Source organism: Malania oleifera, chromosome 8 (genome assembly GCF_029873635.1).
Source record: "Malania oleifera isolate guangnan ecotype guangnan chromosome 8, ASM2987363v1, whole genome shotgun sequence".
Classification (NCBI taxonomy): Eukaryota; Viridiplantae; Streptophyta; class Magnoliopsida; order Santalales; family Ximeniaceae; genus Malania; species Malania oleifera.
Window position 1 is genome coordinate 48,791,796 of NC_080424.1, and position 144,179 is coordinate 48,935,974.

The following is a 144,179-nucleotide window of genomic DNA, read 5'->3' on the forward strand; positions in this document are numbered from 1 at the left end:
AAAGCAGTAACTATATATATAAAAACCATTTTAACATTCCATTTGGTTAGAACTTATAGACATAATATATTCCCTTACTTGTTTTCCTAAAAACGCCCCAAAAGGCTGAAACCCTAGCTTTTGGGAGTAGGGCTCGAAATGCCCGAATCAATAATCCACTCTACTAGATATGTAGAGAACTGCTCCTAGACCTTAGAGGTAACTTCTGATTGTTGTGTTTGGCAATGATCGGCGAGAAAATCGAGAAGAGAGAGTCTGGTTCGTGGTTCTAGAGAAAGAGAGAGAGAGAGAGAGAGAGAGAGAGAGAGAGAGATAAATATAATCATTTTTTTTTTAAATATCAAATCTTGTTTCACCTTTAATTATTTGACCCGGTCATATTCCTCAACGAAATGGAGTCTTGGTCGACGAACCGCAGAAGGACGTTCGTCGACAACCACGTGGCTTCATTGATGAACCTGAAGCTTGAATTTATTCCAAACTCTCGAGATCTCTTTGTCGGCGAGGACTTGAAATTCGTCGCCGATCCCTAGAATAGCACTCGTCAATGAAAACTGGGATTTGTCGATGAGGCCATGCTGCCCCTTTTTCCTAAATTTTCCATCCCTCTCTTTTATTAATTTATTTCTTTATCTCTTGATTCGAGATACTACAATCTCCCCTCCTTATAAAAATTTCATCTTCAAAATTTGCTAACTATTTTCTATCACATCATCTGAACTATCACTGCTCTAACTCTAGAAAGAGCCGACGGCCACCCACATAGCAGTCTCGTCCAAAATTTATTACCTGCACTCACTTATGGTGGAGGAATACCGTGGTTACACATAATGTCTTAGGAGATTACAATATCCAAAAAAAACCTCTCCCGAAGACCAAACATACGTTAAATCATAACCAAACCTACTCTAACTACTATACATACATAAAAACCCACTTACCTGATGATCTACTTACCTGACTAGCTCAGAGCATCTCTGAAAAGATGAGGATACTTCTAGCGTATCTCTGTCTTTAACTCCTATGAATCCTCCTCCACCTTATGATTATGCCACAACACCTTTACGCCACATGTGAAGGATCTGGAACATATCACCTAAGTATGGACACGTGGAACATATTGTGAATCCTAGACAATGTGAGAGGTAATGCTATCCTTTACGCCACCGAATCAACTCTTTTGATAATTTCGAATGGTCCGACATACCTAGGGTTTAGCTTGAACTTCCTACCAAACCTCATCACTCCTTTCATCAAAGCAATCCTAAAAAAATTGGCATCACCTACCTCGAACTCTAGCTCCCGTCAACGTGTATATGTGTAACTTTTCTATTGACTCTGAGCTGCTTTAATCCCTTCCCTAATGAACTTGACCTTCTCTGAGGTCTATTGGACTAGCTTTGGACCCAAAATCTATCGCTATCCAAACTCATCCCAATACAACAAAGATTGAAACCTCCGAACATACAATGCCTCATACCATGCTATCCCGATACTGGCCTGGTAACTATTATTGTAGGTGAACTCAACCAACGACAAATATCTGATCCAACTGCCTCTAAAATCCAGCACATACGTCTGTAGCATATCCTCTAGAATTTGGATGGTCCTCTCTGACTGACCATTGGTCTGTGGGTGAAATGAAGTACTAAATGTAAGTTGAGATCCCAACGCTTCTTGAAGACTCTTCTAGAACCGGGAAGTAAACCGTGGATCTTTATCTAAGAGAAACGACATCAGCACCCCATGCAATTTGACTATATCTTGAACATAAAGATCTGTCAGCTTATCCATGGAATAAAAAACTTTAGCCAGGATGAAATGGGCAGTCTTCATTAATCTGTTAGCTACTACCCAAATCGCATTCTATCCATGAAGTGTTGATGGCAACCCCATGACAAAATCCATGGAAATGTGCTCCCACTTCCATTTAGAAATAAGAAGTGGTTGCAATGGTCCCATTGGCCTCTGGTCCTTAGCCTTCACCTGCTGGCATGTTAGGCACTGCTCTACGAAATGGGAGATCTCTCTTTTCATGTTAGACCACCAGAAAGATTCCAGCAGATCCTTGTATGTTAGTCCTAGTGGCTAAGGGCTTTCATTCTAGCTTGTTTTGAAGAAAACAACCCATTAGTAGTTCTTTAAGTTTACTAACATTTTTCCTCAAGCTTGGTTCAGATATACAGGAAAATTCCAAGACAAGCATAAGGATCAAACATGAATCGAATAGGAAAATGACCATCAGCAGAGTCTAATATATGGCATATCCAGAACTCAACTATTCAAGCAAAGCATTTATAATTTCTACATATATGTGTTGGGTTGTGCGTATGAGATTAATATTGTAACTCTTGTGCATATGGTATGTTTCAAGAGTATTTTGCAAGAGACATGCAAATCATACATGCATATAGTTCATAGTAGGTTAGAACATGACTTCAAGTTCACACATGCATGTTGAGTTACTTAAACTGCATAAAATGACAAAATGGCTTTCAAACATGTTTTGCCAAACCAAGACATCTTAAAATTGGTAAAACTTAATTCTGGACAAGATGGAACCTTTACTTGAACGAAAACCAACTTCTGAATGTATTCAAATCAATACAAGTAAAGGATTCATCGATGAATATAGGGGATTCATCAACGAATGCAAGAAGGGATTTCGTCGATGAATACAAATGCAAGAAGGGATTTCATTGACGTACACAAGGGACTTATCAATGAAAAAATATTGAGACCACGTAAAATTTCATAGCAGGTTCATCGACGAATACAGGGGATTCGGTGATGAGGATATAGAGGTGGTTAGTCGACGTATACAGGGCACTCATCAAAGAAAAGAAACCAAAACCTACCTAAATTCAGAACAGAGGGTTCATCGATGAACATAGGGTCTCGTCAATGAAGGCATGCATAAGACTTGTTGATGAGGGTCGATGAATATTGGGGTGCAAATAGTATTAAATCCATATTAATGGCTAGTTTTCAAATTGTCTTATGTCCATTAATGCCCAACGACTCTCCAGTGCATTGCTCATCTCTTTGGCATTTAAAATGAGTTTTGTGCATATATTTCAAACTAGTTAAGCACTTTGGTCGTTGAGAACATTCATTGAGCATTCATTATAGGGTTTCATTTGTGCTCTCAAGCTCTCTTAATTCTTACTCTTGTTTACAAATCATTTGCAAAGAAAGAGTAGTGTGAGGTGTTGGTTTGTGCTATCTACTCAAGAAGGGGCATTTTGTGATTGTATCTCATTGTTTTAAACTCATTGTGTTGAAGGGTTCTTTGTGAGCCTTTGTAAGGTGACTATTGGTAAGCACCTTGTTGTAGCTCTTGGTGAGCAGCTGGATTGTAAAGGCATCTCTGCAAGTGAAGGAGGGTTGCTTAGTGGATTTGGGGAATCCTTGAGTTGGTCTCAAGGCGTGGAGGTAGGCTTGGTGCCGAACCACGTTCCTCTTTCATATTGCTTACTTGTTATTATTTTCCTTGAATATAAACTGTGATATAATACTTTTGCATCTTGCTAAGACAATTTTGTGATTATAGAAAATTTTCATATCCGTCAAAAGTGCAAAGAACATCTATTCACCCCCCCTCTAGACGCGCACCTAAGCCTACACCTTTACATCTTTGTACTCCCTGGATATACTATGTAGAATGAATGAGGTGCCTCCTTTAGAATGATCTACTTAATATCGACGTCATTCAGTATGTAGATCCTGGTATGGAATCTCAACACTCCATCATCTAAGATGTTGAAATCCAATTTCAACCCATTCAGCACTCCCTCTACAACCTCTACCAGCTCTGTATCTTTCGTCTGAGCTGTCCTAATCCTTTCTTGTAAGGTCAGTTGCATAACCAAGCTAGCAATGAAGTCTTGGTGATTTCCTTCCACTAACTCCATGCCCAACCTTCCAGGTCCATACTAATCTGATGTTGAACTTTCACTGCTGAAACTGACACATCTACCAACTTTTGACTCAGACCATCAGCTACCACATTAACTTTTCTTGGGTGGTAACTAATAATACAGTCGTAGTCCTTTATCAACTCCAACCATCTCATCTTCCTTATGTTCAACACCTACTGGGTGAAAAAGTACTTAAGAATTTTATGATCGGTAAAAATCTCGCACCTTTCACCGTACAGGTAGTGCCTCCAAATCTTCAATGCATACACTACCACTAATAATTCCATATCGTGTGTCATATAGTTCTTCTCGTACTCCTTGAAATTACGAGAAGCATAGGAAATTACCTTTCCTTGTTGCATTAGAACACACCCGAGACCCTTCTTAGAGGCGTAACTATAGATAACAAATCCACCATCCCCTGACATAATTATTAGAACTGGGGCAATAACCAGTTGCTGCTTCAGTTCCTGAAAACTCTGCTATGAACCATCTGTAGTATCCTGCACGACCTAGAAAACTCTTGACCTCCTGAACATTCTTCGGTCTCGTCCAGTCCTGTAAGAACCCGACCTAAGAAGTTTAGATTAAATAAATAAGTATAGGGTAAAAAGGTAAAATTAGCAAGCTTCGTCGATGAAGCCATTGTTCTTGTCGATGAAGGCCTTCATTCTATTTGTCACCAAAATTTAGAGCCTTGTTGTGAAGAGATACCAAGCAAGTTGTAAAATATCATAATAGGGTTCATCGCCGAAGGTAACGATTCATTGGCGAAATGCTTAGATGATTCGTTGATGAAGGATCTATCTCATTGACGAATTGGACTAGGTCAAGGGTCTATAAATAGGATATTTTGGTTGCTTTATTGCTAAGAAACTCAAATTATCTCCCTTTCTCTCTAGAACTTGAAGGAGACTCTCTCTCTCTCTAAGATCTCAGATCGTTTGTTACTTAAATCAATGATTTGACGTTGCTACGTGGATCAGGAGGAGAATCTCTACGTTTATAGCGGATCAGATCTTTGTTTCAAGAATTTTTTGGGTTTAATCCCAAAATCAAGGTAAGGGTCTAAATCTGTTTTCGGTTCGGTAGATTTGTAGTTGGTAGGATTGTATTGAAGTATTGTTCTTCGATTTTTAGGTTTTTGGAACTTGGTTTGCTGTTTTGGGGCCGTATAGTTTGTGTTTCAGTTTTTAGGGAAAGTTAAGGGGATTTTATTTATATCAGTTATTTGTGAAATCTGAATTGGTAAAACTGTGGTTTACGATGATATGGATGTTTTGGTTACTTATTTGGGAAAATCTATCGGGTGAAATTATTAGATTTTTGGGTTTACGATTTTTGGGAAAATTAGGGTTTCGGGTATCATCTCAATTTCTGTTGCAAAATCATATTTTGAATAAACTATATTATAGGGATGACCGTACCTTTATTTATGTTAAATTGTATTCTCAAAGTAATTATGATGTAATTGTTTATTTACCCAAATAAGTGTGGCATGAGCTTGTGTATTTAAATGATTTGAGTTGTGAATCATTGAAATGAGATCTAGGAACATAAGTTCCAAATTGTTTTAGGTTTTGTGAAAATGCCGAGTCAAAATAATACCGTAAGGGATATATCAAAGCGGGCCGAATTATAATGCTGCCAGCTAAGATATTGAACCAAGTCGAAATAATACCATAGGCATCCGAGTCAGTTAACTATCATAGGCTCAAATATCTAGCTTGAGGACGAGGGTGTGAAATACCACCTATGATTCCGATTTATCACTAAAGTGTGTGAAACACCAAATTTGCGCCGGTTAAACGTTGTGGAGGCTTATGTTGTGCCAGGTTACTGGGGGTGCCGTGTAATGCTACCAGCTTAGGCCGAAAAGTGTGACGACACTGATAGATTGATGTGATTTGTGAACTATACTGGAACTGTATTGTGAAAATACTGGAATTGTGGAATGTTATGTTTTACTATTGAAATAACACTCATGTGCCCACATATTGATATAAGCTTATTCTCCCTTATTGAGAAGTGTCTCACCCCAATCATACAAATGTGTTTCAGGTCCTTCGAGTAGTCGACACTAGTGCTCTAAAATTTTAGGAGTGTGGTTGTTGGTTAGAGCTGTATTAGCACTTGTGTAAGTACTAAACTATGGTCGGGTTGTATTTTTGGATTATGTAGACACTCGGGGGTACGTTTTGTATTATGGGACTTAGATTTTGGTTTTTTATAGATTCTGATATGGTGTTGTGAATGTATTAGGTTGAATATTTCCGCTGCATATATTGTGTATGTGATGGTGTATAGGGTATACGTGAACCCTATAGGGTCGGACCCTTATATTGTGTAGTAACATGGATGGTTGTATGATACAATGATAGGTTAGGTTACTAAATCACACCCCGAGGGCCCATTTCCGGGTTTGGGGCATGACAACTTGGTATCAGAGCTAACCAGGTTGTTAGGTCTTGTAGACTTATTTAGGTGTAATTATGTGAACATACCAAAGTATAGGATATAGGAAATGGGTAGAACAGGTCGAGGGTTGTCTTGTAGCTAGACAAGAATTTATTGATGGTATTATGTGTTTTTCCTGGAATAACCATTTCAGTAAAATCATGGCAAACCATTGATGGTTTTGTGTTGGTGCAGTGAGGCAGACTGGGACCTGAGAGTCTAGAGGTTAACATGATTATTCTATAATAATTGTGTTAACTGTGCTATGATATAGGAATACTAACCTATTCCTATCCTATTTTTAGAATGAAGCTCAAGGATAGCAATTGGGATAGTAGCTCAGAGGGGATTGTGAGTGAAGGGTCTCCTTCCTTGCCTCGGGGTTTGACTAGGTAGATTATGCAAGAGATTGGGTGAAGTATTAGGGCACGTGAGCGTTCGTCTACTGTTTTGGGTTGCACTATTAAGAATGTAATGACTCGAAGAATAATGGTATTTAAATAATAAAGAGGGAAGGAAATGGAAATAGAAACAGAAGGAGGCAATAGGCTTCGTCAAAAAATGCTTCGCTTTCGTCAACGACATTGTACTTTGGAAGTAATAACCCAGAAGATTTACACAGGGCCTCGACGATGAACACGGGGAGTTCGTTGATGAGCGCATAAGGAAACCTCGCCGACGAAACCATGTCTCATGGACGAGAGGATACTGAGAGGGGTTTTGGGCAATCCGAACCATTCGAGGTACTTAAGCGAGTGGGTCCGGTAGCTTACAAGATTGCACTACCTCCAGCACTCTCTGGGATCCATGAAATGTTCCATGTATCTATGTTGAGGAGGTACGTGATGGATCCATCACATGTGATTAGTTATGAATCTTTAGAGATTGTGGGTCCTTTGGCATGTGAGGAGATACCAGTTCAGATTCCGGACCAGAAAGTTCAGAAGTTGCGTACCAAGGAGTTACCGTTAATGAAAGTGCTGTGGTGGAATGACGCGGTTTAGGAAGCTTCTTGGGAATTAGAGATGAAAATACGTTGGATATATCCATAACTATTCTGAGGGGTGATGTTTATAGGAATGATTTGTGTAGATATGTGATGGATCTATTTTTTAGAGTAATGTTTTGTGGTTAGTCTCTAGAGGGTTTTGTATCATTATGAGCTCCCGAGACAGTGTATATGTAACCACGATATTCCTCTGCCATAAGTGAAGGGTATGTTATATATTTGGGACAGGGCTGCTATGTGGGTGCTCGCCGACTCTTTCTAGAGTCGGGTATGTGTTTGAGTTTATGATGAGTTATCTAGTGAGAGATTTCAAATTTCGAGGATGAAATTTTTTGTAAGGAGGGGAGGTTGTAAGAACTTGATCCAAGAAGTCCAGATTAAATAAAATAAGTAAAGGGTAAAAAGGTAAAATTATCAAGCTTCATCGATGAAGCCATTGTTATCGTCGATGAAGGCCCTCATACTATTCATCACAAAAAATTCAAAGCCTTGTTGACGAAAAGATACTGAGCGAGTTGTAAAATATCAGAATAGGGATTATCACCAAAGGTAATGGTTTGTTGATGAAATGCTTAGATGATTCGTCGACAAAGAAGCCATCTCGTCGACGAATTGGACCGGGTCAAGGTTTTATAAATAGGATATTTTGGTTGCTTCATTGCTAAGAAACTCAAATTCTCTCTCTTTCTCTCTCTCTCTCTCTCTAGAACTCTAAGGAGTCTCTTTCTCTCTAAGATCTCGGGCTGTCTGTTACCCGAATCAACGATCAAACATTGCAACGTGGATTAGGAGGAGAATCTCTATATTTATAGCGGATCAGATCTTCGTATCGAGAATTTTTGGGTTTTATCCCAAAATCAAGGTAAGGGCCTAAATCTATTTTTGGTTCTGTAGATCTATAGTAGGTAGGAGTGTATTGAAGTATTGTTCTTTGATTTTTAGGTTTTGGGAACTCGGTTCGCTGCTTTGGAGCTGTATAGTTTGTATTTCAATTTTCGAGGAAAGGTAAGGAGATTTTTTTCATATAAGTTATTTGTGAAATATGAATTGGTAAAACTGTGGTTTACGATGATACAGATGTTTTGATTACTTATTTGGGAAAATTTATCAAGTGAAATTACAAGATTTTCGGGTTTACGATTTTTGGAAAAATTGTGGTTTTGGGTATCATCTCAGTTTCTGTTGGAAAATAATATTTTGAATAAATTGTATTATAGGGATTACCATACCTCTATTTATGTTAAACTATATTCTCAAAGTAATTATGATGTAAATTTTTATTTACCTAAATAAGTGTTGCATGAGCTTGTGTATATAAATGATTTGAGTTGTGAATTGTTGAACTGAGATATGGGAACATGAATTCCAAATTGTTCCAAGTTTTCTAAAAATGTTGAGTCGGAATAATACCGTAGAGGATATATCAAAGGGGGCTGGATTAAAATGCCGTAGGTTGATATATTGAACCAAGTCGGAATAATACCGTAGGCGGTCGAGTCAGTTAACTACCATAGGCTCAGATATCCGGGTTGAGCTTGAGGGTGTGAAATACCACCTATGATTCTAGTTTATCACCGAAGGGTGTAAGACACCAGATTTCTGCCGGTTAAACGTTGTAAAGGCTTATGCTATGCCAGGTTACTAGGGGCACAATGTAATGCGGCTGACTTAGGCCAAAGAGTGTGATGACACTAATAGATCAATGTGATTTGTGAACTATATTGGAACTGTATTGTGAAAATACTAGAATTGTGAAATGTTATGTTTTACTGTTGAAATAACACTCATGTCCCACACACTAATATAACTTGATTATCCCTTATTGAGAAGTGTCTCACCCTAATCATACAAATGTGTTTCAGGTCCTTTGAGTAGACGACGCTAGCCTTCTAGCATTTTGGGAGCATGGTTGTTGGTTAGAGCTGTATTAGCACTTGTGTAAGTACTAAACTATGGTTGGGTTGTATTTTTTTGTTATGTAGACACCTGGGGGTATGTTTTGTATTATGGGACTTAGATTCTAGTTTTGTATAGATTCTGGTATGGTGTTATGAATGTAATAGGTTGAATATTTTTCACTGTGTATATTGTACATGTGATGGTGTATAGGGTATACGTGAACCCTACGGGGTCAGACCCTTATATTGTGTAGTATCATGGATGGTTGTATGATATAGGGGCATGTTAGGTTACTAAATCACACCCCGAGAGCCCATTTCTAGGTTCGGGGTGTAACAAGTCCACTACTGGTTCTATCTTACTTGGGTCCACTAATACCCCTTCCCTGGTCACTACATGCCTCAAGAATGCTATTTGCTCTAACCAGAACTCGTATTTCTTAAATTTTTCAAACAACTTCTTCTCCCTATGCACTTGAAGTACCAACCTCAAATGAACTACATGCTCCTCAAGACTTCTCGAATAAACCAAGATGTCGTCATTGAAAACGACTGCGAATTGATCTAGATACTCATGGAACACCCTGTTCATCAAGTCCATAAATGCTGTAGGAGCATTGGTTGATCCAAAAGGCATAACTAGAAATTCATAGTAGCCATACCTAGTCCAAAATGTAGTCTTCAGTACGTCCTCCGATTTCACCTTTAGATGATGATACCCGGATTGCAGATCTATCTTAAACAAGACTTGTGTGCCCAGTAGCTGGTCAAATAGATCATCAATTCTGGGTAACGAATATTTATTATTTACTATCGCCTTGTTAATCTCTCCGTTGTCGATACACATCCTCATCGAACCATCCTTCTTCTTCACAAACAACACCAGTGCTCCCTAGGGTGAAGTACTTGGTTGAATGTAAACCTTATCTAGTAGCTCTTGTAGCTGCATTTTCAATTCCATTAGTTCTGCTGGAGCCATATGATATAAAGCTTTCAAAATCGGTGCCATCTCTGAAGTCAACTCTATAGCGAACTCCACCTCATGATTAGGAAGCAATCCCAACAAGTCCTCTAGAAACACATTTGGGAACTCACTTACTATGGAAATATCCTCCAGCTTAAGTTCTTCTTTTGGTGTTTCTTTTACAAACACCAGGTACCCTTAGCATCCCTCCAGAAGTAACCTCCTAACCTGAATAGCTGAAAGGATACGTGGTACAGAATGCACACACAACCCTACAAACTTGAATTCCTGCTCCTCGGGAGGGCAGAATACTACCTCTCTCTTGCGGCAATCGATGTTGACATAACTGGCTGCTAGCCAGTCCATCCCCAAAATGATATCGAAGCCATGCATATCAAACACAATCAAACTAACTCGTAATACTCTCCCCTGAATTTGTACTAGGAAATCCCGAATCACCCTACTACATGTGACTACTGACCCTAATTGTGTAGCCACTTCTAATTCATCATCTAATAGTTGTGCCTCTAACCCACATAATTTAATAAATCCCTAGGAAATAAAGGAATGTGCTACTCCTAAATCAAATAGTACCATAACTTTATTTGAAAGCATATACATATTACCTGTCACCCCATCTCCTGCGTTCTCTGCGTCACCAGGAGTTAGGGAATACACCCTCGCCTAGGTCGTACCCCTATATTATTCACCACATGGTGCCTGAGAACCTCCCCGATATAGCTATTGTGGGGGTGCATTGCTCCTCGGCATGCCACACTCACACGCCACATGGCCTTGTTTGCCACACCGGTAGTAAACGCTTGATCCCCACATACACTTCCTTGAATGCCGCTTGCCACAAGCAGGACAAGTTGAGGAAGATGAGGTTCCCTCAGATGTACCACCACCAGTATTTTGCCACTGGCTTTTGCCACCACCATATTTATTCCAAGTGCCCTGCCTCACACCTAAATAAGAACTGGAAGGTACTGGCCTCTTCTTCAGAATCTGAACCTCTAAATCCCCCTGCAGGCTCTCCTTTGCTACGGTGGCCTTATCCACCAGCGTAGCAAAATCTTGAATCTGTAGTATTGCCACTTGCTTCAAGATATCCTTCTTCAGACCCTTATTAAACTTCCAGGCCTTCCTTGCCTCGTCCAATACCATAAAAGAAGCAAAACACGACAACTCCATGAATCTGGAGGCCTTTTACTGAACCGTCAGCTGACCTTGAGTCAAGTTTATGAATTCCTCCATCTTCGTGTTCTTAACAGAGGCTGGAAAGTACCACTCAAAGAACACCTCTTTGAAATAGCCCATTGGCCTAACTAAGCTTTTCAATCTTGTTTTGATGATAACAAATGAAGATGGTTTAACATGTATTGTTGAGTGATTTTATTTCAGGTATACATAACTCAACTCTTACATTTGTCATGGAAGCAAGTCGGAAATTAAAGACAAAATCAAGTGAAAGCTTCAACAAGTATTCGAGTATTAAAGTCAAATGAAAAAGCTTAAAGATCAAAAAGGGACTTGAAGTCAAGAGGATCATCAAAAGACTTGAAGCTTCAACACTTAAATAACATATTTAGAAAAGCTGTTTGTAAGTACTTTGTATCAAATATAATTTAGAAAATATGAAGCTCTTTAGGGGATATTTATGGACTTAGAGACCTATTTTAAAACCTCAGAAATTTTTTTATCAAAGATCAAAACATGTGAACAAAAGTAAATTTGAAAAATCAAAAAGGAAAAATTAGTAAGAGGTCTACTCAGTCGACTGACCAGAAATACTCTGGTTCAGTCAGCCAATTGACAGAGAAACACCAGCTGAAATAACTGTCTAGCCGACTGGCTCAATAAATGTAAATCACTCAGTCGACTAACCCAAATTGAACTGTGTCTCGCTAGCCGACTGACTATTTCCTAAATTAATTTCTGGGAGACAGAAGGGTGTCAGTCGCCTATCCATCTGACTGACCTTGTGAATTTACACTACCCAGTTGCTTGTCAAGCCGACTGACTCCACAGGTTTTGACTTTTTAAATTCCAATGGAAAAATTTCAAAAATTGGTTTTTTAAATATGAACGTTGTAAAAACTTGGAGGAAACTCCAAGTCACTTTGGGAACAAGGCAACTAATTCTAAAATGCCTATAAATACTCTTTTAATCCCAAGAATTCAAGTACCTAAGCAATTACTCAACATTGTTGCAATCAAAGTCTACAATCTCTCAAAGCCCTCTATTGCTCACACTCCATCTAGGAGAAAAGTTTTGAAATCGTTGCTGAATCATCAAACCACGGTTCATACTCTAAGTTTTCTCAATCAATGAACCTTTGGTGATCTCTAATACTTGAGCTTCATAATTTCTTTATTATTATTTGATTGAAGTATAGTTTGCATTTTAACTTGTACAACTCTACTCTGTTTTGAGAGTTTCTTTGTACCCAGATTATTGTAGCATTCTCATTGTATCATTGACGATTCAAAGCTTGTTTGGATCGTTGTACCAAGCGAGGGTTGATCGCTTGGAGAGGTTTCTCTTCCTAAAAAGGAGGGAATTTCGTAAAAGGCTTGCTCTGCTAAAAAAGGAGCATACATAGTTGAATCCTTTGGGGGGATTGACCAAAGGCGAGGACGTAGGCTGGAGATAAGCCAAACCTCATAAATCTCGGTGTTCTTCTCATACTTACTCTCTTTACTTTTTGCATTGTATATTCTTGTGTATGCTAAGTGCAGGTTACAGGGCTTAAAATTCATATTCAAAGAAGACTCTTGATTTTAGAAAGTACGTTTTAATTAACCGTGTTGACTCTATGAGCTCAATCCGGTTTTGATAATGACAAATCACTTGGTATTTGATTTGTGCATTGAGATTGTGAACAAGAAATATATAGCATGCATGGAATGGTAACAAGTCATGGAAGTGATGAAGAGTAAAGCTTACACAACTTGGCAAGATCCATGGGACTCAAAGAGTACAAGAATGAAGATGCAAGCACCAAGTTCAAGAGTGTCATGGGAATGGGTACTTAGATCTCATGTTACTTACATTTTCATATGATTTAATTTGAGGCTCAAATCATAAACTAGAATGACCTTAGGACTCATGCATTCCATGAACATCATTAGAGGACGTTCATGGATTTAGAAATATTTTCAAAACCCTGAAGAATACTTTTATAAAAGAGCCAAGAAGGAGAGCAAAGCAGAATTTTAAACTAGAAAGAAAAAATTCAAGAAATGACCACTTCGGTAGCCTAAACTCAACCTCAATCGCCTAAAGAATTTCTTTAGAAGCCTGAAGATTAAGTTCAGCCGCCTGAAGAATTAATGGTAAATCACAGAACCTGGCTAAGGTACTTCGGTCACCTGAACTTGTCACCTCAGGCGCCTAAACTCGTTACTTTAGGATCCTGAACCTCACTTCAGTCACTTGACCCTGTATCCAAGTTGATTTTTAGAAGCATTAAGGAACTTTAGTCGCTTGGGTCTTCGACCTCAGTCGCCTGAACTTGTGGGAAAACTTGAAAATTTAATTTTTATTAAGAGAACTTGCGAGATATTGTTTAATCCAACGATCAAGATTGATTCTAAGGGTAAGAAACCTATTTATATATCATCTAAACCCTAGTTCTAAAGTTAATATCAACAAGAACAAGAACAACGAAAAAAAGTCAACCACAAGAAGAAGAAAATCAAAGCTTGGCTATACGATTGAGCATACTAGCACAACTTGGGAGATCACACTACTGAGGTTGTGATTGGGATATTAAATCTTACGCTGAGCTAAATCTACTTTGAGTTTCAAAAGGTTTTCTTATAATTGTTCTACAAGCTTATTTGATATTGAGATTTGGTAAATCATACTTCATGTTACGAGTTAGTTGCATAGAGTTCTTCATATATAAACTGATCTACATGTTGATATTTATTTTTTAAAGAGCTTGTCATTGCAAAATCTATTTTTGAATATTTGATAAGAGGTTGATCTTGTGTGTGCATATAGTAAATCATTTTTGAGAAGATTACCACTTGAGAAGAGCTTTAGTTATTGATTAAATACTTTAGGTTCAAGTGAGTTTTTCATTCAAAGGCTTGATATTTTTAATATAACAAAGGTACTTATTTAAATATCCTTAGTGTTCATAGTGATATATTATTGAGGGATATTTTCTGAAATATATTACATTAGGATTTTGATCTTTGGTATACATACCGTATTTATACTAAGTTGCATATTACAAAGATCATATAGTGGTTGGAAACTTGAGAGAAATATTGTTGTGATAAAGTGTGTTTGAAATCTTTGCAATCTTCAAAGTTGTTTTTGTATTCAAAGATTTAACCTAAGTTCTTCAAAGCATTGATTCATATAAATATTTTTGCAAAATTTGATAAAAATGGATTTGTGTGTGGAAGCATATTCATTCATAAACGATTGTATCATTTCATACATTATGAGCTTCAAGTTTCATCATATGATTATGTATTAGGAATTTGAATTGTACTCATTAGCTTTTGTTGGAAGCAAATTTGAGTGTTTTACAGATTTCATTGTATTCACGGTTTGGGTTGTGAACCGGGTTTGAGGAGAGAGCTGTATCTCTTGTAAGTAGCTGATTAGGAGAAAGCTGTACCTCTTGTAAGTTGCAAATTGTAAGGGATGTTCCGTTCCAATTTAAGGAGTAGGGATTATAGTGGAATCCTTGAGTGGGTTGCTCAAGGCGAGGACATAGGCTGGATTTGCAGAACATCGTAAAAATTGCGTTTGCATTCTTTCTTCCCTTATCTCTTTATTTTCTGCATAGCATTTCAATATCTAACTTGCTTGTGTATATTGAATAACTTCACACACTTAATTGGGTAAAAAGGAAGTCATTGATATAGTAATTTAAATTAGCTTCAAATCCTTGCCATTAATTAATTAAATATAGAAATAAGGATTAATTAGAAAATAGTTTCAAAGAATTTTAAAATACCCAATTCACCTCCCTTCTTGGGATTACACCTAAATCAACATTTGGTATCAGAGTCAAGTTTACATAGACTTAATAGTTTATTTGTAAAAAGATCATGTGCATATATCGGTGTAACTCCATTCGGTGATGGACACTCATCCACTAGATCACCAATTTTCTGTGGTGTAAATTATGCCTATTGGAAATGTAGGATGAGCATATACTTGTTAAATGTTGATTGGAAGGTATGGAAAATAGTTACTAAGGGAAACCATGTTCCCATGAAAGTAATTGATAAGGTTAATGTAGCTAAAACTGAAGATGAATATACGGAGGAAGATTGGAAATTAGTGCAAATAAATGCTACTGCAATGAACTTGCTTTTGTGTGCATTAGATGTAAATGAATTTAATAAGATAATGACATGTAACTCGGCTAAAGAAATTTGGAAAAAAATTAGAAATTACATATAAAGGCACTAAGGAAGTAAAAGATAGTAGGATAGACATGCTCACCAGTGAATATGAAGCATTTAAGATGACAACTGATGAATCTATTCAATCCATGTACACTAGATTCACACACATCACAAATTCTTTAAATGCACTTGGAAAAACTTACCTTACTTATGAGTTGATTAGGAAAATACTCAAGGGACTACCTCCCGTGTGGAAAGTAAAAGCTACGACAATAGTAGAAGGGAAAAATATCAACGAGATGTTAGTGGATGAACTCATTGGATCACTCATCACCTATGAGCTGACAATAAATGAGAGAAAGAATGAGCAAAGCAAAGCAAGGAAAGTCACAACACTTAAGGCATCGTCAACTAACTCCATTGAGGAAAGTGATTCAGAATCAGATGATGACATAGCCTTGCTAACAAAAAATTTTGGGAAGTTCTTGAAAAAGAATAAGAAGTTCAACAAAAAATTCCAAAACTAAAAATCAGAAAGAGGAGAGTTAAGCATGAAGAAAAAGAAGGAAGATCCTCCAACGTGTTACAACTGCTGAGAGGTTGGACACATCAAGCCTAAGTGTCCCAAACTAGTGAAAGCCTCAAAGAAAAAAGAAGAAGGCGGTGAAAGTTAATTGGGATACACACAACACTAACTATTCAGAATCTGAATCCAGCGACAACGAGATTGCCAATCTGTGTCTAATGGAACATGATAGCCTTGAGGTACAATCATCATTTTCATCATCTTCTTATTATTCTAGTGACTCTAAAAATGAAAATGACATGATTTCATATGATGAAATGAAACAAGAATATTTGTACACTATTAAAATGCTTGAGAAGAAAACAAAGAAAATTTCTGATTTCTCAAAAAAAAGTCAAAGAACTTTCAAGCTTAGTTAAAAGCCAAAATGAATCTCATGCATCTTTTATGAAAAACAAAGAATTGAAAATTGAGGAGTTAGAAAAGGACTTGAAAGATAAATTTGAAATCATTTGTAAATTTACTTGTCGCGACGTCCCGGGAGCGCGTGTGCCCTGGGCGGCGAAATTAAAATCATTTTAATATTTTCAGGAAAAATCATGGAATATCGGAGTCGCCACTAACCTTTAGTGCGGTTAGAACACATGATTACTATCCCGTCAGGGGTAGAATCGGTCTACATTACCAGAGTTAGGCTCGGGAGTTCGGTTACGCGAGGGGAAGGTATTAGCACCCCCCACGCGCCCGTTCTTACGAACGGTACCTAATTAATTGGAAATTATCCCTAAATTAATCTAATAAGTCTTTAAATTACTCCTTTTAATGAATTTATAAATACCTATGAAAAATAAATAAATAAATAAATAAATAAATATATACATATATTCCCTCAGAGCTTAAGGCTACGTGAAGCCCAAAGGCTAATACCCCCCGCAATAAAATCATAGGGAACATAATTAAGAAAATACACTCCCAAAATTTTGAAATTATATATAAAATTTTTATAGGAAACTACTAAGATGGGAGGTTTTTAATATATGGTAATAGAATAATAAGCCTCACATACCTATTAACATATTATGAATGTCAAAATAAGTAACTAAATACTATATATATTAATATATTAAGGATACTTAATACTAAATATAGTCAGATTCTAATAATGATTAATACTAAACATATTTATATACTAAAAATAGCTGTTACTAAAAATACTAGGATACTAATAATTAATACTAACTATATTAATATACTAAAAAAAAAATAATTGATGCTAAACATGCGATTAAAATGCTAATTTACTAAACATATAATATCCATTAAACCCTGAATCACTAAATATATAATAATAAAAAAAATACAAAAATGCTAAATATGTAATATTTACCAATGTGCTAATATGTGCTATACATATAACTAAAATTATTAATTCACATATAATATCAATAAAACACCAAGCTTAAGATCCTAATTTACTAAATATGTAATATTACCTTACTACTAAACATGTAAAAATCCCACCTTGATAATATACTATTTAATATTTACAATGGATACAACAAAAGTTTAAAATTAAATATTAAGACATATTTTAACCATAAAAATTTTGCAATGACAATAATTATTATTAAATAATACACATAGCCAAAATACAAACGTGGATGTCAACTTAACAAATATTAAAAATCCTATAACAGTAAAAGTTTAACAAGAAAATTCTAGAAATATAATCATAAATACTACAAAAGATACAAACATGAATATCAATTATTAAATATCGATGTTAAATAAATAAGTACAACAACAAGTATGGACATGTAATAGGGTATATAAAAAAAAATAATAATAATCCAACAATAATAATATTATTTAATATGCACAATAAATTTAGACATAAATAAGAACCCCTAAATATACTGCATGCAAAAGCACATAGACAATAAATACACGATAAACCTACAAAAATTAATACCATAAGACAATAACACACATATATCGAATGATAAAATATATACCTAATAAATAAAGAAAACACATAGGCTATTACATATCAGTATAAAATAATGAAAATATTAAATCAAGCCACTGCATATATATAAAATAACAACCCAAAACCATGGAACAATAGAATAATGATAAATCATATAAACCTAAATATATATATATATATATATATATAATAACAATTAACATATCTCCTAATAATCACATAAAAAAAAACTAACTTTATGTACTGAAATCCACATGATACCAGTATACTTATGCATATATATTTATATATTCGTGTGTGTGTATGTATATAGACAGTGTGCAGCAAAAACAGAGAGAGGCAGGGGACTCACAGAGGGGGGGGGGGGTACATCCGGGACTGAGAGGATGATGGCAGGAAATCTGGAGGTGCCAGGCGGTGACGGCGACGGCGACGAGGAGGACTGGCCGGTGGCCGGAGTGTTGCAGCGGTCTGGGCTGGAGGGGCTGTTCGTGGTCGCCGGAGTTGCAGCAGTGGCTCGCGGCCGGAGCTGCTGCGAGTGCTCTGTGTGATTGGTGCGGGAGAATGGTAGGGAAGGTTGCCGTAGGGGGGGAGGATCTCGGCAGTGCTGGCCGCTGCTGCTGGTGTGGCGCGTCTCGGGTTCATGTGGCTGTGCAGAGAAGCACAGGAGGGGCTGGAGAAGTTGGTTGGAAGGCTGGCTCGTCTGGGATGCTGGCAGTGTTGCAGAGGGTCTCCGATGGTTGCAGAATGGTGCTCGCCGGGGTTGGTTCTGAGGTGGTCGGTGATCCTGTATGGCCGGAATAGTGGCGAGATGGAGTTGCAGAGGTCGCCGGCTTGCAGCAACCGGAGTTTGCTGTGTTGTAGGAAGGCGATCGGATGATGAAGCTGTTGCTCGGAACGGAGAGGCGTGGCGGCTGTGCGTGAGAGAGTTGCTGGGCCTGTGCGCTGCCTTGCTGTGCAGAGGAGAAAGGCTAGGGTTTTTTTTTTTTTTTGGTTTCTTTGGCCATCTGTGCGCTGCCTCCTCTTGGCTGTGTTCCTCCTTGCCCTCATATATAAAAAAATTGGCAACCCTAAAACAAACCTTCCCTTTTGATTTTATTTTATTTTATTTTTTTATGCTTTTGGTAATAATGAAGAGGGAAACAATATTAATAATAATAATCATAATAATACAAATATCAATAAGGTAATAATAATACTACTAAATAGTAAATAGTAATAAATAATTATAGTAAAAATAAAAATAATAAAGATAAAATAATAATAATAATATTAATATTAATAAAAATAAAATAATAATACTATTATTAAAAGTAATAAATAATAATAATAATAATGATAACATAATAATAATAATAATAATAAATAATAAATAATACAATAAAATAAATGAAAAATACAAGTAATTATAGTAAAGTAAAAATAAAATAAACGTACTAGTAATAATAAATAAAAATGAAAAATAATAATAATGATAATAGATATGCTAGTAATATAGGAAAATAATAAAATATAATAATAATAATAAAGTATTAATTTTGAAGAAAATAATAATAATAATAATAATAATAAGGTAATAGTAAAAATAATAGTGGCAATAGTAATAATCCAAAATAATTATAGTAAATTAATAACAATAATAAATAATAAAAATAATTATAAGAAAGTAATAATAATAATAATAATAAAATAATAACAAAAAGGGAACCCCTTGTTCTATTTGGCTAGGGCAAAAATAGGGTGTCTACATTACTGAAGGAAAAAAGAATTTTGAAAAACTCCTAGGAGCTAAAAGAAATTCTCTAGAAAAGGAAGGTCTTGGTTTTAATGGGAAAGAAAATCTAAAACAAAGACATCTTCATATAGGGTATTTTGTAAGAGAGTCAAAATCATATGTTCCAACTAAGGATTATCATAGAAACATTACATGTTTTAAATGTAAAAGCTTGGGTCACATAAAATTTGACCGCCCTTTCAAAAATAAGGATGTTAAAATTAAGAAAGTATGAAAGGTAAAAGGAGAATCTAGCACTAACCCCCTTGGACCCAAGAAAATTTGGGTTCCAAAGCTAGTTGCCTGATTGAGTCTTGCAGATATGCTTAAGATCATCATCCTCAAAATACAGATGGTATATGGATAGTGGATGTTCATGTCACATGACCGGTGATAAAGCGAAGTTCACATCCATCACACCCAAAGATGAAGGATTTGTCATTTTTGGAGATAATGCTAAGGGAAAGATCACAGGTGTAGGTAAAGTTGGTAATGTTTCATCATTAATTATAGATGATGTTTTACTGGTTGATGGTTTAAAGCACAACCTTTTGAGTATAAGCCAACTATGTGATAAAGGTTATAAAGTGTCTTTTGAACATGACAAGTGCATAGTTGAATACAAAACTGATAATAAGATACTATTCACAGCTGAGCGTCATGAAAACGTATAGACCACCAGCTTTGATAACTTAACCTCATAGAGTGTGACATGCTTCTCTGCTATGAATGAAATTAGTTGGATTTGGCATAGGAGACTAGGACACGCAAACATGGATTTAATGTCTAAACTTGTTAAGCAAGACTTCATTAAGGGACTGCCAAAGACTAAATTGGTCAAAGATAAAATTTGTGAGGCTTGTCAACTAGGAAAACAAGAAAGAACAAGCTTTAAGAAGAAGAAAGAAATTTCCACTACTAGGCGACTTCAAATGCTGCACTTAGATCTATTTGGTCCAAACCCAATTCAAAGTTTAGGAGGAAAATCATACGCATTCGTCATAGTTGATGATTTTTCAAGATATACATGGGTACTATTCTTAGGTCACAAAGATGAAGTGTGTGAACAATTTATAAACCTGTGTAAGAAAATCCAAAATGAAAAGGGATATACTATCACTAAAATTCAAAGTGATAGGGGTAGAGAATTTAAAAATCAAGGCATGGAAGACTACTGCAATTCATTAGGAATAGCTCATAACTTTTCAGCCCCTAGAATACCAGAACAAAATAGTGTAGTTGAGAAGAAAAATAGGTCTATACAAGAAATGGCCAGAACTATGCTTAACGAACATAAATAACCTAAGTATTTCTGGGTTAAGGCAGTGAATGCCGTCTATTTTGTTCTAAAAAGAGTCCTAATTAGACCATCACTTAATAAGACTCTGTACGAGTTATGAAATGGTCATAGACCAAACATATCATATTTTCATGTCTTTATCTGTAAATGTTTTGTACTTAGAGACAATGAACATCTAGGAAAAATTGATGTGAAATCTGATGAAGGTATCTTCCTAGGGTATGCCTTAGATAGTAATGCCTATAGAATATATAAAAAATGAACATTGATGGTTATAGAATCTATTCATATAGTGTTCGATGAGTCAAGTCCCTTTTCCAAAAGAACCGATGAAGATGAAATTGAGACAAATAAGGAATTTGAGAAACTATCCATTAAGAATGATTTAGAAAATAAAAATAAAATTAAGGATCCATCCACTGAAGCTAATCAAAGTGAAAATGAGGTTAATGAACCACCTAGAGAATGGAAGTACATAAAAAATTATCCCATTGATCAAATAATAGATGAACCATTACGTGCAGTAGCCACACGATCCTCACTTAGGAATATGATGAGTCATTTTGCGTTTCTATCTCAAGAAGAACCTAGGAATGTGAGTGAAGCAATTGAGAATGAATCATGGGTGTTGTCCATGCAAGAAGAGTTAAACTAGCTTGAGAGAAACAAAGTATGAGCATTAGTTCCTAGACCTAAGGATAAGTCAATCATTGGAACAAAATGGATATATAAGAATAAGAAAGATGAATATGGGATAACTGTGAGAAATAAGGTTAGACTAGTAGCTCAGGGATATAACCAAGAAGAAGGTATAGATTTTGAAGAAATCTTTGCACCTGTAGCCAGAATGGAAGCCATTCGAATGCTTTTAGCCTATGCAGCTTTTAAGGATTTCAAATTATATCAAATGGATGTCAAGAGCACATTTTTAAATGGATACATAAGTGAAGAAGTGTTTGTAGAACAACCCCTAGGTTTTGAAAACCATAAGAATCCAGATCACGTTTATAGACTAACAAAAGCCTTGTACGGTTTAAAGCAAGCTCCTAGAGCTTGGTATGAAAGGCTAAGCGGATTTCTACTAGAGAATGAATTTATTAGAGGAAATATAGATACAACTCTATTCATAAATACTAAAAAAGATGACATTCTCCTAGTTCAAGTATATGTAGATGACATCATATTTGGAGCTACAAATAAAGACTTATGTAATGAGTTTGCTAGCACTATGCCAAATGAATTTGAGATGAGCATGATGGGTGAACTAAATTTTTTTTCTAGGACTTTAGATCAAATAAGAAAAACATGGAATCTTTATAAATCAATCAAAATACATTAGAGACTTGCTAAAAAATTTTAATATGGAAGACGGAAAAATACTAGGTACTCCTATGAGCGCTTCATTGAAATTAGACAAAGATGAACAAGGTATACCAAAAGATGTCAAGCTTTATCGTGGAATGATTGGTAGCTTATTATATTTGACTACTCGTAGACTTGATATAATGTTTAGCGTATATTTATGTGCAAGATTTCAGGTGACACCAAAAGAGTCACATATGCTAGCTTGAAAAATAAGGTGTAGTCCCAAGGGGGGTGAATTGGATTATAAAAATTTCTTTTAGTTCCTTTTAAGAATCCTTAACCTTCTTTTATTTCTTTAAGCTAATTCTTGACTCGTTTGTTTAATTATCTAATCACTCAAGAACTTAGTTATTTTAATTCAATCAATTAACACAACTATGTAAACAACCAAGCAACCAAGCAACCAAACCAATCATTTAAGTAACCAAGCCAATCATCCACAATTTGAAAAAAAAATACAACCAAATGATTTGCCAAGCACAAGTTACCTGCAGCACAATTTAGATTGATGGAAATTTGTAAGATTCAACACTCTTTCAAATATAAACACAGACTACTCAATATCAAAATTTAAACCATTCAATCATAATATAGCTTTTGTTGTCAGCCCTGGATATAAATTTGAATTAAGCCCTGTAGTGAATGATAATTTGTGTTTGCTGATGTGAAGCCTTGTATTAATTGATTTTCTTAATATGATATGTAATATAAAATCCAACACAACATTCACACTCTTCCCAATATTCAAAATTCAAATAAACTCCCAATTAATTTATCTTCGGGATGTTTAACCAAGTAACGTATTCCCGTATGGTTTTCGCAAGATATGGTTTAACCAACGTACTCTCTTTTGGTTTCCAAAACCCAAACCAAAATTAAACTTTAAGTTTACTAGATTCCCAAATATACGTAGTATATATAATTTTCAATTTAAACCATCCATACAATTTAAATATGTACTGAAAATAAAGAGTAGGGAAAGAAAGAGTGAGACGGAGATTTTTACGAGGTTCGACTTATACCCAGCCTACGTCCTCTCCTTTGGAAAACCACCAAAGGATTCACTAAATCTGATCCTTTGACGAGCGGAACAATACCTTTACACACTCCTTGGTTAAGGCTAGAGCCCGCCTTCTCCAAATGATGTCCCCTCGTTCGGTCACTCTTTTAGGCTAGAGCCTGCCTCTCTAAGCAAAATCCCCTTGCTTAGATGACGATCCAAACAGTCCTTAGAATCATCAATCTACAAGATAAAGATTGAGCAGATGTGTACAAAGAATGCTCTCACAAAGAGCTGATTAGTACAATTTAAAAACTAATATACTTTAAACAAATTCACAATATAGAAATATGAAGCTCAATAAGATATCACCGTAAGCCTTCTTTCTAGGTTGAAAAAATTTAGAGTAGGCTCAGAATTTTCTTGATAAATTCACAACAAACCTCAGTAGTGAAACATGGAAATTGATTGCACAAGAGAGCTTTAAGAGAATTGGGAGATTTGAGAGCAAGAAAGTTTGTTTGCTGTATTTTCTTGGTGTAATTAATCCTTAGCCTTGGGGAGTTATTTAACAGTGTTCAGATGTCTGAACTTTCGAGTTCAATCATCTGAGGTAGTTCGACATCTTTAGAAAAATTTCAGTAAAATCTTCAGATGACTGAACTTAATCTTCAATCAACTGAAGATATTCTTCAGATAACCGAGGTCAAGGGTCAGATGATTAAAATGTCTGATTCAGTCTTCTGATGTTTCGCCGTGAATAGTGTTTAGTTGGCTGACAACTTCAACCCCGCTTCAGTATTTTAGTCATAACATTTTATATACAACTCCAAATTAGGTTTTATGGTGTCAAACGAAATCTAAGAGAAACTACTACAACTTTAATGTTGAACACTTTTTAAAATAAATATTCTTTGATAGAGAAAAATGTACATCAATGCAGATGTAGAAAAAATGATAGCAATTAGAAAATCCTCTTTTTGGTGTTTTTCATTCCAAAAATGATTCTAACATTTTTGAAACAATTTTTGACCTTATAAAAATATTTTCCATGTATGTTAAAAGGTATTTATGTTAGCTTTACCGTGATCCCATGAGGGGGGGGGGTGAATTGGTATTTTTAAAATTTAACCCCTAAGAATTCCTCCTAATAGCAGTATGTTCACAACCCTATGGTCAATCTGGTGCGAGTAATATAAATATATTAGAAATTAAGTTAAGAAATTTAATTAACAACACATGCACCAGAAAAACAATAAAGTAAGAGTGACACACAGAAATGTTATCGAGATTCGGCCAATTACCTACGTCCTCGCCTTGGCTAACAAGCACAAAGATTACCACTATCACTTGCTCACTTAATCGGGTGGAGCGGCACCTATACAAACCAAGTCAATTAGCATAGGGCTGACCTCAACCTTTACAACAATCTTTACCGGGCTAGATTACCGCCCCCTCAAGTCACGCCTGGAATCACTCAGATTTTACAATCAAATGGAACAATATAAAAGTGCTTTCATGTAAAGCAATTTGTACCCAAATGCATTCAATCACATACACCACAAATGATTTAATGTGTAAGCTCAGTGTGGTCTAAATAGTTCAACTCTCAAATTTATTTTCTATCAGTGTAATGCGTACGTGAGAGTGTCAACAAGCAATCTTTGTATTTCAAGATGTTCTCAATCAAGGTGCTCAAACAAAGATATCACTCAAGTTTCAAATATTCCAAAGTGTAGAATATATCAATCACTTGAATAGTGTATATGCTTGGTTTGCAAGATATATGTAATCTTTGTATTCAGCAAAATGATATGTATTTGAATAAATATTGCAACAAAGACCAATATCACAAATGCAAATATCTTTTCACAAATATATCAAAGTAAGTCCCAGAAGATATTTGAGTAAGTTTAGAAAAAGTTTTGCAATCCAAAACAAATACAAAGCTTCCTAAGTTATTGCAACGAAAATGCAACACTCAGAAGTTCAATACAAGTCTTCTTAGGATAGGCTTATTAGCAAAGCCCCCTAAAAGTTTGCTCTTATAAAATCGATTCAATCTCACAACAATGAGAGAGCAAACCTTTTTGTTTAAACACTCAAAAACACTTATAGGGGATTTAGGAACTTGAGAAGGTAAGCTAGAGTGTTTGTTGAAAGAATATGAGTTGTAGAGAGTATTTTTCTTGAGAGAGAATTTTTTAATTTGTTTTCTTAATCAAGTTTCTAATTTTCCCAAATGAAGGCGTATATATAGACACTCCATGAATTATGACCGTTGGGGACCTATTAGGAATTATTAGAAAAGTTTAATGACCTTTTAATTATTTTAACCCTGTTTAAAATATTTTAACCACAATAAAAAAATCAGAGCAACCCGAGAGGTCCGGTTGACCAGAACAATTTCGGTCGACTGAAGTTCATATGGTTCAGTCGACCAGGACACTTTTGAACTGGAGACTCGGTCGACTGAAAGTGCCTGTCCAAAGGGCGATTTTCCATTTTTTCGAGGTTCGGTTGACCAAGCCATTTTGAACTTAATGGTTCGGTGGACCAGACATATGAGATTTCTCTCGAAGACCCTTGGTCGACCAGGTAGTTGGTATTCATTTTTGTCTCGGTCGACCAAATGGTCAATTTGTTGACCTTAGGAGGTTTCAGTCGACCGGGAATTTTGAACTACACTGGTTCGGTTGACCAGAACCTTGGTCAACTGTTGACCTAGGTCGGTTTCGGTCACCCAAGGCAGAATGAACTACCAAGGTTGGTCGACCGAAAGTGCAAAATGTGTGCATTTTGGTCCTGTTATGATCCACTCAAACCCTAATCAAGTGCCTAACATACATAGGTGCAATGGTGAGTGTCCTAGGGTCATTTATGTCTAATTAAAGACACCGAAAAAGTCCAGTGTCAGTCAACCGAAGGGTAAACCCTAAGGTCTTTCTACGATCACTTTTAGTTTATGGTTTGTTTGAGCTTACCTATTAGATCATGCATGTGATGTGTGTGGACTTATTACAAACCAATCCCTATTTACTATTACAAACCAATTACATGAATGAACTATATATATTACAACACAATGGTCTTCAATCTTTACTTGCTTTGTACCCATCTTGATCTTGACAATTTTAGTTCCTGCACAAAACCTCAAACACCCATTAGATATAATGAGTATCTATCATAATCAAAACCATGCCTGACCTATAAGATCAACAATTTAGGTCCAAGAAATTAACCGAAAAGCTTCATGCATCCATTTGAAATTCTTTGAAGTACTTACATGACATTTTCTATAGACTCTTTCAAATTTTCAATTCTTGAATTCCATGAGGTCTTTGTGCTTGCTTCATCTTTCTTTAAGCTTTCCATGTTGATCACTTGGGCTTTCATTCTTGAAGATTTTTATTTTATATCAATGCTCTCATGATCTTCAAGTTTTAATTCATGCCTCAAGCTTGATATAATCATCCTTATTTGAAGTACAAGCTTTCATGAATTCTTTAACCTTGCATTCATCAGTGAGTCATGAAAATACATCACTTAAACAAAGCATGTTAAGTTCTACTTGTTTGATAGCATCAAAATAAGATGTTAAACCTTTTAAAGCCAACAATCTCCCCCTTTTTGATGATGACAAACAAGAAGCAAAAATTGAAGTGAGCCTTAAAAAGACTCCCCCTTTCAATATGCATCATCTTAACAATATTTGCAAGATCAATAGTAATTTCAAAAACTCCTTTACAATCATGCTCATCACTTCATTCAAGTTCAAGGTTATTAATCAATATCAAATACTTCTCCTTTTGATCTGTATTATGTTCATGCTCAATTTTTGCTTAAAACTTCTCCCCCTTTTGACATCAATAAAAAAGAGAAAAAAATGATTAAGTTCAAATAAAATCATATTCTGAGCATATCATCAAACATGTGTACACACTCAATTTATTATTTTTCAATATAACATGTGTAGTGTGTTTTAATAGTCATATCTATACTAAGAACTTTTTCTGCCTTTGCCATTATTCAATATACCAATTGTTGATTTTATGATAAATGATCATAATATAAGCAATAAGTCATAACACTCCCCCTGAATTCAATTCATTCAGTTTGTTTTACCAATTATGCTTTTATCATCCCATGTTTCAAAATATTGATTCACATCATGTATCAAATATCAATATCATGCTAATATCATCAATGTCATACCATGCTGATAGATATAATCATACTTGTCATACTTGAAAACAAATTGAACTTTTAGATTGTGATACCAAGTGAGCTTTTGAATTTTGATATCAATTAAAATATTCATGGATACCAAAGTACTTTATAGATACCAAAGTCATTATCACATCATGCATAACTCATGGATATCAATATAACTATTATATCTTTTATAGCTCATAGATATCAATATAAAGAGCAGTAAGTTTATCCATGTGATTCATCGATAGCATGCATGGTCAAGAATTAATCTCATATCAAAATTCATGCATTTGCTCAATAATCTCATGCTCAAATTTTCAACATTGTGAGCCATAAATTATCAATATAAGTCAAGTCAAGTCATACACATGTAGCATATAACATATCATATAGGCATGTAAACATGTAGCATATAAGCTTTCATTCTCAAATATCTTTTTCTTAATCAAGGTACTTATGTAATAAGCTCAATTTGATATTTTCTTAAGTTAAGCCTTGCAAAAATCATCCTATGATTTTGGCCAATAATGTCATTTTGAATTTGTTATAATAAGCTCTTAAAACTCATCTTTTTGTTTTTCTACTAGTTTGTTTGTTGATCGTGAATTAAGTTACTTTCTCAACTTTTAAAGGGGAATGACTTAATCCATGGAGTTTTTCATTTATGAACTAGTCTTTCATCTTGGTACCCATACTTTCTTGAGTCCAGTAGGTTTCACAAGGGATGTTTCTTTTACTATCCATATTTGTTTAGTTTTCACACCCTTTCTCTTAAATGGACATTCAAATTTTTTATGCTCTTTTTTCTTACATTGATAGCATATGGTGTTAGTGTAAGTATTAAAGGATGTGCTTGCATTATTTTTGGAGGCTTTTGAGAAATAACCCATGTAAACATTCCTTTTCTTTTTATTTTCAATTCCATTAAATCCAATGCCTTCTTTGTCTAGAGACATTCTTTGGGAGCCTACCATTTTTTCAATGTTTGTTTTTCCTTTTGTAAAGTTATAAATAATCCTTTCTTTATCTTCAATTTGATTCTTGAGATCATTTATCTCTTTATCTTTCTTGTCATGAACCTTCTTTTGTGATAATTTTCTGATTTAATCCTCTAATTCAAAAATATATATATCTTTATCATATATCGTAAAGGATAGGGATTGAAGGTCTTCTATCATTTTTTCATTCTTGCATTCTAATTCTTTGATTTTCAAGTCTTTTTTCTTTTTACCAAGATTTTTCGATTCTAACTCCTTTGTTATAGTTTCATTCTTACTTTCTATTTTCTTGAGCCTTGAATCCTTTTCTCTTTCAGCAGTTTTATTGCTTCTAACCCTTTCATCAATCCTTCATTCTTATTTTTCAATGAAGTGTTTTGTTTAGTTACTTTGATTAACATCTTATAAACTTTGAATAAATCATTTTGTAATTCATCATAAGATGGCATACACTCACCATATAATTCATCACTACAAGAATTATTTAAAGATTTACATGGAGAACTTTCCTTATCTTCCTAAGCCATAAAACAGGTATAAGCAACTTCTTGGTCACTTGATTCATTTTCTGAACTACTTGTACTATCCCAAGTAGTGGCTTTCATGGCCTTTTTCTTTTTCTTCTTAGACTCTTTCTTAAGTAGAGGACATTCCGATTTTAAATGTCCAATTTTTTTGCAATTATAGCATGTAAGAGTTTTACTTTTAGATTTCTTTTTGCTGATTTCTTCTCCTTCTTCATCTGATTCGGAGTCTTGGTTTCTTTTTTTAAATTTGTTTCTCCTTCTTAGTATCCTTGCTAGATTTTTAGATATGAAGGCCTCTCCATCTTCATCCATTTCACTACTTGAGTTTTCTTTTAAGACTTTAAAGGCTATTGATTCTTGGGCTTTGGTTTCTCTGTTCTTTTCATTTATTGCCATTTCGTATGTGAGGAGAGAACCTATAAGTTCATTTAAGGAAGTGGTTTTCATATTTCTTCCTTCCGTTATGGCAGTGACTTTTGGTTCCCATATAGTTGGCAGTCCTCTAAGAATTTTCCTTATAATCTCATAAGTAGTTTAGGTTTTTCCTAGTGCATTTAAGGAATTTATTATGTGAGTGAACCTAGTAAACATATTAGTTATGGATTCATCCATGTTCATCCTAAAGACTTCACATTCACTTGTAAGCATATCGATCCTATTATTCCTAATATCTATAGTTCCTTCATATGTTACTTCTAAGTTGTCTCATATCTCTTTAGCAGATTTGCAAGCCATTATTATATTAAATTCATTGACATCTAAAGCATAATATGGAGCATTCATGGCATTAGAATTTACTTGTAGCATCTTATAGCCTAAGTTTGTCATATCAATTTTCTCCTTAGGGACTTGTTTTCCATCAACTATTTTAGTAGGAATTTGGTCACCTTCCATGACAACCTCCCAAGCTTTCCAATTCATATAGTTTGAAGATATATTTGCATTCTCTTTTTCCATAAGGTATAGTTCAAACCACAAAAGATTGGTGGCCTAGTTGAAGATTATCCCTCTCCAAAAGGAGCTATGCCTAAGTTAGCCATTTAGATCTTTTTATAGCTACTAATTAAGATTTGCTATAACCTCACTCTTATACCAATTGAAAAGTAAGGTGTAGTCCCAAAAGGTGGGGGGGTCAATTGGATTATAAAAATTTCTTTTAATTCCTTTTAAGAATCCTTAACCCTCTTTTATTTCTTTGAGCTAATTCTTGACTTGTTTGTTTAATTATTTAATCACTCAAGAACTTAGTTTTTTTAATTCAATGAATCAACACAACCATGTAAACAACCAAGCAACCAAACCAATCATTTAAGTAACCAAACCAATCATCCACAATTTGAAAACAAACAACTAAATGATTTGCCAAGCACAAGTCACATGCAGCACAATTTAGATTGATGGAAATTTGCAAGATTCAACACGCTTTAAAATATAAACACAAACTACTCAATATCAAATTTTAAACCATTCAATCATAATATACCTTTTGTTGTCAGCCCTGGATATAAATTTGAATTAAGTCTTGTAGTAAATGGTAATTTGTGTTTGCTGATGTGAAGCCTTGTATTAATTGATTTGCTTAATATGATATGTAATATAAAATCCAACACAATATTCACACTCTTCCCAATATTCAAAATTCAAATAAACTCTCAGTTAATTTATCTTTGGGATGTTTAATCAAGTAACGTACTCCCGTATGGTTTCCGCAAGATATGGTTTAACCAACGTACTCCTTTTCGATTTTCGAAACCCAAATCAAAATTAAAATTTAATTTTACTTGATTCCAAAATATACGTAGTATATATGATTTTCAATTTAAACCATCCACACAATTTAAATATATACTGAAAATAAAGAGTAGGGAAAGAAAGAGTGAGACGGAGATTTTTACGAGGTTCAGCTTATACCTAGTCTACGTCCTTGCCTTTGGAAAACTACCAAAGGATTCACTAAACCTGTTCTTTTGACGGGTGGAGCAATACCTTCACAACACTCCTTGGTTAAGGCTAGAGCCCGCCTTCTCCTAACGATGTCCCCTCGTTCAGCCACTCCTTTTGGCTAGAGCCCACCTCTCTAAGCAATATCCCTTTGCTTAGCCAATGATCCAAACAGTCCTTGGAATCATCAATCCAGAAGATAAAGATCGAGCAGATGTGTAAAAAAAATGCTTTCACAAAGAGCTGATTAGTACAATTTAAAAACTAATATACTTCAAACAAATTCACAATACGGAAATATGAAGCTCAAGAAGATGTCACCATAAGCTTTCTTTCTAGGTTGAAAGAATTTAGAGTAGGTTCAAAATTTTTTTAATAAATTCACAACAAACCTCAGTAGTGAAACTTGGAAATTGATTGCACAGGAGAGCTTTGAGAGAATTGAGAGAATTGAGAGCAAGAAAGCTTGTTTGCTATATTTTTTTGGTGTAATTAATCCTTAGACTTGGGGGGTTATTTATAGATGATAAATCAAATCTATTTCATGTTCCTAAAGTGTCTTGGAGTGTTTCCCAAGTTTATAGAAAGTTTGGAGCACAAGAAATATAAGTTTAAATTTCAAAACTTAAAAAAAAAAAATGACCGTTAACAGTGTTTAGACGTCTAAACTTTCGAGTTCAGTCGTCTGAGATGGTTCTGCCTCTTTAGAAAAATTTTAGAAAAATCTTCAAATGAATGAACTTAATATTCAGTCAATTGAAGATATTCTTTAGACGACCGAGGTCAAGGGTCAAATGAGCGAAGTGTTTGGTTTAGTCTTCTGATGTTCCGCCGTGAACAGTGTTCAGTTGGCTAACAACTTCGACCCTACTTCAGTATTTTAGTCATAACTTTTCCCATACAACTGAAAATTAGGTGTTGCTTATTTCAAAAGAAAGCTAAGAGAAAATAATACAATTTTAATGTTGAACACTTTTTAAAATAAATATTATTTGATAGAGAAAAATTTTACATCAATGCGAATGTAGAAAAAATGGCAGCAATTGAAAAATTCTCTTTTTGGTGTTTTTCGTCCCAAAAATGATTCTAACTTTTTTGAAACAATTTTTGACCTTAAAAAAATATTTTTCAAATATTTTAAAAGGTAGTTAGGTCCAAGAAATTAACCTAAGAGCTTCATGCATCCATATTGAAATTCTTTGAAGTGCTTACATGACATTTCCTGTATACTCTTTCAAATTTTCGATTCTTGAATTTCTCGAGGTCTTTATGCTTGCTTCATCTTTCTTTGAGCTTTTCATGTTGATCACTTGGGCTTTCATTCTTGAAGCTTTTTATTATATATGGATGCTCTCATGATCTTCAAGTTTTAATCCATGCCTCAAGCTTGTTATAATCATCCTTCTTTGAAGTACAAAGTACAAGCTTTCATGAATTCTTTAACCTTGCATTCTTCATTGAGTCTTGAAAATACATCACTTAAACAAAGAATGTTAAGTTCTACTTGTTTGTTAGCATCAAAATAAGATGTTAATCCTTGTAAGGCCAACATAGCTGTTAAACGAATACTTGGATACCTAATAGGAACCGTGGAAATTGGGTTATGGTATCCTAAGTACACATCTTTTGAGATTATCAGCTATTTAGGTGCTGATTTTGCTGGTAGCAAAGTGGATAGGAAGAGCACGAGTGGTACATGTCATTTTTTAGGACACTCGTTAATTTCTTGGTTTTCCAAGAAGCAGAATTCAGTAGCTCTTTCCACAATTAAGCCAGAATACACAGCACCAGGTAGTTGTTGTGCTCAAACGCTATACATGAAGCAACAACTGATGAATTTTGGATTAAGTTATGAAAGAATTCCTATAAGATGCGATAATACGAGTGCAATAAACATCTCAAAGAATCCAATATTACATTCACGAACTAAGCATATAGAAATACGAAATCATTTTCTTCGTGATCATGTGCAAAAAAAAAAAGGAGATTTGACACTTGAATTTGTATGCACGAATGACCAATGGGCAGACATATTCACGAAACCATTGGCAGAGGATAGGTTTATCCAAATTAGGCGTGAATTAGGTGTGATACATAGTTGAGAGGTTGCCTAGAATTATATTAGATGACATAATTTAGGGGGAGCAACATTACGTAATTTTCTCAATTCGGCTCATTTGTTCCCACTCGGTATCATATTAGTAAACATTTGGTATCAACCTTCGGTATCACATTTTTAAGATGTAAACTTTTGGCATCACATTAACTAACATTTGGTATCCTCACAAAGTCTTTGAAATTTGGTAGACTGTGTAAGTTAACAATGCAATTTAAATTTCACAACACAAATTTATGCATTAGCAAGGGAGATGGTTGCTGTCAAAAGGGGGAGAAGAAATTTTTTTTTTCAATTCTAATTGTTGAACATGTCTACAACTTTAAGATTTCAAAGGGGAGAAGAATAAAAGGTTATTTTCACTTATGTATTATACACCTCTTTGTTGATGTCAAAAGGGGGAGAAGAATCTAGCTTTAGGCAAAAATAAGAATTTGACTTTAGGCAAAAATGGTTGAAAACACTAATTGTGTAAAGGGGAAGAAGAATCAGATTATGAGAAAAATTAGATCTTAGGAGATCAAGCTAAACAACTTGTGTATGAACATGAGAATATTTTATTTCGAATCAGGCTAAACAATGTGTGTATGAACATGAGCAAATTATATTTGGCATGAGCATATTTCACTTACTAAATATATGATGCATTAATTGAGGGGGAGCCTTGTTAGGCATAACCCATTTTTATTCTATATTTTTGCTCGTGTATTTGTCATCATAAAAAAGGGGGAGATTGTTGACTCTACAAGTCCAATCCGGTTTTGATAATGAAAAATCACTTGGTATTTGATCTGTGCTTTGAGATTGTGAACAAGAAATATATAGCATGCACGGAAGGGTAACAAGTTATGGAAGCCATGAAGAGTAAAGCTTACACAACTTGGCAAGATCCATGGAAGTCAATGAGTAGAAGAATGAAGTTACAAGCACCAAGTTCAAGAGTGTCATGGGAATGGGTACTTGGAACTCATGTACTTACATTTTCATATGATTTCATTTTAGGCTCAAATCATAAACTAAAATGACCTTAGGACTCATGCCTTTCATGAACATTATTAGGGGATATTCATGGATTTAGAAATATTTTCAAAACCCTAGAAAATACTTTTATAAAAGAGCCAAGAAGGAGAGCAAAACAGAATTTTAAACTAGAAAGAAAAAAATTCACGAAATGGCCACTTCAGTAGCCTGAACTCAACCTCAGTCGCTTGAAGAATTTCTCTAGAAGCCTGAAGATTAAGTTCAGTCGCTTGAAGAATTAATGGTGAAACACAGAACCTGGCCAAGGCACTTCGGTCTCCTGAACTTATCACCTCAGGTGCTTGAACTCGTCACTTTAGGAGCCTAAACCTCACTTCAGTCACCTGACCCTGTATCCAAGCTGATTTTTTGAAGCATTAAGGAACTTCAGCCGCCTCAACTTGTGGGAAAACTTAAAAATTTAATTTTTATTAAGAGAACTTGCGAGATATTGTTTAATCCAATGGTCAATATTGATTCTAAGGGTAAGACACCTATTTATACATCATCTAAACCCTAGTACTGAAGTTAAGATCGACAAGAACAAGAACAACGAAAAAAACTCAACCACAAGAAGAGGAAAATCAAAGCTTGGCAATACAATTGAGCATACTAGCACAACTTGGGAGATCAGACTATCGAGGTTGTGATTGGGATATTAAATCTTACGCTACACATCTAAGCTAAATCTACTTTGACCTTTAAAAGGATTTCTTGTGATTGGTATACAAGCTTATTTGATATTGAGATTTGGTAAATCATACTTTATGTTAAGAGTTAGTTGCATAGAGTTCTTCATATATAAACTGATCTACTTCTTGATATTTATTTTTTAAAGAGCTTGTCATTGCAAAATCTATTTTTGAATATTTGATAAGAGGTGGATCTTGTGTGTGCATATAGTAAATCATTTTTGAGAAGATTACCACTTGAGAAGAGCTTTAGTTATTGATTAAATACTTTAGGTTCAAGTGAGTTTTTCATTCAAAGACTTGATATTTTTAATATATAAAATCTACTTATTTGAATATCCTTAGTGTTCATAACGATATATTATTGAGGGATATTTTCTGAAATATATTACATTAGGATTTTGATCTTTGGTATACATATCGTATTTATGCTAAGTTCCGTATTGCAAAGATTATATAGTGGTTGGAAACTTGAGAGAAATATTGTTGTGATAAAGTGTGTTTGAAATCTTTGCAATCTTCAAAGTTGTTTTAGTATTCAAATATTTAACCTAAGTTCTTCAAAGCATTGATTCATATAAATATTTTTGGGAGATTTGATAAAAAGGGATTTGTGTGTTGAAGCATATTCATTCATAAACAATTGTATCATTTTATACATTCGGAGCTTCAAGTTTCATCATATGATTATGCATTAGGAATTTGAGTTGTACTCACTAGCTTTTGTTGGAAGAAAATTTGAGTGTTTTACAGATTTCATTGTATTCACGGTTTGGGTTGTGAACCGAATTTGAGGAGAGAGCTGTATCTCTTGTAAGTAGCGGATTAGGAGAAAGTCATACCTCTTGTAAGCAGTAGATTGTAAGGGAAGCTTTGTCCCAATTTCAGGAGTAGGGATTATAGTGGAATCCTTGAGTGGGTTGTTTAAGGCGAGGTCGTAGGCCGGGTTGGCTGAATTTCGTAAAAACTGCATTTGCATTCTCTCTTTCCTTATCTCTTTATTTTCCGCATTGCATTTCTATATCTAACTTGCTTGTGTATGTTGAATAACTTCACACACTTAATTGGGTAAAAAAGAAGTCATTGACATAGTAATTTAAATCAACTTCAAATCCTTGCCATTAATCAGTTAAATATAAAAATAGGGATTAATTGGTAAATAGTTTCAAAGAATTTTAAAATACCCAATTCACCCCCCTCTTAGGATTACACCTACATCAACAAACCATTTGCAGAAACTCACAAGGGAGTACGTTGGTTAATTTGCGGAAATCTTGATTAAGAGAAGCGCAATAAAAATTTCATTCAAAGCAGGGTTTGCAAACAAACTATAGGGAACTACCAAAAAGCATAAAGTTCTTGAATGATTGTCTGATTTTCATGCTTTGGTTGGTTGGATTGTGTTTTAATTTTTCAGTACTTTGCAGTGTGATTTGGTTATGATCATAAGTTGATTGATTTACTTTCTTGTTGTTGCATTAAAACAAGTAAGAAGTTAAAAAGAGGTTAAATTTATAAATAATCCAATTCACCCCCCTCTTGGGAAAGCTATCCTAATTTCAATTGGTATTAGAGCCGGGTTATAGTAAATCTTAACAAGAAGTTATAAAAATATCTAATGGCACATATAGGAGTAGCTCCCTTCGGAGAGGGCCAATCCTCAACCCATCCACCAATATTTTGTGGACATAACTATACTTTTTGGAAAAAGCGAATGCAAATCCATCTTCAACATATGGATTGGAAAGCTTGGGAAGTAGTTTTGGATGGAGATCTAATTCCTGCTAAAATAGTGGATGGAAAACAAATTCCTAAAGAGAAAAAGAATATGACCAATATAGACTACAAAATGCTTCAAATAAATTCAAGTGTTATAAATGCCTTGTATTGTACTTTAGATGCTAATGAATTCAATAGGGTCATCGCCTACAAAATAGCCAAAGAAATTTGGGACAAGTTAGAAGTAACGTATGAAGGAACAGTAGATATTAGAGACAATAGGATAGACATGTTAACAAGTGAGTATGAAGTGTTCAAAATGAATTCAGATGAAACAATCTCTAGTATGTATACTAGATTTAGTGACATAATAAATTCTTTAAGTGCCTTAGGAAAGACCTACACTACCTATGAAATGATTATGAAAATACTAAGAGGCCTTCCCTCCATATGGGAGCCAAAGGCCACTGCAATTACAGAAGGTAGGAATCTTAAGACCACCTCATTAGATGAACTTATAGGTTCACTACTTACCTATGAAATGACATTAAAAGAGAGAAATACTAAACCTAAGCATAAGAAGTCCACTGCCTTAAAAGCATATAGTAAAATCTCAAGTGAAGATGAAAGTAAATCAAGTGACCTAGACCAAAATGAATTAGCATTCATCACTAAAATACTTAGCAAGTTTTATAGGAGAAACAAAAGGTTCCCTAGAAAGTTTAGTAAAAAGAAATCTAAAAAAGGGGAAACAAGTAGGAAAGAAAACAAAAGTAAAAAAGATCCTCCTTATCATTGCAAGAAACCATGACACATCAAGTTGGACTGCCCTTTACTCAAGAAAGACAAAAAGAAGAAGAAAGAAGCCATGAAAGCTACTTGGGATGATTCAAGCTCAAGCGAAACAGAGAATGAGTCAAGTGGACAAGAGATTTTAAATATGTGCTTCATGGCAAATGTTGAAGAGGTAAATTCTTACTATTCCTCAACGAAATGTAGTAATGCATCTTGTGATGAATCTTGCGATAACATGCCCTCCTATAAAGAACTACAAGCTAAGTTATTTGCCTTACATAAAAGATTTATCAAAGTCTCCAAAAGAAACATAACTTTGAAAGAGCAAAATGAAAAACTAATAAAACAACTTGAATCTTCTAAAACCATTAGAGAAAGATTCTCGTATTGAAAAGTTAAAAGTGGAAATAAAAAATTTGACTCAAGAAATGGGCAAAGTACAAGTAGATGATCTAAATAAGAAGCATTTAGAAATAATTGAACTTAAGAAATCAATAGAGGATAAAGAGAAAATCATTTATTGCTTTACTAAAGGTAAAGAAAATTTTGAAAAGATGATTGGACAACAAAGATTACATGGAAATAGAGAAGGAATTGGATATAATAAAAAAACAAATAAAAGAAGTAAGAAGTTATTCATGAGGTATTTTGTTAAAGAAGCAAAGTACTATGCTAGTACTTCCTCAACCAATATGCATGAACATACTACTTGCTACATGTGTAAGAATAAAGGACATGTGATGTTTAATTTCTCACTCAAAATAAAATATGTTAAAGTTCAAGGAGAATAGAGAGTAAACAATGGAACTAGAAATAATTCAAATAAAGTAAATAAAATTTGGGTTTCAAAAACTAACACCATGAATCCTTCAATGTAGGCGTGCTTTAGGACAATACCATCAAAGGAAAAGTGGTACTTGGACAGCGGGTGTTCAAGACACATAACCGGAGATAGGACCAAGTTCACCACACTAAAACAAAAATATGGGGGATATGTGACCTTTAGAGACAATGCCAAAGGTAAAATTGTTGGCATTGGTAAAATAGGTAAAGAACCCTTTCTTACAATTGATGATGTGTTGTTGGTAGAAGGCTTGAAACATAATCTTTTGAGTATTAGTCAATTAAGTGACAAAGGTTTTGAAGTAATCTTTAAGAAAGACAAATGCATTATTCAAAATCCTAAGAATAATGGAACCTTATTCACAACTCATAGGGTAAATAACGTATATTATATAAATCTTGATAACCTAGTTAATCAAAATGTAACTTATTTGGCAGCCATGAATGAATCTAGTTGGCTTTGGCATAGGAAACTAGGACATGCAAGCATGGACCTATTATATAAAATATCCAAGAAAAATTTAGTAAAAGGATTACCAAAGACAAAATTTATAAAAGGAAAGATTTGTGATGCATGCCAAAAAGGATAACAAGTCAAAACAAGTTTCTAAAAGAAGAAATACATATCAACTAGTAGACTCTTAGAACTCTTGCACCTAGACTTATTTGGTCCTACTAGAACCCAAAGCATAGGAGGCAAATAATATGCCTTAGTAATTGTGGATGATTATTCAAGATGCACTTGGGTATTGTTCTTAGCAAATAAAGATGAAGCTTGTAACATGCTAATCACTCTATGTAAGAAACTACAAAATGAAAAAGGCTATAATGTAACCAACTTTAGGAGTGATCAAGGTAGAGAGTTCAAAAACAAAGATGTTGATAAATTTTGTGATGATCATGGAATAAACCATAACTTTTCAGCACCTAGGACTCCCCAACAAAATGGAGTTGTAGAAAGAAAGAATAGAACCCTCCAAGAAATGGCAAGAACCATGATAAATGAAAATAATTTACCTAAGTACTTTTGGGCAGAAGCTATAAATATAGCTTGTTATATTATAAATAGGGTATCTATTAGATCAAGTCTAGATAAAACAGCTTATGAACTATGGAAAGGTAGAAGACCAAACATATCTTGCTTCCATGTATTTTTGGATGCAAATGCTTTATTCTCAATATTAAAGATGATTTAGGTAAATTTGATGCAAAATATGATGAAGGTATCTTCTTAGGATATTCCGCAAATAGTAAAGCCTATAGTGTTTATAATAAAAGTACTCTTACTATTGTTGAATCCATACATATAACTTTTGATGAATCAAATCACTATGTCAAAGGAATTAAGAATGATGAAACAGAAGATATCTCACCAAAATAAGAAAATCTTAAAATAAAAGAAGAAAACAATGATGAAACTTCAAATGAAAACTCCATAGAAAACCAAGAACTACCAAAAGAATGGAAATATGTTAAAAATCATCCTAAAGATCAAATTCTTGGAGAACCATCAAAAAGAGTAACCACTAGAGCATCATTGAAAAATATATGCAACCATTATGCATTTTTATCTCAATATGAACCCAAGAATATTGAAGAAGCCTTAAAAGACGATTCTTGGATTATGACTATGCAAGAAGAACTAAATCAGTTTGAAAGGAGTCAAGTATGGCAACTAGTATCTAAACCCAAAGAACAATCAATCATAGGAACCAGATGGGTCTTTAGAAATAAGAAAGATGAAAATGGGGTAGTTGTTAGAAATAAAGTTAGACTAGTAGCACAAGGTTATAATCAAGAAGAAGGCATTGACTACAATGAAACCTTTGCCCCCGTAGCAAGAATGGAAGCAATTAGAATGCTCCTAGCCTATGCAGCTCACAAGGACTTTTAAATCAAATGGATGTAAAAAGTGCGTTCTTAAACAGACATATAAATGAAGAAGTTTATGTTAAATAACCTCTAGGTTTTGAAGACACGAAAAAACTCAATCATGTATACAATTTAACAAAAGTTTTGTATGGTTTGAAACAAGCTCCTAGAGCTTGGTATGAAAGACTAAGCAATTTTTTACTCAAAAATGATTTTTCAAGAGGAAAGGTAGATAACACTCTATTTATAAAAACTAAAAACAAAGAAATGCTAATTGTTCAAATATATGTGGATGATATTATATTCGGAGCTACAAAAGAAGAACTATGTAAAGACTTTGCCACATGTATGTAAAAGGAATTTGAAATGAGTATGACGGGGGAGTTAAATTATTTCCTAGGGTTACAAATTAAACAAGACAAAAATGGAACATTCATTAATCAAACTAAATATATTAAAGATATGCTTAAAAATTTTGATATGGAACAAAGTAAACCCATAGGAACCCCTATGAGTACCTCAACAAGCCTTTATAGGGATGACAAGGGAAAACAAGTAGACACTAAACATTATTGTGGCATGATAGGTAGTTTACTATATTTAATCGCTAGTAGACCCGATATCATGTTTAGTGTATGCATGTGTGCTAGGTTTCAATTAGCACCTAAGGAATCACATCAAACATCAGTTAAACGAATACTTAGGTACTTACTAGGCACACTTGATCTAGGCTTATGGTATCCAAAGGACACTAACTTTGAGATGATAAGCTATTTCGATGCTGATTACGCTAGATGTAAAATCTATAAAAGGATTACAAGTGGCACGTGTCACTTCTTAGGTCGATCTTTAGTATCTTAGTTCTCAAAGAAACAAAACTCTGTGGCCTTATCAATCGCCGAGGCTGAATATGTAGTGGCCGGGAGTTGTTGTGCGCAAATACTATACTTGAAAATTTAATTAAAAGACTTCAATCTAGATTATCAAACAAAACCAATAAAGTGTGACAACATATGTGCGATAAACATATCCCAAAATCCCTTCTCACACTCAAGAACCAAGCATATTGACATAAGACATCATTTTCTAAGAGATTATGTTCAGAAAGAAGACATAATTCTCGAATTTATTAAAACAAATGATCAATGGGCTGATATCTTCACAAAACCTATCTCAGAAGACAGATTTATAAACATTAGAAGAGAGCTTGGACAATTGCATAGCATAGAAATTGAGTAAAAATTTGAATTAAGAAAGATTTCACAATCAGCCGACTAACTACAAGCTCAGCCGACTGACTTAACAAAGAAATAAAGAGAAGCATTGTAGTTAGTTGACTGGCCCACGACCTAGTTGACTGACTGAGTTGGGGTTTTTCAAACAGAGAGTAGTCAGCCGACTGACTGAAGAAAAAACCTTAACTTTATCTTTAAAAAAACCAGTTAACTAACTTAGGGTTTCTCCTCTTCCTTTCCTTAGCTTCTTCTCCTTCAAAAACCACCAAATCCCCTCCTTCATTACCGAAATCCATCACCACCACCTTCATTCTTCCATTAATAAACTTCAAAATGCCAAGGATCAAATTAGTTGGAAATAAGAAAGCTTCCACTTCAGCTCAACACACTGAAGATTAGGCCAATGAGCAATGGCTTGTTGCCCCACATGCCAAGAATTTCTATTGCAATCAACTAAGCATGACGGAACCACTCCTTGGTAAAGTTCTTGACACTTCCTTTGTAAAAACCCCAAAAATAGAGATATAAAAAAAAAATTATTAGTGAATTGATTTCAAAAAAAAAGTAAAGTAAAAAAAAAAAAATTTAATTAATTAACTAATTAATTAATCAGATTTAAAAGAAAAAGAAAAAAAAATTAATTAAAATTTATTTTTATTTTTTTAATAAAATATATTATTATTAATATTAATTAAATATATTTATTATTATTATTATTATTATTATTATTATTATTATTATTATCCTCTTGAAGCTTCAGCAAGCTTCAGGAGATTCAAAGTTACTTTTTCTTCTTCTTCTTCTTCTTATTTATTTATTTATTCTTACCTGCAACTCTCAAAACTCTCTCTCTCTCCTCACGTTCTCTCTCCCTCTCTCCTCGATTTCATGACGGATTTTCGCTCGATCGAAAATCCGAAGATACCACTGGACTCCATTCGTCGCTGTCGTCATTTCTACCAGAGCGGATCGGTGGTAGAAGCGGCGTAAGCGTATTCCCTGGGGTAAGTCATTTCTCCCTGTTTCTTTAATTTCTTGCAAAATATAAGCCCAATTGACGAACGGACACCACCACGAGAATCTAGGGATGATTCTCTACAAGTCTAGTGGGACGGAATTCTCGTGGGGGTGTCGGGCCAAAACTCCAAATTTGGGATGCGGCGATTATTAAGGGGCTTATTTTTAATTAATTAGCATTAATTTAGAAATGCTAAAATATTGAGCATTTTGGGTTGAAGTAGGATTTCTAGAATTTTGGGCTCGGGTGAGCGCCGTGGGTGTAATTTTGGGACCCGCATGCAAAATTTAGAAAATTAAGTGGGGGTGTTAAATAATAGTTTAGATATTAATTTGAGGTATATGGAGTCTAGGGAAGGCTAGATGGGTATTATTTTAGAGAAATAGATTAATTAATTTGGGGAAAATGTAAATTGCAGGAGTTGAATTTCAGACGCCAAGGGCGTAGAATTTGGGATTCTAGGGAGACTCTTAGTAAGTCAGGTAAGAGGAACAAATTATAGCAATGTTTTTAGAATTATTATTTGAATGAATATGTGAAATTGAGCATATGATATTTTGTCTGAAAATTATTATGATATAAATATCAGATAAATTGTGTGGCATTTGAGTAATTATAAATTGTGATATTTTGGAGTGTAAAATATAATAATGTATAATTTCTGAGAAAATATTGAAATGAGAATTACTGATCTGATTAGTGAAAAATAATGTGATATGGTATTATTATATAAGTAGAATTGTTTTGCCTGGAAAATGGGATTTTGTGAATTATTGATATTGGAAAATAATGAAATGTGGTATTTATTTGTGAGTGAAAATTATTTGTATGAGAAATGAGTATTTTGGGAAAATGTGAAAAAAATACATGAAATATGATATATGATATTACGAGATGATGAAATGTGCACAGAAAATGATGAGAATATTTATATTGAACTGAATTGTGATATACTGGAATATAATTGATAAAATGCCAATACCGCATAATGATTGTGGGTATGTGGTGGTAAACCCTGTTGGATGGTTATGATATTTAGCACGGTACCGTTGCGAGTGGTGTTCGTGCAACCACACGGACTCTTGGAGCGTGTGGCGTGGCAGTCGACTGTGCCATTGTGTTGGGTTGTTGGGCCCCCTGAGTCCTGATCAGGGTATTAGGCCGGCCAGTCGTACTACAGACGCGATATGTGATATGATATTTGATCTAACCAGGTCGGCCAACCGCGGTTAGATCTAGCCTTCGGGCCGCACAACCTTGACCATGGGGGGAAGCATGGCGTGTATAGAAAGATCCTCAGGGTGGCCATGAGTTACAGACACGATGTTAGTATTTGATACCGAGGATACTCATGAGCCGGAAAGTAAAGTGGAAATGAAAAGTGAAAGAATGATAAAATTGGCTAAAATGAGAAATGAAAGAAAGAATGGAAATTGAGAAATAAAGAATGATAAAATTGAGAAATGGAACAGTGTGAGTTAATAATATAAATAATTAAGGCGAAGTGAAACTCTCCGCCTGAGGGCTTACTGAGTAAGGTGAGTGCCCTGATGGATATCAGATGTGGCTATACCCGGCTGCATAACGTGTTAGGGCAGAGGGAAGCTACCTGTATGGGCAGGTAATCTTCCCTATTCTCAGGAACTTCGCGTGTAAATATGTGTTGGAAATCATTGAATTTGATAAATGATTTTTAAGCTTATAAAAGATTGTGTTGTATATCTATATGATTATGTGTATGTGAATATCAGTGTATTTTCTAAAATGAAATGGTGATTTGAAAAGTAAAGCGTATTATAATTGTACTCATTTGGCCACACACTGTAAATAATTTATTCCTTCTTAATGAGATGTGTCTCACCCAATTTATCTAAATTATTCAGGGAACAGAGACCGGCCAGGTGATAGAGCTCTGTGATAGTAGGGAGCTGAGACCCTGATACACAGGGTGAGTTTTTGGACTAGGGGAGATGTAATTCCCCTAGAGTTGAATAGTAATTTTTAGTATGGGAAGGTAGTGTGAATATTTGTATGTATGTTGATACTCTGGGTATTGTATTCTGACTGATATGTGTATATTGTCTTCCGCTGTTAGGTTGAATATAATAAAATACTTTTTACCCAGTACCCAATGCGGGTCGGGTTGTATGAATGGTACTAGGATTGTTGACGTAGCCGATTTGTGGATGTTGTGGAATTATGACGTGATTATTTATTTATTTAAAAAAAAAATTTGTACGAAAATCGGGGCATCACAGTTTGGTATCAGAGCCTAGGTTGCTAGGTTCTGTAGACTTTAGTAGACAGCGGAATACAATACCAGAGTATAGGTGTGGATTTTGAGAGAAATAGGAGATGGGTAGATTGACATGTGAGTTAGTGGTTATTAGAGGATGAGGTGAGAATTTAGGATTCTATCTTGCGGCCTAGAGGCAGGAGTACCGAGGTTGTTTCTGTGTTTTTCCTGGGGTGACAATTTCAGGAAAACCATGGATACTACCGCTGGGTCTTGTTTCTGAGTGGTAGGATTGAATCTTAAATGGGGATTAAAGATGTAGATAGAAGAATAATTTATGAGTTATTGTAGTGTATGGGTTGCGTGATAGTGATTGTATGCTAAGATTAGTTGTTTCCTTTGCAGGATGGATCGGGGAAACAGTAACACGAATGCAGGAGGTGATGGAGCAGGACCTTCTAGTATGGGTGGTACAGACCCTGACGTAGTGTTACGTAGCGTCACTCAGCAGGTGATGGCTGAGATGGCCAGGAGCTCGGGGGAGCAAAGCTGCACGATCGAGCAGTTCACACGTATGCGACCCCCATCTTTTGCTGGAGGAGCGGACCCATTGGTAGCAGAGAACTGGGTTCAGGACATAGAAGACATTCTGGTAGTCCTATCATGTACAGACGAGCAGAAAGTGTTATTTGCTACCTTTAAATTTACCGGGGAGGCAAAGCACTGGTGGAGGTCAGTGAGAGTACTGGAGGAACAGAGGCCTGACCCTATAGCGATGACGTGGAGTCGCTTTAGGGAAATTTTCTTCGAGCAGTACTTTCCCGCTACAGTCAGGAGTGCAAAGGCATCGAAGTTTCTATATCTGACGCAGGGGTCTATGACGGTGCAGCGAGGTTTGTTCAGCTATCCCGCTTCGCCCCGTATATGGTGCCAGATGAGGAGAGGAAGGCGAGGAAGTTTGAGGAGGACTTGAGGCAGAACCTGTATAAGTAGGTGGTAGGTTTCCGAGCTCAGACTTTCTCGGAGATAGTGGATAGGGCTACTGTGATTGAGAGCAGCATACAGCGAGGCACAGCAGCCCAGAGCCAGAGGAAGAGGCCCGCGCCTTCTGATTTTCAGGCAGGGCCCAGTCGTGGGCCATGGAGGAGATATGATATCGGAGGAGGACGATGACAAGGAGGAGGAGAGCGAGCAGTACAGGGCAGACAGATGCTCCCTCCATGTCCCAGATGTTTGAGGAGGCACCCAGGAGAGTGTCGAGCGAGAGAGGTGGTCTGCTATCAGTGCCACCATCCTAGGCATATCGCGAGAAACTGCCAGGCACCACCAGCGGTAGCGGCTACTCCTCGACCATATAGAGGAGGCTACCAGGCACCTTGAGGTGGACAGCAGAAGAATACTGCACCGGCTCGAGTTTATGCACTGACGCCTGGAGATGCTGAGGTGGCGAGAGATGTGGTGACAGGTACGGTTTCAATACTGTCATTTAAAGCTACCGTTTTATTTGATTCTAGGGCGACGCATTCATTTATTGCTCAGGATTATGTAAAATTGTGTGGGTTTGAGTCTCAGCAGTTAGAAATTAGTTTGTCTGTTGCTACGCTGACTGGGGCCGTAGGGGTATGTAGAAAGGTACTCAGGGACTGTCCAGTGGATATTCAGGGGAGGTTTTTGTTGGCTAATATGGTGGTTTTAGACATGCATGGGTTTGAGGTAATCTTGGGCATGGATTGGCTAGCTGCCCACTATGCTAGCATTGATTGCCATCAGAGAGTGGTAGTGTTTAGACCTCCAGAGGGACAGGAGTACGAATTCGTGGGATCACATGTGCGCACCCCACCTCAGTTATTATCTGCTATTCAGGCGTGTAGATTGCTATTAGAAGGTTGTCAGGGATATTTAGCCTATGTGAAGGCTGTATCAGAAGGGGAACTGAGGGTGGAGGATATCCCAGTGGTGAGAGATTTTCCTGATGTATTTCCAAAGGATTTGCCGGGACTACCTCCTGATCGTGAGGTAGAGTTTGTTATTGATCTGGTTCCAGGGACAGCGCCGATTTTGAAGACGCCGTATAAAATGGCGCCAGCAGAGCTGAAAGAATTGAAAGAGCAGTTGCAGGAACTATTAGATAAGGGGTTCATTCGGCCCAGTGTGTCGCCCTGGGGAGCACCGGTTTTATTTGTGAGGAAGAAGGATGGCTCGATGAGGTTGTGCATTGACTACTGGGAAAGAAACAAAGTGACTATTAAGAATAAATACCCGCTCCCGCGTTTCGATGATTTGTTTGACCATTTACAGGGGACGATACAGATTCTGGAGGATATGCTACGAGCATATGTACTGGACTTTGGAGGTCGTTGGATATAGTATTTACCACTGGTTGAGTTTGCGTATAACAACAGCTACCAAGCTAGCATTGGGATGGCACCATATGAGGCACTGTATGGTAGGAGGTGCCGATCACCATTGTACTGGGATGAGGTAGGTGAGAGACAGGTATTGGGGCCAAAGCTGATACAGCAGATTCAGGATAAAGTTAGACTCATCAGAGACAGGATCAGGATAGCGCAGAGCCGGCAGAAGAGTTATGCTGATACTCGTCGGTGAGACTTGGAGTTTGACACAGGAGATCACGTATTCCTAAAGGTGGCACCGCTGAAAGGTGTTATGAGGTTCAGGAGGAAGGGTAAGCTGAGCCCTAGGTATATTGGACTATTCGAGATTCTTGAGAGAGTGGGTCCAGTTGCCTATCGTTTGGCATTACCACCGGTCCTATCTAGGATCCATGACGTATTCCATGTTTCAATGCTGAGGAAATAAGTCCTAGACCCCTCCCATGTGATCAGATATGAGGCACTGGAGTTGGGTGATACTTTAGCTTATGAGAAGTGCCAGTGCAGATTCTTGACTGGAAGGAACAGGAGCTACGCACGAAGAAGATTCCATTGGTAAAAGTTTTGTGGCACAACCATGCCATTGCGGAGGCTTCTTGGGAACTAGAGGATCAGATGCGCCAGAGATATCCGCACTTATTCAGTGGAGTTTAGTCAGTCAAGTGAATGGAATATTGTTGTAGTTTTTATTTGTATACTGTAACGTAAGATAGATAGAGTTTTTAGTTTTGAAATGTGAATGGTTTTGGGAGAATTTTGAATAGTTGTGATCTCCCAGAGCCCTCGTTGTAACTACGGTATTCCTTTGCCATAAGTGAGGGTAATCAATAAAAATTGAAAGTGTTTCGCTAAGGAAGGAAAATAGGGGAATGACAAATTTCGAGGACGAAATTTTTATAAGGAGGGGAGAATGTAAAAACTCCAAAAATAGAGATATAAAAAAAAAATTATTAGTGAATTGATTTCAAAAAAAAAAAAAGTAAAGTAAAAAAAAAAATTTAATTAATTAAAATTTTAATTAATTAACTAATTAATTAATCGAATTTTAAAGAAAAAGAAAAAAAAATTAATTACAATTTATTTTTATTTTTTAAATAAAATATATTATTATTAATATTAATTAAATATATTTATTATTATTATTATTATTATTATTATTATTATTATTATTATTATTATTATTATTATCCTCCTGAAGCTTCAGCAAGCTTCAGGAGATTCAAAGTTACTTTTTTTTTTTCTTCTTCTTCTTCTTCTTTATTTATTTATTTATTTATTCTTACCTGCAACTCTCAAAACTCTCTCTCTCTCCTCACGTTCTCTCTCCCTCTCTCATCGATTTCATGATAGATTTTCGCCCAATCGAAAATCCGAAGATACCACTGGACTCCATTCGTCGCTGCCGTCATTTCTACCGGAGCGGATCGGTGGTAGAAGTGGCGTAAGCGTATTCCCTGGGGTAAGTCATTTCCCCCTTTTTCTTTAATTTCTTGCAAAATATAAGCCCAATTGACGAACGGACACCACCACGAGAATCTAGGGATGATTCTCTACAAGTCTAGTGGGACGGAATTCTCGTGGGGGTGTCCGGCCAAAACTCCAAATTTGGGGTGCGGTGATTATTAAGGGGCTTATTTTTAATTAATTAGCATTAATTTAGAAATGCTAAAATATTGAGCATTTTGGGTTGAAGTAGGATTTCTGAAATTTTGGGCCTGGGTGAGCGCCGTGGGTGTAATTTTGGGACCCGCAGGCAAAATTTAGAAAATTAAGAGGGGGTGTTAAATAATAGTTTAAATATTAATTTGAGGTATATGGAGTCTAGGGAAGGCTAGATGGGTATTATTTTAGAGAAATAGATTAATTAATTTGAGAAAAATGTAAATTGCAGGAGTTGAATTTCAGACGCCAAGGGCGTAGAATTTGGGATTCTAGGGAGACTCTCAGTAAGTCAGGTAAGAGGAACAAATTATAGCAGTGTTTTTAGAATTATTATTTGAATGAATATGTGAAATTGAGCATATGATATTTTGTCTGAAAATTATTATGATATAAATATCAGATAAATTGTGTGGCATTTGAGTAATTGTAAATTGTGGTATTTTGGAGTGTAAAATATAATAATGTATAATTTCTGAGAAAATATTGAAATGAGAATTACTCATCTGATTGGTGAAAAATAATGTAATATGGTATTATTATATGAGTAGAATTGTTTTGCCTGGAAAATGGGATTTTGTTAATTATTGATATTGGAAAATAATGAAATGTAGTATTTATTTGTGAGTGAAAATTATTTGCATGAGAAATATGTATTTTGGGAAAATGTGAAAAAAATACATGAAATATGATATATGATATTACGAGATGATGAAATGTGCACAGAAAATGATGAGAATATTTATATTGAACTGAATTGTGATATACTGGAATATAATTGATAAAATGCCAATACCGCATAATGATTGCGGGTATGTGGTTGTAAATCCTGTTGGATGGTTATGATATTTAGCACGGTACCGTTGTGAGTGGTGTTCGTGCAACTACACGGACTCTTGGAGTGTGTGGCGTGGCAGTCGACTGTGCCATTGTGTAGGGTTGTTGGGCCCCCTGAGTCCGGATCAGGGTATTAGGCCGGCCAGTCGTACTACAGATGCGATATGTGATATGATATTTGATCTAACCAGGTCGGCCAATCGCGGTTAGATCCAGCCTTCGGGCCGCACAACCTTGACCATGGGGGGAAGCATGGCGTGTATAGAAAGATCCTCAAGGTAGCCATGAGTTACAGATGCGATGTTGGTATTTGATACCGAGGATACTTATGAGCCGGAAAGTAAAGTGGAAATGAAAAGTGAAAGAATGATAAAATTGGCTAAAATGAGAAATGAAAGAAAGAATGGAAATTGAGAAATAAAGAATGATAAAATTGAGAAATGGAACAGTGTGAGTTAATAATATAAATAATTAAGGCGAAGTGAAACTCTCCGCCTGAGGGCTTACTGAGTAAGGTGAGTGCCCTGATGGGTATCAGATGTGACTATACCCGACTGCATAACGTGTTAGGGCAGAGGGAAGCTACCTGTATGGGCAGGTAATCTTCCCTATTCTCAGGAACTTCGCGTGTAAATATGTGTTGGAAATCATTGAATTTGATAAATGATTTTTAAGCTTATAAAAGTTTTTGTTGTGTATCTATATGATTATGTGTATGTGAATATCAGTGTATTTTCTAAAATGAAATGGTGATTTGAAAAGTAAAGCGTATTATAATTGTACTCATTTGGCCACACACTGTAAATAATTTATTCCTTCTTACTGAGATGTGTCTCACCCAATTTATCTAAATTTTTCAGGGAACAGAGACCGGCCAGGTGATAGAGCTCTGTGATAGTAGGGAGCTGAGACCTTGATACACAGGGTGAGTTTTTGGATTAGGGGAGATGTAATTCCCCTAGAGTTGAATAGTAATTTTTAGTATGGGAAGGTAGTGTGAATATTTGTATGTATGTTGATACTCTGGGTATTGTATTCTGACTGATATGTGTATATTGTCTTCCGCTGTTAGGTTGAATATAATAAAATACTTTTTACCCGGTACCCAATGCGGGTCAAGTTGTATGAATGGTACTAGGATTGTTGACGTGGCCGATTTGTGGATGTTGTGGAATTATGACGTGATTATTTATTTATTTAAAAAAAAAATTTGTACGAAAATCGGGGCGTCACATCCTTCTTCACCTCTGATTTCCTGCATATTATTTCGTTATTCGAAGCCCTAGGATGGGAAAATTTTTTACTTTTTCAAGCTAAGGGACACTCCCCGAATCTTATCAAAATTTTCTACGCCAATCTTGTTAGAGAAGAATATGGACTTTTGACAAATGTAATGGGAAAATATATAGCTCTCATTCCCGAGTCTCTTGCTAAAATTTGTAGAATTCCTAATGGTGATTTTGAGTGTCCTACTTTTGGAACGTCTTGGATTCTCGAACAAGACTTCACTCTGGAAGAATTTCTTCCTTTGGTATTAAAATACGCACCCGTCTCTTTTGATAGTCCTCCATTATATAAGCATTTGAATCTTCAGGTTCAAATTTTGCGAAAAATCATTCCGTTTAATATCCTCCCTCAAGTTGGATCTCATGCTTATATATCATATGCCAATTGTTTCGTTCTTTGGTGCTTGCTCAATGGCAAGAAACTAGACCTTCTGAGCCTTATGCTTAAATGGATGCTATCACATGTAGAAGCACGACGAATTACTCTTCCTTATGGAGGCATCCTGAATATGCTTTTTGCAAAATTTCAAATATCCTTATCCTCTGATCTCTTTGTAAAATGTACCCACTATGATGTTTTAAATTCCATAACTCATAAATTAATGGGGTATGAAAAATATGATGATGGATGGATTCTTAAGGGTAGCAGAGGTCAAGCACATCCACTTCCTCCTATGGTCCTCCTACTAGCGGTCGTCCTGCATGGTTTAATCCATTTTACCAACAATTCACAAGCTTCAGCCAACACATGCAAACTGGAATTCAATCCCTTCAAACTAATTTCTCAGCTCTTCAAGCAAATTATTCCTCCCTTGATGACCGCTTGGGTCGCATTGAAAAACATCTAGCAAGTTCCTCTCGTCCCTCAGATCCTATGGATATTAGTTCTACTCCTATGAGTAATATTGGAAGTGACGAAGAGGACTCCCAAAATGGTGATGGTGATGATGAGGAAGACACAGAAGAGGAGCATGGTTCTAAAGAGGGAGAAGATGATGAATCAGGAGAAGGAGAAGATGAAGCTGATGATAATTAATGTGCTTCTTAAAAATCTAATGTGTTACTTGAAAATCTAATATTTGTAACTTTTTGCTTTTATTTCGGTATGTACTATGATAAAACACTTAACTTGGTTACATTGCTTGTTTATTTCCCCCTTTTTTTGATTGATGTCCAAATGGAGAGAGTTTGTGAAAAGCAAAGATGGAAGTATAAGTGTTAGTATTATCTATGTAAGGAGTATTTATAGTATTGGAATATTTATAACTTACTTATGATGTGTGTATGACATATGAATAAATATGGTATGACTTTGACATAAGAATGAATATGCTATATGAATGAATATGGTGTATTTATGAGAGCATATGAACGAATATGGTATATTTATGACTTTGAGCACATGTTAAAGAATGCATATACTAAGGGGCAGTTTGTTTTATCCTTACCTTTGCTTCTCATTTGTCATCATAAAAAAAGGGGAGATTGTTGACCTAACTAGGCTTTTCAATCTTGTTTTGATGATAACAAATGAAGATGGTTTAACATGTATTGTTGAGTGATTTTATTTCAGGTATACATACCTCAACTCTTACATTTGTCATGGAAGCAAGCTGAAAATTAAAGACAAAATCAAGTGAAAGCTTCAACAAGTATTTGAGCATTAAAGTCAAATTAAAAAGCTTAAAGATCAAAAAGGGACTTGAAATCAAGAGGATCATCAAAAGACTAGAAGCTTCAGCACTTAAATAACATATTTAGAGAAGATGTTTGTAAGTACTTTGTATCAAATATAATTTAGAAAATATGAAGCTCTTTAGGGGATATTTATGGACTTAGAGACCTATTTTAAAATCCTAAAAAATGTTTTATGCAAGATCAAAATATGTGAGCAAAACTAAATTTGAAAAACTAAAAAGGAAATATCGGTAAGAGGTCTGCCCTGCCGACTGACCAAAAATACTTTGGTTCAGTTAGTCGATTGACAAAGAAGCACCAGCTGAAATAACTGTCTAGTCGACTAACTTAATAAACGTAAATCACCCAGCCGACTGATAGTACCCAGTCGACTGACCCAAAATGAACTATGTTTCGCCAGCCAACTGACTATTTCCTAAATTAATTTCTAGAAGATAGAAGGGTGTCAGCTGCCTGTCCAACTGACTAATCCTGTGAATTTACACTATCTAGTCGCTTGTCCAGCCGACCGACTCCACGAGTTTTTACTTTTTAAATTCCAACAGGAAAATTTCAAAAATCGGTTTTTCAAATATAAACATTGTAAAAACTTGGAAGACACTCCAAGTCACTTGGGGAACAAGGAAACTAAATCTAAAATGCCTATAAATACTCCTTTAATCCAAAGAATTCAAACATCTAAGCAATTACTCAGCACTCTTGCAATCAAAGTCTATAATCTCTCGAAGCTCGTTATTGCTCACACTCAATCGGGGAGAAAAGTTTTGAAATCATTGCTGAATCATCAAACCACGATTCATACTCTAAGTTTTCTCAATCAAATAACCTTTGGTGATCTCTAATACTTGAGCTTCATAATTTCTTTATTATTATTTGACTAAAGTATGGTCTGCGCTCTAACTTGTACAACTCTACTTTGTTTTGAGAGTTTCTTTATACCCAGATTATTGTAGCATTCACATTGTATCATTAATGATTCAAAGCTTGTTTGGATCGTTGTACCAAGCGAGGGTTGATCGCTTGGAGAGGTTTCTAAAACCTAAGGTGTAGTCCTAAGGGGGGGGGGGGGGGAGGGAGGGGGCGAATTGGGTAATTTAAAAGTCCTGAGAGTCTTTTTATAATTTCTTGATTTTTTACAATCCTTTATAGAATTCTTATATTTTTGTTGATTAGGCAATCCACACAAACACTTACTTTAACTATTCAATCCACAACCACAACATACACAACCAATTGAATAACTATTCAAACTAAACAAAACACCATACAAGTAATTAATATTAGCTTTGCAATATTCAGCAACCTTATTATGAATGTGCAAGTCTTGTAGTTGGTCTTTGAACTGAAAATTAAAATAACATCCAACCCCTTTTTCAAAATTAGAATTTAAATAAACCTTCAACTAATAGGTTTTGGATTGTTAACCAATTAACGTACCTCGTAACGGTTTCCGCAAAAAATTGATTAACCAACGTACTCCCTTTTGGTTTTCGCTGGCCTAAAAACAAATTAGGCTTTGGTTTATTTAATTTCTAATATGCATTGTTTTTATAATTGAAAGAATTACAACATCCACACAATTTATATTTTTTTTGAAATTTAAAAAGAGTAAGGGAAAGAGAATGACACCCTTGTTATTACGAGGTTCGGCTTACCCCAGCCTATATCCTCGCCTTAGGTCAACCACCTAAGGATTTCACTATGTCTTGTCCCTTGTGGGTGGAACAAAAACCTTTACAATAACCAACCTCTTTTTCAAGAAGAGAAACCTGTCCAAGCAACAACCTATGCTTGGTCCAAAGATCTAACTATATCTTGAATCATCAAAGATCAAGTAGAAAGGAAATGGATATTTGCGTACAAAAACACTCTTAAACACAGAGCAAGTTGTACAGGTTAAATCTCAAATCCTACTTCAAAACCAAAACTAAATAGAAAATGTGAAGTTCAAGGTTTAGAAGTCACCAAAGTTTCTTTCTTATTGATATAAGAATTTTAGATGCAACTCAGAATCAAAACCCCTTTTTAATCCAGCAATTTGGTAGAGTTTTCCTCCCGCAAAGGTGTGATCACGAATGAGCTTTAGGAGAGTTTTAGCATAGAAATCATGTATTGCTTGAATATGTTCTCCATTTAGCAAGGAAGGTATTTATAGACTTTTTTAAGGAGAAGTTTATTCATTTAACATGAAGAATTTAGGTAACTTTTCAAAAATATTAAATTAAAGAATTAATTTTGAAAATCTTCCATTTAGGTAACTTTTCAAAAAATATTAAATTATAGAATTAATTTTGAAAATTTTCCCACAAGTTTGAAATTCAAAAATTCTCCGTAGAGTTAGTTGGCTGACTCACTTGACTGGATCACTGACTCACTCGACTGGGTCACTTTTTGCACTAGTCAGTCGGTATTAATTCTAAAATGCCTATAAATACTCCAAGTACCTTGGAGAACAAGGAAACTAATTCTAAAATCCTATAAATACTCCTTTAATCCTAAGAATTCAAACATCTAAGCAATTACTTAGCACACTTGCAATCAAAGTCTATAATCTCTTAAAGCTCTTTGTTGCTCACACTCCATCTGGGAGAAAATTTTTGAAATCATTGCTGAATCATCAAACCATGGTTTATACTCTATGTTTTCTCAATCAACGAACCTTTGGTGATCTCTAATACTTGAGCTTCATAATTTCTTTATTATTATTTGATTGAAGTATAGTCTGTGCTCTAACTTGTACAACTCTACTCTGTTTTTAGAGTTTCTTTATACCTAGATTATTGTAGCATTCTCCTTGTATGATTGACGACTCAAAGCTTGTTTGGATCATTGTACCAAGTGAGGGTAGATCGCTTGGAGAGATTTTTGAAACCTAAGGTGTAGTCCCAAGAAGGGGGGGGGGGGGTTAAATTGGGTTATTTAAAATTCCTGATAGTCTTTTAATAAGTTCATGATTTTTTACAATTCTTTAAAGATTTCTTATATTCTTGTTAATTAGACAATCCACACAAAGACTTACTTCAACTATTCAATCCGCAACCACAACATACACAACCAATTGAATAACTATTCAAGCCAAACAAAACACCATACAAGTAATTAATATTAATTTTTCAATATTCAGCAACCCTGTTTATGAATGTGCATATCCTGTAGTTTTCCATTGAACAGAAAAATAAAATAGTATTCAACCCCTTTTTCAAAATTAGAATTTAAATAAACCTTTAGCTAATAGGTTTTGGGTTGTTAACCAATCAACGTACTCCCTTACGGTTTCCACAAAAAAAATTGATTAAACAACGTACTCCCTTTCGATTTTCGTAAGCCCAAAAAAAAATTAGGCTTTGGTTTTTTTAATTTCCAATATGCATTGTTTTTATAATTGAAAGAATTACAACATCCACATAGTTTATATTTTTGCTAAAATTTAAAAAGAGTAAAGGAAAAAGAATGACACCACTGTTTTTATGAGGTTTAGCGTATCTCAGCTTACGTCCTCGCCTTAGGTCAACCACTTAAGGATTTCACTATATCTTGTTTCTTCCGGGTGGAACAAAAACTTTTACAATGACCAATATTTTTTTCAGGAAGAGAAACCTCTCCAAGTAACAACCTATGCTTGGTCCAACGATCCAACTATACCTTGAACCGTCAAAGATCAAGTGGAAAGGAAATGGATATCTGTGTACAAAAAAATCTCAAATCGTACTTCAAAACCAAAACTAAAAAAAAAATTTGAAGTTCAAGGTTTAGAAGTCACCAAAGTTCTTTCTTATTGATATAAGAATTTTAGATGCAACTTAGAATCAGAAATCCTTTTTAATCCAACAATTTCGTAGAGTTTTCCCCCCAACAAAGGTGTGATCAAGAATGAGCTTTATGAGAGTTTTAGCGTAGAAATCATGTATTGCTTGAATGTATTCTTCATTTAGCAAGGAAGGTATTTATAGACTTTTTTAAGGAATAAATTCTTCATTTAACATGAAACATGTAGGTAACTTTTCAAAAAATATTAAATTATAGATTTAATATTGAAAATCTTCTCGCAAGCATTTAGGTAACTTTTCAAAAATCGTTTCTTTTCTTTTTGCACTAGTCTTCTCTTTTCAAATATTTTCTATTTCTGATTTCTTTAAAATTTAGTTTACTTGAAAAACTTAATTATAACTCTTCAAAAACATTTTCAACAGTTTGTCAAGTGTTGGTCTCTAAGTTTTTGTATCTTAAGGAGCTTCACATATCTAGAAAGTAATGACTTGAAGTACTTATAAATATCCTCTTAAGCATGGTCTCCTTAATCATTAAATCTTGCAGCCTCTTGAGGTTCACTTTTGACTTCAAGATCTACTTGACTTGTAAGCTCTTCATGTATCTTTTATTTCTTCAATATTCTGAGAAGCTTTCATTTGACTGACTTTGATCTCTAGCTTACTTCCATAATTAATTGTGAGTGTCCTTTTACTTAGAGCTGAATTAAAACCACTCACCATTACATGTTAAAACATTATTCATTTTGTTATCATCAAAACAAGATTGAAAAGCCCAGTTAGGCCAACATTCTCCCCCTTTTTGATGACGACAAATGAGGAGCAAAAAAAAAATATGAGTGAGCCTTAAAAAGACTCCCCCTTATAACAAGCATCATTTTACTCTCTACAATATTTGTAGTTTCAAGACCAATTACAATATCATACAATCATGCTCATCATACAATATCATGCTCATTTCATCATTCAAGTTCAAGATCATTCAATATCAAATACTTCTCCCTCTTTCTTTTAATACATATCTCATGTTTGAATTTTTCAATGCTCAATTTTTGGCTCAATACTACTCCCCCTTTTGACATCAATCAAAAGGAAAAAAAATTAAGTTCAAATGAACAGATAAACACACATTTCTCAATATATTGCAATATAGTATATATATATATAGTGTGCTTCGATAGTCATATTTCATATTTGACATTCTTATTGCACATTAGTTGTGACATCTTTGAATTTTCAATCATGCATATGGTGCCCAACATTCATATTTGTGAAAAAAAAAATACTTCAAAAATCACATTTGTCATGCATAATGCATCATTCAAATACCAAGATCATGACAATGTTACCAATATCGTTACATGCTCATAATTATGCTGTATTGCTAAAAAACTAAGTGATATATTCATGGATACGAATATACTTCTTTAGTTACCAACATTGATGTCATATCATGCACTACTCATGGATGCCAATTTTTCATTTATTCATGTGAATCATCATAAGCATACATTGTCAAGTCAATTCAAAACTCAAGTTTCTAAAACATGCCTAATAACTTTATGCTCAGCTTTTCAAAAATATAGTAAGCCATAAATCATTAATATTTTTGCATCGTCGTTAAAGATTTCAAGATACCAATTTCAAGATATACACATGTAGCATATGACACATAAGCATGGTGTCTATTATTCAAAAAACAAGGGGAAAGAAAGAAACCAAACTAAGTGTTGTATCATTCACCATATCAAAGTACATACCAAAAGAAATTAAAGCGTATGGAGAGACAAACCCTACGTCAGTTGACTGACCACTCAAATGACTTGAGAGTCTAGGGTTGCTCTATCAGTCAGTCGAATGACCTCAGGGTCAGTTGGCTGACTGGGCTCTGTTACAGGAAGAATTCTTTAGTTAGTTGGCTGACCTTAGAGTCAGTTTTCTGACTATAGATTTTTCTTTAAGCTTGTCCTTTCAGTGAGTTTCTCTACTATGTAGTAGACCAAACTCTCTTCTAATGGTTATAAATCTATCTTTTGAGAGAGGTTTAGTGAAGATATCAGCCCATTGATAATTTTTATTGATAAATTCTAGAATGATGTCTTCTTTTTGGATATGATCTCTTAGGAAGTGATGTCTTATGTCAATATGCTTGGTTCTTAAGTGTGAGATAAGATTTTTAGATATGTTTATTGCCTTTGTATTATCACACTTAATTGGTATAGTTGTGTATTTCAAATTGAAATCTCTTAATTGTTGTTTCATGTAAAGTGTTTGTGCACAACAACTCCCGGCTACTACATATTCAGCTTTAGCAATTGACAAAGCCCTGAAATTTTGTTTTTTAGAGAACCAAGAAACTAAAGATCTTCCTAAGAAGTGGCATGTGCCACTTGTACTTTTTCTATCTATTTCGCACCCTGCATAGTCCGCATCTGAATAGCTAATCATTTCAAAACTGGTGTCCTTAGGATACCATAGTCTTAAGTCTTTAGTGCCTATTAAGTATCTTAAGATTCTCTTAATAGCTATTATATGTGAATCCTTAGGTGCTGATTGAAAATGTGCACTTATACATACACTAAACATTATGTCGGGTCTATTGTTATTAGATATAGTAGACTTTCGTACTTTGTGTCTATGAGTTTTCCTTTTTCATCTTTATCTAGACTAATGGAGGTTCTCATAGGTGTTCCTATTGGTTTACTCTTTTTTATACCGAATTTTTGTATCATTTCTTTTGTGTATTTGGATTGACTTATAAAAGTCTCATTTTTAGCTTGTTTGATTTGAAGTCCTAGAAAATAGTTTAATTCTCCTTGCATAACAATTATCCAAGAGTCATCTTTAAGGGCCTTTTCAACATCTTTAGGTTCTTTTTGAGATAGGAATGCATAGTGATTGCATAGGTTCTTTAGAGAAGATATAGTAGTTACACCTCTAGATGATTCACTTATAATTTGTTCTTAAGGGTGATCTTTCTTATACTTCCATTCTCTTGGTATTTCCGGATTTTCTTTAAGTTCATTTTTGGGTTTTCTTCATCTATTTCCTTTTCTTCCTTGATTTCTATCTCATCCTCCTTTTTGAAAATATCATCATTTTCTTCATTTTTGACTTCTCTTGAAAAATGATTTGATTCATCAAAGTCTACGTGAATTGATTCAATTATGGTGAGTGTTCTTTTGTTATAGATCATATAGTCCTTACTATTTATAGAATATCCTAGGAAAATATTTGCATCTGATTTAGCATCAAATTTTCCAAAGTTGTCTTTGTTATTAAGTACGAAACACTTACATCCAAAGACATGGAAGTAGGTTATGTTAGACATGCTTCCTTTCCATAATTTATAGGGTGTTTTGTTTAGGCTTTATCTAATAGAAACCCTATTAATTACATAGCAAGCTGTATTTACAGCTTTGGCCCTAAAGTACTTGGGTAAGCTATTTTCGTTAAGTATAGTTTTTGCCATTTCTTGAAGAGTTCTATTTTCTCTTTACACAACTCCATTTTGTTGTGGGGTTCTAGGTGCTGAAAATTTGTGGCTTGTGCCATGATCATTGCAAAATTTTTCAACATCTTGATTCTTAAATTCTCTTCCTTAGTCACTTCTTAGATTTGAGACATTATATCCTTTCTCATTTTGAAGCTTCTTACATAGAGTGATTAACGAATTACAAGCTTCCTCTTTGTTAGCTAAAAACAATACCCATGTATATCTAAAGTAATCATCAACAATTACAAAGGCGTATTGTTTTCCTCCTAAGCTTTGAGTTCTAGTAGGACCAAACAAGCCTAAGTGTATGAGTTCTAGGGGTCTACTAGTTGATATATGTTTCTTCTTTTTGAAGCTTTTCTTAATTTGTTTTCCTAGTTAACAGGCATAACACACTTTATCTTTGATAAACTTGGTGTTAGGCAAGCCTTTAGCTAAATTCTTTTTGGAGAGTTTAGATATGAGATCCATGCTAGCATGTCCTAATCTTCTATGCCAAAGCCAACTATTTTCACTCATGGCAACTAAGCAAGTTATATCTTGAGTGATCAAGCTATCAAGGTTTATGTAATATACATTGTTCATTCTATGTGCAGTGAATAGTGTCTTTTGATCCTTAGAATCTTGAATTATGCATTTGTATTTCTTAAATATTATTTGAAATCCTTTGTCGCTAAGTTGACTAATGCTTAGTAAATTATTCTTTAGACCATCTACTAACAAGACATCATCTATAGTAAGTGAAGAGTCTTTACCCATTTTACCAATTCTGATGATCTTGCCTTTTGCATTGTCACCAAAGGTTACAAATCCTCCATCATTTTGAGTGAGAGAAGTGAACTTAGATTTATCTCCCGTCATATGCCTAGAACATTCGCTATCCAAGTACCATTTATCCTTAGATGGAGCGGTCCTAAAGCAAACCTACAAGAAATGATTTATGTTGTTACTTTTGGAATCCAAACCTTCTTAACTTTCTTTAAATCTTATCTAGTTTTAACATTTATCTTCCTCTCATTTTTTACTTTAATGTACTTTTTATTAAGTGGACAATTAAACATTATGTGTCCTTTATTTTTACACATGTAGCAAGTGGTGTGCTCATAAGTTTTTGTTGATGAAGTACTTGCATAATGTTTAGATTTATATACAAAATATCCCATAAACAAGTTTTTCTTTCTTTTGTTTGGTGTTCCATTGTAACCAATTCCTTCTTTGTTGTTTGCCATCTTTTGTTGTCCTACCATTTTTTCAAAGTTATCTTTACCTTAGGTAAAGTTGTAGATGACCTTTTCTTTCTCTTAAATTTGGTTTTTAAGATCATTTATTTCTTGCACTTTATTGCTATCTTCATTCACTTGAGACTTAGCTAATTTTTGAGACAAGTTATCGACTTTTTTTTCAAGCTCTTCAATCTGTAAGTATTTTTCTTCTTGAACAAGTTTTGGGGTTTCAAGCTAACTTCTAAGTGTTTAGTTTTGTTATTTCAAGCTTATGTTCCTCTTTGAGACTTTAATAAACTTGTTGTGTAGAGAGAATAATTCAGATTGAAGTTCTTTGTAATAGGGCATGCTTTCACAAAAATTACTACATGATTCATCACATGAATCTTTAGAGAGAGAGTAATAAGAGTTTACCTCTTCTTTATGTGCCATGAAGCACAAGTTTGCTACTTCTTGATCACTTGACTCACTCTTCGATTCACTCAAACTTGTGTCATCCCAAGTTGCCTTCATTACAGGCTTCTTTTTTTTCTTTTCTTTCTTGAGTTGTGGGTATTCCGGCTTGATGTTCCCGACCTTTTTATAGTGATAGCAAGTAGGAAGATCATTTTTGCTTTTGTATTCCTTTTTATTACTTTCGCCTCTTTCAACTTTTAAACCATTGAATTTTCTAGTGAATTTCTTGTTTCTTCTCAAGAATTTTCCAAGTCTTTTAGTTATAAAGCTAAGTCTTCATCTTCTAATTGACTAGATTCATTATCTTCCCCACTTGAATGTTCTTTCAAGGCTTTTAGAGCTATAGACTTCTTGTTTTTGTTTTCAGTGCTTCTTTCCTTCTATATCATTTCATAGGTTAGAAGAGATCCTATGAGTTCATCTAAGGAGGTTGTTTTAAGGTTTCTCCCTTCCATTATGGTTGTGGCTTTTGGTTCCCAAATAGGTGGAAGTGCTCTTAGAATTTTGCGGATCATCTCATGGGTGGAATATGTTTTTCCTAAGGTACTTAGTGAGTTTATGATATCTGTGAATCTAGTGTACATGCTTGTTATAGATTCATTGGAATTCATTCTAAAAGCTTTGTATTCACTAGTTAACATATCAATTCTACTGTCCCTAACATCTACCATGCCTTCATAGGTTACTTTTAACTAATCCCAAATCTCTTTAGCTATTTTAAACGCCATTACTCTGTTGAATTCATTTGCATCGAGTGCATAGTATAAGGGGTTTATTACACTTGAGTTAATTTGTAGCATTTTGTAATATGATTCGATTAGTTCTTTATCTCCTTTAGGTACTTATTTTCCATCTACTAGTTTAGTGGGGTTTAGATTTCCATTTGTGACAACATTCCATGCCTTCCAGTCCATTGTTTGAAGGTAGATTCTCATTCGTTGCTTCCAAAAAGTGTAATTTAGTCTACAAAATATGGGTGACCTAGTTGAGGATTGACCCTCACCAAAGGGAACTACTCCTATTTGTGCTATCTAGATCTTTATGTAGCTACTTGTTAGGTTTTTCTATAACCACACTCTGATGCCAATTGAAACCTAAGGTGTGGTCTCAAGAAGGGGGGGGGGGGTGAATTCGGTTATTTAAAATTCTTGAGAGTCTTTTTATAAGTTCTTGATTTTTTATAATCTTTTAAAGACTTCTTATATTCTTGTTGATTAGGCAATCCACACAAACACTTACTTCAACTATTCAATCCGCAACCACAACATACACAACCAATTGAATAACTATTCAAGCTAAACAAAACACCATAAAAGTAATTAATATTAGCTTTGCAATATTCAGCAACCCTGTTTATGAATGTGCAAGTCCTGCAGTTAGGCTTTGAACTGAAAATTAAAATAACATCCAACCCCTTTTTCAAAATCATAATTTAAATAAACCTTCAACTGAAGGTTTTGGGTTGTTAACCAATCAATGTACTCCCTTATGATTTCCGCAAAAAATTGATTAACCAACGTACTCCCTTTCGGTTTTCGCAAGCCTAAGAATAAATTAGGCTTTGGTTTATTTAATTTCCAATATGCATTGTTTTTATAATTGAAAGAATTACAACATCCACGCAGTTTATATTTTTGCTGAAATTTAAAAAGAGTAAGGGAAAGAGAATGACACCGCTACTTTTACGAGGTTCGGCTTACCCCATCCTACGTCCTCACCTTAGGTCAACCACCTAAGGATTTCACTATACCTTGTTTCTTCCAGGTGGAACAAAAACCTTTATAATAACCAACCTCTTTTTCAGGAAGAAAAACCTCTCCAAGCAACAACCTATGCTTGGTCCAACGATCCAACTATACCTTGAACCGTCAAAGATCAAGTAGAAAGGAAATGAATATCTGTCTATAAAAACACTCTCAAAGATAGAGCAAGTTGTACAAGTTAAATCTCAAATCGTACTTTAAAACCAAAACTAAATAGAAAATGTGAAGCTCAAGGTTTAGAAGTCACCAAAGTTTCTTTCTTATTGATATAAGAATTTTAGATGCAACTCAAAATCGGAACCCCTTTTTAATCCAGCAATTTGGTAGAGTTTTCCCCCAGCAAAGGTGTGATCAATAATGAACTTTAGGAGAGTTTTAGCATAGAAATCATGTATTTCTTGAATGTGTTTTTCATTTAGCAAAGAAGATATTTATAGACCTTTTTAAGGAAAAGTTTCCTCATGAACCCTAGGCTCAGGAACCCTAGAAAAGTCATAACTACATATATATATATATATATATATATATATATATATATAAACCATTGTAACATTCCATTTGGTTATAACTCATAAAAATAGCTGACATGATATAATCCCCTTACTTGTTTTTCTAAAGACACCCCAAAAGGCCAAAACCCTAGCTTTTGGAAGTGAGGCCCGAAATGCCCGGATCAATAATCCACTTTGCTAGATATGTAGAGAACTGCTCCTACACCTTAGAGGTAACTTCGAATCATTGAGTCTAGTGACGATCGACGAGAAAATAGAGGAGAGAGAGTCTGATTCGTGGTTCTAGAGAAGAGAGAGAGAGAGAGAGAGAGAGAGAGAGAGAGAGAGAGAGTGAGAGAGAGAGAGAGATATTTATATTTCTAAAATATCAAACCTTGCTTTACCTTTAAGTCTTTGAGACGGCCACATTCATTGACGAACCGCATAAGGACATTTGTCAACAACCACTTGGCTTCATCGATGAACCTGAAGCTTGAAATTATTCCAAACTCTTAGGGATCTCTTCATCGACGAGGACCTTAACTTCATCGATGACCCCTAGAAGGGTGCTCGTTGATGAAAACTGGGATTCATCGACAAGGCCATGCTGCCCCTTTTTCCTAAGTTTTCCATCCCTCTCTTTTATTAATTTATTTCTTTATCTCCTGGTTCGAGATACTAAAAAATAAAAATAAAAAGAATTTAAATTAGGAGATCCTTATAAATGAAATGTGAAGAAACAATTACTAGAGAAAAAGGAAGGAGGATGTACCAACAAAAATCTGCCCTTTGAGAAGATAAAGTGTTGCCCTTTACCCTTGCAAGAGAGCAATTAATAGACACAACCAATCCAAAACATTGTCTATAATTTTTAGACTTGTTTGGCTTACACCAATTATTTTCCATTGACAATATAAATAGGGGGGGAAACAAAGCCTTGTATGAGTTGGAAAGGGATCAACAAGGGCATCCCTGAAACCCTTATCCTATGTTTGGGGAGCCCTTCAAATTGCTATTGTATTGGATTTTGGTGGATGCAATATAAAATTGTTTTGAAAAATTCTCCAAATCCACCCAAATTCAAATCCAAGATTTGAAACTCATGCTCCCAAATGCAGGGTTGAGGTAATTTAGTAGTCGTCATCAGAAGAAGAGTAACTTACCTATTAATGTTGGACATTATGAATGTATAATACCCCTAATGTCAAAGGTCATCACTCCACATTAATTTGGGGCATTTAACCCATTGGAGGAAGTCAATAAAGAATTCCAATGAAGCCACTATGTTTTTTTAAGAGTACTTTGATTACATTGCATAGTATAATTTTAATATAATAGAATAGGGATCATCTCTTTCTCTCCTTCTTATTCTCTTCAATGCTAACAACCAAAGGTTAAGTAAAGCTACCTTTAGCTATCAATCTTTGGCCACGACTATCTCTCTTTGGCACAAAGCCAAAGGCCCATCTGTATCTAGTCAACTTTACACCACTACTCTCCAGTAGTCTTCTTTAGCAATGGTCCTCTTCTGGCTCCATGAAGGTCCTTGTCATCTAGTTATTTCAAAAAATATTCATTATCCAAACCCCTTGAGAGCATAACAAAGCCCGATGTTTTGTATTCTAAAATCATCCATTTGATTGTTTGTGTCCTTTCTCAGCCAAGGTTATGACATTTTGATCAAGATGCGAACATTCATTGTTCAAGATCGTGTAAAATTACACTTTTTGCTTTAAATCGAATTGGAAAAGAACCTCTAGGTATCGACAGGTTTGTCGCTCTAGATCACACTATTCACAAATCTCCATTTTGATGAGATCTAGGGTAAATAAAAAATATGTGAATAGATTTAGGGTCCTTTGAAAGACCTAAATTCTTTCAATGTCTTTTTATGCATTAATTGATCAAGAAACCCTAGGTCAATCCCTTAGTTTAAGCTACCCCATTAACCTTCTTTGTTAAAGGCAACTTTGACCACGACTGTGTGAGGTGGGGTGGATCTTTTGAGAGGTTATGTCAACATAATTGACTACTCAACTCCATTGCTAATCTTGAATTTGGATTGAAAAATTCTTGCAATTCCCTTTTCTTTTCTTTTTTTTTCCATTTTCTTTGATTGATTTTTGTTATTAGTGTAAATTCTAACATCAAAGGACACTTACTATGATATTTTAGTTGGTTGTTATTACCCTTTATATCAGGGCATCCAACTTTGCCTTGAATACAACCTAGCTATTTTGGCAACCTCATGTTCTCCTCTTTTGACTCGTTTATTTTTTCCCTCAATTTCTAGTTAGTAGAGTAGATTTGATGTTTTCTATGTGTAGGCTTAACATATGCATATTGTTTTTTTCCAAATGTCAAACATTAGATTATAGTAAAAATAGTACTATTGCATGAGTTTTTGATTTACGTTTAACTTGGATTCACATGCCAAAATTGCATGCTTTAGATTTCTTAAGTGCATTGTGATGTTTGTGTGGTTTCAACTAGTTGTAAGGTGTGCTTTAAAATTTTTTGAATTGGATGCAAACTTGGATTTTACTAGATTTTTTAGTGTAGATTAGTTTTGAATTAAGTTTATATTGCTTAGTATAGTTTGTGTGGGTTTTTAGTTTTTACTTTATTGTCTATGTGAAAAAAAGCTTGAATCCAAAAAAAATAAAGGAAAGGGAATTGAACTTGTACTTTGCTTGTGCAACACAAATTACCTTTGTACACATAACTGATCCCAAGCTTGAATAAAGGAGTAAGGTTGTGTTAAGCAACTAATAGTTAGCATAAAACTTATCAGATCCTTATATTATGAATCTTTACCAAATCCATCTAGGTTAAGGGAATAGAATGGTCAATACAAAAGGGAGAAGGCTAAAAAGTTAGCATAAGAAATTAGGATTAGATTAACAACTTGGAATATTGGGACACTTCCGGGAAAAAGTATAGAAACTGTGGAAACAATGTTTAGAAGGAAAATTAACTTTCCTTCAAGAGATGAAATGGTACATTAGAAAAGAGAAACAATAAGATGACATAGCAATCATTGTATACAAAGATTTAAAATATAATGTAGTAGATGTTAAAATGTAGGGAGTAGGATCTTTGAAATCAAGATAGTTCTAGGCCTAGAGATAGTAAATGTCATTAATGTTATCGACATTGGATTTTGTCCGGGGTGCTAAATAAGAGAGATGGTGGTCCCTAAATGAGAAGTGTTTTAAAGAACAAGGTTAAGATAGCTAAAACAAAGAGTCATCACCTTATTTTTTGAAAACAAAAGGAAAATAAAGAAAAATCCCAAAAAGGGTCTATAAAAACTAGATTTAGAGTTGGGGAGTACATTTGTGTATAGGAAATGTGATTAGTCAATCATCTTCATAATGATTAGCCTTTCAACACCTCTAACAACATTTGTTTGTAGAATGATTACCTTAATTACATATGGAAAAACCTTTGAAATAAGGATGCATTCCCAAGAAAGGGGAGGGGGGGGGTGTGAATTGGGTTATTTAAAATTTATTTGCGGAATTCCAATTTATTTTAACCCTTGATTATTTTAACGTTTAACAATTACGCAAACAATGTTTCTATGTAGCAATCGTATTATACCAATAGAAAGCCCTAGATATGAAGATCAATATAAAATCTGAATCTACAATACAAAACCAAGCTTTAATGGATTCAGTTAATCAATATTTCATAATTTGATTTTCAACTAGAATCAGTGTTTTTTTCAAAAACAGATTCAACAATGGAAGTTGGTTTATCTTAGTATATATACTTCAATAGTTTGAATATATACCAACTCTTTTACCACAGCCTTTTTAATCAAAGATTCAAAAATTTTTGCTATTCTAAATTTTTTAATCCAACATACAATCAACATATAATAGGTGTTCTTGTTTCAACCAAAAACTTGTTTCCTATCATTCAACAGATTCTTCAATATTTAGCAATATCAATGTCCAGCAAGTTTTCAAATATTTAGCAAGTATTCAAAGATTATAAAATCATCCACGTAGTTTATATCTTGCAACAATTAAAGAGTTAAGGGAAGAAGAAGCTAAACACCATTATTTTTACAAGGTTTTGCAGCAGCCTACGTCATTGCCTTAAGCAACCAGCTGTGAGGATTTCCTTTCCAACTTCGTTAACAGGTGAAATAAAGCCTCTCTCCATTCAAGGTGGAGCTCACGTCTCTAACAAGAACAACCGTCTCATTAGCCAATGATTCAAAGTCCTTGAATTGTCAAAAATAATACAAAGAAAGCACAATGGCTTGTACAAAAAAGTACTCCTCAAGCAAGCATATTAGTACACGTTAGAATCAAAATACTTCAAATAAAATCAATATAGAAGTTGAAGCTTAAAAGTATATCGCCATAAATATGAATTATGAGTGTGAGTTTTGAAAGATTAAATCAGATAATGTGAGTATTTAGCAGGAACACAGTGGCCTCCTCAGAAAAGTATAACAAAAATGTTTTATGGAATATGAGCGTGCCGTTCTCTCTTCTTGTGTCCTAATGTGCGAGAATATGAAGTTTAAATAGTGCACTGAGGTTTCAAAAAGTTTTCCTCAAATTTTCTCTCAATTTTGAAACCAATCATGCAATTTTTGGAAACAAGATCAACGCAGTTAAATGTTTAAACATACGCATTAGTCAATTGGACTCAAAGGGTCAGTCGCCTATGTTATTTTAAAACTAGTGCATTTTGAAAGTTAGAATAGGGTTAGTCGACTAATCCCAGTAGGTTAGTCATCTATTCCTATTCTATTTGCATATTTTCAAAGTCAATAGCACCTCAGTCGCCTAATGAGAAATCATTAGTTGCCTGTCCTTTCAGCAACACTTGTTTTTTAAAATTTTGGTTTCAGACTTAAATAACTTAATTTGGACTTTAAGAATATATTTTCCATGTGTAAAACAAGTCTCTAAGTCCATGATATATCTTAGGAGCTTCAATCATTCAATATTTAAATTTGAAGTACTTACATGAGACTTTCATACGATAAATCTATCTAAGTTCCTAAGTCTTCATATTGTGAAGCTTCCAAGTTTCTTCTGAGCTTTATGCACTGCTTCAATAAACTTCATGTACCACATGAATTGAAGCTTTATATCCTTCATGATTGATGACTTTAATTGTACATATCATTTAAGTTTTTCAAGTACGCTCACTTGATTTCACAAAAACACTTAAATTCTGAAACTCAAACTTCAATAGACATGTTAAGTAACCCTGATTTGTTATTATCAAAATGAGATTAAACCTTTTTAGGCCAACAATCCCCCCTTTTTTGATGATGAAAAATAAGGAGCAAACATGAGAAAGCCTTAAAAAGGATCCCCTTTACAATAAGCATATCTGTACCAAGTCATACACTTATATAAGAATATTTCAAGCGTTTAGAAAATCAGGTTTTCAATATTCATGTCAGAGCAATTTCAAGCATTTAGAATTTTCAATATATAGCATGCTTTCAATACTCATATCATTCAATCATTCATAATTTTCAATATATAGTACTTTCAATACTCATATTTCAGTACTCATATCATTCAAGCATTCAGAAATGTTCAATATATATCATAATAACTTTGTTTAATAAGAAATTCTCATTTTTTACAATATTTCTCTGCCTTTTGACATAAAAAAAAAGGGTAACTGAAGAAAATTAACATGCATTGAAACATAGGACCTAAAAGCAAAATTCAGTTCAAAAGTATAGTCTATAAGTTAGCATGCAATTTCTAAAGTTAAACATTCATCAAATATTCATGCATCATGCAAAAGATATTCAATAGAAACAAAGTCTAGCATGAAAATAGTCATATACAAAATAATCAAAGAGACAATAAGAAAATAGTGTGAAAAGCTATAAGCAGCTCAAATATTACAACTCAAATTGTTCTAAAAGATTAGAATTAAAACAAAGCTAATCGTTATTGCCATCATATGATTCAGTGCCTTCCTCATCATCATCATCCTCTTCATCTCCAAAACTCATTCCATTGGAGCTTTGCCTCATAATGAAGAAGAACCTTCCATATAGCTCTCCAGGCATCTAATCCTCTAATCAAGACTAGTAAGGCTTGATTGAAATGAACTTAAACTAGTACACATGTCACCACAAAAATCAATCAGTTGCAGCCAATAAGATAAAAACCATGAGGGAGCATCATCTGCTAGTGGTGCATCTTACTGGGATTCAGATGCTTGTTGAGATTCTCTACGTCCCCTTCTACCCTTTGGAAACCAACCATGTCCTTAATATTTAACGTAACTCATTTGCTTAATTGTAGTAGATGAGAAAATATCATAGTGAGTTCATTTGATAAAGAGTGTAAATGGTGTGGTCAAAGATTTGGTTTAGAATGTCTTCATATGGCAGAATAACTCATCTAGCCTCTCCTCGAGTAATCATCCATTTTACTATTAGGCTAGGTAAGTTAAGTTTTTTCCCTTTTAACAGACACCACATCACAAAATCCTCAAGGTGGGAAATATGGTCATGTGACCCTACCCTAGGCAATATATTATATGTGACGAGTTTTTGTAAGATTTGGGCCTGCAAGTTCAGCTGATGATACAATGGAGGATGACCAAAGTATATAGAAGCTTCTGTCATAATCAATGGTGAAAACTCCTCAGGGGTAAAATATTGTGCCATTATCCAAAATGAACCTATCTGTGGACATTCAAACTCCCTGTGTTGGATTCTAAGTTTGATGACTAAAGTTTGAGGGGTTACTGCAAAATATTTTTCCATAATTTGGGTTGAACACACAGTTTCTCCCTTCACCATATTGGCATAGAAAAGTTTGACAAGATTTGGATACATGCCTCTAACTTGATAGGTTATGAACCTTTCCCAACCCAAAGCATTAAACATATATAGGTAAAATATCTGGGAAATCATCTCTAAAAATTCAATATCTAAAACCTTACCGAAAATAGGTTCAGTAGATCGAAGATGTTCCTGATATACTTTTTTGGTGTGGGGTGTCATTAACCAGCTCTTAAAGTCATTTGAATCATCCTTTCTAGAGGTTGGACCTCAGTTCGCATATGCTTGGTTCTAGACATGATTTTGGGAAAATAACCGGTTGAATCCTTCAAAAAATGGGATGGAAATGAATGATGAAAGGATCTTTTGAAGTTCAATGTCTTCTTCTCTAATCACCTCTTTACTATGTAATAAGCCTAATTCTCATCATATTGAGATGAACCTATCCTTTAAAAGAGGTTTTTTGAAAATTTCATCCCGTTGTTCATCTATATTTACGAATTCAAGAATGATATCTTCCTTTTGCACATGATCTCTAAGGAAATGATGTCGAATGTCAATGTGCTTAGTCCTAGAGTGAGAAATGGTATTTTTGGAAAAATTTATGGCACTTGAGTTATCACATTTGATCGGTAGAGCTGAATATTCCAAATTGAAATCCATAAGTTGTTATTTCATGTATAGAATTTGTACACAACAACTACTTGTTGCCTATGTATTCTGCCTCAGCGATAGACAATGCCATTGAGTTCTATTTCTTGGAAAACCAAGATACTAGAGATTGTCCTAAGACGTGGCAAGTACCACTCGTACTTTTACGATCTATCTTACATCAGACATAATCCACACCTAAATAGTTAATCATTTCAAAGGCTATATCTTTAGGATACCAAAGACCTAAGTCAGTAGTACCTATCATATACTTCAAGATCCTCTTGACAACTATTTGGTGAGATTCTTTAGGGGCCGCTTGAAATTGAGCGCACATGCAGAGGCTAAACATGATGTGAGGTCTACTATCAATCATATAGAGTAGGCTACCAATCATGCCACAGCAGTATTTTACATCCACTAACTTTCCTTGCTCATCTCTATCAAGACTAATAGAAGTGCTCATTGGAGTTCCTAAGGGCTTTCCACCTTCTATATCAATTTTCTTAAGCAAGTCTCTTGTATACTTCGATTGATTTATGAAAGTCTCATTCTTAGCTTGCTTGATCTAAAGACCAAGGAAATATGTCAACTTGCCCATCATGCTCATTTCAAACTCATCTTGCATGCATTTGGCGAATTCCTTACATAACTCCTCATTTGTAGCACCATTGATAATGTTATCAGCATATATTTGTATGATAAGTGTATCATTATCTTTAGACTTTATAAATATGGTGCTATCCATTTTCCCTCTCGAAAAATCATTTTCTAACAAGAAGCCACTTAGTCGTTCATGCCAAACTCTAGAAGCTTGTTTCAATCCACATAAGGCTTTCGTTAGTCTAAATACATGATCAGGAAAATGAAAGTCGTCAAACCCGGGGGTTGTGCAACCTACGCCTCTTCATTTATGAATCCATTTATAAATGCACTCTTCACATCCATTTGGTAAAGTTTGAAGTTCTCATGGGATGCATAGGCTAGTAGCATTCTAATTGCTTCCGTTCTAGCTATTGGAGCAAAGGTCTCATCATAATCTACTCCTTCTTTCTGATTGTAACCTTGAGTTACCAGTCTAGCCTTGTTACAGACTACAATGTTGTTTTCATCCTTCTTGTTCCAAAATACCCATTTGGTGCCAATTACAGAGTGATCAGCATGTCCAGGAACAAAATTTCAAACCTTATTCCTCTCAAACTGATTTAAATCTTCTTGCATTGCTATTATCCATGATTCATCATTAATTGCCTCATTTATGTTCTTAGGTTCCTCTTAAGATAGGAACTCATAATGATTACAAAAATTCTTTAATGATGATCGAGTGGACACTCCTTGTGAAGGTTCACCTATGATTTGGTCTTTGGGGGTGATTCCTTGTGAACTTCCACTCCTTAGGAAAATCAGTTTGACTTTGAGATTTATCATATAAAGGTGTGTTCATTTCATTACTCTCATCTTTTATTTCTTGAATTGCTAAATCTTCTAAACTTTTTATGACTTCTACTTCATCAACATCAATAGGTTTAGAAGAGAATGGATGAGCCTCATCAAATGCTACATGAACAGATTCTACAACTAAAAGAGTTCTTTTGTTGTAGACTCTAAAGGCTTTGCTATTCACAGCATATACTAGGAAGATTCCTTCATCTGATTTGGTATCAAACTTTCCTACGTCATCTTTGTCCTTTAAGACAAAGCACTTACATTCAAAAATATGGAAGTAAGATATATTCTATCTACCCACTTTCTAGAGTTTATATGGGGTCTCTTCTAGGCTGATCCTAAGTGAGACTCTATTCATTACATAACAGGTGGTGTTCACTACTTTAGCCCAAAAATATTTAGGCATATTATGCTCATTCAACACGGTCCTAGCCATCTCTTGAAGTGACCTATTTTTCCTTTCAACAACTCCATTTTGTTGAGGTGTATGAGGTGCTGAGAAGTTGTGAGATATTCCATGTTCAGTAAAATAGTTGTTAATTTAGGGGTAATCCCAAGAGGGGGGAGGGTGAATTGGGTATTTCAAAAATCTAGATCACTCAAGTTCTAATTTTGAAAACTTACAACCATACACGTACAACCTAAATGACAAGCAATTCAAAATTTCTTAACTTATCAATTTAATGCGTGACTTAATCAAATTGAGTTACCCAATCACTTAACATACACCACAAACAAATAAATAGGTGTAGGCAGAAATTAAAAGAGTTAAGGGAAAGAGAGATGCAAACTTAGATTTTTACAAGGTTCGGCCTACCCCAGCCTATGTCATCGCCTTGAGCAACCCAATCAAGGATTCCACTTATCCCGCTCCTTTAACTTGGACGGAGCTTCCATTTATAGTCCGTTGCTTATAAGAGGTGTAACTTCCTCCTTAACCTGGTTCATACCCGAACCGTTAATACAATAATATGATTACGATTTTCTGCAAACTCAAACACTTCTAAACAAGCTAATGAGTACAATTGAAATCCTAATACATACTCAAATGAAATAACTTGAAACTCAATGTATTGTATGTAATATGTTCAAAAAGATCTTTGGCGATAGCAACTATATGATCTTTGCATAAAGAAAATATATGATCAATATGCTTCAAAGATCTAAGTCAAATTTATGATTTTTATGAAAATATTTATACGACAAGTGTTCTGCGAAGATCTAAATCAAATATATGATCTTTATAAAAATATTTATACAGTAAGTTTTCTCCAAAGATCAAATATATTTAACACTAATAAAGCTGAGATGTAATCTTTGAATAAGATATATAAAAGTGAATGCTTTCAAAGATTTAAGTTTTTAATAAAACCTTTAAAAAATTCTTCAAGTAATAAATATATGAAAAAAAAACTCATGTTCTTGCTCTCAAGGAATATTTTACAATAGGATTGTAAGAGTATAACCACTTTAAGAATAAATATTGAATATCAAAATATGATACTTTGTTTACCACACTTCTAGAAACATGATCTTGATTGCAACAATATGAATGAATGCCCTTTGATCTTCAAAATCAACGTAGAGAATGCTTCAAAAGAGTTTGAATTTGATAGAGTATAGGCAAGAGTATTCAAGAGTTGTTCTTTAGGGTTTAAAGTTTGGTATATATAAGTTTTTTTGGCCTTTGATTAGATTTCAACAGTTGGATCATTTAATTAAGAAATTTATATGTGTTTCTGCACTGAAGTGCTGTTCTCCACCGTGGATTCCTTGACAAGTTAGGCACCTTCGTCGATGAGAAATGGGTTCATCAATGGGTGGAATGTCTAAGATTTATGAGCTCTCGGTATTTTATAGTCAACAAGAACAAATCGTTCGACAATGAGTGGTCTTTAGTAATTCGTCGACGAGACTGGGATGTTCATCGACGAGGCCTCTAATTTTATCATTTTGCCTCTAAAGTGTCCATCCAACCTTGAACTAATGTAAATAGATTTTTCATGAAATGCACGAGTCCTAAGGTCAGTCTAGGGTCTTTTGAGCTTCCAACTACATCATATGAGATATGTAAATACAAGCAATACTAAATACCCATTACAATTGAAACTTTGAGCTTCTTCATCCTTTTGCTCTTCTAATTCCATGAAATGTGTCATGTTGTATAAAATTTAAGTTCCTCATGGTTTCCATGACATCCTTATCTTCCGTGCATACTAAGTAATAATCATGTTCACAATCTCAATGCACAGGTAAGATACTGTGTGATTTGTTATTATCAAAATAGGGTTGGACTCATAGAGTCAACAATCTCCTCTTTTTGATGATGACAAATACACAAAAAAAACTAATAGTATGATTTGTAATATAGCACGAAAAAAATTTTTGTTTTTTTTTGGCTTGACCTATTTTTGCGCTAGTAAATATTCTCTTACCCTTTTGACATCAATCAAAAAGATATACAAAAATATACAAAGTTAAATATTTCTCTCCTTTATTAAAAAAAATTTATCTCACCCCCTTTTTTAAATAGTCTATCCCTCCCCCTTTTTAAAGATATTGTTTTTCTGTGATACCAAATTTCATGTTGAACATACAACATCATTTCAATTGACATTTATATAGGTAAGCAATTCAGTTTATTAAAGTTAAAAATTCTTGTGCGCATTAACATGTTTCATATATTCATAAATAATTTAACATGCAATAGCCATTACCAAATTTTAATTTAAGTTGCTCCCCCTCAATTATGTATTCGAATATATCTCTAGGCAACTTCTCTACTATGTGTTAGGCCTAATTCATGTTTAATTTGGATAAACCTATCCTTCGAAAGTGGTTTTGTGAATATATCTGCCCATTGTTCATTTCTGCACATAAACTCAAGTGCCACATCCTCCTTTTGCACATGGTCACGTAGAAAGTGATGTCAAATTTTTATGTGCTTAGTTTGTAAATGTGATATGGGGTTCTTTGAGATATTTATTGCACTCGTATTGTCACACTTTATAGGAACTGATTCATAGTGCAATCCATAGTCCATTAGATGTTGCTTCATATATAGTGTTTGAGCACAACAACTTCGAGCCACTATGTATTTAGCCTCGACTAAGGATAATGTAGCTGAATTTTGTTTCTTGGAAAACCAAGAAACTAAGGATTGTCCTAAAAAGTGACAAGTGCTGCTCGTGCTTTTTCTATCCACTTTACTACCAGCAAAGTCAGCATCAGAATAAGTAACAATCTCAAAAGAAGTGTACTTAGGATACCATAATCGAAGTTCAATAGTTCCAATAAGGTATCTAAGTATTCTTTTAACTACTAATAGATGTGACTCTTTACACTACAAAAAGTAAGGTTATTAGTGAAGGATCAAAACCATCACTAATACTTATAAATTCGTCACAAATAGTATTAGTGACGAATTTATAAGTATTAGTGACGATTTTAAATTAATTGCTATATCTACCGTTGTTACTAATTATTAGTGACAAATTTTGAAACCATCGTATTAGTGACGAATTATAACCGTCACTAAAACCCCAATACCATCACTATAAATTCTATATCGGCTTGGCACAAATTCATCACTAATAGTAGGGTATTAGTGATGAATCCCAAAATTGTCACTAATATTGTAGTATTAGTGAAGGATCAAAATCGTCACTAATAATCCACTATTAGTGATGAATCCTAAAAACGTCACTAATAGTGGTGTATTAGTGAAAGATTAAAACCGTCACTAATACTTATTAACCTTTAGTGAAGTATCATAATTCGTCACTAATAGTGTAATATTAGTGACGGTTTTAAAATCGTCACTAATAGTTGTTTGTTAGTGAAGGATCAAAACCGTCACTAATACTTATTAGCCTTTAGTGAAGGATCATACTTTGCCACTAATAGTTGGGCTTTAGTGAAGAATCAAAACCGTTACTAATACTTGACCTTTAGTCAAGGATCAATATTTGTCATTAATAGTATAGTTTAGTGACATTTTTTATCCTTCACTAATATCTATAGAAACCGTCACTAATTAATTAAAAATTAATATTTTTTTTAAATCATTAATTCCTGTGAAAATATGTAATTACATTTTTGCATAGATAACATTAAACCATAAATATTAAAAAGATTCATAAATTATTAAAAATTATAATTCAAAATCAAATACAAATACATTATATAAATTCCAAATGTTTTATACAAGAATCTCATATGTTCAGATAACAAAAAAAAAAAAAAATACAAAATACAAAATACAAAATACAAAAAAAAAAAAAAAAATCAAAATTTGCATCCTTCTGTAGCATGGGATGGTGTTGATGGTGCGACAACCGCAAGCCCTACAAATTAAGAATTAAAAAAAAATTAGTATACGTTTTTTGACCATATACGTACTATAAGTATTAATGATTTGATAGAAAAATAAATGGACTTTCAGACAAAGTTAAAAAAAAAAAATGTTACTATTTTAAATTTCTAAATTTTATCAGTTTTGAGAAAATTTTGCAACATTTTCCCTGTATAGAGGACATTTTCCATAGAGATATGTATGAAACTTGGGTGTTTACACGAAAAAAATCACATTAATCCAACTAGTAATTGATGAATTTTATTAGTGTATAAGATTTTCATATAATTAGCATTAAATAACGTAATGTGTTTATGCATGTTGACCCTATGGGTCATACCCTATTTCGATTATGACAAAAATACTCTGGTATGTAATGTTTATCAAGTTTGTGTGCAGACTTATATTAGCAAAATCATTTGATGGCACATGAAGATTTGAAGACTAAAGACCGAGAAGATTTATTATGTGTTGTATATCATATCATTTTTAATTTGGGTCAATAATAATAAACTAGGATGGGTCTGTAATAATTGATGTGCATCATGCATGTAGGAACTTGTAAGCTCAAGACCATAGACTGACCTTAGGGGTCGACTGATGTAATATTTTTGGGACTATTTCAAAATGACCTTAAATGGACATTAGGTTCCCACACTTAAGTGCACAATGCCCTAACAAAGTTCTCATATTATCATGGAAAGATTAGTGCAAAGAAAATGACCTTAGGTAAAAATCAGAAGGCATTCGGGCGACCAAACTTGACAATTCAAACTGCCTTAGTTGACCAAACCGTGGACGGGTCAAAGTATTGACTTGAGTTCGGCAAACCAAACAAAAAATGAACATATCTTCCACGGGCGACCGAACTTGTGTCAGGTACTTTCCCACCAACTTGGGCGCCCAAACCTCATGTTCATTTTACCCTTGGGTGACCGAACTTATGAGTTTGGCATACCGAACTTTAGACCAAGCGACCGAAACGTGGGCAGAATGGGAATTGCCTATTTCAGCAAACCAAACTCATACTCAGGTGACCGAACTTCGAAAAATAGCCTTTTTTGTTGAGTCTGTTCGAGCGACCGAACCGTGGTTCAGCCACTCGAAACTCTCAAGTTGAAACTCTCAAGTTGTCTTATATTTTTACCACGGTTAAGACGATTAAACAGGGTTATTTTTTCTAAATCCTTTTGAAACAAATTTAAGAATGCGCTATATGTCTGTAATGGCTATAATTTGACCAATGCCTATATATACAAATTCATTTGTAAGGATTAGTAGAGAATTAGCAAAGTAATTAGTGAGAAAACCTATGAAAATTTCCAAACCCTATTCTCTTACACTAAGTCCATGACACTCAAATACCTTCATTACTTTGAGAAATCTTACATTGTGAGTGTTTTATTCATCATTCTAAATTGCTAGATACCCTCACTTGCATTAGTGGTTCTGATTTTTATTGGAGGGTTGAGCAAAGAATTTTTCCAATTGATTTTGTCGATAAATCTCTGGTTGAGAAAAATTCCTACAACTAAGTGGGTCTTTGCATTTGGATTGCAAGATTCATTAGGCTTATATTTTTGTGTGCAAAAAATATTTACAAGCTTTGAGTGGAATATCTCATTGTGCTTTGATATTGAGAAAAACTATTTTTGAGATATTCTAAATTTCCATTGGCTTGAATCTTTGAAACCCTAAATTGAGATTGAGATTTTGTCGTTACTTAGTTTCAAAGACTAGCTTGTAGATACACTATTGTGCTTGATTGACTATAGACATAACTTTGAGTGTTGATTGCACACGTAAAGCACCGAGCTTATAAATTCCTACATTATTGGTGTGCCTTGATTATATTGTGCTGAATTGGTGCATAGTCTACTTAGTTAAGAAGCATTTATGCGTATGCAAATTGTATTCCAGGCTTGGGCTTGAAGAGGAGACTAATCCTGTTGAATAGTCTCGGATTGGCTTAGACCCAGTTAGGAAAGCTAGGTTGTAGTGACCCGAAGAATAATATTATTTTAATAATAAAGAGGGAGGGAAATGGAAATAGGAATAGAAGAAGGCAGTAGACTTCGCTGACGAACGCTCCTCGTTCATCAATGACATTGCATTTTGGAGAATATAATAATTTCAAGAAATTGCTAGAATTCATCGAAAAATACAGGGATTTGTTGACGAGTGCATAAGGGAATTCGTCGACGAATACAGGGGTTCGTCGATGAGAAAATACCGGGAGACGGATTGGGCTACTCTGGATTTCATTGATGAATACAGGGATTCGTAGACAAATTTACTAAAGGATTCTTTGACGAAGTGACGTGTCTCATCAACGAATCTGGCCCTATAAATAGCCAAAAACTGAATTTTTATCCATTTTCAATGCCGCTCTCTCTCTCCTCTCTCTCTCTCTCTCTATGTCCCTCTCTCACTTCTCTCTTCATTTCCAGACCTATTCCTTGCCAGATCGAAGATTTGAAGCCACCACGACGTTCTTAGCGGAGTTCTATTCAAGTTTGCTAGGACGGATCGTCGGTGGGATCGAGTTGGAATTCATCCCAAATTCAGGGTAAGACCTTTTAGCCCATTTTTGGCCTTTTGATAGTTATAAGAAATGATGTAGGCCAAGAATTACTTATATTTTGTTCTAGCAAATGTTGTTTTCATGGTGTTATGTAGGAGGCCGTGCGGGTGTTAGGCTAGTAAACGGTAGGGGCTTTCCAGTAGTCAGGTAAGGGAAATATGCTATGCTAGGTATTTTTAAAATATTATACAGCTTATTAAATTATGGAAATTATGTATTAAAGTATGGTGTGGCTTGAGAATACAAATATAGTATGGGATATGATTTTTACGAATTTCAGTATTATGATTATACGAATTTCAGTACCATGATTATACAAGTTTTAGTACCATGATTATACGAACTTCAGTACTATGATTATGCAGTTCTCAGTGTTATGATTATATAGTTCTCAGTATTATGACGTATGAATTACAGTTACAGTTTATACAGCATCATGGTTATTATGATTATTTCAAAATCATGGTAAATCAGATAGTTATATATAAAGATATATTATATAGTATCAGACCATGTTGGACAATGCAGTTACAGAGCACGGTATCGTTGCTACAAATATTATGTTATGAGTGCAACCACCTATTTAGATAATACATAGTAGTAGGTTGATCGCCTAGGCCCTTGACGTGGACAGACTCCCCATCAGATATGGGTTGAGGTGGGCAGATTAGACCGATGGAGTATAGTGATTTATTCCTGGTTGGCAAGCTAGGTTAAATCCCGCCTATAGGCCACACAACCCTGTCATGAGGGGTTAAATCATGACACACAGTTATCCATAGGGAAAGTTTTTAGTTACTATTACGTATGTACAGATTTACAGAAACAGGGAACATTCTTATGTATAATAGAAGTATTTTGAATAGTAACCTATGATACTGTTATGTTAAGCAACATGGAAAGGCGGTGAATTTTATTACTTATATTGTATTTACATATTCAGTTATATATGTTATATGAAAACAAATTTTCATAATACTATAACTCATTTGCCACACACTAGTAATAGCATATTTCGTTTTACTGAGCGTTGGCTCATCCCAGTGTTGAATCATTTTTCAGGTGATCTAGGTAGGCGAGTAGACCAGGCTCACAGATAGAGGGGCTTCAGTAGTGCCCTGTCAGTGAAGTGAGTATTGTGGAGGATTTTTTGTATATCCCAGCATAGTTGAGGTTATTTTGGGAAACAAATATATGTGTATATTTTGGGAAACATGTTAGTACTCTGGTATTGTGTGGTATTGTATATAATGGTTTATAGTTATGTTTATATGATTTCTGCTTCTCGCTGCTTAGGTTGATGATTCAATTTGGAATCAGAGAATTTTAAATGTTATGTAATAAAAAAAAAAAAAAACCAATTTATTAAGTAGGTCATTACATAGGTGCACTATCCCGATAAGGTGCGGTTGTAGGTTGAGGCAGCTCCACCTGTTAAGTGAGCATTAGTGGAATCCTCGGGCTTGCAACCTAGAAGCGAGGACATAGGCACAATTGGCTGAACCTCGATAACAATTCTCATGCGTGCTTTTAATTTACATATTTTAGATTCCAGCACATGAATGTTTGTATTTTACTATTGTGAATGATTGGATTTATAATTGCATATATAGTACCTAGGTTGAGTAATATTGTTTCTAAATTAGTTGAACCTAGAAACAAATTTTAAATACCTAATACACCTCCCCTTTTGATAATACACCAAAGCTAACAATGCATCCCACAAACAATCTATATCAGGCTATAGTTTTATGAAAAATAAAATGTGATGTTGAGGTTTACATGGCTTCTTTAGGACTCAAAAGCACCTATAATAATCAAATAATGCAATTGAGTCCATTATTGATAGAATTTTCACTTAGCATATGCAAAAGTAAATTTAAAGATGAAGTTCACAATTCATTTGAACTTCACTCATCCTTTAAAAAATGTTTTAACATTCAACACACTATAATCATTCTCACAAATATGGCATATGGCTTTGATTATATTGCATTTAAATTTAACAAATTTTTGATAGCATGCCGCCTGTAAATAGAACACTTCCCAAACCTGCAAGTCATAAACTTTACCAGCTGAAAATATTTAAGCATATTTCTTACATGATTAGTTTTCCCAAGTATACCCATTCATGAATGTCTTTATCAAGCCCACGAGTATTAGACTTAAAAGTATGAGGTATAGATGCTGAATTTTCTATGCACAAGAATAGAAAAATTTTATACTAGGATTTGATTACCTAAAAAAGAAATCATTATCATGATGTAAATGACTCTAAAATTGTAACCTGCCATCCTTTTAATCACTTGGCAGTGAACTACTAACTAACAGGCCACTAACTTCAACAATGACACAAGGTTTTACTTGGGAAAAAAATCTACCAAAATTTCGGCAGCATGACATATTTAATTGGACGTTTTCCCATAAAACTTGTATCTGATAGGTTCAAATAAGTAATTTATGATTTAGTTCAAGGAACGCAAGAACCTATATCCACTAACAGCATGCAATTCACATCCACTCCATCCGCCATGCAGAAGGCATTTTAGACTATGCATGAAATTAGGTAGCACAATTAACAATTCACTTGACATATAACTCATCCATAAAAGAGATTCAATCATTTAATGCATTACGGAAATCAGTTTGTAATGTTGTTTGTAATGACATATCACCACCTCCCACTTAACCAAACTCTCTCTCCTCTCCCTTTGCTTGATCAAAGAAAATTCCTCGTAACCCTCCTAAGTTTTTGAGTTACCCCTCCAGGAATCCTTAAAGGAAAGAAAAAGTAAAACACGATGCATATGATTTCTTTATGCTCTTTCTCTAGGCATGGAGCTGAGCTCCTCAAATTATTCGATGATTATGTCAAGATGAAATTTAATGTTTAATTAATTTTCACTCATCCATTCAAAAATATTTTATCATTTACTTTGACAAAATATCCACTTCTAAATATTTTTATTGTTTTAAAGTAAAAAAAGTATTAGTGATGGTTTCAAATCCATCACTAATAAGGCCCTAATAGTGACGAATATCCAGATTCGTCACTAATATCCACTTTCTAAATATTTTTATTTTTATTTTTAAGTAAAAGAAGTAATAGTAACGGTTCCAAATCCGTCACTAATAACGCCCTAACAGTGACGAATATCTAGATTCATCACTAATATCAACTTTCTAAATATTTTTTTTTTTGAAGTAAAACATGTATTAGTGACGGTTCCAAATCTATCACTAATAAGACCTTAATAGTGATGAATATCTAGATTCGTAACTACTAACCATTTTCTAAATTATTTTTATTTTTATTTAAATAAAAAGAGTATTACTGACGATTCCAAATCTGTCACTAATAAGACATTAATAGTAACGAATATCCAGATTCATCACTAACATCCACTTTCTAAATATTTTTATTTTTTTTAATAAAACAAGTATTAGTGATGGTTCCAAATCCGTCACTAACAAAGCCCTAATAGTGACGAATATCCAAATTCATCACCAATATCCACTTTTTAAATATTTTTTTTAAGTAAAACAAGTATTAGTGACGGTTCCAAATTCGTCACTAATATGGCCTTAATAGTGACGAATATCCAGATTCGTCACTAATATTCACTTTCTAAATTATTTTTATTTTTTATTTTAAATAAAAAATGTATTACTGACAGCTCCAAAACCGTCACTAATAAGGCCCTAATATTGACGAATATCTAGATTCGTCATTAATATCCACTTTCTAAATTGTTTTTATTTTTTTTAAATAAAAAAGGTATTAGTGATGGATCTAAATCCATCACTAATAAGGCCCTAATTGTGACAAATATTCAGATTCGTCACTAATATTGTGAAATAAATTTGTAAAAAAATAATAGTAGTGACAGTTTTTTAATCGTCACTAATAAAAATCTTTTAATGACGGATCTAATTCATAACTAATATTGCAGAATGCGTCGCTAATATTTTCCCGGCATAATTTCTGTGCAAAAAATGTGAGGGATTTGAATCCGTCACTAATACCCACTTTTTGTGATGGAATTTTATCTCTCACTAATACCTCCATCACTAAAAACAAGTTTTCTTGTAGTGTTAGGTGCAACCTGAAATCTTGTGCACAAGCATACGCTAAACATGATATCAGGCCATCTAACAGTCAGGTATAACATGCTACCAATCATTCCATGGTAGAGTTTAACATTCATCGGTATACCTTGCTCATCTTTATGTAATGTTTGTGGAAGAGCTCATAGGTGTTCCTAAAATTTTACTATATTTCATGTGAAACTTTTTGAGCAAGTCTCAAATGTATTTTGACTGGTTTATAAAAATCTTAGGTTTTGCTTGTTTGATTTGAAGTCCTAGAAAGAAGTTAAGTTCACTTGTCATGCTCATTTCAAATTTACTTTGCTTACAAATGGCAAACTCATTACACAACTTTTCGTTTGTTGCTCCAAAAATGATATCATCTACATATATTTGTACTAGGAGTAAATTATCATTTCCAGTTTTATGAAGAGTGTTGTGTCATTCTTCCCTCTAGTAAACTCATTATCTTCGAGAAAACCACTATGCAGTTCATACCAAGCTCTAGGAGCTTGCTTCAATCCATACAAGGATTTAGTCAATTTATAGACATGATTTTCGAAATTTGTGGTTTTCAAATCCTAGGGGTTGTTCAACATAAACTTCCTGATTAATATAGCGATTCAAAAATGTGTTCTTGACATTCATTTGATATAATTTAAAATTCTTAAAAGCGGCATATGGCAATAACATCCGAATGGCTTCCATTCTAGCTACAGGAGCATATGTTTCCTCAAAATCTATGTCTTCCTCCTGGTTGTATCCTTAAGCTACTAGTCTAGCTTTATTTCTCACTACTATTCCATTTTCATCTTTCTTGTTCTTGTATATCCATTTTATTCCAATAACTATACGACTATCAAGTCTAGGAACTAATGTCCAGAATTTATTTTACTCAAATTGATTTAATTCTTCTTGCATAGATATTACCCATGATTCATCCTCAATTGCCTCACACATTCTTAGGATATTCTTGTGATAAGAATGCAAAGTGACTAACCATATTTCTAAGTGAAGATCATGTAGCTACTCCACGTGATTGTTCACCTATGATTTGATCAACAAGGTGATTCCTTACATATTTCCTTTCCCTATGTAGCTTATTAACCTCTCTTTCTACTTGATTATCTTCAAAAGATGTTTCCTTAACTTCAACATTCTTATCTAAGTTATTTTCAATAGATAGTTTTTCTATTCCCTTACTTATCTCAATTTCATCCTCATCAGGAATTTTGGAGAAGGGATTTGACTCATCAAACATTACATGGATGGATTCAATTATAGTCAACGTTCTTTTGTTATTTACCCTGTAGGCTTTACTATCTAATGCATAACCTAGAAAGATACCCTCATCTAATTTGGCATCAAATTTTCCTAGGTGTTCATTATCTCTAAGAATAAAACATTTCCAACTAAAGACATGAAAATATGAAATATTTGGTCTATGGTCTAATCAGAACTTTATTCAAGGTGGGTCTAATTAGAACTTTATTCAATACATAGTAGGTAGTGTCACTACCTCAGCCCAGAAGTACTTAGGTAACTTATGTTCGTTAAGCATAGTTCTAGTCATTTCTTGTAAAGTTCTATTCTTTCTCTCAACTACCCCATTTTTTTGTAGAGTCTTAGGTGCTAAGCAATTATGAGATATACCCTCTATGTCACAGTAGTTCTCTATACCCTCATTTTCAAATTATATTCCCCTATCACTTCTAATATGTGTTATTTTGTATCCCTTTTCATTTTTGATTTTTCTGCAAAGTCTAGTAAATTGTTCACATGTTTCATTTTTATGTGTAAGAAATAGTACTTATGTGAACCTAGAATAGTCGTCAACAATAACGACAGCATATAATTTACCACCTAGACTTTGAGTTGGATTAGGACCAAATAAATCTAAGTGCAACATTTGAAGTGGCCTAGTGGTGGAGATTAAAGCTAGATTTTATTTTATTTTTTCCTAGTTAACATGCATCACATATTTTATCTTTCGCAAATTTTGTCTTAGGTAATCCCTTTACTAATTCTCTTTTAACTAGTTTGGATAATAAGTCCATGTTTGTAAGTCTTAATCTCCTATGCTAGAACCAACTAGATTCATTTATAGCAAGAAAGCAAGTTACATGTTGAGATGCAAGATTATCAAAGCTAGTGATGTAGACATTTTCATGACGATCAATAGTAAATAGTATTTTATTTTCAGATTTATTCTTGATAGTGCATTTTTCATGTTCAAAGGAAACTCTATAACCTTCATCACACAATTCACTTATACTTAACAAGTTAATTTTTAGACCATCAACTAATAACACATTATCAATAACAAGGGAAGGTTCCTTACCAACCTTACCTACTCCAATGATTCTACCTTTGCGTTGTCGCTGAAGGTGACGAATTCTCTATCCTTAGGTGTGATGGATGCGAATTTTGCTTTATCTCTTGTCATATGTCGAGAACATCCACCATTCATATACCATCTATCCTTTGAAGAGGATGATCTTAAGCACACCTGCAATGGACATTCAACTAACTAGTTTTGGTACCCATATTTTCTTGGGTCCATGGGGGTTAGTGCTAGACTCTCTTTTAACTTTCTAGACTTTATTAATTTTAATGTATTTTTTCTTAAAAGGACAATCAAATTTTATGTGACCTAACCTTTTACATTTAAAAAATGTAGTATATCTATAAGAACATAAGATTTTGGTTCTCTCACAAAGTATCCTATGAAATAATGTTTCTATTTGAGGTTTTCCTTTCCATTAAAATCAAGACCTTCTTTATCTAAAGAATTTCTTTGACCTCCAAGAAGTCTTTCAAAATTATTTGACCCTCTGTGAATTTATAGATAATTTTAGATTTATTTTCCAAATTTTTTTTTAACTCCTCAATTTTCAAATCCTTGTATTTTATTAACAATACATGAGATTCATTGCCTTTCCAACAACTTTGAAAATTCCTTTAATTTTAATTTCAAATGAAAATTTTTCTAGTCATTTTCTCAAGCATTTTAACAGTATAGAAATATTTTTGTTGCAATTCATCATACGAAATCATGCTATCATCATTATTAGAATCATTAGAATAATATGATGAAACTAAACAAAAAGATTGTACCTTGTAGTCTTCATGAGCCACTGGACACAGATTTGTAATCTCGTCGTCACTAGATTTAGAGGTGCTATGAGTGCCACGACCGAGCTTTAGTGCCTTCTTCTTCTTCTTTTTGGACACTTTCTTTAGCTGAGGACAATCCGGCTTGATGTGCCCAACTTCTCTGCAATTATAGCACATAGGAGGATCATCCTTTTGCTTGACTGTCGCTTTTTTATTTTTGATTCTTGGAATTTTCTGGTACACTTTCTGTTCTTTTGCAGGAACTTTCCAAACTTCTTAGTTAAAGGAGCCATATTATCTTCTCATTTTGAACAACTTTCTTCACTAGAATTGCTTGAGGATGCTTTGAGGGTTGTTATTTTCTTAGTTTTTTTTTTCTGCTCACTCAGTCTTTATTTGTTTTCAGCTCACATGTGATAAGTGACCTAATCAACTCATCTAGTGTCTCTGTTTTCAGGTTTCGTTCTTCTGCTATGGCTATAGCTTTTGCCTCCCATTACCAAAGAATTTTCGTGATTATTTCATAAGTGGGGTAAGTTTTAGCAAGAGCACACAATGAATTCGTGATGTGGGTGAACCTGGTGTACATGGATTGGATTGATTCACTAGAAAACATTTTAAAGGCTTCGTATTCACTTGTTAGCAGGTCTATTCTATTGTCTTTTACATCTTTAGTGCCTTCATATGTGACTTCAAATTTATTCCATATTTCTTTAGAAATTGTACATGCCATGACCCTATTAAACTCATTTGTGTTTGACACACAGTATAGCATATTCATTGTAGTAGCATTTATTTGAAGACCTTTCATGTCCTCATCTTTGTATTCATCTTCTGTCTTAGGTATATTTTCTTTCTCTACAATTTTCATAGGAATATGATTTCCTCTAGAGACAACTATACTTCCAATTAGCGTTTCTAAGAAAGATTTGCACTCATTGTTTCCAATATGAGTAGTTAACCCCACAAAAGATGGATGGTCATGTGGATGAGTGTCTCTCGCCGAATGGGGTTACACCGATGTATGCCAACGTGATCTTTTACAAAAAAACATTTAAATCTAGTGTATCATTGCTCTGATACCAAATGTTCATTTAGGTGTAATCCCAAAAGGGGGGGGGGGGGGATGAATTGGGTATTTCAAAAATCAAGATCACTCAAGTCCTAATTTTGAAAACTTACAACCATACATGTACAACCTAGATGACAAGAAATTAAGAATTTCTCAACTTATCAATTTAATGTGTGACTTAGTTAAACAAAATGAGTTACCCAATTACTTGACATATACCATAAACAAATAAACAAGTGCAGGCGGAAATTAAATGAGTTAAGGGAAAGAGAGATGCAAACTCAGATTTTTACAAGGTTCAACCTACCATGGCCTACATTCACGCCTTGAGCAACCCACTCAAGGATTCCACTAATCCCACTCCTTTAACTAGGACGGAGCTTCCCTTTATAGACTATTGTTTGTAAGAGGCGTAGCTTCCTCCTTAACCCGATTCACAACCCAAACTGTTAATACAATAAGATGATTACAATTTTATGCAAAATCAAATGCTTCTTAACATGCTAATGAGTACAATTGAAATCCTAATACATACTCGAATGATATAACTTGAAGCTCAATGTATTGTATCTAATATGTTCACTAAAATCTTTTGCAATAACAACTATATGATCTTTTTATAAAGAAAATATATGATTAATATGCTTCAAAGATCTAAGTCAAATTTATGATCTTAATAAAAAATATTTATATGATAAGTGTTCTACAAAGATCTAAATCAAATATATAGTCTTTATAAAAATATTTATACAATAATGTTTTCTCCAAAGATCAAATATATTTAAGACTACTCAAGCTGAGATGTAATCTTTGAATAAGATATTTAAAAGTGAATGCATTCAATGATTTAAGTTTTTAATAAAACCTTTAAAAAATTCTTCATGTAATAGATATATTAAAAAAAAAAAAAAACTCAAGTTCTTGCTCTCAATGAATATTTAATAGTAGGATTGTGAGAGTATAACCACTTTGAGAATAAATATTGAATATCAAAATATGATACATTGTTTACCAAACTTCCAAGAACACGATCTTGATTGCAACATTATGAATGAATGCCCCAAAAGTGTTTGAATCAGATAGAGTGTAGGAAAGAGTGTTCAAGAGTTGTTCTTTAGGGTTTAGGGTTTGGTATATATAAGTATTTTCGGCCTTTGATTAGATTTCAACCGTTGGATCATTTAATTAAGAAATTTCCATGCATTTCTATGCTAAAAAGCTATTCTCCGCCATGGATTCATCAACGAGGTGGACACCTTCGTCGACGAGTGTTCAACACTCTTTCATAGACAAGAACATGGGTTCTCCGACGGGTGAATAATCTGAACTATTTGAGCTCTCAGTATTTTATCTTTGATGAGAACAAATCGTTCAATGATGAGGGGTCTTCAAGCATTCGTCGATGAGACTAGGACTATCATCGACGAGGCCTGTAACTTTATCATTTTGCCTGTAAAGTGTCCATCCAACCTAAAACTAATGTAAATAGATTTTTTATGAAATGCATGAGTTCTAAGATCAGTTTATGGTCTTTTGAGTTTCCAACTACATCGTGTGAGATATGTAAATACAAGCAATACTAAACACACATTACAATTGAAAACTTTGAGCTTCTTCATGATTTTGTTGTTCTAATTCCATGGAGTGTGTCAGGTTGTATATGCTTAAGTTCCTCTTGGTTTCCATGACAGTCTTATCTTTCGTGCATACTAAGTAATTATCATGTTCATAATCTCAATGCATAGGTAAGATACTATGTGATTTGTCATTATCAAAGTAGGATTGGACTTATAGAGTTGACAATAGTTCTTAACATCTTTATTTTTTAACTCTATTCCTCGGTCTCTCCCAATGTTTTGAACGCCATAACCCTTTTCATTTTGAAGCTTCTTGCATAAGTTGATCAACATCTTACACGCTTCATCCTTGGAGGATAAGAAAAGTACCTTGGTAAATCTGGAGTAGTCATAAACTATGGCAAATGCATGCTACTTTCCTCCTACGCTTTGAGTTTTGGTGGGGCCAAATAGGTCTAGATGAATAAGTTCTAGTGGCCTGCCAGTAGAGATATGATTCTTCTTCTTGAAAATTGTCTTTGTTTTCTTCCCAAGTTGACAAGCATCACATAGCTTGTCCTTTACAAACTTAGTGCTAGGTAAACCCTTAACTAAGTTCCTTTTTTCTAATTTGGACACAAGTCCATACTAGCATGTCCTAATCCCTTATGCCACAGCCAACGTGCTTCATTCAGGGTTGTGAAGCATTGAACTTCTTGAGATATCGGGTTTTCAAAGTTAATGCAATATACGTTATCAACTCGATTAGCAACAAACAAGGTTTTATTCTTTTCGCTGTTTGCAACTCTACATTTATCTTGTTTGAATGTTACTTCAAAACCTTTGTCACTTAATTGACTAATGCTAAAAAGATTGTGTTTTGACCCTTCGCAATAAAACATCATCAATCTTCAAAGAGGGTTGCTTATTGAATTTACCAATGCCAATAATTTTGTCTTTTGTATTGTCTCCAAAGGTGACATATCCACCACCATCCTTTAGTGTCAACGAGGTGAAGTTGGACTTGTCTCCAATCATATGCCTTGAGAAATCACTAACCAAGTACCATTTGCCTTTTTTTGGTGCGGACCTAAAGCATACCTACAAGAAGGGATTCATAGTGTCACATTTGGTACCCAAACCTTCTTAGGTCTTTTTGAAATTGTTTTGTTTTCAATTTTCACTATCCATACCTTTTTAATTTTAACATATTTTCTCTTGTATGGGCATTTGAATTTTATGTGCCCCTTCTCTGTACATAAGAAGGACGTATGTATTGACTGAAGATGTACTAGCATAATTTTTAGAGGTTATTACAAAGTACCCCATTTATAGGTTCTTTTTCTTCGTGGTCTTAACTCCATTGAGACCTATTCCTTCTTCATCTAAGGAAATTCTTTGAACTCCAACAAGTTTGTCAAAGTTCTCTTTTCCTCTAGTGAATTTGTAGATTATTTTAGTTTGATCCTCAACTTTACTTTTAAGACTATGAACATTAGGTTCCCACACTTAAGTGCACAAAGCCTTAACATGGTTCTCATATTATTAGGGAAAGATTAGTGCAAAGAAAATGACCTTAGGTAAAAATCCGAAGGCATTCAGGTGATCGAACCTCACAGTTCAAACTACGTCAGTCGACCGAACTGTGGATGAGTCAAAGTGTTGACCTGAGTTCGGCAAACTGAACAAAAAATGAACATATCTTCCACAGGCGACTGAACTTATGTAAGGTAATTTCCCACCAACTCGGGCGCCCAAACCTCATGATCACTTTACCCTTGGGCAACCGAACTTATAAGTTCAGCATACCGAACTTTAAATAGAGCGACCAAAATGCGGACATAATGGGAATTGCCTATTTCAGCAAACCAAACTCATGCTCAAGCGACTGAACTTCAAAAAATAGCTTTTTTCATTGAGTTTGTTTGAGCAACCGAACTGTGGTTCAGCCACTCGAAACTCTTAAGTTGTCTTATATTTTTACCACGATTAAGATGGTTAAAAAGGGTTATTTTTGCTAAACCTTTTTAAAACAAATGTAAGAATGCGCTATATGTCCCTAACGGCTATAATTTGGCCAATGCCTATATATACAAATTCATTTGTAAGGATTAGTAGAGAATTAGTAAAGTGATTAGTGAGAAATCCTATGAAAATTTCCTTACCCTATTCTCTCATACTAAGTCCATGACACTTAAATACCTTCATTACTTTGAGAAATCTTACATTGTGAGTGTTTTATTCATCATTCTAAATTGTTAGATACCCTCACTTGCATTTGTGGTTGTGATTTTAATTGGAGGGTTGAGTAAAGAAAATTTCCCCTTGATTTTGTCGATAAATCTTTGGTTAGGAAAACTTCCTACAGCTAAGTGGGTCTTTGCATTTGGATTGCAAGATTCATTAGGCTTATATTTTTGTGTGCAAAAAAAATTTACAAGCTATGAGTTGAGTATCTCATTATGCTTTGACATTGAGAAAAACTATTTTTGAGATATTCTAAATTTCCATTGGCTTGAATCTTTGAAACCCTAAATTGAGATTGAGATTTTGTCGTTACTTAGTTTCAAAGACTAGCTTGTAGATACACTATTGTGCTTGATTGACAATAGACATAACTTTGAGTGTTGATTGCACACGTAAAGCATGGAGCTTATAAATTCCTACATTATTGATGTGCATTGATCATATTGTGCTGAATCGGTACATAGTCTGCTTAGTTAAGAAGCATTTACATGTACGTAAATTTTCATACCTGTTGTATTCCAGGCGTGGGCTTGAAGAGGGAGACTAACCCTGTTGAATAGTCTCAGATTGGCTTAGACCCGGTTGGGAAAGTTAGGTGCACTATCCTAGTAAGGTGCGGTTGTAGGTTGAGGTCAGCCCCGTTAATTGACCTGGTTATAACTGGTGCTGCTCCATCCGTTAAGGGAGCATTAGTGGAATCCTCGGGCTTGCTAGCTAGAGGCGGGGATGTTGGCATAGCTGAACCTCAATAACATTTCTCATGCATGCTTTTAATTTCCACATTTTAAATTCCAACACATGAATTTTTGTATTTTACTATTGTGAATGATTGGATTTATAATTGCATAGACAATACCTAGGTTGAGTAATACTGTTGCTAGATTAGTTGAACCTAGACATAAATTTTAAATACCGAATTCACCCCCCCTTTTAGGAATACACCAAAGCTAACAATGCATCCCACAAACAATTTATATCAGACTATAGATCTATGAAAAAAATAAAATGTGATGTTGAGGTTTACATGGCTTCTTTAGGACTCAAACAAAACTATAATAATCAAGTAATGCAAATGAGTCCATTATTGATAGAATTTTCACTTAGCATATGCAAAAGTAAATTTAGAGATGAAGTTCACAATTCATTTGGACTTCACTCATCGTTTTAAAAATGTTTTAACATTCAACACACTATAATCATTCTCACAAATAAGGTATATGACTTTGATTATTTTGCATTGGAATTTAAATTTTTTTTGATAGCATGCCTCCTATGAATAGAAGATCTCCCAAACCTGCAAGCCACAAACTTTACCAGCTGACAATATTTAAGCATATTTCTTACATGATTAGTTTTCCCAAGTATACGCATTCATGAATGTCTTTATCAAGCTCACGTGTATTAGACTTAAAAGTATGAGGTATAGATGCTGAATTTTTTTTGCACAAGAATAGAAAAATTATATACTAGAATTTGATAGCTTACCTAAAAAAAAAATCATTATCATGATGTAAATGACTCTAAAATTGTAACCTGCCATCCTTTTAACCACTTGGTAGTGAACTATTAACTAACAGACCACTAACCCCAACAATGACACAAGGTTTTACTTGGGAAAAAAATCTACGAAAATTTCGGCAGCATGGCATATGTAATTAGACGTTTTCCCATAAAACTTGTATCTGATAGGCTCAAATAATCAATTTATGATTTTGTTCAAGGCACCCAAGAACCTATATCCACTAACAACATGCAATTCACATCCACTGCATCCGCTATGCAGGAGGCATTCTAGACTATGTATGCAATCACGTAGCACAATTAACAATTCACATAACATATAACTCTTTCATAAAAGAGATTCAATCATTTAATGCATTACGGAAATCAGTTTGCAATGTTGTTTGTAATGACATATCACCACCTCCCACTTAACCAAACTCTCTCTCCTCTCCCATTCGCTTGACCAAAGAAAATTCCTCGTAACCCTCCTAAGTTTTTGAGTAAAGAAAAGAAAAAGTAAAGCACGATGTATATGATTTCTTTATACTTTATCTCTAGGGATGGAGCTGAGCTCCTCTAACTGTTCGATGATTATGCTAGGATGACATTTAATATTCAATTAGTTTTTACTCGTCATTTGAAAAATATTTTATCATTTATTTTAACATAATATTCACTTTCTAAATATTTTTATTTTTTTAAAATAAAACAAGTATTAGTGATGGTTCCAAATCAATCACTAATAAGACCCTAATAGTGACGAATATTTAGATTTGTCACTAATATCAACGTTCTAAATATTTTTATTTTTATTTTTAAATAAAATAAGTAATAGTGACAGTTCAAAATCCGTCACTAATAAAGCTGTAATAGTGACAAATATCTAGATTCATCACTAATATCCACTTTCTAAATATTTTTATTTATTTTTAAGTAAAACAAGTATTAGTGACGGTTCCAAATCCGTCACTAATAAGACCTTAATAGTGACGAATATCTAGATTCATCACTAATAACCATTTTCTAATTTTATTTTTATTTTTTTTAAATAAAAAGAGTATTATTGACGGTTCCAAATCTATCACTAATAAGGCACTAATAGTGACGAATATCCGGATTCATCACTAATATCAACTTTCTAAATATTTTTATTTTTATTTTTAAAAATAAAACAAGTATCAGTGGTGGTTCCAAATCGGTCACTAATAAAGCCCTAATAGTGACGAATATCCAAATTCATCACCAATATCCACTTTCTAGATATATTTTTTAAGTAAAACAAGTATTAGTGATGGTTCCAAATCCGTCACTAATATGGCCTTAATAGTGACGAATATCCACATTCGTCACTAATATTCACTTTCTAAATTATTTTTATTTTTTTAAATAAAAAATGTATTACCGAAGGTTCCAAAACCGTCACTAATAAGGCCCTAATAGTGATGAATATCCAGATTCGTCACTAATATCGACTTTCTAAATTATTTTTATATTTTTTATATTAAAAAGGTATTAGTGATGGATCCAAATCCGTCACTAATAAAACCCTAATTGTGACAAATATCCAGATTCATCCCTAATATTATGAAATAAAATTTTAAAAAAGTAATAGTAGTGATAGTTTTTTAATCGTCACTTATAAAATTCTTTTAGTGACGGATCTAATTCATCACTAATACTGCAGAATGCATCGCCAATATTTTCCCAGCATAATTTTTGCGCGAAAAATGTTTTCCCGCCGTATTTTCTAATTTTTAGTGACAAAACTATTAGTGACGAATTTGATCCATCTCTAATAGTGTCGTATTAGTGACGGTTGCTAAAACCGTCACTAATACCCAATTTTAGTAATGAAATCTCATCCTTCACTAATACCTCCGTCACTAAAAACCAGTTTTTTTGTAGTGTCGAGTGCAGCGTGAAATCTTGTGCACAAGCATACGCTAAACATGATATTAGGCCTGCTAGCAGTCAGGTATAACAGGCTACCAATCATTCCATGGTAGAGCTTAACATCCATCGGTATACCTTGCTCATCTTTATCTAATTTTTGTGGAAGAGCTCATAGGTGTTCCTAAAATTTTACCGTATTCCATGTTAAACTTTTTGAGCAAGTCTCTAATTTATTTTGATTGGTTTATAAAAATCTTAGGTTTTGCTTGTTCGATTTGAAGTCCTAGAAAGAAGTTAAGTCCACCTGTCATGCTCATTTCAAATTTACTTTGCATATAGATGGCAAACTCATTACACAACTTTTCATTTGTTGCTCAAAAAATGATATCATCTACGTATATTTGTACTAGGAGTAAATTATCATTTTGGTCTTTATGAAAAGTGTTGTGTCAATCTTCCCTCTAGTAAACTCATTATCTTGGAGAAAACAACTAAGCCGTTCATACTAAGCTCTAGGACCTTGCTTCAATCCATACAAGGATTTAGTTAATTTAAAGATATGATTTGGAAATTTGTGGTTTTCAAATCTTAGGGGTTGTTCAACATAAACTTCCTGATTAATATAGCGATGTAAAAATGTGCTTTTGACATTCATTTGATATAATTTAAAATTATTAAAAGCGGCATAGGCCAATAACATCCGAATGGCTTCCATTCTAGCTACATGAGCATATGTTTCCTCAAAATCTATGTCTTCCTCCTGGTTGTATCCTTAAGCTACTAGTGTAGCTTTGTTTCTCACTACTATTCCATTTTCATCTTTCTTGTTCTTGTATATCCATTTTGTTCCAATAATTGTATGATTATCAGGTTTAGGAACTAATGTCCAGACTTTATTTCACTAAAATTAATTTAATTTTTCTTGCATAGATATTACCCATGATTCATCCTTAATTGCCTCACTCACATTCTTAGGCTATTCTTGTGATAAGAATGCAAAGTGACTAACCATATTTCTAAGTGAAGATCATGTAGCTACTCCACATGATTGTTCACCTATAATTTGATCAACAAGGTGATTCCTTACATATTTCCTTTCCCCAGGTAGCTCATTAACCTATCTTTCTACTTGATTATCTTCAGAAGATGTTTTCTTAACTTCAACGTTCTTATCTTGGTTATTTTCAATAGATAGTTTTTCTATTCCCTTATTTATCTCAATTTCATCCTCATCAAGCTTTTTGGGGAAGGGATTTGACTCATCAAACACTATATGGATGGATTCAATTACAGTCAATGCTCTTTTGTTATTTACCCTGTAGGCTTTACTATCTAATGCATAACCTAGAAATATACCCTCATCTAATTTGGCATCAAATTTTTTATGTGTTCATTATCTTTAAGAATAAAATATTTCCAGCAAAAGACATGAAAATATGAAATATTTGGTCTATGGTCTAATCAGAACTTTATTCAGAGTTGATCTAATCAGAACTTTATTCAATACATAGTAGGCAGTGTAAACTACCTCAGCCCAGAAATACTTAGGTAACTTATGTTCGTTAAGCATAGTTCTAGCCATTTCCTGTAAAGTTCTATTCTTTCTCTCAACTACCTCATTTTGTTGGGGAGTCTTAGGTGCTGAGAAGTTATAAGATATACCCTCTAGGTTACAGTAGTTCTCTATACCCTCATTTTCGAATTCTGTTCCCTTATCACTTCTAATGTGCGTTATTTTGTGTCCCTTTTCATTTTGGATTTTTCTGCATAGTCTAGTAAATTGTTCACATGTTTCATTTTTATGTGTAAGAAATAGTACCCATGTGAACCTAGAATAGTCGTCAACAATAACGACAGCATATAATTTACCACCCAGACTTTGAGTTAGATTAGGACCAAATAAATCTAAGTGCAACATTTGAAGTGGCCTAGTGGTGGAGATTAAAGCTAGATTTTATTTATTTTTTCCTAGTTGACATGCATCACATATTTTATCTTTTGCAAATTTTGTCTTAGGTAATCCCATTACTAATTCTCTTTTAATTAGTTTGGATAATAAGTCCATGTTTGCAACTCTTAATCTCCTATGCTAGAACCAACCAAATTCATTTATAGCAAGAAAGCAAGTTACATGTTGAGATGCAAGATTATCAAAGCTAGTGGTGTAGACATTTTCATGACGATCAATAGTAAATAGTATTTTATTTTCAGATTTATTCTTGATAGTGCATTTTTCATGTTCAAAGGAAACTCTATAACCTTCATCACACAATTCACTTATACTTAACAAGTTAATTTTTAGACCATCAACTAATAACACATTATCAATAACAAGGGAAGGTTCCTTACCAACCTTACCTACTCCAATAATTCTACCTTTTGCGTTGTCGCCGAAGTGACGAATTCTCTATCCTTAGGTGTGATGGATGCGAATTTTGCTTTATCTCTTGTCATATGTTGCGAACATCCACCATTCATATACCATCTATCCTTTGAAGAGGATGATCTTAAGCACACCTACAATGGACATTCAACTGATTAGTTTTGGTACCCATATTTTCTTGGGTCCATGGGGGTTAGTGCTAGACTCTCTTTTTACTTTTCCAGATTTTCTTAATGTTAATGTATCTGTTCTTAAAAGGACAATCAAATTTTATGTGACCTAACCTTTTACATTTAAAACATGTAGTATATCTATAAGCGTCTTTAGTTGGAACATAAGATTTTGGTTCTCTCACAAAGTATCCTATGAAATGATGTTTCTATTTGATGTTTTCCTTTCCATTAAAATCAAGAACTTCTTTATCTAGAGAATTTCTTTGAACTCCAAGAAGTCTTTCAAAATTATTTGACCCTCTGTGAATTTATAGATAATTTAATATTTATTTTCCAAATTTGTTTCTAACTCCTTAATTTTCAAATCCTTGTATTTTATTAACGATACATGAGATTCATTTTGTCTTTCCAACAAATTTGAAAATTCCCTTAATTTTAAGTTCAAATTAGAATGTTTCTTAGTCATTTTCTCAAGCATTTTAAAAGTATACAAATATTCCTGTTGCAATTCATCATACGAAATCATGCTATCATCATTGTTAGAATCATTAGAATAATATGATGAAGCTGAACAAAAAGATTGTACCTTGTGGTCTTCATGAGCCATCAGACACAGATTTGCAATCTGGTTGTCACTAGATTTAGAGTCTGAACTGCTGGTGCTATGAGTGCCTCAGCCAACCTTTTGTGCCTTTTTCTTCTTTTTGGACAGTTTCTTTAGTTGAGGACAATCCAGCTTGATGTGCCCAACTTCTCTGCAGTTATAGCACATAGGAGGATCATCGTTTTACTTCCTTCTACTTGCCTCTCCCTTTTCTGTTTTTGATTCTAGGAATTTTCTAATACACTTTCTGTTCTTTCACAGGAACTTTCCAAACTTCTTAGTTAGAAGAGCCATATTATCTTCTGATTTTGAACAACTTTCTTCACTAGAATTGCTTGAGGATACTTTGAGGGCTGTTATTTTCTTCGTTTTATTATGCTCACTCAGTCTTTATTTGTCTTCAGCTCATATGTGACAAGTGACCCGATCAACTCATCTAGTGTCTCTATTTTCAGGTTCCATCTTTTTGCTATGGCTACAACTTTTGCCTCCTAGATTGGTGGTAATATCCTAAGTATTTTCGTGATCATTTCAAAAGTGGGGTAAGTTTTACCAAGAGCACGTAATGATTTCGTGATGTGGGTGAACCTGGTACATGGATTGGCTTGATTCACTAGAAGACATTTTAAAGGCTTCGTATTCATTTGTTTGCAGGTCTATTCTATTGTCTTTTACATCTTTAGTGCCTTCATATGTGACTTCAAATTTATCCTATATTTCTTTAGAAATTGTACATGTCATGACCCTATTAAATTCATTTATGTCTGACGCATAATATAGACATATTCATTGTAGTAACATTTATTTGAAGAGCTTTCATGACCTTATCTATGTATTCATCTTCTGTCTTAGGTATATTTTCTTTCTCTATTATTTTCATACGAATATGATTTCCTCTAGAGACAACTTTCCATACTTTCCAATTAGCGTTTTTAAGAAAGATTTGCATTCTTTGTTTCGAATATAAGTAGTTAACTCCACAAAAGATGGGTGGTCATGTGGATGAGTATCTCTCACCAAATGGGGTTACACCGATGTATGCCAATGTGATCTTTGACTCACTCGAAAAATGAGCAGCTCGAAAGCTATCCCAAGTAGAGGAGTTCTATCATGTAATATTAAACCCAAGGGCTAGACCGTCTCCTCAGGGAATGCGTTTTAATCTCAGATTTTACTTTCTTCCAATCAAAATTAAAAAGGTACTGAACTCAGTTCAAATTTGGGTTTTCAAGATTGTGGAGACTTAAATGAAAACACAAATTAAAGTCCTAAAACTATCACGCACGAAATTAAATAACAATAATGAAAACCCAAGTCTACTTAAGGAAACACTAGATCATACTAATTAAAAATGGAAACTTTAAACATGGAATTAAAATAACAATAATGAAAACCCTAGTCTACTTAAGGAAACACTGGGACACGCGTTGATTAAAAATGGCAACCTAGAACATGGAATTAAAAACATACAATGGAAATGAAACTAGACACATACTAAAAAAAAAACCAAACCTACTAAAAATCGAACCTTTAGCACAATTAAGAGATCAAATCAAGACTCACAATTTAAATGCAAATATGAATTCAACGGAAATTTAAAAAACATAAACAATAACGGAACACAATAAAAACACAAGCTTTACTAATCATAGACACTAACTAAATCGAATTTCGACAAAAAAAATATCTGAATTTAATTAAGAATGCTAAATTAAAATAACTATCAATTAGATAAACAAAGAGATTAATTTAACAATAATGAAATACCCAACATTACTCAACTTAAACAAAAAGAAAGAAAACTCCAATAACATTAAAAAAAAAAAACTAAACTTTCTTCAATATTCCAAGATTCAAAGAAAAGTAAATAAAAGAAAGAAAGAAAGGAAAAGAGAGAGAGAGAGAAACAAATCCACGGAGCCGTGGCAGTAGCTGCGACTGTGTGTGGGTTGGTTCGCGGCTATGGCATGGAGCAAGGAATAGCGGCAGAGTGGCTCACGGATTTGCTGGTGCTGTTGGCGGCCACCGGAGAGAGCAACAAAGTGCAGCAGGAGCTTTTTGTGCTGCGGCAACAATGGGAAAAAGAGGTTTGAGCGAGAGAGAGAGGGATAAAGGGAAGGAGAACAGAGAATAGAGAAAAGAGAAAGAGAGCAAAGAAGAATTTAAAAGAACAAAAAAAAAAAAAAAACAAACTAAAGAAGAAGAAGAAGAAGAAGAAGAAGAATGAGAAGAAAAAGGAGAAGAGGAGAATGGGGAAGAGGAGAATGGGGAGCCGTGGGGGTTGCCTATGCAGGAAGAGGAAGAGAAGGGTTAAATATGATAGGAGGGAAAGCCCTAGACTCGGATAGGAGACCCGAACCGGCAACTTGACCCAATTGGAGTTGACCCGAATTGCTATATTTTTTCATTTTTTTCATTCTCTGTTCATCACAAATTTGACTCTTCTGGAGCTCATATCTCACAAAACTCAAAACATAAAAGTTGTATATAATCCTTTTCTCTTTCTTTAAAAATTTGAATCGTCTCGATCGAATCTCGGACGGAAAAGTTATGTACAAAATACGAACAGGTGTTGGTTTTGGTTCCCGGGAATTTTCCTGCGACAAAAAATTATCAAAACTTCATAAATAGTGCAATAAAGTTCAAGAATGATGATTTTGGCATGTTATTAAAATATTGGAAAATTTTGGACATTTAATTAAAAATATAAACCATAAAGCTCAGATTAAACGTTCAATTACGCAGTTTTGGTGCGTAATCACACCCCCCAACTAACGTTTTGCTAGTCTCTAGCAAATGACGTGAATGAATCTCAGGTGGTGTCTACAACTACATACTCCAGGAATCATGAAATCAATGCACATGCAACACAAGCATACCATTTCACATACGAGAATACTATTGAATTTCACACATACTTGTTTATATTCAGTATACATAACTCCAAAACACGTCACTCATGCAAGTTTCATCGTTTATATGTGATTTGAGAGTAGTATACTTCACATGAAGTTAATCAGTGGCACATTTAGAGTTAATGCAATCATATAAGTTCGAGTATAAATAGGTAAACTCTCAAGGTGTGTGTGATGTCTGTGACTCAGTTTACCTAGGACGCCAGTGGACACTTACAGAACGGTTGCTTTGACTCGGCCTAACTGGTATACCCTCAAAAACACTCAAAAGGAATGGGTTCACTCCTTATATGTGAGGAGGAGTGTCGCGATCAAACATCCCACATATTAAAAGGAACAATGCTAAGTATATGAAGTGGACTAGTCTAGAAAGGATCTAGCCTATCTATGAGGTGTCGGGTCCTTCACCCTAGCATCTTCTCGCCTGCTCGCCATATCCAACCGAGACCACCCTAGATCAACTTACTCACAAACTTGTCGTGAATACATCTGAGGCATTAACCAGTTGAAGCACCTTCATACGTGGAAAATATGTGTCGTCCTTGACTTTTTGTGATATGTATTTGGGCCGGCATTGACATTTCATTTCATGCGCATGTGTATTGCTTATTCTTTCTTCTGCTCATTCTTCATTTTTTGTCTTTTCTTGATCAATTAGGACAATCATAACACTTTTTTTGTAATCTTCATACCATCAATGGGAATTAAGCTTGAATAGGAGTTCATGAACTAAGTCTATCTCTAGGGGTGGCTCAGCCTTCACATCTTGAGTAGGCTACAAGACCTAGGTTTCTATCTCCCCACTAGGTGTCACCTCTAGGCTAGCAAATCAAAAATAAAGACTAGTGTACAAGAAATCATCCAAAAAAATAGAATTGAGTTCTGTGAACTCTGATTTGATATTAACGCTTAAAAGGACAATAAATAGCTCAAGGATATCTCACAAGGTGTCATAGTCGCCACGGGTGTTCTCTCAATGCTCACAGAAACCCTAAGTGCAATGAATCACGTGAATGTGTTTATTCAGCCTCGTGAGATGCGTGTAAATACAGGAAATTATATAGCCAAATTAACACGAATGTACTACCAATCGATTCTTCATGGAGTCATAAGATCATATAAAGAGAAAACTACGCATGATTGACTCAAGTGTGTAATTCGTAAGTTATATGCAAGTATGCGAAGGGTATACAAAGTGCTAAGCATGACATAGTGCAATGTAATTCCTCAGTGCTCCTCCTTTTTTTCTCTCTTCTTTTGATTTTTTTGATTTTTTTGATTTTTTTTAAACCCAGTACGTGTACGTGCACAGTGTCACATGCAAATGCTCATCCCCCCCAACTAAAGTGGATCATTGTCCTCAATGTGAAAGCATAGGGGAAATAGAAAATACTGTGCACAGGAAAAGTAAGGCGTACCTGAGTGGCAAAATAATGGAAAACAAATATCGAACTATGAGAAAATAGACCTGAAAACTAACTAAAAATAAAATAAGATAAAATAAAAGGAAAATAAGGGAAAGAAAAACATCATAATTATCTCGGCGGAGGCTCTGGAGGAATTTCGTCTGGTGGCCGCAAGTCTATAAATTGCACCGGCGGTTCTCCAAATTTAAGCTGCCACAATCGATTAGTGGTCATACCTGCACGAAAATCAACCTCAAATGAATTAATGCGTGTTAAAATACCAAAAAATTTGTGTGCAGGTTAACCCTCGTGTGTGGATAAGAAAGGGTCTTTATTCAACATTGTTTCCAGGAAATGTGCTTCTTTACGAACTAACGGTTGAGAGAAAGTGATCGGAATAATTACCTGCAGTTCTTCAGAAGCATTAACATTAAAAGTTTTACCTGATTCTTTGAAAATTATATGCTCACCAGACTGGTCACCCTCTTTATCGGGTGTACATATCATCATACCACTGCAGGAGTCTGCCTCCACATTAGGCTCCTTAATATCTGATTCAGGCAGGAGTGACAATTTCATGATTTTTGAGCTCGGAGTATAAGGTACCATAGGTTGGTACTCCGTATGGGTATCAGTCTCCTCATCAACTAACTGCTCCTCTTCTGGCCCCATTTCCTCTAATTTTTCTTTGACCTCTTCTGGTTCAGCCGTGACTTCTATTGCTGGGACAACTGGTTGTCCGACAATGAGCATCTCAAGTTGGGGAAATTCTTTCTCGCTTCTCGAAGTAGTGGTGGCCTCTGCTATCTCAAGAGAAACATCGTGTATTTGTTGGTGTGGCTGCTGGTACTCTTAAGGACTAGGCTGAGGTTCCACAGGCAATTTTTCATTTTCTAAGATGTCCAACTGCGTGCTTATCGCATTAATGGTATCTCGCAATTCATTACTATGATCGACTTGAGTTTACATGAATTGTTGGAGCATGTTCGCCATCTGAGTTATGCTATCCTCGAAAAGGTCTGACGACGTACAACTTGGAGGGATCTGTTGTGGCTGATATTGAGGCGGAGGGTTGTTTGGGCATTTTGGTGGCTCGTATACATCTCCACCACCAATTGTGCTGATAGGGTGTGCAGTTATGGATGCCTGAGTGCATCGTGTGTTGTACTGTGGGACATTGTCAGCTAAGTAATCAAAGAATAATAATACCTGATCTGAATTCTCGCTGACGGGCTCTCCATTAGACATAGTCTAGACAAAACACTTGCAATCAGGGGTAAGAGCAGTATAAAAATAATCAGCTAACCTCCATGAGTCGAACCTGTGATGTGGACAAGTGCGTAGTAGATCCTTGAATCATTCCCAGCAAGCCCCAAATGTCTCATCATCATGTTGCACAAAATTAAGAATCTGTTCCTGCAAAAATTGAGTTTTCTATGAGGGACAAAATGCATGCAGCAATTCACACTCCATATAAACCCAATTAGTGATAGAATAAGGTCTTATAGAATGAAACCAAATTAGTGCCCTATCCTGCAAAGTAGCAAGAAATAAATTCAGTCTAGTAGATTCGTCAGCTCTAGCATGAGAGAAAAACATGTTGCAGGTTAACTCAAACTCTGCTAGGTGCTGATATGGGCATTCAGATTCCGATCCGTAGAACTCGGGTAGCAATGACGTCCTCCCGTGCTGCATCATGAAATTAAGCTCGTCATAAGGCAAAACAATGGAAGACGATGCAGTGGCATATTCAATCTGCAAAAAATCCATTATCGTGCGCAGTGCAGGTGCAGCCATTTTTCAAAACTCAAAATTTTTTTTTTTTTTTTCTGTTTTTCTTGTTTTCTGTTTTTTTTTTATAAAACTAATAAAAATGACGGGAAAAATGCAAATTTGAGTCTAAGACCGACATTCTCTGGCAACGGCGCCAAAAACATGACTCACTCGAAAAATGAGCAGCTCGAAAGCTATCCCAAGTATAGGAGTTCTATTATGTAATATTAAGCCCAAAGGCTAGATCATCTCCTCAGGGAATGCGTTTTAATCTCATATTTTACTTTCTTCCAATCGAAATTAAAAAGGTACTGAACTCAATTCAAATTAGGGTTTTCAAGATTGTGGAGCCTTAAATGAAAACACGAATTAAAGTCCTAAAACTATCACGCACGAAATTAAATAACAATAATGAAAACCCTAGTCTACTTAAGGAAACACTAGACCATACTAACTAAAAATGGAAACTTTAAACATGGAATTAAAATAACAATAATGAAAACCCTAGTCTACTTAAGGAAACACTGGGACACGCGTTAATTAAAAATGGCAACCTAGAACATGGAATTAAAAGCACACAATGGAAACGAAACTAGACACATACTAAAAAAAAAAACCGAACCTACTAAAAATCGAACCTTTAGCACAATTAAGAGATTAAATCAAGACTCACAATTTAAATGCAAACATGAATTCAATGAAAATTTAAAAAACATAAACAATAACGGAACACAATAAAAATACAACCTTTGCTAATCATAGACCCTAACTAAATCGAATTTCGACAAAAAAAATATCTGAATTTAATTAAGAATGATAAATTAAAATAACTATCAATTAGATAAACAAAGAGATTAATTTAACAATAATGAAATACCCAACATTACTCAACTTAAACATAAAGAAAGAAAACTCCAATAACATTAAAAAAAAAAACTAAACTTTCTTCAATATTCCAAGATTCAAAGAAAAGTAAATAAAAGAAAGAAAGAAAGGAAAAGAGAGAGAGAGAGAAACAAATCCACGGAGCTGTGGCAATAGCTGTGGCTATGTGTGGGTTGGTTCGCGGCTATGGCATGGAGCAAGGAATAGCGGAAGAGTGGCTCACGGATTTGCTGGTGTTGTTGGCGGCCGCCGGAGAGAGCAACAAAGTGCAGCAGGAGCTTTTTGTGCTGCGGCAACAATGGGAAAAGAGGTTTGAGTGAGAGAGAGAGGGGTAAAGGGAAGGAGAACAGAGAATAGAGAAAAGAGAAAGAGAGCAAAGCAGAATTTAAAAGAACAAAAAAGAAAACAAACTAAAGAAGAAGAAGAAGGAGAAGAAGAAGGAGAAGAGGAGAATGGGGAGCCCTGGGGGCTGCCTATGCAGGAAGAGGAAGAGAAGGGTTAAATAGGATTGGGGGGAAAGCCCTAGACCCAGATAGGAGACCCGACCCGGCAACTTGACCCAATTGGAGTTGACCCGAATTGCTATATTTTTTCATTTTTTTCATTCTCTGTTTATCGCAAATCTGACTCTTTTGGAGCTCATATCTCACAAAACTTAAAACACAAAAGTTGTAGATAATTTTTTCATCTTTCTCCATAAATTTGAATTATCTCGATCGAAACTCAAACAGAAAAGTTATACATGAAATACGAACAGGTGTCGGTTTTGGTTCCCGGGAATTTTCCTGTGACAAAAAATTATTAAAACTTCATAAATAGTGCAATAAAGTTCAAGAATGATGATTTTGGCATGCTATTAAAATATTGGACAATTTTGGACATTTAATTAAAAATATAAACCGTAAAGCTCGGGTTAAACGTTCAATTATACAGTTTCGGCGTGTAATCAATCTTTTATAAAAAAAATTTAAGTCTAGTGGAACATTGCTCTGATACCAAATGTTAATATAGGTGTAATCCCAAAAGGGGGGGGGGGATGAATTGGGTATTTCAAATCAAGATCACTCAAGTCCTAATTTTGAAAATTTACAACCATATATGTACAACCTAGATGACAAGAAATTAAGATTTTCTCAACTTATCAATTTAATGTGTGACTTAGTTAAACAAACTGAGTTACCCAGTTACTTGACATTCACCATAAACAAATAAATAAGTGCAGGCAAAAAATAAATGAGTTAAGGGAAAGAGAGATGCAAACTCAGATTTTTATGAGGTTCGACCTACCCTGGCCTACATCTTCGCTTTGAGCAACCCACTCAAGGATTCCACTAATCCCGCTCCTTTAACTAGGACGGAGCTTCCCTTTATAGACTATTATTTGCAAGAGACGTAGCTTCCTCCTTAACTTGGTTCACAACTTGAACTGTCAATGCAATAAGATGATTACAATTTTATGCAAAATCAAATGCTTCTTAACAAGCTAATGAGTACAATTGAAATCCTAATACATACTCAAATAATATAACTTGAAGCTCAATGTATTGTATCTAATATGTTCAATTAAAATCTTTTACAATAACAACAATATGATCTTTGTATAAAGAAAATATATGATTAATATGCTTCGAAGATCTAAGTCAAATTTATGATCTTAATAAAAAATATTTATACAATAAGTGTTCTACAAAGATCTAAATCAAATATATAGTCTTTATAAAAATATTTATACAATAATGTTTTCTCCAAAGATCAAATATATTTAAGGCTACTAAAGCTGAGATGTAATCTTTGAATAAGATATTTAAAAGTGAATGCATTCAATGATTTAATTTTTTAATAAAACCTTTAAAAAATTCTTCAAGTAATAGATATATGAAAAAAAAAAAAAAGTCAAGTTCTTGCTCTCAATGAATATTTAACAGTAGGATTGTGAGAGTATAACCACTTTGAGAATAAATATTGAATATCAAAATATGATACTTTGTGTACCAAACATCCAAGAACACGATCTTGATTTCAACAATATGAATGAATGCCCTTTAATCTTCAAAATCAACGTAGAGAATTCCCCAAAAGTGTTTGAATCTGATAGAGTGTAGGCAAGAGTGTTCAAGAGTTGTTCTTTAGGGTTTAGGGTTTGGTATATATAAGTATTTTTAGCCTTTGATTAGATTTCAACCGTTGGATCATTTAATTAAGAAATTTCCATGCGTTTCTATGCCGAAGCGGTGTTCTCTGCCATGGATTCATCGACAAGGTGGACACCTTCATCGACAAGTATTCAACACTCTTTCATTGACGAGAACATGGGTTCGCCGACGGGTGGACTGTCTGAAATATTTGAGCTCTCAGTATTTTATCTTCAATGAGAACAAATCATTCGATGATGAGGGGTCTTCAGTCATTTGTCGATGAGACTAGGTGAAATTTAGGATAGCAACCAAGAGGGGGGCTGAATTGGTATATTTAGATTAAACTTACTATTTTTTATTCCTACTTGTTTTAATTCAAAACTGTAAAAGTAAATTAATCTATTAGCAATTTTAAACCAAATCACACCGCAAACTTAAAACAAACTACAATCCAATCAAATATAAAACCCAACCAATCATTCAAGAATAATTTTTCCTTTTGATAGAAGTCCTACAGCTATTTTGTACAGCCTATTTTGAATGAATTTTTATTACTTCATCTCTTAACCAAGATTTCCAAAAATTAACCAACATACTCCCTTTTGGGTTTCTACAAGCCGTTAATTAAAAACGTACTTTCTTAAATCAAGAGACTTCCTTGAATATGATGTATAAGCCCTGCAACCTACACTTGATATACACAGTATATAATGTGGAAAGTAAATACAGTAAGGAGAAGAAGAACACCGAGATTTACAAGGTTTGGCTTACTCCTAGCCTACGTCCTCGCCTTTGGTCAATTCAACCAAAGGATTCCACTAAGTATGCTTTTTTACCGGCCAGAGCAAGCCTTAACAAAAATTCCCTCTTTTTAGGTAGAGAAACCTCTCCAAGCGAACAATCCTCACTTGGTACAACAATCCAAAGAATCCTTGAACCGTCATTAATACAAAGAGATTGCTATAAAGATCTATGTACAAAAGAAACTCTCAAAATAGAGTAGAATTGTACAAGTTAGAGCACAATCAATACTTCAATCAAATAAACAATAAAGAAACTATGAAGCTCAAGTGTTTAGAGATCACCAAAAGTTTGTTTTGGATAATCAAACTCAGAGTATAAATCTTGGCTTTAGTACTTCAGTAGAGTTTCAGAACTTTTCTCCCAGATGGAGTGTAAGCAATAGAAAGCTTTGAGAGATTTAATGCTTTAATATCAAGAGAGCTGAGTAATTGCTTGGATGATTGAATTCTTGAGTTTAAATGAGTATTTATAGGCATTCTTGGTTTAGTTTCCTTGTTCCCCAAGTATCTTTGAGTGGTCTCCAAATTTTTACAACATTTATATTTTGAAAAACCAATTTTTGAAATTTGCCTATTGGGATTTAAAAAATAAAACCCGTGGAGTTAGTCGGCTGGATAGACGACTAGGTAGTTCAAAAATCATAGGGTTAGTCGACTGGGCAAGCAACTGGCACCATTCTGTCTCCCAAAAATTATTTCAAGAAATTTTCAGTCGACTGGCAAAACACAGTTTATTTTAAGTCAGTTGACTATGTAATTTTGCTTTGGTTAAGTCGGTCAGTTGGACAGAAAAAAGACTGGTTTTTTTTTTTTTTTTTTTTTTTCCATTTTGGCTTTACACTTATGATTTGATTTTTCATAAAATATTTCAGGAATTTAAAAATGACTTTCTTAAGATCATATTGGTCCTTTAAAGAGCTTCATATTTTCTAAATTGTCATTTGATATGAAATACTTACATCAAGCTTTTCTTAAACATGAGGCTTCAAGTCTTCGATAAGCCTCTTAACTTCAAGTCCCTTTTTATCTTTAAGCTTAGTACTGAGGCTTCAAGTCTTCTTCTTTATTGCTTGAAAAGATTTGTTGAAGCTTTTTCTTGATATTTATAACTTGTTCTTTTGACATTATAGAAATGCACAACTTGTTCTCTTGATGATACTTTAATTCATAGCTTATTTCTCTTGTGTTGAGATATATATTCCTGAAACAAAATCACTCAACAAGCAAGTTATACCAGCGCCATTTGTTATCATCAAAATAAGATTGAAAAGCCTCATTTGGCCAACAATCTCCCCCTTTTTTATAATGACAAATGAGAAGCAAAGATAAGGATAAAAATAAACTCCCCCTTACTATATGCATATGTATCCAGTATCAAATCTCATAGTTTTTTTATGCACATAAGCATTAGATTCACAATATTCCATTCATAGGGAAAAGTGCATAGTCATAACATAAGTACTCATATACTTTCATAAAAAAGTGCATAGTCATAACAAAAGTGCATAGTCATAACATAACATAAGTACTCATATACTTCCATCTTGTCTTGTCACAAAAACTCCCCCCCTTTGGACATCAATCAAAAAGTAGGGGAAATAAGTAAGCAAAGCTACCATCCAAAATAATAGTACATATCAAAATAAAAAAAAATAGTTTTTCAAGGAAATCAGTTATCATCAGCTTCATCTTCATCTTCATCATCTTCTTCTTCTTCTTCTTTGCCTGATTCGTCAGCTTCACCTTCCTCATGTTCTTCTTCTGTGTTTGTCTCATCATCATTGTTGCCATCTTGAGAGTCCACTTCATTACTACCATCATTACTCACAGGAGCTGAACTAATATTCATAGAATTTGAAGGACGAGATGAACTAACAAAGTTTTTTTCAATGTGAACAACACGTTTATCAAGTGAGGAATAATTTGCTTGAAGAGTGGAGAAGTTAGCTTGAAGAGAGTGAAGTCTGGTTTGCATGTTTTGACAAAAACTGGTAAACTGCTGATAAAATGGGTTGAACCAAGTAAGGGGTCCAGCAAAAGGAGGAGGAGGAGGTGCTTAACCTCCACTTCCTTTAAGAATCCATTCATCATTGTGTTTTTCATAGCCCATCAACTTAAGAGTAGTAGATTTAAATATCATAGTGAGCACGTTTGACAAAAAGATTGGATGATGAGGATGTATGTAATTTGGAAAAAAGCATATTTAGAGTTCCTCCATAAGGCAGGGTAACTTGTCGTGCCTCTACACATGTGATCATCCATTGAAGCATGAGTCTTGGTAAGTCTAGCTTCTTGCCCTTGAGCAGGCACTAGAGAATGAAGCAATCAACATAAGAAATATAGGCATGAGATCCTCCTTGAGGAAGGATGTTATATGTGATGATTTTCTACAGTAGTTGCGCCTGAAGATTTAGGTGTTTATATAAGGGAGGACCTTCAAATGATATAGGAGCATGGTCCAATACCAAAGGAAGAAATTCTTCCGGAGCGAAGTCTTGTTCATAAATCCAAGACGTTCCAAAAGTAGGACATCTAAACTCGCCATTTGGTATATGAAAATTTTTGCAAGTGATTCTGGTGTAAGAGATAAGGACTTCCCCACGACTTTTGTTGAAAGCCATTTGCTTCTCAAACAAGATTCTCATAGAAAAGTTTGATAAGAGTGAGAAAGTGACCCTTAGCTTGGAATAGTATGAAGTTTTTCCATCCAAGAGTTTCGAATAATGAAAGGATGTGTGGAAAATAAAAGGAAAAGAAAGAAGAGTCAAGAATTTTACCAAGAAGAAGTTCCTTCATGCTTAGTTGATTGTGGTAGAAAGTTTTGGCATGAGGAGCCACGAGCCATTGTTCAATGGCTGGATCTCAGTGTGTTACTGTGAAGAGGTAGATGCTTTCTTGTTTCCAATGGATTTGATCCTCGACATTTTGATGATTTTTTGGTGTTAAAGGATGATCTTTGGTGATATTTTGAGAGAGAAGAACAAACCAGAGGAAGAGGTAGAATGTAAGGCTGAGAGGAAACCCTAGGTCAGTTGGCTAACCACGTGAATGACTCGTATTTATATAAATAAAGTTAAGGTTTTCCGTTAGTCAGTCGGCTGGGTCTGGAGCTAGTCGGCTGACCACTCTCTGTTTCGAATATTAATCATTCAGTTAGTCGGCTGGGTCTGGAGCCATTCGGTTGACTTCACCCTTTTTGTTTATTCTTCTCAATTTCTATATTGTGGAATAGACATAACTCTCTCTTAATATTTATAAATCTGTCTTCTGTGAGACGTTTAGTAAATATATCCGCCGTATTTATAAATTTGAGAATTATGTCTCCTTTTTGAACATGATCTCTTAAAAAGTGATTCCTTATATCTATATGCTTGGTTCTTGAGTGTGAGATAGGATTTTTTGATATATTAATCACACTTGTATTATCACACTTTATTGGTATTTTTTTGTAATCTTGATTGAAGTCTTTTAATTGTTGTTTCATACATAGTATTTGTGCACAACAACTTCCGGCTGCGACATATTTAGCTTCGGTGGTTGATAAAGCTATGTAGTTTTGTTTATTTGAAAACCATGACACTAAGGATTGTCCGAGAAAGTGACATGTGCCACTTGTACTCTCTTTATCAACTTTACATCCAGCATAATCAGCATTAGAATAACTTATCATTTTGAAATCAGTAACTACTGTTAGATGTGATTCTTTAGGTGCTGATTGAAATCTTGCACACATATATACACTGAACATAATATCGGGTCTACTAGCGGTTAAATATAGTAAACTACCAATTATTTCCCTATAGTGTTTTGTATCTACTTGTTTTCCTTTTTCATCTCTATCAATGCTAGTTGAAGTACTCATCAGGGTTCCAGTTGGTTTACTTTGTTCCATATCAAACTTTTTAAGCATATCTTTAATGTATTTAGTTTGATTTATAAACGTCCCATTTTTAGCTTGTTTAATTTGAAGTCTCAGGAAATAATTCAACTCCCCCATCATACTCATTTCAAATTCTTTTTGCATACATGTGGCAAAGTCTTTACATAGAACTTCATTTGTAGCCCCGAATATGATATCATCCACATGTATTTGGACAATTAGCATGTCGTTGTTTTTGTTTTTAATGAATAGGGTGCTATCAACCTTTCCTCTTGAGAATTCATTTTAAAGTAAGAATTTACTAAGCCTTTCATACCAAGCTCTAGGAGCTTATTTCAAACCGTACAATGCTTTTGTCAATTTAAATACATGATTTTAATTTTTTGTATCTTCAAAACCTGGAGGTTGTTTGACATATACTTCTTCATTTATATAACCATTTAAGAATGCACTTTTTACATCCATTTGATATAGCTTGAAATCTTTATGAGCTACATAAGCTAAGAGCATCCTAATTGCTTCCATTCTAGCTACAGGAGCAAAAGTTTCGTCATAATGAATTCCTTCTTCTTGATTATATCCTTGTGCTACTAGTCTAACTTTATTTCTTACAACTACTCCATTTTAATTTTTTTATTTCCAAACACCCATTTAGTTCCTATGATTGATTTATCTTTGAGTTTAGGTATAAGTTCCCGCACTTGACTCCTTTCAAATTGATTTAGTTCTTCCTGCATAGCTATAATCCAATAATCATCTTTTAAAGCTTTTTCAATGTTTTTAGGTTCATCTTGAGACAAGAAGGCATAATGGTTACAAAGGTTTTTCAATGAGGCTCTAGTGGTTATACCTTTTGATGTTTCACCAATAATTTGATCTTTTGGGTGACTTTTAGCATATCTCCATTCTTTAGGTAATTCTAGATTTTCTATGATGTTTTCATTTGGAGCTACATTATTGTTTTATTCTTTTATTTCAAGTTCTTCTTCTTTTTGTGAAGTATCTTCTTTTTCATCAATCTTAGCATTATCATTATTATTTGATTCATCAAAACTTATGTGTATTGATTCAATAATAGTAAGAGTTTTTTTTATTGTAGATCCTATAAGCTTTACTATTTGTAGAATAACCTAAGAAGATGCCTTCATCAAATTTTGCATCGAATTTTCCTAAACCGTCTTTGGTATTCAGAATAAAGCATTTGCATCCAAATATATGAAAGTAAGAAATATTAGGTTTCCTACCTTTCCAAAGTTCATATGGTGTTTTGTCTATACTTGATCTTATAGATACCCTACTTACAATGTAGCATGTTGTATTTATAGCTTCTGCCCAAAAATATTTAGGTAGATTATTTTCATTTAGCATTATTCTTGCCATTTTTTGCAGGGTTCTATTTTTTCTTTCAACAAATCCATTTTGTTGCGGTGTCCTAGGTGCTGAAAAATTATGATTTATCACATGTTCAATATAGAATTTTTCAAGTTCTTTGTTTTTAAACTCCTTACCTTGATCACTCCTAAAACTTGTTACATTATAACCTTTTTCATTTTTTAATTTCTTGCATAAGGTGATTAGCATGTTATAAGCTTCATCTTTGTTTGCTAAAAATAATACCCAAGTAAATCTTGAATAGTCATCTACTATTATGAAGACATACTGCTTACCTCCTAGGCTTAGGGTTCTAGATAGACTGAATAAGTCTAGGTGCAAAAGTTCTAGGGGTCATTTAGTGGATATGAATTTTTTCTTTTTGAAACTTGTTTTGACTTGCTCTCCCTTTTGGCATGCATCACACATCTTGTATTTTATGAATTTGGTATTTGGTAATCCTTTTACAAGATTTTTCTTTGATAATTTGGATAGTAGGTCCATGCTAGCATGTCCCAATTTCCTATGTCATAACCAACTTATATCATTCATTGCTGCCAAACAAGTCACATTTTGATTCACTAGATTTTCAAGGTTTATACAATAAACATTATTTATCCTATGAGCTATAAACATGGTTTTATTTTCCTTAAGATTTTGGATAACACATTTTTCTTTCTTAAAGATTATTTCAAACCCTTTGTCACTTAATTGGCTAATGTTAAAAAGGTTGTGTTTTAATCCTTCTACTAATAATACATTATCAATGGTAAGAGAAGGTTCTTTACCTATTTTTCCGATGCCAATAATTTTACCTTTGGCATTGTTGCCGAAGGTGACATATCCTCCATCCTTTTGTTTTAGAAAGGTAAACTTGGTCTTATCACCGGTCATGTGTCTTGAACACCCACTGTCCAAGTACCACTTATTCGTCGACGGTGTTGTCCTAAAACATACCTACAATGAAGGGTTTAATGTGTTAATCTTTGGAACCCAAATTTTTTTAACTTTATTTGTTTGTTGTTAGTTCTATTATTATCTTTCCATTCTCCTTGCACTTTAACATACTTTCTTTTTAGTGGGCAATTGAATATTAGGTGACCTTTAGTCTTGCACATATAGCAAGTGGTGTGTTCATGTTTGTTGTTTAAGGAAGTGCTAGCATAGTGCTTTGCTTCCTCGACGAAGTATCCCATGTATAATTTCTTATTATTTTTATTTTTTTTACCATTATATCCTATTCTTTCTTTATTTCCATGAAACCTTTGTTGTCCAATCATCTTTTCAAAATTATCTTTACCTTTGGTAAAGTTATATATAATTTTCTCCTTATCATCTACTAATTTCTTAAGTTCATTTACTTTTAAATCCTTTTTATTTAAATTTTCTTTATGAGGTTTGCCTAATTCTTGAGTTACTTTATTTACTTCCTCTTTTAACTTTTCAATACAAGAGTATTTTTCTTTTTCAATGGTTTTGAATAATTCATGTTGCTTCAATAGTTCTTTATTTTGATATTTCAAGGTTACATTTCCTTTGGAAATTTTTATAAATCTTTTATGCAAATAAAACAACTCATCTTGCAATTCCTTATAGGAAGGCATGCTGTCAAATGACTCATCACACGACTCATTGTAAGATTCTGTAGAGGAAAAGTACGAGTTTACCTCTTCTTCATTCGCCATGAAGCATATATTTGTCATCTATTATCCGCTTGATTCATTTCATATTTCGCTGAAGCTTGAGTCATCCCAAGTGGCCTTCATAGCTTCCTTCTTTTTCTTTTTGTCTTTCTTGAGCAATGGGCAGTCCGGTTTGATATGCCCTGGTTTCTTGCAATGATAGTATATTGAAGGTTCATTCTTACTTTTATTTTCTTTCCTACTTGTATTTTTTTTTTCAGGTTTCTTTTTATTGAACTTTCTAGGAAATATTTTATTCCTTTTATAAAATTTTCCTAGTCTTTTAATGATGTGTAAGAACCTGAACCATACTATGTGGGTTTAATATTGAAAGAAGGGTAAAAGGAAATTGTGTAGCCTTCATTGACGAGGCCATCATTCGTCGACGAAGGATAAAGGCTCCTCGTCGAAAAAATTCAGAGACTCGTCGATGAGGGAATGCCGAGCGATTTGGAAAAATTGGAAATATCTGGCTCGTCAACGAGGCCACCATCTCGTCGATGAAGGTAATGGCGGACTCGTGAACGAGGACGCCAATTTGTCGACGAATCTACCCAATTCAAGGGCTATAAATATCAATTCCATTGCTTTTAAGCTAAGTAATCTTAAATATCCTCTCTCTCTCTCTCTCTCTCTCTCTCTCTTCGATTTCTTCGAAGTTCGTCGTCTGATTCATAAATCAGACGTTACTATGAGGATCAAGGAAGGATTCTCTACGTTTCTGGCGGATCATAATTTCGTTTCGAGCGATTTCGGGTTTCGGGCTAAAATTGAGGTAAGGCTCGATTTTCATTTTTGATTCAGTATATGTATAGTAGTACGAATTGTAAGCATGTATTGTATTGTGGTTTGTAGGTTTTGTTGTCTTGGTTCGTATTTTTGGGGACCATAGAGTTCATAGTTGGAATTCGGGTTAAGGTAAGGGGATTCAGTTTATATCAGTTTTTTTTTTTCGAAATCAGGATCGGTAAGCTTGTAGGCTACAATGGTATGTATGTTTTGGTAACTTTTTGGGGAAATCTATCGGGTGAAAATATGGGAATTTAGGGTTATAGTTTTCAGGAAAATGTGCGGATTTTGGGTATCATCTATACTTTGTTTGGAAAACCGTTCTTGTTTAAACTGTATTATTGAGATGACTATTATTTATATTTGCATAAACTGTATACTTGAATTAGAAAACGATATGATTGTCTTAAACCAAATAAGTGTGGTATGTATGGTTGTATGTAAATGTTCTAGGTATTTGTAAAACAGTTATATCGCGGCTAATTACTGTACGCTAAAATATATAGGAACGTGAGTTCCAAAATGATTCCAGCTTTTATGAAATCAGCTAGGGGTGGCTAATTACCATATGCCAAAATAGCTATGTGGCGGCTAATTACCGTATGCTACGCCATGTACCGGTATGAAAACCATGGGCGAGAGTGTCGGACTCTATATTTGAGGGTGTGAAATATCACTATGTCTTTCGGCTGGTCATCGAAGGGTGTGAGCCACCTTGTATGGCAATGTAATCGTTGTAAAGCTTTGAGTTCGTAGAGTAGTTGCGTGTTGGCAATGTAATCGTTATGAAACTTGAGTTCATAATATAGTTGCGTACTTGTGTGAGCTACATCATATTAGCAATGTAATCACTTGAAGATTTGGGTTTCATAGCGTAGTTGCGTATTGGTGTGACGACACTGACCGTATGTTTTTGGGTATCGTATGTACTGGAATGCATTTTTGAAAATACTAGAACTGTATGGAACTGTATGAAAATGTTTTGGAATTGTATCGTATTGTATAGTGTTATATTTTATGTAAAATAACACTAGTATGCCACACACTAATATGACCTGCTTTCTTCCTTACTGAGAGGTGTCTCACCCCGAATGTACATTCAATGTTTTTCAGGTCCATCAGGTAGTCGTGTTTAGCATCCTAGCATTCGGAAGCGGGGTTGTCATTAGCTATTGCTAGTACCTGTTAGGTACGAGTTTTTGCATCCGAGTTGTCGGGATGGTTTTTGTAGGCACTCGAAGTATGTTGAAACTTTGGGAATGTATATCCTAGTTTGGTATAGACTCTGGTATGATACCATATATGTATAAAAATACCATATTCCATTGCGTATCTGATGAGTATGGATTTGTATGTGTATGTGTATAGGGCATCTGTGTACCCCACAGGGTCAGACCCTTTTATTTTATCGTATCATGTATGTTTGAATTGATACAAAGACAAGTTAGGTTACTATTTTCACCCTTGGGTCCCATTTCGGGGTTCGGGGCGTGACAGCTTGGTATCAGAGCTAACCAACTTACTAAGTTTTGTAGACTTGTTTAGGAGTATTGATGTGTACATACCAGAGTATAGGATGTAGGAAATGGGTAGTGTTGGTCGAGGGTTGTTCTGTTGCTAGATTGGGATTTGTCGGCAGTATTCCATGTTTTTCCTAGGATGACGATTTCAGTAAAGGTAGGGTAGACCATTGATGGATTTGTGTCGGTGTGATGGGACTGGCTTAGACCTGTGAGAGTAATAGTTGACATGATTAGGTCTACGATTGTGTTAACTATGTACGATATATGATTCTAACAGATTCCTATTCTGTTTTCAAAATGGAGCCCAAGGATATCCTTCTATGTCTCGTGGTTTAGCGAGACAAGTGATCTGAGAAATTAGGTGGAGTGTTAGGAGACGCAAAAGCTCTCCTACTGATGCAAGGTGTACCATCGAGAGGTTCACACGCATGCACCCTCCGACATTTATGGGAGGACCTGATCCGATAGTGGCAGAGGACTGGGTCGAGAAGACGGAGAGGATCTTGGAAATCCTCCACTGCACTGAGAAGCAGAAGGTCTTGTATGCTACCTTTTAGCTGACTAGGGAGGCAAGGCGATGGTGGATAGCAGTGAGTCTGCTTGAGAGGCAGAGAGTTGGTCCATCTGGTATGACGTGGGGCCACTTTAAGGAGGTATTTTTCAAGAGATACTTTCCAGTCTCCACTTGGGATGCGAAGGCTGATGAGTTTTCGGGCCTGATGCAGAGGACTCTAATGGTGCAGAGGTATGCTGCCAGGTTTATCGAGTTGTCTCGATTTACGTCATACTTGGTTTTGAATGAGCACGAGAAGTCTCAAAGGTTCGAGAGGGGTTTGAGGAAAGACATCCGCTGTCTTGTGGGGATGTTGTAGATCCGTGAGTTCTCTGTCTTGGTGGATAAAGCCACCATAGTTGAGATCGATCTTCAGGGAGAAGAGGTAGTACAGGATCAGCGGAAGAGGCCAATATCTTTTGGTCCTCAAAGTGGTCCTCGGCAGGGACAGTGGAAGAAGAAGAAAAGCTACAATTTCAATTATCGGCAGAACACTAAGCGGCAGAGTTATGAAGGTGATCCATCCACCACACCGTTCGCCAAGTGCCACAAAAGGTAGGACGAAGAATGTCAGTCGTTCTGGGGAAACTGCTACAACTGTGGCAAGTCGGGCCACATGTCACAGAGCCGCCAGGCACCAAGGAGAGATGCGCCCGCACAGAGCTAGAACCGTGGGAGTAATCAAATACCTCGGGGGAACTACCAGGCAACCACAGCTTCGGTGAGGGTATATTCACTAACTCCAGCAGATACGGAACACGCTTGGAATGTGGTGATAGGTACCATGTTACTACTTTGGAATAGAGTTGCTGTTTTATTTGATTCGAGGGCAACCCATTCGTTCATATCTGCTAGTTTTGTGAAGTTATGTGGGCTTGAAACCCAAACTATGGATGAGAGATTATCTATAACTATGCTAACGGGGAGTGTAATGATTTGTAGTAAGATGTTAGGGAATTGCCCAGTGGAAATCCAAGGGAGACTGCTACCAGGGAACCTTGTAGTGTACGACATGTATAGTTTTGATGTCATACTAAGGATGGATTGGCTATTCTCCAATTTTGTGGTGATTGATTTTTGTAAGAGGGTTGTAGTGTTCAGACCTCCTGGAGAGCAGGAGTACGAGTTCATAGGATCGTGTGTGCGTTCGATGCCACAGATTCTATCGGCATTGCAGGCGAGGATGCTACTCTTGGATGGATGTCAGGGGTACCCAGCTTGTGTAAAGGAACCGTCGTGGGATGAGTTGAGACTCGAGAATATTTGAGTAGTCAATGAGTTTTCAGATGTGTTTTTTTGATGACTTACCCGGTTTACCTCCGGATCGTGAGGTGGAGTTTGCGACAGAGTTGCTGCCCAGTAAGGCGCCGGTCTCTAAAGCTCCATACTAGATGGCTCCAACAAAACATCGAGAGTTGAAGGAGCAGTTACAGGAACTATTGGACCACAATTTTATTAGACCGAGTGTTTCACGTTGGGGAGCTCCAATTATGTTTGTAAAGAAGAAGGACGGGTCGATGTGCATGTGCATGTGCATTGATTATCGTGAGATCAACAAAGTGATGGTAAAGAACCGGTACCCTTTGCCTCGCATAGATGATCTCTTTGACTAGTTGGAGGGAATGCATGTCTTTTCAAAGATCGACCTACGGTCAGGGTATCATTAGGTGAGGGTTAGGTCTAAGGATCTAGCGAATACCGCTTTCTGAACCAGATACGACCACTATGAATTCTTGGTTATGCCGTTTGGGTTGACTAATGCGCTAGTAGTGTTCATGGATCTGATGAACAGGGTGTTTTATGAGTACCTAGATCAGTTCATAGTGGTGTCCATCGATGACATTCTGGTATACTCGAGGAGTCCAGAAGAGCATAAAAACCATTTGAGGTTGATGTTACAGATTTTGCGAGAGAAGAAGTTGTATGCTAAGCAGAAGAAGTGTGAGTTCTGGTTGAATCAGGTCGTGTTGTTAGGCCACATGGTGTCTAGAGGCGGTATCTCTATTGATCCTAGCAAGATTGAAGCTGTGGTTGACTGGGCTAGATCGAAGAGTGTGCAGGAGGTTCAGAGTTTTCTGGGACTAGTGGGTCACTATCGACGGTTCGTGGAGGGTTTCTCTAAATTTTCTGGACCTCTGACACAATTGACTAAGAAGGAAGTGAAGTTTGATTAGATTAGTGATTGTGAGCAGTGCTTCCTTGAGTTGAAGCACTGCCTAGTTACTGCTCTAGTATTGACCATTCCTTCGGGGGATGGAAGTTTTGTGATCTATAAAGATGCATCCCTGAAGGGTTTGGGATGTGTGCTTATGCAATAGGGTAAGGTGGTAGCTTATACTTCTCAGAAACTTAAGGAGTACGAGAAGAATTACCCTACGCATGACCTAGAGTTAGCAGCCATTGCTAATGGCTTGAAGATCTGGCGACACTACCTGTACGGTGTTCAGTGTGAGATTTTCACTGATCACAAAAGCCTCAGGTACTTTTCATGTAGAAGGAGTTGAATATGAGGTAAAGGTGGTGGCTAGAGTTTATTAAGGACTACAATTATACGATCAGTTATCACTCGGGAAAGGCTAATATGGTAGCAGATGCATTGAGTCGGAAGTCAGAGCATGTAGCAGTAACTACAGTTGTAGCTCAGCATCATGTCAGACGTGATTTGGAAAGCCTTGGCGTGGAGTTGTTGTCTTGTGATCATCAAGCTTTCGTTGCTAGCTTGATAATCAAGCCGACCTTACTTACGCTTATTAAAGCCGCGCAGGCTAGTGATGCGGAGTTAGCTGAGATTGTGGAGAAAGTGTAGCAGGGTTTGGCTGCAGATTTTAACATCTCCGACAGAGGTGTGTTGAGATTTGGGATCAGGTTGTGTTTTCTAAGGGACAATGAGATTAGAAGGACAATTCTAGAGGAAGCATATCATTCTCTATATACGGTACATTCGGGTAGTACAAAGATGTATCGGGATTTGCGCGAGTCCTTATGGTGTAGTGGTATAAAGAGGGATATTATCTGGTTTATGGAGCAGTGTCTGACGTGTCAGCAGGTGAAAGATGAACATCAGAGACAGGTAGGGCCATTGCAGCCTTTACCTATTCCGGTGGAAATGGGAGCACATTTCCGTGGACTTTGTTACCGATTGCCACCAGCGCTTCACAGGAAGATTTCTGTTTAGGTAATTGTGGATAGATTCACGAAATCTGCTCACTTTGTACCGACAAAGGTTAGCTACCCTTTGAGTAGGCAAAGGTAATTGTGGACCTGTTTGTGCATGAGATAGTGAGAAGACACGGAGTGCCGATGTCCATTGTTTTAGATCGGGAGCCAAGGTTTACTTCTTAATTTTGGAAGAACTTGCACGAAGCACTGAGGATGAAGCTTACTTTCAATATAGAGTTCCACCCCCAGACTGTTGGATAGTTGGAGAGGACGATATAGATCTTGGAGGATATGTTACAAGCTTGTGTATTAGACTTCGGTGGTAGTTGGATTCGGTTTTTGTCACTAATGGAATTTGCCTACAACAACAGCTTCCAGGCTAGTATAGGGATGGCACCATTCGAGGCTTTGTATGGTTAGAGGTGTCGATCTCCTTTGTATTGGGATAAGGTCATTGAACGTTAGGTTTTAGGACCTGAACTTATGCAACAGGTGTCTAAGAAGGTAGGTTTGATCCGGAAAAGGATTAGATCAACTCAGAGTCAGCAAAAAAGTTATGTGGATGTTCACCGCTATGAGTTGGAGTTTGAGGTAGGGGGTAAAGTATTCCTTAGAATCGCTCTGATGAAGGGAGTGATGAGATTTGGAAGGAAGAGTAAGTCGAGCCCAAGGTATATCAAACCATTCGAATTTATTAAGTGAGTGGGTTCGGTAGCCTACAAAGTTGCACTACCCCTAGCACTTTCGAGGGTCCACGATGTGTTTCACGTATCCATGCTAAGAAGGTACGTGTTGGATCCATCTCATGTTATGATGAGTTGGAAATTGAGGATACTTTAGCGTATAAGGAAATACTTGTTCAGGTTTTGGATTGTAAAGTTTAGAAGCTTCGTACCAAAGAAATACTGTTGGTGAAGGTATTATGGCGAAACCATGAGGTTGAGGAAGCTTGTTGGGAACTGGAAACGGAAATATGCCGGAAGTATCCGCAGTTGTTCTGAGTAGTAGTTGGATAGCAGGGTGGTATGAGTATGTATGTATGTATGTAATCCTCTGTTATTATATTGTATTTGGTGGTTAGTCTCTAGGAGAGTCCTATTGTATTGTAAACTCCCGAGGCCACGTATGTATGTAACCACAATATTCCTCCACCATAAGTTAAGGAGAGTATGTATGTATGTATTGTAATGGGGCTGCGTATAAATGGCCACTGTTTTCTTTAGAGTATGTATGTATGTATCGTGACGAGGCTGCGTATAAATGGGCGCCATATTCTCTAGAGTATGTATGCCTGTATCGTGATGAGGCTGCGTATAAATGGCCGCCGTTTTCTCTAGAGTATGTATGTATGTATTGTAATAGGGTGGCGTATAAATGGCCACCGTTTTCTCTAGAGTATGTATGTATGTATTGTAATGGGGCTATGTATAAATAATCGCCATTTTCTCTAGAGTATGTATGTATGTATTGTAACAAGGCTGCATATAAATGGCCACCATTTTCTCTAGAGTATGTATGTAGGTATTGTAACGGGTTACGTATGAATGGCCACTGTTTTCTATAGAGTATGTATGCATCATAGAGGGGCTGCGTATAAATGGCTGCCATTTCACCTCAGAGTGTGTATGTATGTAGTAGTATGAATGTGTTCGTAATGAGAGATTGCAAATTTCAAGGATGAATTTTTTGTAAGGAGGGGAGGTTGTAAGAACCCAAACCGTACTATGTGGGTTTAATATTGAAAGAAGGGTAAAAGGTAATTTTGTAGCCTTCGTCGCCGAAGGATAAAGGCTCCTCATCGAAAAAATTCAGAGACTTGTCGACGAGGGAATGCCAAGAGGTTCAGAAAAGTTGGAAATATCCAGTTAGTCGATAAGGCCACCATCTCGTCGACAAAGGTAATGGCGGACTCGTCGACGAGGATGCCAATTCGTCGACGAATCCACTCGAGTCGAGGGCTATAAATATCAGTTCCATTGCTTCTAAGCTAAGTAATCTTAAATATCCTCTCGCTTTCTCTCTCTCTCTCTAACTCGAAGCTCTCTCTCTCTTTGATTTCTTTGACATTTGTCGCTTGATTTGTAAATCGAACGTTACTGTGAGGACAGGAAAGGATTCTCTACATTTCTAGCGGATCAAAATTTCGTTTTGAGCGATTTCGGGTTTAAGGCTAAAATCGAGGTAAGGCTCGATTTTCGTTTCTGATTCAGTATATGTGTAGTAGTACGAATTGTAAGCATGTATTGTACTGTGGTTTGTAGGTTTTGAAGTCTCGATTCGTAGTTTTGGGGACCATAGAGTTCATAGTTAGAATTTGGGTTAAGGTAAGGGGATTCAGTTTATATCAATTATTTTTCGAAATTAGGATCGGTAAGCTTGTAGGCTACAATCGTGTGTATGTTTTGGTAACTTATTTGGAAAAATCTATTGAGTGAAAATACGGGATTTTATGGTTACAGTTTTCGGGAAAATTTTGGGGATTTCGGGTATCATCTATACTTTGTTTCAAAAACCATTCGTTTTGTTTAAACTGTATTATTGAGATGACTGTTATCCATATTTGCATAAACTGTATACTTGAATTGGAAAACGATATGATTTTTCGTAAACAAAGTAAGTGTGGTATGTATGGTTGTATGTAAATGTTCTAGGTATTTGTAAAACAGTTATGTGGCGGCTAATTACCGTACGCTGAAATGTATAGGAACGTGAGTTCCAAAATGATTCTTGGTTTTGTGAAATCGGATAGGGGTGGCTAATTACCATATGCCGCAATAGCTATGTGGCAGCTAATTACATATGCTGTGCCACGTACCGGTGTGAAAATCATGGGCGAGAGTGTCCAACTTTATATCTGAAGGTGTGAAATATCAATATGTCATCCAGCTAGTCACTGAAGGGTGTGAGCCACCCTATATGGCAATGTAATCGTTGTGAAGGTTTGAGTTCATGGAGTAGTTGCGTGTTGGCAATGTAATCGCTATGAAACTTGAGTTCATAACGTAGTTGCGTACTTATGTGAGCTACATCGTATTGGCAATGTAATCGCTTGAAGCTTCGGGTTTCAAAGTGTAGTTGCGTATTGGTGTGACGACACTGACCATATGTTTTTGGGTATCGTATGTACTAGAATGCATTTGCGAAAATACTGGAACTGTATGGAATTGTATGGAGCTATATGAAAATGTTTTGGAATTGTATCATATTGTATGGTGTTATATTTTATGTAAAATAACATTGGTATGCTACACACTAATATAACTTGCTTTCTTCCTTACTGAGAGGTGTCTCACCCCGAATATACGTACAATGTTTTTCAGTTCCATCAGGTAGTCGTGTTTAGCATCCTAGCATTCGGAAGCAGGGGTGTCATTAGCTACTACTAGTACCTGTTAGGTATGAGTTTTTGTATCCGGGTTGTCGGTATGGTTTTTGTAGGCGCTTGGAGTATGTTGTAACTATGGAAATGTATATCCTAGTTTTGTATAAACCCTGGTATGATACTGTATATGTATAAAAAACCATATTTCGTTGCATATTTGATGAGTATGGATTTGTATATGTATGTGTATAGGGCATCTGTGTACCCCACGGGGTCGGACCCTTTTATTGTATCGTATCATGTATCTTTGAATTGAAACAGAGACAGGTTAGGTTATTATTTTCACCCCTAGGTCCCATTTCGGGTTCGGGGCGTGACATGCTGAATGCTAATTCGTCTTCATCTATGTCACTTGTTTCATTTTCTTCTTCACTAGAGCTATGGCTAGATGCTTTTAGTGCAATGGTTCTTTTATGCTTTGGTTCAGGATTCCTTTCTATAAAGGCCATTTCATAGGTAAGGAGTGAACCTATGAGTTTATCTAAAACGGTGGTCTTGAGGTTTCTACCTTCAGTGATAGCTGTTGCTTTTGGTTCCCAAATGGAGGGAAGGCTTCTTGGAATTTTCCTAATCATTTCGTAGGTAGTATAAGTTTTTCCTAAAGCACTTAAGGAATTTATTATGTGGGTAAATCTTGTGAACATACTTGATATTGTTTCATCTGAGTTCATCTTGAATGCTTCATATTCGCTTGTTAGCATATCCATTCGATTATCTCTAACATCTATTGTTCCTTTATATGTGACTTTTAGTTTGTCCCAAATCTCTTTGGCCATTTTGCAAGCCATAACCCTATTAAATTTGTTAGCATCTGGAGCATAGTATAGAGCATTTATAGCACTTGAGTTGATTTGAAGCATCTTATAATCTGAATCAATCATCTCCTTTTTCTCTTTTGGAATATGTTTTCCATCAACTATCTTGGTGGGAATAAGGTCTCCATCCATAACTACTTCCCATGCTTTCCAATCCATGTGTTGGAGACAAATTTGCATTCTCTTTTTCCAAAAGGTGTAATTGTGTCCACAAAAGATTGGTCGACAGGTTGAGGATTGGCCCTCACCAAAGGGTGCTACTCCTATATTTGCCATTTGATTTTTTATAGTTTCTTGTTGAGAGTTACTATAATTAGGCTCTGATACCAATTGAAATTTAGGATAGCAACCAACAGGAGGGTGAATTGTTACATTTAGATTAAACTTATTATTTTTTATTCTTACTTGTTTTAATTCAAAACTATAAAAGTAAATTAATCTATTTGCAATTTTAAACCAAATCACACCATAAACTTAAAACAAAATACAATCCAATCAAATATGAAACTCAACTAATCATTCAAGAATAGTTTTTCCCTTTGATAGAAGTCCGACAGCTGTTTTGCAAAGCCTGTTTTGAGTGAATTTTTATTACTCTATCTCTTAACCAAGATTTCCGTATATTAACCAACATACTCCCTTTTGGGTTTTTGCAAACGGTTAATTAAAAACGTACTTTCTTAAATCAAGAGACTTCCTTGAATATGATGTATAAGCCCTACAACTTGCACTTGATACACACAGTATATAATGCAGAAAGTAAAGAGAGTAAGGAGAAGAACACCAAGATTTACAAGGTTCAGCTTATTCCCAGCCTACGTCCTCACCTTTGGTAAACTCCACCAAAGGATTCAACTAAGTATGTTTTTTTACTAGGCAGAGCAATCCTTTACAAAAATTCCCTCTTTTTAGGTAGAGAAACCTCTCCAAGTGAACAATCCTCACTTGGTACAATGATCCAAACAATCCTTGAACCGTCAACAATACAAAGAGATTGCTATAATGATCTGTGTACAAAAGAAGCTCTGAAAACAGAGTAGAATTGTACAAGTTATTTCATAATCAATACTTTAATCAAATAAATAGTAAAAAAACTATGAAGCTCAAGTGTTTAGAGATCACCAAGACTTTTTTATGGATAATCAAACTCAGAGTATGAATCTTGGCTTTGGTACTTCAGAAGAGTTTCAGAACTTTTCTCCTAGATGGAATGTAAGCAATAGAAAGCTTTGAGAGATTGAATGCTTTAATTTCAAGAGAGCTGAGTAATTGTTTGGATGATTGAATTCTTAAGTTTAAAGGAGTATTTATAGGCATTCTTGGCTTAGTTTCCTTGTTCCCCAAGTATCTTTGAGTGGTCTCCAAGTTTTTACAACGTTCATATTTTGAAAAATCAAAATTTGAAATTTACCTGTTGGTGTTTAAAAAATAAAACTCGTCGAGTCAGTCAGCTGGACAGGCGACTGGTACCATTCTATCTACCAAAAATTATTTCAAGAAATTATCAATCAGCTGGCAAAACACAGTTCATTTTGAGTCAGTCGGCTGGGTAATTTTGCCTTGGTTAATTCAGTCGGTTGCACAGACAAAAGACTGTTTTTTCTTTTTGATTTTTCCATTTCAACTTTACACTTATGATTTGATTTTTCATAAAATATTTCAGGGATTTAAAAATGAGTTTCTTGAGTTCATATTGGTCCCTTAAAGAACTTCATATTTTCTAAATTGTCACTTGATACGAAGTACTTACATCAAGCTTTTCTTAAACATGATGCTTCAAGTCTTTGATCAGCCTCTTGACTTCAAGTCCCTTTTATCTTTAAGCTTTTAAGTACTGAGGCTTCAAATCTTCTTCTTTACTACTTGAAAAGATTTGTTGAAACTTTCTCTTGATATTCATAACTTTTTTCTTTTGACATGATAAAAATGCACAACTTGTTCTCTTGATGATTCTTTAATTCATAACTTCTTTCTCTTGTGTTGAGATATATATTTCTGAAACAAAATCACTCAATGACCAAGTTATACTAGCGTCATTTGTTATCATCAAAATAAGATCGAAAAGCCTCATTTGGCCAACACTAGGACTATCATCGAGGAGGCCTCTAATTTTATCATTTTGCCTTTAAAGTGTCTATCCAACCTAAAACTAATGTAAATAGGTTTTTTATGAAATGTAGGAGTCCTAAGGTCAGTGTAGGGTTTTTTGAGTTTCCAACTACATCGTGTGAGATATGAAAATACTAGCAATACTAAATACTCATTACAATTGAAAACTTTGAGCTTCTTCATGATTTTGCTCTTCTAATTCCATGGAGTGTGTCAAGTCGTATATGCTTTAAGTTCCTCATGGTTTCCAAGACATCCTTATCTTTCGTGTGTACTAAGTAATTATCATGTTCATAATCTCAATGCATAGGTAAGATACTATGTGATTTGTCATTATCATAATAGGACTGGTCTCATAGAGTCAACAATAGTTCTCAACATCTTTACTTTTTAACTCTATACCTCAGTCACTCCTAATGTTTTGAATGCCATACCCCTTTTCATTTTGAAGCTTCTTGCATAAGTTGATCAACATCTTACACGCTTCATCCTTGGAGGATAAGAAAAGTACCTTAGTAAATCTAGAGTAGTCATAAACTATGACGAATGCATACTACTTTCCTCCTAGGCTTTGAGTTTTGGAGGGGCCAAATAGGTCTAGATGAATAAGTTCTAGTGGCCTGCTAGTAGAGATATGCTTCTTCTTCTTGAAACTTGTCTTTGTTTTCTTCCCAAGTTGACAAGCATCACATAGCTTTTCCTTTACAAAATTAGTGCTAGGTAAACCCTTAACCAAGTTCCTTTTTTCGCTAATTTGGACACAAGTCCATCCTAGCATGTCCTAATCTCCTATGCCACAACCAACTAGCTTCATTCACGGCTGTGAAGCATTGAACTTCTTGAGATATCGAGTTTTCAAAGTTAATGCAATATACGTTATCAACTCGATTAGCAATAAACAAGGTTTTATGCTTTTCATTGTTTTCAACTATGCATTTGTCTTGTTTGAATGTTACTTCAAAACCTTTGTCACTTAATTGACTAATGCTAAGAAGATTGTGTTTTAACCCTTCACGATAAAACATCATCAATCTTCAAAGAGGGTTCCTTATCGAATTTACCGATGCCAATAATTTTGTCTTTTGTATTGTCTCCAAAGGTGACATATCCACCACCATCCTTTAGTGTCAACATGGTGAAGTTGGACTTGTCTCTGGTCATATGCCTTGAGCAATCATTGTCCAAGTACCATTTGCCTTTTTTTGGTGTGGACCTAAAGCATACCTACAAGAAGGGATTCATAGTGTCACATTTGGTACCCAAACCTTCTTAGGTCCTTTTGAATTTGTTTCATTTTCAATTTTCACTATCCATACCTTTTTAATTTTAACATATTTTCTCTTGTATGGACATTTGAATTTTATGTGCCCCTTCTCCTTACATAAGAGGCATGTAGTGTGTTCATATGTATTGACTAAAGATAAACTAGCATAATTTTTAGAGGTTTTTACAAAGTACCCCATATAGAGGTTCTTTTTCTTCGTGTTCTTAACTTCATTGAAACCTATTCCTTCTTTATCCAAGGACATTCTTTGAACTCCAACAAGTTTATCAAAGTTCTCTTTTCCTCTAGTGAAGTTGTAGATTTAGTTTGATCCTCAACTTTACTTTTAAGACTATGAATTTTTGAGTCATTTACACTTTTACCATTCACTTGTAACTTAACTAGTTCTTGAGACATTTGGCTGATTTTACTTATGAGTTCATCAATAGTTGAGTCATTTTTCTTTTTCAACCAATTTTGATAACTCTAGTTGGTTCATAAGTATTTCATTTTGTTCTCTTAGTGTTATGTTTTTCTTAGCCGCCTTTATGAATCTATTATGTAATGAAAGTAGTTTAACTTAGATTTCCTTCTACGAAGGCATACTTTCACATGAGTCACTACAATATTCATCACTTGTTTCATAAGATGAGGTTGAATAGGAATTTGCCTTGTTGTCTCTCGCCATGAAGCATAGGTTTGCAATTTCATCTTGATTCACTTTCTGAGTCACTTGAGCTCGAGTCATCCCAAGTTGCTTTCACTACTTTCTTTTTTTTTTCTTGGCATCTTTCTTGAGTTGTGGACAATCAGGTTTTATATGTCCTACTTTCTTACAATTATAATAGGTAGGGGGTTCATTTTCTGTTTCTCTCATACTTTTTTCACCCTTATCTATTTTTGGCCCTATGAACTTTCTAGCAAATCTTTTATTCCTATTAAAGAATTTACCTAAATGTCTAATGAATAGGGCTAGATCATCATTATCTGCCTCATTGCCCTATTCCTCACCAGAGCTCTCCTATGAAGCTTTTAGGGCTATTTTTTTTTTCTTTTGTTTACTTCCCTCGGCGGTTCTTTCATTTATTTCGATCTTGTTTATGAGAAATGATCCAATAAGTTCATCTAGGGAAGCATTTTTTAGATTTTTACCTTCAGTTATGGTAGCGGCCTTTGGTTCCCAAATAGAAGGAAGTCCTCTAAGAACTTTCTTAATCATCTCATAGGTAGAGTAGTTCTTACCTAGTACATTACGGGAATTTATTATATGGGTGAACCTCATGTACATACCAGTGATAGATTCTTCTAGGTTCATCTTAAAGGCCTTATACTCACTGGTGAGCCTGTCAATCCTACTGTCCTTAACATCTACGGTTCCCTCATAGGTAACTTCTAACTTGTCCCAAATCTCCTTAGCGGATTTACAACCCATGAATCTATTGAATTTGTTGGCATCTAAGGCACAATATAATGCATTCATTGCACTAAAATTAATTTGTAGTTGTTTAATATCAGTGTCATTCAATTCCTTTCATATTTGGGGACTTTTTTACAATCTATATTTTTGGTAGTAATCAAGTCACCATGTGTGACTACTTTACATATCTTATAGTTCATGATCTGTAAGAAGATCCTCATTCGTTGTTTCCAGAAGGTGTAGTTAACACCGCAAAAAATGGTAGGTCTCGATGAAGTTTGGTTTTCACTAAAAGGGGATACTCCTAACTATGCCATAGAGATCTTTATCTAGCTACTTGCTAGGATTTACTACAGCCTATTCTCTGATACCAATTGAAATTAGGATGTATTCCCAAGAGGGGGAGTGAATTGGGTTATTTAAATTTTATTTGCGGAATTCCATTTTACTTTAACCCTTGACTACTATAACCTTTAACAATTACACAAACAATGTTTCTATGTAGTGACCGTACTATACCAATAGAGAGTCCTAAATATGAAGATCCATATAAAATATTAATTTACAATACAAAACAAAGCTTTGATAAATTCACTTTATCAATATTTCAAAATGTGATTTTATGCTAGAATTAATGATTTTTTTTCAAAAAAAAATTCAGTAATGGAAGTTGGTTTATCTTAGCATATACACTTCAATAGTTTAGATAAATACCAACTCTTTTACCACAACCATTTTAATCAAAAATTCAAAAACTTTTGCTATTCTGAAATTTTTAATCCAACATACTATTAGCAAATAATAGGTGTTTTCATTCAACCAAAAATTTGTTTCCTATCATTCAATGGATTCCTTAATATTCAGCAATATCAATGTCTAGAAAGTTCTCAAATATTTAGCAAGTATTCAAAGATTGTAAAATCATTCACGCAATTTATATCTTGCAAAAATTAAATAGTTAAGGGAAGAAGAAGTTGAAAACCATTATTTTTACAAGGTTTAGCCGCAACCTACGTCCTTGCCTCAACAACCCGCTGTGAGGATTTCCTTTCCATTTGTTAGCAGGTGAAGTAAAGCCTCTCTCCATTCAAGGCTGAGTTTGCCTCTCTAACGAGAACATCCCTCTCTTTAGCCAAAGATTCAAAGTCCTTGAATCATCAAAAACAATACAAAGAAAGCACAATGGCACGTACAAAAAAAATACTCCTTAATTGAGCAAATTAGTACATGTTAGAATCAAAATACTTCATATAAAATTAGTATAGAAGTTGAAGCTTGAAAGTATATCACTAGAAATCTGACTTATGAGTGTGAGTTTCAAAAGATTAAATCATATTAGCGTGAGTATTCAGCAAGAACATAGTAGCCTCCTCAGAAAAGTAAAACCAAAACATTTTATGGAATATGAGTGTTTTGTTCTCTCTTATTGTGTTTTAATGTGCGAGAATATGAAGTTTAAATAGTGCACTAGGGTTTCAAAAAGTTTCCCTCAAATTTTCTCTCAATTTGGAAACCAGTTATACAAGTTTTTGGAAACAAGATCAACGCTGTTAAACGTTTAAACATATGCATTAGTCGACTGGACTTGAAGGGTTAGTCACTTGTGCTCTTTTAAAATTAGGGCATTCTGAAAGCTAGAATGGGGTCAGTCAACTAGTCCTGATTGTTCAATCACCTGTGCCTATTCTATTTGCATATTTTCAAAGTCAGTAGCACCTCTGTCGCTTGATGAGAAATCATCAGTCGCTTGTCCTTTCACCAACACTTGTTTTTCAATATTTTGGTTCCAAACTTAAATTTATACTTTGGAAAGCTTAATTTGGATTTAATAAAATAATTTCCATGTGTAAAATGGGTCTCTAAGTCCATGATATATCCTAGGAGCTTTAATAATTCAATATTGAAATTTGAAGTTCTTATATGAGACTTTCATATGATAAATCTAAGTTCCTAAGTCTTTATGTTGTAAAGCCTCCAAGATTCTTCTGAGTTTTATGCACTGCTTCAATGAACTTCATGTCCCACATGACTTGAAGCTTTATATCCTTCATGATTGATGACTTTAAGTGTACATATCATTTAAGTTCTTCAAATACCCTCCCTTGATTTAATAGAAACACTTGAGTCCTGAAACTCAAACTTAAATAGACATGTTAAGTAACCTTCATTTGTTATCATCAAAATGAGATTAAGTATTGTTAGGCCAATAGCCTTTAAAAATAAAAGAAAAAGAAAATAAAAGAGATAAAAACCCCTTTTATCCTCCAATGGCTAAATCACTGCCCGACCACTCCAATATGACTTTTTGGAGTCCAGAGTATTGCTCTAAAAGGGGTTGACATCAGAATCCTAAGTTTTGATGAAAACATGATGGTGAAGATGATGGCGACGGATGGATAGTTGGTTTAAAAATGTTGAGCTTGTATTATCGATCTAGAAAACCATGAGTTTTTGAAAAAGGGATTAGGCTTACACTTTTTAAAATTGTTAGCCTTAGTGGCTACATAATCCTAATTGTCATATTTTGATGATAACAACCTATTAGTGGTTCCAAGTTAACTAATCTTTGTATACCAAATTATAAGAGGTACAAGCGGAAAAAACATGATGGTATGGGTTAAAATGCAAAGATCAAGTGGATACTCAAATAGGCAAAAGGACACTCATTCAAAACATCTTAAGCACAACTGATGAAGCAAATGTAAAACCATATGTAATAGGGAGTATTTTGTGAGTTGAGGTGTAATCCTAAGAGAGGAGTGAACTGGATATTGAAAAATTTAGGCTAATTCTTAAAAATTTTCACCACAATTTACACAAGTATACTAAATATGAAAATCCTATCAATATTCACAATAAGTACGCATGAATGTAAATGTGCTCAAATTTAAAGAGTTTAGGGAAAAGAGAATGAAACCATGTTTCCAAAAGGTTCATCTATCCTTGCCTACGTCCTTGTCTCAAGTAATTTACTTGAGGATTGCACTAAAACACTCCTTTAGTAGGTGGACAAATCTCTTTCCTTCAGTAGGCGGAGATGCCTCTCTCCTTCAATACGCAGAGATGCCTTTACAATCTTTCCTTCACTAGGCAGAGGTGTCCCTCTCCTTCAATAGGTGGAGATGTCTTTACAATTCCTCAAGTGAAAAGCCCCTTTCACTTCACAACGATTCACTCTAGAATCATTAAAATACAATGTAGAATCGAAGTAGAAGTTGTACAATGAACACTCTATGAATAGAGCTAACAAGTATGCTTAAAAATCATGCGCTAATACACTTCCAAATGAATATGAATGAAGATCAATGGAGTAACAAGATTTTTCTAGGATTTTTAATGAAATATGCTTTGAAAAATAATCTCAGTAACGATCTGCATTAATCTCTGTGTTAAACACGTTTAGAGGCTCGGTATTTATATGAAAATATGAATTCTAGCCATTGGGCATGGAACATTCGCCAAGGCTTGGGTCCTTAACTATCAAAAATAATATTTATACTACCTAACAATCCTAAGTTTAGTAGAAAGTGGGGAAGTTAGGTGTCGATCCATTGGACTAAATCATGTAGTTATAAACCTTTTCTCAATTAGTTTATTATTGCTGCGTGTAAAAGAAAATGAAAAATATGGTATTTTTCATGTGAGAGAGGGTTTCTGTAATTTGAATTGCATTCAACTTAAACAATCCAATAGACACCACAATACCAAAAACCAAAAATAACCAAGAAGTTGCAACTCTTTGAATTGCTTTCAACTTTTATAATTAGCCCTGTAATATGTATGCAAGCCCTACTTTGGATTTGTTTTTATTGTGTTTCTCTTAATTGAGATTTTTGCAAATTAACCAAAGTACTCCCTTGTGGGTTTCCATAAACGGTTAATTCAAACATACTTTCTATAGATTAAGAGTCTTCCTCGAATTCAGTGTCTAAGTCCTACAACCTGCACTTGGCATACACAAAATTATATATAGTGCATAAATTAAAAAAGTAGGGTTAAGAATAGCACCAAGTTTTACGAGGTTCGGCTTATCCCCAGCCTACGTCATCACCTTTGGCAAACCACCAAAGGATTCCACTAAATCGGTTCCTTTCTGGGCGGAACAACACTGTTACAATCCCTCCTTCAATTAGTCTAGAGTGTGCCTCTCCAAACGATGACCCTAACTTGGTCCAAGAACAATTCAAGGACCTGAACTTTTAATCAATCTACAAGAAAAGATTCAAGAGAATTTGTACAAGAGATGCTCTCAAAAGAGCTGATTAGTACAATTTCAAACTATATACTCCAAAGTAATTCAATATGAAATTTAAATTGAACCTCAAGGGAGTGTATCACCGATTAAGTGTTTCAATGATTGAAAGATTCAAAATTGAGGCACAAGATCAATGTTGAGAGTTAGCAAAGCTTCAATAGAATTCGTGCAAAATGAGTGGGCAAGAGATCCTTTGAATACTTGAGAGCAATTGAGCGTATGAATGCTGAATTTGATGCTCAGTGGTTTACTTCAATGATCTTGAGGCTTAGTTATAGATTTAGAAAAACATTTAATATGATCCCCAAGTTCACTGGGAGTAGCACCCAAGTTTTAAATAAGCTTAAGGCCCAAGAAAACAAGAGTTTTAAAAAACTTTCCATTAAAATTTTGAAAATTTCGGCATGGGAGTGGCCTGGTGCTTTTGATCAGGCGCTTGTCACGTTAAAACTGAGTTTAAAAACAAAGTCAGTAGGGTGGCAGTCGCCTGTCACCTTTTGGTTAGGAACCTGTCACTGAATTTCTCAATTTAAAACTAATTCAGTAGGGTGGCTGTAGCCTGGCAGAACCCAAACAAGCTTCTGAGATTTCCTCATTAGGCGCCTGTCAAGGTCTAGGCAGTAGTCTGATGACCTTCTGTCTGTGTATTTTAAAATCATTTAAATTGGCAGCCTACTGACCATTTCAGTCAGGCCCCTATCAAGACAAAATGCTGATTTTAAAATAATTTTTGTAAAAACTCTCTTTGCTTCTCATTTCTTGGAAATTTAATTTGCTTTCTTGAAAAAATATGTTCCAAGATTTAAGTTTTAGGTCTTAAAGTCTTTTGTTCCTAATGAGCTTCAAAATATTTCATGCTTGAATATTCTTTGAAGTACTTACAAAGCATGTCCTATTGACTCTTTTGACTCTTCACTTCTTGAACTCCTTGAAATCTTGAATTTATTGCTTTAAGTTCTCTTTGGTTTTGAGCTTCAAATCTTTGTTGATTTGAGCTTTCAATATTGATCACTTGAACTGATATGAGATTTCAAAAGTTGTTTCTTGTAATGTTATAAAGTATGCTAGGCTTCAATATCTATTTTTCCTGAAACATCACAACTTTGAAGCATGTTAAATAACCTTACTTTGTTATCATCAAAATTAAGAGTCATAAGCCTTGTTTAGGTTAACAAGGAATATAAAGGAAAGCAAGTAAATCTATTCTACAGTGGTTCTTAATGGCTTTCTAGGTCTATCACTAACCCATAATTGGCCAAAGAGGAACCCAGAGCTCATGTTCGTAGTGAATATTTATAGGCTCTAAGGTTTACAAGGTTTAATTTTCAGTTTAGGAAAGTTTGTAGCGAATCTTGCACAAAAGATCGTCGCTATTGACCAAGTTTCTCCCATGCTTCCCTCGATCACGCCCTAGTTGATACTCGCGAGAAATTAGGGATTTGAATCTTCAGAACTTTCAACTAAGTTGCTTCATAGGGTCGCGCTTGTCAAGTTGATGGTCGAGACTCACAATATCTCGAATTTCAGGAAATCTCAAGAACTCGACATAGTTGCCCTTATGGTCTCTCTAGTCCAACACTTAGTCAATACTCTTGGTAGTTTTGGCTTTAGCATGCTTCAGTATCTCGATGTGGTCACCTCATGAGAGTCAATTGGTCAAAGACTTGGTCGATCCTTGCAACAATTCTTCTTCAGTCTGAAACCTTGGAGTCTACAGATGATGACTTAGTCATTCCTTGTCTTCCTAGTCGCACCCCTTGGTCAAACATAGTATTCTTTTCTCCTGATGATCGGAGGCTTTAGGGACTTGGCTAAACATCTGGATTGAGCTTTGTGGACATAAATTCTCCTTTAGCTTCTTGTATGCCTAACTCTTGGTTTTAACCAGTTTTTCTTGAAAATACCAACACACCTTGCATAGATCCAAACAATGATAACAATGGGTAAATACATAATAAAGTTAGGATAAAGAAAGGTAGATGAGGGTCTAAAATCATGCATTTTAGGGACTCATCATAACCTTCAACTTACACTTTGCTAGTCCTCGAGCAAAGCAAAACCTAAGAAAATTCTAAAATCCTAGCTACCTCCTCTTTTATGGGAAACATGGTTGCATTTACCATATGCAACAAGTCTTTAAACCCCTACGTTGATCTTAGTGGATGAGATTTAGTCTCGTGAGAGTTTCCAAGGTGATATGCACAAACACCTATTCCAATGAACATTAAATGAAAACACATGCAACACAGATATACCATTTCATATACAAGAATATCACCTAATTACTTATAAGTTCTTTTATACATAACTTTGCTATGCACACAACTCTAAAGCAAATCACTTATGCAATTCTAAACATTATACCACCATCAAGAACAACATACTCATCAAGAATTAACTAGAAAGTACACTTCAAAGTTAATATAATCATATAAATTCAAGTATAAATAGGTGAAATCATAAGGCATGTGTAAAGTGAGGACCCATTACACTTGGGATATCCAAAAACACCTATAGAATAGTTGTCTTGACTTAGCCTCACTGGTATATCCTCAAAAAGGGTCAAGAAGATGGGTTCACTCATCATATATGAGGAGTGTTATGATCAAACATCGCACATATTTAAAGGAACAAATGCTATAGATATGGAGTGGACTAGTTCGAAGCAAATCCAGCCTATTTGTGAGGTGTCGAGTCCTTCACCCTAACATCTTCTCACCTACTCGCCATATCCAACTAAGACTACCCTAGATCAACTTATTCATAGACTAGGCATAAATACATCTTAGGCATTTGGAAACCAAAGAATCATTATACGTGTCAAATGTTTGTCGTGTCCCTAGCTGGACCTTTATTGTATTCATGGAGCAGGTGGTCTATTCATTCTTTTGCTCATTTTCTTCATTTTACATATTTCCTTTTCATGTTGAGCTAGGACAATCATTACAGCTCTTTGTGTCTTCATACCACCAATGAAAATTAAACTTGAACCAGAGTCCATGAAATAAATCTATCACTTAGGGTGGCTCAATTTTCATATCTTGAGCAGGCTACAAGACTTAGGCTTCTATCTCCCCACTAGATGTCACCTCTAAGCTAGCAAGTCAAGAATAAAGACTAGTATACAAAGAATAACCAGAAAAAGGAATGTTGAGTTTAAAAACCTCAGAGTTTGACGCCAATAACTCAAGAATTGAACAAATGGCTCAATAGTACCTCACAAGGTGTCATACTCACCACAGGTGTTCTCTTAGTGATCTCAAGGACCCCTAAGTGCTACGAATCACATGTAAGTGCATTTTTAGCCTTATGAGATACCATGTAAATACAAGATTTTATATAGCCAGATTAACACAAATGAACCATTAGTCAACCTACTTAAAGTTACAAATCCTAGATTAGCTATATAGTGAGAAACTAAACACAAGTAACCCACTACATTGTCAGTGAGCATAACAGGGTCATGTTAGTGATGGGTATAAACATGTAACTTCTAGGTTATATACAAGTATGTAAAGGGTTTAAATCAATGTTAATCATGGCGTATTCAAAAGTGTTCATTGAAAATTTAAAATTTGTGTCATTTTTATGTATGCTTACAAGTGCCAACAAGTGCCATGCAGTGTTTTCCTACCCCTACCCCTAACTTAGAACTTCATTGTCCTTACTAAAGTGTGGAAAGAAAGAATTAGGAAGAAAAAAAAGGAAAACATAGCATGGTGCAATGAGAATCAATCAGTGTACCTGCATTGACTATATAGGAAGCAGTAAAAGCATACATGAAAAATTACACTGTAGCACAAAACAAATATAGAGCATTCTAAACCACCATGTATATTGCATTGATATCATGAGGGAATTACAATATGATTTGAGCATTACAAGTAGATGGACTACCAAAAAAAGCATGGTGATCGATTATCATAAAATAAAATATAGTCAAAAGAAAAGAAAAATGTGCTCTAGAGGCACAATATAAAATCTGAGAGCGAGAAAAATCCAGATCCTAAAGACAACCAAGCCAAATTTAGTCGAAGGCGGAATTAGAATCCGAATCAAAGGAAAATATCAATGGTGTGGCCAACACGACATCATGGGATGAAGCCATTTCCCTTAAAAACTGAAGCCGAGTAGGGGAAAGAGGGGGACATGATCAACGTGGCTGGAGAACCCGGAGTGGAATCGGCTGGTCAGGCATGTTAGCTGGTAGAAGTGTCTGGAATGATTAAAAGGGGTAAGGCAGCAGCTGTGGGTTAGGCATGGACTTCGAAGGCCTCGTGGTGGGATCATAAGGCAAAGTCGGGTTAAATGTGCAGAATATCAGTGGCTGAGGTAATATAACCTCTCGCAACTCCATGTTCGCTTGTGGGGAGTGCTCAAATAGAGGTGATGTAGTGGAATGTGCTAAGGAAAGCTGCACTTCCAAAGTCACACTTGGCATCCTTATCTCTTTCGAAGCACCCACTGAAGTTCGTCAACCAGTCGAAGAAGAGCCCCTCCTTGGCAAGACCTGAAGCCACTAATGCATGGTTATTGGGGCCTTCAACTCCTTCGGAATCCCTTCCTTTGCTCTTATAATTGCATGACCCCTTGATGAAGATCCCTGCCTCAGTATTACTTGAAGGTGCAGTCGTATGTTAGAATGCACTTGCTCGGAGTTCGCGCTAGGTGCTAGTCGAGTAGACATAGCTAGGAATATGGAGGAAAACCCCAACCAGCTACGAAAGACCATTGGAAAAGAGTGAAGGTGATGCCTAGAGTTGACGAGGTTAGAGGGTGGTGCAATGAAGATTGACCAAGAAGAGAGGAGGGTGGGAGTTGAATAGTTGCAGGTGAAATATAGATTTAAATGACTCTTAACCTTCCTAATTAGGGAGCACCAGCCCTTGTGCTTGTCATTAGTTGTTGCACCCTTTAACTTAGATAGGAAAACATTACTTCTGACAAGGTCACACCCAGTTGGTAGTTTTGGTCGCTGACATTGTCGAACCTCTCGGTAACACCCAAATCGAGTAAAATTCAAAGTCCCGATGAAGTCTGGCCAAATGAAGTGATAGGCATGAACATAGTTGATCTTCTCCATACTTAGAAGCTCAGAAGATTTGCAAAACTTGACCAGGTCACCCTTGTGCAAACTGGTCGCATCTTAGCCGCACCTCCAACTTATCCTAGAAATTACTCCTAAGACTCTAAACCTTAATTACCCTACCATGTACAATCTAATGATTCAAAAAGAAAAAAAAATTTCTTGGGTTCCCTCCTAGAAGCGCTAAGTTTACCATCTTCAGTCGGACACATTAATACCCATATTGAACTCAATCCAGTTCAATGTTAAAATTGTCCTCCCCTCTTTCCTTATCACTCCCTTTCTTGCGTATCCCCAACTTCCTAGAATTGAAGGATCCACTTCCCCATCAATTTTATCAATCATACCATCATCCCTAGCTTGGACAACTTTAAGTGAATGTTAGGGAGCATGAAATACATTCAGCCAAAGTTGCCTATGGCCAAAGGAGATGTCCATAATCCTAGTTCTACATTGAATGCAGGCATTAGTCGTGGCTAAGAATGGTCGTCCTAAAAGGACAAGGATCATATTCGTGGGAGGTTCAATATCTAAGATAATGAAATCAACAGTGTAATGGAACTCTTCCACGTTGACCATTACACCCTCTACTACACCCTAGGGTTTCTTTATAGATCGATCAACAAGACACAAGAAGACACAATGTGACCGGGATGGGTTGCAGCTCTTGTAGATTAAGTTTCTGGTAAGCCGAATACGAAAAGATGTTCACGCTCGACCCTAGATTTAAAAGAGCCCCGTCAATGACGAAAATTCCAATTACACACAAAATAATGGGTGAGCAAGGGTCTTTCAATTTAGGAGTGAGGCACCCTAATATCATTGAACTCATGCACTCGGCCCACTTCACTAATCTATCCATATGCACCCTCGACTCGTGCTCCTGCGTGTAGTTCTAATAGAGTATAGGCAAGAGTATTCAAGAGTTGTTCTTTAGGGTTTAGGGTTTGGTATATATAAGTATTTTTGGCCTTTGATTAGATTTCAACCATTGGATCATTTAATTAATAAATTTCCATGTGTTTTTGCATTGAGGGTCCGTTCTCCACCATAGATTCGTCGACAAGTTGGACACCTTCGTCAATGAGAACATGGGTTCATCAACGGGTGAAATGTCTGAGATTTATGAGCTCTCGGTATTTTATTATTAACAAGAACAAATTGTTCGGCAACGAGTGGCCTTCAGTAATTCATCGATGAGGCCTCCAATTTTATCATTTTTCCTCTAAAGTGTCCATCCAACCTTGAACTAATGTAAATAGATTTTTCATGAAATGCATGAGTCCTAAGGTCAGTTTATGGTCTTTTGAGTTTACAACTACATCATATGAGATATGTAAACATAAGCAATACTAAATACCCATTACAATTGAAACTTTGAGCTTCTTCATCCTTTTGCTCTTCTAAGTCCATTGAGTTTGCCAGGTTGTATAAACATTAAGTTCCTCGTGGCTTCCATGACATCCTTACCTTTTGTGCATGCTAAGTAATGATCATGTTCAAAATCTCAATGCACAGGTAAGATACTATGTGATTTGTTATTATCAAAATAGGATTGGACTCATAGAGTTAACAATCACCCCCTTTTTGATGATGACAAATATACGAGCAAAAATAATAGTATGATTTGTAATATAGCAATAACAAAATTTTTGTTTTTGTTTGGCTTGACCTATTTTTGCTCTAGTAAATATTCTCTCCCCTTTTTGACGTCAATCAAAAAGACATACAAAAATATGCAAAGTTAAATATTTCTCCCCTTTGTTAAAAAAAAATATCTCTCCCCCTTTGTTAAATAGTTTATCTCTCCCCCTTTCTAAAGATATAGTTGTTTTTTAGTGAAACCAAATTTCATGTTGAACATACAACATCATTTCAATCGACCTTTATATAGGTAAGCAATTCAGTTTATTAAAGTTAAAAATTCATGTGTGCATCAACATGTTTCATATATTCATAAATAATTTAACATGCAATAGCCATTACCAAATTTTAATTTAAGTTGCTCCCCCTCAGTTATGTATTATAATATATCTCTATGCAACTTCTCTACTGTGCATTAGGCCTAATTCATGTTTAATTTGGATAAACCTATCCATCAAAAGTGGTTTTGTGAATATATGTGCTTATTCTTCATTTGTGCACATAAACTCAAGTGCCTCATCCCCCTTTTGCACATGGTCACATAGAATGTGTTGTCTAATTTCTATGTGCTTAGTTTGTGAATGTGATATAGGGTTCTTTGAGATATTTATTACACTTGTATTGTCGCACTTTATAAGAACTGATTCATAGTGCAATCCATAGTCCATTAGTTGTTACTTTATATATAGCGTTCGAGCACAACAACTTCCAACCGCTATGTATTCAACCTCGGCTATGGATAATGCAACTGAATTCTGTTTCTTGAAAAACCAAGAAACTAAAGATTGTCTTAAAAAGTGACAAGTGCTGCTTGTGCTTTTTCTATCCACTTTACGACCAGCAAAGTTAGTATCAGAATAACTAACAATCTCAAGAGAAGTGTACTTAGGAAACCATAATCCAAGTTCAATAGTTCCAATAAGGTATCTAAGTATTCTTTTAACTGCTAATAGATGTGACTCTTTACTCTACAAAAATAAGGTTATTAGTGAAGGATCAAAACCATCACTAATACTTATAAATTCGTTACAAATAGTATTAGAAACAAATTTATAAGTATTAGTGACGGTTTTAAATTGGTTGCTATATCTGCCGTTATTACTAATTATTAGTGAGCAACTTTGAAACCATCACTAATAATGTTGTATTAGTGACGGATTATAACCATCATAAAAACCCAATACCATCACTATAAATTCTATATCGGCTCGACACAAATTCGTCACTAATAGTAGGGTATTAGCGACGAATTCCAAAACTGTCACTAATATTGTAGTATTAGTGAAGGATCAAAATTGTCACTAATAATCCACTATATGTGATGAATCCTGAAACCGTCACTAATAGTGGAGTATTAGTGAAGGATTAAAACCGTCACTAATACTTATTAACCTTTAGTGAAGGATCATAATTCGTCACTAATAGTATAATATTAGTGACGGTTTTAAAATTGTCACTAATAGTTGTGTATTAGTGAAGGATCAAAATCGTTTCTAATACTTATTAGCCTTTAATGAAGGATCATAATTTGCCACTAATATTTGGGTTTTAGTGAAGGATCAAAACTGCCACTAATACTTGGCCTTTAATGAAGGATCAATATTCATCATTAATAGTATAGTATTAGTGACGGTTTTGATCCTTCACTAATATCTATAGAAACCGTCACTAATTAATTAAAAATTAATATTTTTTTAAATCATTAATTCATGTGAAAATATGTAATTACATTTTTGCATAGACAACATTAAGCCATAAATATTAAAAAATTCATAAATTATTAAAAATTATAATTTAAAATCAAATACAAATACATTATACAAATTCCGAATGTTTTATACATGAATCCCATATGTTCAAATAACCAAAAAAAATATATATATACAAAAAAAAAAAAAAAAATCAAAAGTTGCAACCTTCTATAGCATGGGATGGTGTTGACGGTGCGATAATCACAAGCCCTATAAATTAAGAATTAAAAAAAAATAAGTATACGATTTTTGACCATATACGTACTATAAGTATGAATGATTTGAAAGAAAAATAAACGGAAATTTGGACAAAGTTGAAAAAATGAAACTATTTTAAATTGCTAAATTTTATCAATTTTGAGAAATTTTTGCAGCATTTCTCTATAAATAGGACATTTTCCATAAAGATATGTTTGAAACCTAAGGTGTTTACACAAACAATTCACAATAATCCAACCAGTAATTAATGAATTTTATTAGTGTACAAGATCTTCATATAATTAGCATTAAATAATGTAATGTGTTTATGCATGTTGATCCTATGGGTTATATCCTATTTCAATTATGACAAATACTCTGGTATTTAATGACTAGCAAGTTTTTGTGCAGGCTTATATTAGCAAGATCATTTGATGGCACGTGAAGACTTGAAAACTAAAGACCCAGAAGATTTGTTATGTGCTGTAATTCATATCATTTTTAATTTGGGTAAATAATAGTAACGTAGGATTGGTCTAAAATAATTGATGTGCATCATGCATGCAGGAACTTATAAGCTCAAGACCATAGATAGACCTTAGGGGTTGACCAACGTCAGATTTTTGGGACCATTTCAAAATGACCTTAGATGGACATTAGGTCCCCACACATAAGTGCACAAAGCCCTAACATAGTTCTCATATTATCAGGGAAAGATTAGTGAAAAGAAAATGACCTTAGGTAAAAATCAGAAGGCATTTGGGCGACCGAACCTAACAGTTCAAACTACCTCGATAGACCGAACCATGGACGGGTCAAAGAGTTAACCTGAGTTCAGAAAACCGAACCAAAAATGAATATATCTTCCATAGGCAATCGAACTTGTGTTAGGTACTTTCCCACCAACTCAGGCACCCGAACCTCATGTTCATTTTACCCTAAGACGACCGAATTTTAGACCGAGCGACCGAAACGCATACATAATGGGAATTGCTTATTTTAGCAAATTGAACTCATACTTAGGCGACCGAACTTTGAAAA